Source organism: Phoenix dactylifera, chromosome 9, assembly GCF_051530095.1.
Source record: "Phoenix dactylifera cultivar Ajwa chromosome 9, Ajwa_hap1_PhDact_Kaust_v1.1, whole genome shotgun sequence".
Lineage (NCBI taxonomy): Eukaryota > Viridiplantae > Streptophyta > Magnoliopsida > Arecales > Arecaceae > Phoenix > Phoenix dactylifera.
Window position 1 is genome coordinate 8,543,656 of NC_143198.1, and position 144,179 is coordinate 8,687,834.

Here is a 144,179-nt window from a genome sequence, read left to right on the forward strand (position 1 = left end):
AACATCATCAGGTGTACCGAAAGACTCCTTCAACATTTGAAGGATTTCCACTGGCTGCGCTTCCTCGAATTTACGACTAAACTCGTCATTCATCGAGGCCCTCATGATGCAACGCACTGTAGTGCGATCGTTGAGCCACTTCTGATAAGCGTCTCTGATTGCACGTGGTGCATTGGCTGCAGGTTCCTCAGGTGCAGGATCCGATATCACATACAGGATCCGCTCATGCTCCAATACTATTTTCATCTTTCGATACCAGCTATCGAAGTTAGGTCCATTAAGCTTATCATTGTCTAATAGTGTTCGGAGGGACAATGAGTTAGCCATATCTGAAAAATAAAGGAAAAACCCAACTAATCAGTATATGATTTATTTAATCCTAAAGACTTGGACTTTAGTCTAAAGTTTTCTCCCACTATTTTAATCGAATTAATAGCCTCTACCTTTAATTCGAGGAATTACTTTAATTCCTTAGCGGGTACTAGAATCCACATGGACTGTATACAGGCCCGAGGAAAGCTCGGCCAACCCATATGCATCTAAGGATAGGTACATTACCAATTATTTCTCTAAATAATTTCTAGTATTTTATTTTGCCCCAGGTGGTAATCAGTAGGCGGAGGCCTCCACTGAAAATCCTGGTCAGATCCAACCATTAATGAACTAACTCGATGACACTACCTAATGTATGATCAGGCCCGAGGAAAGCTCGGCCAACCTAATCACAATCAGATAGCTCAAAGAGCTATCATATAATGAAGGATAATTCCAATATTCAGATGAACACCAGACGGAAGCGTCCTGCATGTCCAACTGAAATACTGGACCAATTATCATCCATTTTAATGGGAGGCTATGACCTAGTTATCTATATAACTATATCATTTTAAGGACCTAATAATTTAGAGGATTTTAGAGAGACCGATAATTCTATATCCTCCCACTGACTGCACTGAGTCATATAGAGGACATAGAATTTCATTGGTGTATGGGCATCTAAATCAGTCATACTGATTTCCTTATTGACATGGGTGAGTACCAAGTCTCAAGATATCTAAATCAAAGCTTGAACGACCACATTGGCCAGGTAAGAGAGATCACGGGAGGGTTCCGCCATTAACCGTCTTTCCTAGACACCAACAGAGTTGGCCAGGAAAGAGGTAGCCCCAATTAAAAACCATGATCAAATGCCGACTTACCTTAGACACCAATTGGTTTATCAAGTTGATTTAGGTTATCCTTGGGAACTCGGGCTCGACCACTAAGCCACAATCAGATCCAATTGAAATGTTTGGATATGATAAACTACAACTATTGAGTTTGATCATTTTATAAACCTTGATTTAGTCTAGTTCAACTATTGATTAGATTAAATCATGTTTCTTAAGTTAGTCCATTTCAATTTGATTTCATGATTAGGTCTAACCTAGTCAACTAATCTGATTGTGCTAACCCATCCCCAAATCCCATGTTCAAATTTAAATTTTAATTCAAATTTCAAATTTTGAATTTTAAATCTTTATTTGAAATTCAAATTTTAAATTTTAAATTCAACATTTAATTCTTTATTAAATGTATTATGATCATGGATTCAAGGTGTCAATTTATTCCAAATATAAACAATTTATATTTAAACTTTGTGGTCATAATAAATTTAAAACTGAAAATTCATAAACATCAATTATGCATAATTTCACAAAAATAAACTATTTATTTTATGATACAAATTAATCTCAATTTTGTGCTAGGACAACCTTTTCACTATAAGGGGTTAACCTTATAGCAGGACAACCTTATAATTCAGCACAAGATTGATATTTTATCAATAAATCTAGATCTAATCTAAATTTAAAAATTAAATCATGCATAATTCTAGATATTATAGGCCAATTCCATCGGCCAACCTGGCTCTGATAAAATATAATATATATGGCTCTGATACCAGTTGAAGGGAAAATATCCCGCAAAATCCGATAAAATCGGATGCCAGGTCAGAAAATCAGTTTTAAAATTTTATCTATTTATTTATAACAGGTATAAATAAATAACATAACTATATTATGTTTACCATACCGCGATCCCGCAGCGGAAGATGGTCAAGGTACTCAGGAACAGAATCTGGTACAGGGCCAAGTGCTGGATCAGATACTGGATCAGATGCTAGATCTGGTACTGGATCGGAAACTGGATCTGGTGCCGGATCTGGTACTGATGGATCTGGTGCTATGCAAGGCCCAGATGTACGGACCCTCTACTTCACACGCACGCCAAGAAATGCAGGAAGGTAGGATGATGTCTGTATAGTGCAAAAACCCTTTTGCAAATAAGCCCCTGGAAGAAAAGAATTTCAAAAATTCTTTCTTCCTTTTTTTCTTCTTTTCTTTTCTTTTCCTCTTTCTTCCCGTTTCCTTTTTCCCTTTTTAAGGCTACTCAAAAGAACATGAATCTCCCCTCTCCCCACATCAAATTTCTCGCTCAGAATGAAGAGAAAGCTAGCCTATTTATAGGCAAAGACAAGGCTGAACCAGGGAAGAGAAAACGGCAAAAGAAAAGAGTGAACGCCAAACGTTTTATGATTTTATTGAATTTTTTGAACCGTTTGATTTCAATTAAATCAGTTCTATGTTAAAGAGGTTTCAAAACCGAAGAGACACGTCTCTTCGGATCTTCAAATGGTAGCCGAAAAAGGGAAGATCAAGCGCCCTCCGATGTGCTCGGAAGAAGAAGGAAAAACGCGGTCCACGGGAGATGTTTTGCAGAGAAATCGGTCCATGGACCGAGGAAGAAACCAGAACAAACCGTGTCATTCAATTTGAGGGGCAAAAACGTAAATTTCCAGACTTGACTTAAATGGGTTAATTCAAATGGGCTGAATCAAATGGGCTTGGGTCCATTATTGGTTCTAAACCAAATTAAAGACCAATTTGAAAGATTTTGGATCCGGAAAAATTCCACATGAATCTGATTCATGTGAGCTCCAATTAGTTCAATTTTCGGATCAATCCAAGTCACACTTGGACTAGAATAAATATGGAATAAATTCTAATAAAATCATCATGAAGCCCAATTACATTCATTTGAATCCAATTCAAAAACAAACTCAACAAATGAGTCCAAATCAATTTCAATTACATTAATTGAAACTTGATTAAGCCAGAATACAGACATAATTAAATACACATCCATGAAATTCAGTATGTACCTCATGTTCAGTGCTAGCTGAACATAGACAAAATCAAATCTCAAATGATCCACAATTTAATTCTCAATTAAATTGGATCAAGTCCTTCCTACTTAACTTGACTTATGTGCGTGACTCCGATAGGTTCGAACACTAAGCCGGTAGTACATGGACTACTCCATACACTAATCGAGGTGACCATCTAGCAATGATACCCGACGTCCGGATAGGTCGAATATGCAAAGCAACATTCAAGAACCTAGACGTATGGTTGTTGCATAATTCATCCCTATGACCTTCGATGCTCAAGATGACCTCAGAGTGGACTGTCGACCTCTGGGTCCGGTCATCCATAGTGTATTTCAAATAATCAAATCAAGTGACCTATCACTTGGTTTACCCTGGCCAAGGTTTTACTGAATTGAAATACAGTGAGACATCAACTCCTAAAATCTGGAGCGGTCAATCCCATCTTGACTCATACACAGACTTCGCGAGTACTTGACTGCACCCAGCATCCTTCCGATCCCTGAATTAGAAATTCAGGTCATCCAGTGCTTAAGTACAGTGAGTTGCTTGCAAGTCACCGTGACAGTCTCAGGTCTAAGGGGTACTTATGCCCATACGTTTTACGAGCTAACTCCCGACAGTGGAGTGCTGCGCAGGTGAGTCACTATTCAGTGACGATGTACTCCTACATCTCACCTGTATGCCATACAGTGTCTCCACATTCCTTGGTTTAAGAGGACAACCAACTAAATGGCACACAACGACCTATACTTGACATAGCTATCGTCCAATTGACAGCTCGTCATTTGGTCGCGAACTGGTTTAAGGACTAAATGATAAAACCTCTTTTATCCACTAAATTAGTCCTAAGGACTTCATCACAATACACAGGAGTTCAATTTGAAGATGCAACACTTGTGATGAATAGAAAATTGCCAGAATAAATTTTTATTCATTTTAATAAAACATATACATAATTCAATTTCTTACAATTAAAAAATTGGCTTTGGAACACAATTCCCAACAAATAGAAGCCTGCTCTGATACCACTTGTTGCCCAAGAAGACAACCCAAGAGGGGGGGGTAAATTGGGTTTTAAGTAATAATTGCAAATTAAAAACTTAATGAGTAACTAATTAATATTATTGCAGGCTGATTAATTAGATTACTAGTTGTAGTGAGTGGAGAGGATGGAAGAGACAATGAACCAATTACAAACACAAGAGGTTTTATAGTGGTTCGGAGCTAACCCTTGCTCCTACGTCCACTCCCCATGCTTCACTTGGGAGTTCACTATAATCCCTAGGATTACAGCCGGTTGTTTTACAAGTTCACAACCCAACTTATTGTTTTCACGAGATCACAACGAACTCGGTCGGTTTTCACAGGCTCACCGACTAGAACCACCCGATTGTTTTTCTGGGATCACAATTGAACCCTTACACCGTTGGTTTTAACTTCCTCGAGTCGACTCGGATTCTCTTGGAGTCGACTCGGCTCTCAGAGCCTGAATACTGGTCTTCTATCTTTGGAGTTGAACTGCCTCGGAGTCGACTCGGACTTTGCTGGAGTCGACTCGGCTCTCAGACATCGAAGTTGGCTCTCTGATTTTTAGTCTTACATTCCTCTGAGAGTCAACTCTTCCCTTTTTTGGAGTCGACTCGCCAACCATTGGAGTCGACTCGAGTTCTTCTGGAGTCGACTCGACTCTCAGAGTCCAAAAACAACTTCTCTGTCTTTCTGCCTGTTACTCCTTGGAGTCGACTCGGAACTATCGGGGGTCGACTCGGCAAGCATCGGAGTCGACTCGAATTCTTCAGGAGTCGACTCAGTGACAGGGTCTGAGATTCATCTTTCTGTCCTGCTGTCTGTTCTCAGTCGGAGTCGACTCGCAGTGTGCCGGAGTCGACTCGAGCCTGTGCCAGACATCTGAAACACTTGGAGTCGACTCGAAATCCTCCGGAGTCGATTCGAGTTTCAGCCTTTGACTTAAGTTGTTTTCCACATGCACTCAAAAGAGGATTCTTACAAATTTTGCATGATATACTGGATTGAATTCATTAGTATAACTTAGAATATACTCGATGGCTTTGTGCTCATCAAAATCAAATAGGGTTATAATCAATCACTCCACACCCTAATTATTTACCGCCATTGTTTTGGGGTAATTTGGGTTAAGGAAAGGACCCCAATCAATTAAAGAATAGATTTTCATTATAGATAGTTTAAAGAAGGCATATTCACCATGACCTTTATAGTTATGATGAATGTTAGCGCTTTTGTTTGAGAAAGAAGCACTTCATAATAAGCTTGACTTTTACTCCTTGTTTTAGGGATGGAGAGCATTCCTTCTTGCAAATATTTTAAGACGTCTTTAACAATAGAGCTCAAGTCTTCTAATTTCAAAGGGAAGATTTTTTTCTTTGCCTTTGGAGATGTATAGACAACGAGAATCCCTGATGAATGAGATAGATGGTGATGAATGAGTTTTTGCACTTTGGGATGATCGCGGCCCAGGTGAGAGATTTTCCTGAGAGGTGATATCTTTGGAGAGATTTTTTCTTTTAGACATGTTCTTGTCAAAAAAATAGCAAAGTTAGTCTCCATATAAGTAGATTTAAAGGAGAGAATTTATTTATTTTTTTTTGGAGGCCAACATTGGTTTACTAGTCCTTTTTTGACAAGTGACCTTAAAAGACGTCTTTAACAATAGAGCTCAAGTCTTGTAATTTCAAAGGGAAGATTTTTTTTCTTTGCCTTTGGAGATGTATGGACAAGGAGAATCCCTGATGAATGAGATAGATGGTGATGAATGAGTTTTTGTGCTTTGGGATAATCGCGGCCCAGGTGAGAGATTTTCCTGAGCGGTGATATCTTTGGAGAGATTTTCTCTTTTAGACATGTTCTTGTCAAAAAAATAGCAAAGTTAATCTCCATATAAGTAGATTTAAAGGAGAGAATTTATTTTCTTTTTTTTTGGAGGCCAGCATTGGTTTACTAGTCCTTTTTTGACAAGTGACCTTAAAATTTCATTAGGCAGTGTTGCCTTTTGAAAAGTATCTTTAATTTTCTTGTCTAAAAGTTTCTTATTTATGGAGGGCTTTTGGGATTTTCTTACCATTTCAAGATACATATTTGGCCATGCTGAAAAATTCTTTTTTGAGCCTTCTGTTAGGACAGAAAATTGAATAGTAAGCTATGTTGCTTCATGAGAGATATTGGGACGGTTCCAATTTTGGTCTAAGTAATCATTACTATTATAAAGAAAGTATATTCCTTTTAAGGGTGTATCTTTTGATTCAAAGAGTCTTCCTCTTTTATTTGGATTTGTTAGAATTCTGATTTTATATCAAATTTTGAGTATATACAAGATCTTTGGATTCTTTTTATGTGGTCTTGCTTGTTTGGGATTGGATATCTTTATCCATTGTAATATTTTGTTTAGAGGCTTATAGTTAATTAGTAGCCTAGGGACTCCTCTTTTTTTTTCGGCCGCATTTTCGACATAGGATGCAGCACAGCTCCAAGAGGAAGAGCATTTCCTAATTAATTTTTTCACAAATAAAGATTGAATTTCATCTTTGCATATTTCTAAAAGTCTTTTATTCATTTGCCTAGGCCTAGCCTTAGTTGGAATTTTTTGTTCATCAAACTTAGGGACATAAGGTAGGCTTACTTGATATATTTTTTTGTACCAAAATACTGAGGGTAGCTCAGCACAAATACTTTCTTTGAATTGTTTTCCCAAAGTTCTTACCTTTTTCTTAGAACTTAGGGTTCAATAAGGCTTTATCTATCCTAGCGTTGTTGTATTTCATATGATAGTTCATTGACAAATCTTTTGAGGTTTTCTCCCGATCTTCTTCTGATGAGAATTTTTTTTCTCTGAGCCTCAACTTGAATTTTGGAAGGTTTTCCTTGTTGGACAAATCAACAACTTCTTCATCTTCTTCTTGTTTGAGGGGCAAATGGGTCGTCACCCTTAGTGGTGAACAAGACGTGGAAATGGAAGTGTGGAAGAGTGTTTGAGGAGGGAGAAAATAAGGTGGAAAGAGTGGATGGAAAGTGAAAGGTAGATCTGAAAAACCTATATTAAGACATCATTCTTATTAGTTAAAAACTACTCATCCACTGAGCATCCGCACATCCTCAGCCTCCACTCTCTCCCTCCTACTCTTCCACTAACTTTTACGTTTCATCCACTCTTTCCACATTCTTCTCTTCCTCTCTCCTCAAACACTCTCCCACACTTCAGATTTACAGAGTAGTCTGGTTTGGAAGAAAATGAGTCAGAGAGAGAGGAAGTGGATGGAAGAATGAGAGGTGAGTGGAAAGGTAAGTGGAGTTGGATGTGGCAGTGGAAGTGAGAGTGGATGTGGAAGTGGAAGTGTGGGAGAGTATTTGGGGAGAGAGAAGGAGAGTAAGGTGAAAAGAGTGTATATCTCTTTATCTTAATGATAATTATTCTTTGAATATTTCTATTGTTTATATGTCTCTCTTCTTATCTATAGCCAAAGACAGATCTGATACAAAATATTGTAGCAAAACACTATGGTAGTATAATAGAAAAATTGTAGCAGTACTGCAGGAAATACTGTAGCAGTGCTATAGCAAGGCAAATTATTATGTTCGTCCTTCTCAGAGGAATTGATTAATGAATTATCCATATGGATATCTTCTCTTAATATCAAAGACATAATAAATTGTTCCCTATGGATGAGCCTTCTGTCCCATTTTATAGGCTAGGGACTCCCTGGACTTGAGTGGCATCGACACATCCTTAGCCTCTACTCTTTTCCTCCAGAAAAGGCGAGCAAAAGACCAAAGTACCCTTCAAATTAATACGCACATCTTCAACCTCCACTCTCTTCGTCCTATTCTTCCACTACCTTTCACTTTCCATCCACTTTGTCCACCTTACTCTCTCCCACGCTTTCACTTCCACATCCACATCCAACTCCACTTACCTTTCCAATCACCTCTCATCCTTCTATCCACTTCCTCTCTCTCACCCATTTCCCAAATAGACTATTCTGTGAATCTCTTATAATCAACTAAGAGTGTGTTTACAAACATAGTCCTAATAAATATGGGTTTCTCACGGTCGTCAGTCCTAATATTGTTTTTAGTAAGGGACTTAATGAATCTAGACATAGTTTCGATTAATTCTTGATACTATGGACAGTGCTCAGTCATAGTCTAATATAAAAAACTAGAAAATACCAAGAATACTTGTAAAAGAGTTTTCTTTTATACAAACCAATAGGGAAGATTACGTTCAGAAAGTCCCTCGCTTATAAAAAAGGACGGAAGACTCATCCTCAGGGCATCCGCACATCCTCAACCTCTACTCTCTCTCCCTCTTATTCTTCCATTATCTTTCACTTTCCATCCATTCTTTCCACCTTACTCTTTCCCTCTCTCCTCAAACACTCCCCACACTTCCACTTCCACATCCACTCCCACTTTCATAGCCACATCCAACTTCACTTACCTTTCCGCTCACCTCTCATCCTACTATCCACTTCCTCTCTCTTTTTCTCTCTAACCTATTTCTCCTGATTCTCTCCAAGGCAAAAGACCAAAGTATCGTTCGAATTTTAGAAAGGATTAAGTCCCATACTTCAACAAGACTCAAGTCTAGGGAGTCTCTCGTCTATAAAAGGGGACGGAAGGCTCCTTCGCAGGGCATCTACACATCCTCAACCTCCACTCTCTCCCTCCTACTCTTTCACTACCTTTCACTTTCCATCCACTCTTTCTACCTTGTTCTCTTCCTCTCTCAAACACTCTTCCACACTTCCACTTATACATTGTTGGGAACCCCGCCCATGCCGCTGATAATTCAAAAAAAATCAGATGGCAGTGGAAGAGGCATGTGCGGGATCGACGTTCATCTCATGAACGTTGTTTCATGAACCGTTCGTAGATAGATAAGGATTAAAAACCTTTTAAACTAATTTGAAGATCAGATCTTCACCTTATGCGGGTAGATGATCACCGCAAATCTGGATTCGTGGTTTTAGGAAGAGGGTTCGCTTGAAGCCGTTCAAGTGTCCGGCTTCTACGGGTATCCACACGAAGCAGAGATCCGATCAAAGCTCTCTCGTCTTCCCGGAGTGCTAGCTCCCTTGCAAAGACTTCTTTTGATGGCTGATTTCATCCCTTTCAATCAACCCTTGATTGTGCTTGGGAGGAGGAAGAAGAAGGATAAAACTTGAAGATGAATCAAAGCTCTTGCAGCCTACTTCCTTTTCCTTGCGTTGGAAGGAGGAAGAGAGGAGGAGGAGGCCGCCAATGGCTTCTTCTTTTCTTCCCTTTGCTTGCGGCTGAACTAAGGAAGGGAGAGGGGTGGCCACGGCACAAAGGAAGAGGGCTTCAATCCTTCTAGGGCGCCGGCCCCTTGTTCCTCTTTTAAACCCATCTAGGGCTCCTACAATTTAGGAGCCCTAGAGTTAATTCCTAAGAGGGGGCGCCGGCCCCCTCTCTTCATGCCGCACCAAGGAAGCAAAAGGGGAGGGGCTTGCGCCCCTCCCTCTTGGTAAACCCTAATCCACATTTAGTAGGATTTGGAATGCCCTAATGTGGTCAAGCCCTAATCCAATTAGGCTTAGCCCAAGGGTGAACCAATTTGGATCCAATCTAGGTAAGTCCTAATCTAATTAGAACTTAATTCAATTTTGACTCAATTGAACTCTTCAATCCTAATCCAATTAGGAGTCTTATTGATTCATCAGATTAATAATTAATTGTGACTTAAGAAATCCTAATCCAAATTAGGACATTTTTAATTTTAGTCCTAATCCAATTAGGACTCTAATTAAATCCAAAGTCCTAATCCAATTAGGATTTCTAGAAATCCTATTCTAAGTAGGAATCCAAAGATGAATTCAAAATCCTAATCTAATTAGGATTGTAGGAATCCTACTCCAAGTAGGAATCCCAGTCCTACTCCAAATAGGATTCCCAGTCCTAATCCAATTAGGACTCTAGAAATCCTACTCCAAGTAGGATTTGTGTTTTAAGTCCAATTAATCAATTCCCATTCCTTCTTCAACTTCTTATCAATCGAATTGATTACTCGTGATTCATAATCACTTTTTCAACCATCGGATCGGTCAATACTTCTAGTGTGTGTGACCCCATAGGTTCTATTCTGACTGGTAGTGAGATATATTGTGATCTCTATCACAATATCATTGAAAACTCCTTTCAATGGATTGGAATGATTCCAACTCTACTCATTAGGGTTTATCGATCATCAAGATAATCCCTATAAGTCCCACCATCCATCAGTGACACCTAGCAGCATGTAGTGGCAACCCAGCAGAATAGAATGATGAACCTCTAGGTGCAGTTATCATGTGATACAGTCCTACTATCGTGGATCCCTACAGGACGGAGGTCATGGACAACTCGTCAAACCCCATCGTCTGTCATATGTGAAGATTTATTCGACTTAAGTTCGAGAGCGGAGAACTCTTTCTCTACTATGCAATCTGCCCTGGCCGAGGTCTTACGAACTCAGTCTTATAAATCACATAGGATCTCTCCTTATCTATCAAGGTCGATAGATTCCTTATAGGTGCATACCCTACTCCTATAGTGAACCTACTGCAGCCAATCTACACTGCATGGACCCATATGACTAGATACCATGTATGTGTGCAGTCAAACTACAATAACCTCACTGTGAGTGGCCGAAGCACCGCAGGTCAAAGGACCAGTCACACTACTGCAACATCAAGCAAGTCACTGACGAGTGGATAGACATCCAAGTGACTTCTTATATTGGTCACGCTCAGTACCCTTGTTCTCTAACAAACACCTGCACTATTACTTCAGTGTCCCCACACCGTGGACTCGAGTCTCGTCCATCCATAAGGAAAGTAATGTGTGCACTGATCTCATCGGATCGATCACCGCCCTCGTGATGATCCATCGATCAGGAGCATTCAGAAATTAATTACTAATGATGCATGGCTCAAATTCTTAACTCTTAAGAATATGCATCATCATCTTATTAATTCTTGGACGATTCATAGACACATAATCAATATGAATGAAAAAGATGCCTTTTATTTATTCAATAATAAAATCAAATACAAATTATGTCCCAGAATTAATAATGTGTCAGCCAAAAATTGGCTTCTAGGGCATACATCTAACGTACATCCCTAAAATGAAGAGTCTTGAAATGGTAAGAAAACCCTGAAAGCCCTCCGTAAATAAGGAAATTCTAAATGAGAAAATTAAAGATACTATTCACAAGGCAATGCAACCCAATGAAATTTTGAGGTTACCCGTCAAGAGGAGGGCAAGTAAACCAATGCTGGCCTCCAAGAAAAATTTTAAATTTTCTCCTTTAAATCTACTTATATGGAGACTAACTTTGCTATTTTTGACAGAAAAATATCTAAGAAAGAAAAGCTCTCCCAAGATATCGCCGCTCAGAAAAACCTCTCACCTAGGCCACCACAATTCTGAAGTCCAGAAACTCCTTTATCACCATCTACCTCATTCATCAGGGATTCTCCTTGTCTATACATCTCCAAAGGCAAAGAAAAAATCTTCCCTTTAGAGTTACAAGGCTAAGCTCTATTGTTAAAGACCTCTTTGCCGCCTGGTATATCCTAGGTGTGGGCATATTATATACCTTGCAGTTTGTCGAAGACAGATCTAGTATAAAATATTGTAGCAAAATACTATAGCAGTACTATAGTAGAACTATAACACTAATGTAGGAAATACTATAGCAGTACTGTAATACGATAAATTATTCTATTAATATTATCCTTGGATTATACTGTAACCATCAGCTAATCCAAATTGAATGGTAATATGCAATCAATCTATCTAAAATAATTATTTATGCTTATGTTTTATTATATGCTTTATTTGTTCATTATTAATCCTCATATATCTTCTTAAGCTTATAGTTAGGTGTTTTATCCTAGGTTTGAGCTGCCTGGGATATGCTAGGTGCGGGGATAGTATATACCTCACACCTTGCCTAAAGTGGTATGAGAGCCACGTGGTGCTTTTTGCGGGAAAAAGTAGTGGTATCTAGTTTTATGGCGAAGAGGAAGTTTAGGTGCTCTGAAGCACTAGTGAGTCTCGTGTGGTTCCCGTTTAAGCCAAAAGGGCATGTTAAGGGCTTTTAGAGACAGAGACAGAGACTGAGTACTGTCCAGAGTATCAAGAATAAATCAGAACTATGTCTAGATTCATTAAAGTCCCTTACTAAGAGCAATATTAGGACTGACGACCATGAGAAATCTGTATTTATGAGGACTATGTCTGTAAAATATTCTTAGTCTATATGCTTTGAAACATTAGAAAAAAGTATAGAAAACTAAAAAATACCAAAAATACTTGCAAAAGAAATATATTATCAAGGTAGCTTCTTGTCTAAAGCTAACTATTATATTAAGACTATAGAGAGAGCCCATAGACACTATCCAAAAGATAATCCAACTTTTGGGATCAAAAGATCTAAACGAGGTCCAATGTCAATCAAAATACAACTACCTTCGGATAAGATTGGTGCAGGTAGCAGTAAGACCTTTAACTAGAGAAGGTCTTAGCACAGCCATTTTTGGTTGCCTAAGAGATTGCAGAAATTTAAAGTTTTCTGATTCTCTCTTAGGTCTTATAGAAGCTAGCCTAAGTGATGGGACGGTCTTCTTTAATACCTTTATTGACTTCTCAGTATCATTAACTGATCCCGGTATTTTAGATTGCTTAATGCTGAACCTGCAAACATCAGGTTATGAAATGAAGCCAGAAATGGAAAATGTGGCTGTGACCTATTGGGTCTACTACAAAGCCATGATGACTATTAGCCCTGGGTCTAGGAAAGACACTCCTAAGGGGATAACAATACTATCCATGGCAAATCCTAAATATAATTACATCGCGCCAAAATAGCTTAAGTGGGAAGAAATCACTCTTCCTGAGAAACAAACGTTAACTCAAGTGGTAAATCCAAAGAAGGCTCAAGAAATTGAGGCCAAAAAATAATTGGAATGCCAGATGGTGACGTAGAAATATACTTCTCGTCCAGTAGAAGAATTACTTTGGATGGAAGATTTTCTACTTTATCAGTATCAATGATAGATAAAGAAAAAGATCATTTAAAACCCTCCAATATTGCTTATGCTACCTATGTAGAAGGCTATGAACCCTCAATCTAAGAATTCGATGTAAATGTCATTGAGTTAGAGGATTTCTAAATTGATAAAGAATTTTAAAGGACTTTAACTCTAAGGCCAACAAAGAGAAGAGGGAATGGTTCTTCAAAACCTATGATGAAGCAAAATGAAGCTTCATCAGATAATTGTACTACAGTCAAATAAAGGCAAAAGAAAGTAATATTCTTTTTTTTGACTGGTACAAAAGAGAATTAATACTTGGATGGGCTTGAGAGATGCAGACCAGATCTATAGGTAGCCATAATCAAATGTCTCTCAAACACCTGGAAGATGGTTAGGGGAGCTGAAGTGGAGTCTGTGCATCCACCCTTAAAAATCATACAAGCAGAAGGAGTACGGGCTAGTCCTTAAAAGATATTCACGAAAGGACTTGTTGCGGGGACGACGCTCTGGCCGGAGCCTCGCGCAACAACATAGCCCACATTAAGCTAGCAGAGAAAGAGGACCGCGTTCTTCCTGATGTATTGTCCGCTTTGGCGAGAGCAGGGATCGCCTTCCCGCCGCACGGTTTTGCCCTTAAAAAGGCGCATCGAGAGGAAAGGATTTTCATCCCCCATTTAAGACACAGAACCTTTCCGCTACTAGCCGATGTGGGACTAAATTCAAGGCCTCCTCCCCCCCCGCAACATAGCCCCCCAGCGGGAAGGTTCTTGAGCCTCCGCAGTCCTGAGGGGTAGTCAATGGTGGGAGGAGGCACCCCTTACCCGGCGCACCATCTGTGCGGGGACGGCGCTTTGGCCGGAGCCTCGCGCAACAGCATAGCCCATATTAAGCTAACAGAGAAAGAGGACCGCGTTCCTTCCGAGGTATTGTCCGCTTTGGCGAGAGTAGGGATCGCCTTCCCGCCGCACGGTTTTGCCCTTCAAAAGGCGCCTCGAAAGGAAAGGATTTACATCCCCCATTTAAGGCACAGAACCTTTCCGCTACTAGCCGATGTGGGACTGCCCCCCCCCCCCCCCCCCCCCCCCCCAACAGCAACAGGGACTAAATGAAAACATCAAAATTGAGCATTTGGAGCGCGGAGCAACAAAACTTCACTATTATAGCTTTCAGATCAATAGAGAAGAAAATAGAAAGGATTGAAATAATCCTTCTGGAGAAAAGAGAAGAAGTAGACAGGGTGTTCCCTAAGGTCTCTAAAGGAAAAAGGGAACCTCAACTAAAAAAAGTTAAGCTACCCCAAAACAATAGTAAAATATCTTCAAAAAAATGTTGCTCCGATATTTACTTCCCATGAGTTGGACTTAGAAGCCAAACTAGGATCGTCCTTCTTAGAGGAATTGATTAATGAATTATCCATAAGGATGTCTTCTCCGATGCTTACTTCCTATGAGTTGGACTCAAAAGTCAAACTAGGATAGTCCATCTTAGAGGAGTTGATTAATTAATTATCCATAAGGATGTCTTCTCTTGAAATCAAAGACACAATAAATTGTCTATCTGAAAAAGAAAACTCTGAAAATTAAGGATACTTCTTCAGAAGAAACAAAAGATGAATCACCAAAAAAACCTGTAGAGGATGATGAGAAAAACAAAATCTCAGCCTATAAACCAATAGTTCGAGCCTCTAGAATAAAAAATTATTATCCTAGACCTATACATGCAGATCTGCAGATCAAAAAAAAATCAATACTGCAGTAGCAGTCCAGTTCAACAGGAGAAGCCTAGTCAAATGGAATTTTGATGGACATACAAAATATCAGATGTTCATCATGTGTCATCAAATGATCATGTACTCTAATTCCTGTAAGGTCCATGGAAATTCAGAAAAGGGTGTGGCTCGAATAGTAGTGGCAGGCTCTTCAAGACAACTAAGAGGCTGGCGGGATAACTATCTCACTGAACAATAGAGGCAGAAAATTCTGAACTCTATTAAGAGATATCCTAATGGCAATTATTTGCCTGATCAACCGTCAGATGTTGTCATTACATTAATATTAATATTATATTCTATTTTGTAGGAGGTTACCAAGATATATATGAAAAGCTTAGAGAATAATTAATTAATCTTAAATACAAAACCATGTTAGCTTTTAGAGGGTACACAGATACTTCTCTATCTAAGTTGTACCAACTTCTAGATCCAAATCAAGAATTATGGAAAGAAAAATTCATCTCAGGTCTTCCACCCTTATTTGTAGAAAAGGTTAGGACTCATTTAAGAAATGAGGGTGATGGAAGTATAAATTATAGTCAGCTTGACATGGACAAAATAACCTAAAAAATTCAAAGAGTTGGGGCTTAATTGTGCTGACCTAAATTCAGGATCAACTGAAAAGGTAGAAATTGATGGGAAGAAAAGAATTAGGTGATTTCTACTATCAATTTGGATTCCAACTAGATAAATCTTATCAAAAGGAACGAAAAAAGTCAAAAGAGTATGGAAGAAGTATTATGATAAAAAAGCACAGAAAAATTCCAAAAGAAGGGGTGAGAGAGTACATGGAAGAGGAGGAAAGATAAGGTTAAAACCTCCACCGAAACCTCCAACTTGATACAAATGCAAGCGAATAGGACATTATGCAAACAAATGCCATAAAACGGATTTCAAGAAGAAAATTCAAAAGATTACTGAAGCAAACAATCTTGATGAGATAAAAAAAAAAGTTAGAAGACCTCATCAGTAGTCTAAACCTAGATACCGACGAGGAAGAAGAAGCCAAAAGTTGTTCGTGCTGTAATGAATATTACAGCTAAGGTCAATCGAGTAATGATGATTTAATAGTATTGATTGATGAGGAACAATTTATCATTCACATGATCGATTCTCTGAAAGACCCAATGGAGTGAAGGAATCAGTTCACCAAGTTCTTTGCTATGACAATGGGTCAGGAGGCAAAGTCCCTCCAAAATTCTGAAAGAAGGCATGATTTCAATTCTCTTGTTGAAGTCTTCTAGAGGCTAAGAAAGTCTAATCAAAGCAATAAGAAATCGAGTCTTAGAAGATTTATTAAGAGAACAAAACTTGATGAAAAGAGAAATACAACTATTAAAAGAAAAGGTAGAACTTTTGAAAACCAAAGAATTAGAGAAAAGGAATTAATGGAGAAATGAGTCTTAGAACCAGATCAAAACACCTTGGTACAGGAAGAGCCTTCAGAGTTTATAAGTTCGATAGAAAGGTTCAGGAAACAAAAATGGTACTATGAAATCTTGTACAAAATTCAAGAAAGATTTAATTCAAACGCAGAACTTTAATAGACTCAGGAGCTAATGTAAACTGCATCAGAGAAGGATTGGTCCCTTCCAAGTACTTTGAGAAATCAACCCATAAAGTTCACATGGCCAATGGTGAAGAACTTAGGGTAAGTTTCAAAATCCCAGAGATTCATGTCTGTATAGGAAAAAACTGTATTAAGATATCGTTCTTATTAGTTAAAAACCTAAGATAAGGAGTTATTCTAGAAAACCCCTTTTTATTCTTAATAAAACCCTTTACCATCACAGAGGAGGATTATGACATTCAAATTTTGTTTAAACCTGAAGAATCTTTTCTCAACCAGCTAAAAGAAGCAATTGAGTATAAAAAAAGATTTGTTAATAAATTATCATATGAAATACAAAATGTTAGGATAGATAAAGCATTATCTAATCCAAAGTTCCAAGAAAAGGTAAGAACTTTGGAAAACCAATTAAAAGAACGTATTTGTGCTAAGCTACCATCAGCATTTTGGTACTGGAAAAAAAACATTAGGTTAGCCTACCTTATGTCCCTCAATTTGATGAACAAAAAATTCCGACTAAGGCTAGGCCTATACAAATGAATAAAACACTTTTAGAAATATGCAAAGATGAAATCCAATTTTTGCTTGAGAAAAAGTTAACTAGGAAAAACACTTCCCCTTGGAATTATGCTGCATTCTATATCGAAAATGCGGCCAAAAAAGAAAGAGGAGTCCCTAGGCTAGTAATCAACTATAAGCCTCTGAATAATATATTACAATAGATAAGATATCCAATCCCTAACAAGCAAGAATAATCAAGGGATCCTTGCATTCTAGTCCCTTTTGGGGCTTGCCACGAGCCAATCATGGCTATAGTCGTAGAGACTAAGAGAGTGAGGAGGATGGTCCATCCAAGGTTGATTTGAAAAGTTATTTTGACCAAATACATTACATATCTCCAAATCTATATTGATAAACTTGATATGTTCATTATCATGTTTTTATATATATGGAAAAATCATGCAAATTAAAAATTTATCTTTCTTGCACAAAAACTTGATCTTACTACAGGTCTTGGTAACTTACTGGGCTGTGAAGCTCATTATGTCTCTTCCATTTTTTTATAGATGCAGCCAAGTAGACAAAGTTTGGGATTGAACAATGAGGAGCTTAGAGTTTAAAAACCATTTGATTAGTGTTTTTAGAATAATTTGATGTGTTTTGTAGTAATTGTGGACTATTCTTTTGAATAAATGCATTAGTTTATTTATCTCTATCACTGCCTAAGTATGGAATGACATGTATGAATAAAAGTGTATGTCATGCATGTCCTGTGGGGTTAACCCTAGGGATGTGCGGCCATCTGTCACGTCCTCGGAACCGGCTATCGGGTCTGGGCATGACACTTTTTAATATCTTATTGTATTATTAGCTATAACTTCCAAGAGGTTGACATGTTATCTTACTTGTGTAGATAAAAAAGATCAAAATTTTCATATAGATATTTCAGAAATGCCATTTTGGGAATTGTTTTAGTGTTTCATTAACAACAAATATTTGATTGGTTTTATAACTAGAGAAAAAAAAAGAAAAAGAAGAAAAAATTTCAAATTACTGCCGCTGCTACTTGTCACACTTTCTAATAATCTAATACAAATTAATAGTCTAGGGGCTCAATCCCCAAATATTTGGATGCTCTATTGGCAATTTTCTTTATCTTTTTTTTAGTCTGTTGGCATTTGGTTTAGTTTCCACTAATTTGTTTTTAATTTTCACTAATAAAGGTTATAGAGCACCTTCCTTTTACCATATATTTAAGCATGAGATTAGTCAGCATATTTGACATGGCCTTTCAACAATGTTGAAGATAAAAAATAATTTGGTGAGGACGAGGCTAAGCCTGCCTCACTCTCCTCATGGTTAATTAAGGTTGCAAATGGGTTGGGTCGACCCATGACCCAATTCGACCCGATCCGAATTTTAGGATCCGCGGATTTAGGTCGGATCCTAAAATTAGACCTGAATCATTTTTTGGGTCGGGTCTGGGTTTACTCAACGGACCCGACCCAATCTGAATGGACCCAAAGAGAGAGAGGGGGAAAGCAAAAGAATCTTCTTTTTTTTTGTGTGTGTGTGTGTGTGGGGGGGGGGGGGGGGGGGGGGGGGGTGGGGGGGATGTTGCGGTACTATTGGCCGTTTTTAAGTAAATTTATGGTGGGTTTTCAAGGCAGACAGGTAGGAGATATGGGTTTCTTAGGAGCTTGTTAGCTTGCTCCCATGGCCTTATTATTCTCTAAGGGATGGGCAATGTCAGTCAATGAGGAGGGAAAGATTTGTACCAACAAAAAAAAAAAAAAAAAAAAGGAAAAGAAGAAGAAGAAGAAGAAGAAGAAGAAGAAGAAGAAGAAGGAGGAGGAGGAAAAGCCTTAAGGGGAGTAGGGTTCAAGCGTGGAAGGATAGCAACAAGCATAGGTTCATAGAATCCCAAGGAACCTCGGCCCGTCAGGATTCTCTCTCGATCTATTACACCGTTGATACCTCTGGTGTCTCGGTAGCTGGCTTTTTTTTTTTTCCTTCTTCTGCTTTTTGGTTTTTGTTTCTTTTAACTTTTGAAGGGAGAAAGTGAGGGAGCACTGAACTGAATATGGGTCATGTGCCAGTTTTCTGCAGTGGAATTGGTGGGTCATCTGTTCTGATTGAAGGTTAATTGCGAGTCCTTGGAGTCATGGGTCACCCAGCACCCCATAATTATGATATGACTAAATTAGATTTGTCCAAATTCTTTCCCAAAACATAAAAAAATAAATCTGATTTGGATCCGAATCTAATCCGACTCGAACCAAATCCGGATCTGACTCAAATCCGATCTGATCTTCAACCAAATCAGATTTAGGTCCAAAATTAGAATTCGAATAAAAAAAATCGAGCCGGATCGGAGGCATTAGGATTCAATCCGATCCGCCCATTTACACTCTTATGTTTAATAAACTAGCTGTTGGGGGAAAAACCCCAAAGTCATACCACCACGGAGGCGCTCGGCCAAAAAGCGCCGACCAGAGAGCACCAACCAGAGGGGTGCTCGGCTAGAGAGCGCCAATCCAAAAAGATGCCCGGCCCAAGGGTGCCGACCGGAGCGCCAAGAGGCGCTCGGACCAACCAACGTCCCAAGTAGGGATGCTCGGCTAGAAAGAGCTGACCAGGAAGACGCTCGACTAAAGGGCGCCGACCAGAAAGAGCGCCAAGAGGCGCCCAATCAAAATAACCAAGTAGAGATGCTCGGATAGGAACAGCCGACCAGCGGACACCGACCAGAGAAGCGCTGACTAGAGAGCGCCAAATAGAGGTGCTCGGCTAGAAGGTGCTCGCCCAAAGGGCGCCGACTAGGAGTACTTGAAGCAACCCCGCCACAGGGCGCCCCTCTGGGCGACCAGCTCGGCTCGGCACCCTTGCCGAGCCGATGCCTTGACTAAATACTCCTCCCCGCCAAGCTTTCTCGAAAGGTCCGGCGGCTATACACGCGACTCTACTATAGCCTGCCACTATCTCCAAGCCATCAAGGCATAAGATCTCTGCAGGTATTCGGCACGACCTGCCATTAATGCATGAAACTCCCTCAAGTCTCCGATGCACCCAGTCATTTAATGAGCACGGCCCAAGACGATCTCCGGATCACTGAACCATCAGAGTGTATGGCTCTCCCTGACCGCCGGTTCATTCGGTAATAAATGCACTTACCATCCACGGACCCCAGGCCCACCATAGCCGGCGGTTCAACCACTCCAACAGGTCCAATCGACTGTGACAACTCCCTGATTCCGGTCCGATTCGGTCCCATTTTCCACTACGCCATTAATGGGCCAAATCGTGCCCAATTATTACACAAGAGGACAAACCTCCTGTCACCTCCCAGGTAACAAAAATCCTTCTATAAAAGAAAACCTGGAGGGAAAGGGAAGGGGGCCCCCGGACAGAACCCTCCTGGACCGGGTGAAAAGAAGCAAACAGCACAGACACAATGGAGGATATCACCCTCTCCATCTTCTTCATCTTATTAAAATATCCCTGCTGTCTTCTCCATATACTCTCTTCCTTGCTCTCTCCACATATCTACCCCCTCTGACTTAAGCATCGGAGGGCCGGCGCCGGGGAGCCCGGCCACCGGCTTTTTTGCAGGACTTACACCCCTCCAGGAGGACGTCACCGGCCGGCGCACCGCCGTCCGCCCTTCCGGCAGCGGAGCTCCTCCTTCCCCTGGCTTCGCGGCAGCCCCCGGGTCCAATTTCCAGCAACAGTTGGCGCTAGAGGAAGGGACCGAGTTCGCTGCCATGAAGCTAAGAAGCAAAGGAGCTTCCAACGCCTCTCGACGTCCTCCACTTAGTCCTGGACACTCTGTCCAGAACTCGCCACCTCCGGCCGAGTCAACCCCTCAAGTTCGGCCAGAGCAGTTTCATGCCCTGGTGCAACAGGTGCAGGCCTTGGCTACCGCTGTCCAAGGCTTGCAACCTAGGGGCGCCCCGACGGTACCGCCCCCTCCGACCCCAGTTCAACCGGAGCCTCTTACAAGCGGACTTCCCCTTCGAGGTCAGGACTCCCAAGTCCAGGCCTCCCTCTGGAGAGAGCACCCAGCCAGAGGCCACGGAGGCTGGCCACATCCTTCAGAAGCTGAGTCGGTTCCAGGGCAACCTATGCTCGAACGAACCGCTGCAGCGATCCTCCAGAATGATGAACTCGACAAGAAGGTCGAGAAGCTGGAGCGCCAAATCCAGGCACTCCATGGGAGAAAATCAGGACGTGATAACGACTTCGAGTTCACTACGAAGTCTCCCTTCTCCCCGGAGATCGAAGATGAACCGGTCCCACTACGGTTCAAGATGCCCCAGGTGGAGCCCTACAACGGCAAGGCTGATCCCCTTGACCACCTGGAGAGTTACCGGGTCTTAATGGCCCTACAAGGAGCCTCGGAGGCCATGATGTGCAAAGCTTTTTCGGCGACACTCCGAGGGCCAGCCCGGCTTTGGTTCACCGGGCTGAAGCCGAGTACTGTCTCTTCCTTTGAGCAGCTCGGCAGACAATTTGCTGGCAACTTTGCCGCCAGCCAGCCCCAGCGGCGGACATCCGACTCCCTCCTTGATATCAAGCAAACGGAGGGAGAATCCTTCAAGGAGTACTTGGACCGGTTCACCGCCGCAACATAGGAGGTCCGGGAGCTTGACCAGTCAATCGCCATGTCGGCATTGAAGACTGGAGCCCGGTCCTACAGATTCCTCTTCTCGATCGAGAAGAATTTCCCCACAGACCTCACCGAAATGTTCGCTCGGGCGCGGAAGTATGCCAAGGCAGAAGAGGCCGTGGCAGTTAGGCGGGGTGGGACCGAGCAGAACCCCAAGAAAAGACGCCGCGAGGAGCGCGGCCGGCCCAGAAGCCCGTCTCCGCGACGAGCTAAGAATCCGCCCCGCCCGAAGAGTCCACCCCGGTTGAGAGGACCGCCACAGCAGAGGTCACCACTCCGCCCGAGGTTCCCACTGCAGGCCCGTGCACCCCAAGGGAGGTATGAAAAGTATACTCCCCTCAATGCTCCTCGGGCTGAAATCCTCATGGAGATTGAGAGTCGGGATTGCATCCGGCTCCCACCTTCGAAGCCAGACACCAGAATCCGGCGTGATCTCTGAAAGTATTGCCGTTTTCACCGGGATCACGGCCATGATACCGAGGATTGTTATCAGCTCCGAAATGAGATCGAAGCACTCATTCGCCGAGGGGTGCTCGATCGGTTTGTGCAAGGCCGGCGTGAAGGGAAGAAGCCAGCCGAAGGAGCAGCACAGCCTGAAGGTTCAAATGCCAACAGGCCCATCGCCGGCGTCATCAACACTATCCGAGGCGGGACCTCGGCTGGGGAAGCCTCAGGGGAAGAAGCCTCCTCGAAGCGCCCGCGCACCTCTGAAGCCATCTCCTTCTCGGATGATGATCTAGAGGGAGTCGAAACTCCCCATGATGATGCCGTGGTCATCTCCATGATCATAAATAAATTTGATGTAAAACGCATCCTGGTTGATAATAGAAGCTCGGTGAATGTTTTGTATTTTGATGCTTATTGTAAAATGGGGATGACAAAAGAACAGCTACGGAGGATGAATGCTCCGCTAGTTGGATTCACTGGGGATTCAGTCCCAGTAGAGGGCGAGATCGACCTTCTGGTCACAGCCGGGCTCGCCCCTCGTGAAAGTACCGTGGGTATGAGCTTCCTCATAATACGGCTGCCCTCGGTTTACAACGCCATCCTCGGAAGGCCAGGACTCAATGCCCTCCGAGCAGCGGTCTCAACTCACCACCTGCTGATGCGATTCCCCACCAGCCAGGGAGTCGGTGAAGTCCGAGGGGACCAAATGGTGGCAAGGCGATGCTACCTAGCGACCCACGAGGCAAGACGACCAGCCGAGGTGCCTGCCCCAACGACTGACCAGCCCTCAACTGAAGTTATGGAGGCACGGGTCAACCCCCAGAAAGAGCGGGTAGAGCCTGGTGAGTTGTTAATTCAATTTCCCTTATGAGAGAACTTTTCCGAGCTAACCGTGCAGGTCGGCTCTGGCCTTGGCGAACACGAGAGGAGTCGCCTCGTCAACTTCCTACGGGACAATATGGATGTCTTCGCATGGTCGCCTGCAGACATGCCGGGGATAGACCCGGAGGTCATGGTCCACCGGCTTCAGGTGAAGCCGGCCTGCAAGCCCGTGCGACAAAAGAAGCGAGGCGCCGCCCCTGAACGACAACGAGCAGCAGCCGAGGAGGTCGGCAAGCTCTTTGAAGCCGGCTTCATCCGGGAGATATCCTACCCGGAATGGCTCGCCAATGTGGTCCTCGTCAAAAAAACTAGCGGGAAGTGGCGTATGTGCGTGGACTACACCGACCTGAATAAAGCCTGCCCGAAGGACAGCTTTTCACTTCCCAGCATCGACCAGCTCGTGGACTCCACCTCGGGTCACAAGCTGCTGGCATTCATGGACGCCTTTTCCGGATATAACCAGATCCGCATGGCGCCAGAAGATGAGGAAAAGACAGCCTTCATCACCGACGGGGGAACCTACTGCTACAAAGTGATGCCGTTCGGTCTAAAAAATGCCGGGGCAACTTATCAAAGGCTGGTCAGCCGGATCTTCAAAGACCAAATAGGCCGAAACATGGAAGTCTACGTGGATGACATGCTGGTGAAAAGCAAGGCGGCGCAAGACCACATAGCCGACCTCAATGAAGCATTCTCCACACTCCGAAAGTACCAGATAAAGCTCAACCCAGCTAAATGTGCATTCGGGGTCACCTCCGGCAAATTTCTCGGCTTCATCATTACACAACGAGGAATTGAGGCCAATCCAGAGAAGATCCGAGCCCTCCAAGGGATGACGTCTCCCAGGACGGTCAAGGAGGTACAGCGGCTCACGGGCCGAGTGGCAGCCCTCGGGAGATTTATCTCCCGCTCGGCCGAGCGCTGCCTTCCATTCTTTGCAGCCCTCAAGAAGCCGAAGAACTTTTTGTGGTCGGACGAGTGCCAGCAATCTTTTGAAGAGCTCAAGCACCTGCTGACTTCCCCTCCCCTGCTCACGAAGCCTCAACAGGGTGAGCTCCTCTACTTGTATCTAGCTGTCTCCCCTGTAGCAGTAAGTTCGGTCCTGGTCCGAGAGAAGGGGAAACTTCAGAAACCAGTGTATTACACCAGCCGGGTCTTAAGGGACGCTGAGACCCGATACTCCAAGCTTGAGAAGACCGCCTATGCTTTGGTCATCTCGGCTCGGAGGCTCCGACCCTACTTCCAAGCTCATACAGTGGCTGTGCTGACGGACCAGCCGGTCAAGCAGATCCTGCAGAGATCAGATCGTGCGGGTCGGATCACTAAATGGGCCATCGAGCTCGGAGAATTCGACATCGAGTACCGGCCCAGACCGGCGATCAAAGCACAAGCACTCGCAGATTTTATAGTCGAGTGCACCATACCGGATGAGGTCGAGCCTGAACCTGAGCCACCGCTGGAGCAGACCCCGAGTTTGACATGGACTCTACATATCGATGGCTCTTCAAACTCGGGGGGTAGCGGAGCAGGATTTATTCTCACCAGCCCGGAGGGGGTGGTCGCCGAGCAGGCCCTGTGCCTCGAGTTTCCTGCTTCCAATAACATGGCGAAGTATGAAGCGCTCGTCGCCGGGCTTAAGCTAGCCAAAGAGCTGGGAGTGAAGGACTTGAAGGCCTTCAGTGATTCTCAGCTCGTCGTCAACCAAATTGTGGGCGACTTCGAAGCCAGAGACCCGACCATGCAGAAGTATCTCCAGAAGGTACGGGATCTCGTCTCGACCTTGGACTCTTTCCACATTCAACATATTGCCAGGTCGGAGAATCTCAGGGCCGACCAGCTATCAAAGCTGGCGTCCTCTCGCATGAGCGAGCTTCCCAAAGAGGCAGTATTGGAATATCTCCAAAAGCCCAGCACAGACGAGCCCGAGCAGACCCTCTGCACCGAGCTCGAGCCAAGCTGGATGGATGAACTCATCAGCTATCTGCAAGACGAAACCCTCCCTGCTAATGTACGAGAGGCTCGCCGAATCAAGCGCCTCGCCACCCGATACATACTATACGAGGAAAAGCTCTATCGGAGATCCTTCACCTCTCCCCTTCTCAGATGCCTTCGCCCAACGGAAGCCAATTATGCCCTGCGCGAAGTCCACGAAGGGATTTGTGGAAACCATCTGGGAGGGCGAGCATTGGCCCATAAAATTCTGCGCCAAGGATATTATTGGCCGACACTCCAGAAGGATGCTATGGATTTCGTCCAAAGATGCGACCGGTGCCAAAGGAACGCCAATGTTCAGCGCCGGCCCTCGGCTCCTTTGACTTCTATCAGCTCCCCTTGGCCTTTTGCCCAGTGGAGAATTGACATCCTCGGGCCATTTCCACTGGCCACCGGGCAAAGGAAGTTCCTGGTCGTCTCCATCGACTATTTCACTAAGTGGGTGGAAGCTGAGCTCCTCGCCCGGATCACCGAGCAGAAGATGCGGGATTTCATCTGGAAGTCCATCATTTGCAGATTCGGGCTTCCCCGCATCCTTATCTCTGACAACGGTCGCCAGTTCGATAACATCCATTTCAGAGAGTTCTGCTCCGAGCTTGGCATTGACCACCGCTTCACCTCGGTCGCGCATCCTCAGACAAACGAAGAAACCGAGGTAACAAATCGTACTATTTTGCAGGGTCTCAAAACCAGGCTCGACAAATCCAAAGGACAATGGGTCGAAGACCTATACAATGTCCTGTGGGCTTACCGGACTACGTTCCGCGTCCCCAACGGCGAGACTCCCTTCAACCTAACATATGGGACGGAGGCCGTCATTCCACTAAAGATTGGGCTCCCCTCTCCAAGAGTCGAGCACCACGATGCCAGCTCCAACTCTTCGCAGCTCAGAGGCAACCTCGACCTGATCGAGGAAACAAGGGAGGTCGCCCGAGTGCGTATGGCGAGGTACCAGCAAAAGACAGCTCAGTACTACAACGCCAGGGTCAAAGTCAAATCTTTCAGACCAGGGGACCTTGTCCTAAGAAGAGCTGAAACCTCCCGACCAACTGAGCGAGGGAAGCTGGCCCCGAATTGGGAAGGACCATACCGAGTCACGCGCATTCGCCGACCCGGAACTTATCAATTGGAGTCTCTAGATGGAACTCCCATTCCGCGGAGCTGGAGCTCTGAAAATCTCCGCGTGTACCACCAGTAGAACCCTGAGGGGTTCCCCATTATTCAACCATTGAATTTCATTCTATGAATTCATTTCACAATAAACTGATGGTTTGCGAACTTATTCCGAGCTCACCAATTTTTCTGATTATCTCATGGCATCAGGTTTATTCTTCTTCCCTGACCACGGTTGGGATGCCCCGATGCCTCGGGATGATGGAGTACCTGCGTGGACTCCCTGAAGATGTCCGTGAGTTCGTGGTGCGCTCTCTCTCAACGAACGAGCTCGGCTCGTGCTCCATCTATTGAGTAGCGGTCCTCTCTGACCGGACGAGCTCGGCTCGTGCTCCATCTATTTGAGTAGCGGTCCTCTCTGACCGAACGAGCTCGGCTCGTGCTCCATCTATTTGAGTAGCGGTCCTCTCTGACCGGACGAGCTCGGCTCGTGCTCCATCTATTTGAGTAGCGGTCCTCTCTAACCGGACGAGCTCGGCTCGTGCTCCATCTATTTGAGTAGCGGTCCTCTCTGACCGGACGAGCTCGGCTCGTGCTCCATCTATTGAGTAGCGGTCCTCTCTGACCGGACGAGCTCGGCTCGTGCTCCATCTATTTGAGTAGCGGTCCTCTCTGACCGGACGAGCTCGGCTCGTGCTCCATCTATTTGAGTAGCGGTCCTCTCTGACCGGACGAGCTCGGTTCGTGCTCCATCTATTTGAGTAGCGGTCCTCTCTGACCGGACGAGCTCGGCTCGTGCTCCATCTATTGAGTAGCGGTCCTCTCTGACCGGACGAGCTCGGCTCATGCTCCTACCCCGGCCTCGGCCGGGATGCCTCGAGACGTCGAGATGCCCCGGTTCATCGGGATGCTCCGATACGTTGGGATGTCATCTTTATTGGCCAAACGAGCTCGGCTCGTTCTCTACCGGCTTCAGCCAACAAGCTCGGCTCGTTCTCCATCGCCGGATTTCTCTGCCGACATCCCCAAAGAACGGAGTCTGAGCAGAGAAGCGTCTTTAGTCGCCTCGGCGCCAGGACGCACACGGTACAAGGTACCCATTTATTTAATGTTTCTACATTATCTATTCTATTCTTGGATTTCTCTGCCGACATCCCCAAAGAACGGAGTCTGAGCAGAGAAGCGTCTTTAGTCGCCTCGGCGCCAGGACGCACACGGTACAAGGTACCCATTTATTTAATGTTTCTACATTATCTATTCTATTCCCGGATTTTTCTGCCGACATCCCCAAAGAACGGAGTCTGAGCAGAGAAGCGTCTTTAGTCGCCTCGGCGCCAGGACGCACACGGTACAAGGTACCCATTTATTTAATGTTTCTACATTATCTATTCTATTCCCGGATTTCTCTGCCGACATCCCCAAAGAACGGAGTCTGAGCAGAGAAGCGTCTTTAGTCGCCTCGGCGCCAGGACGCACACGGTACAAGGTACCCATTTATTTAATATTTCTACATTATCTATTCTATTCTTGGATTTCTCTGCCGACATCCCCAAAGAACGGAGTCTGAGCAGAGAAGCGTCTTTAGTCGCCTCGGCGCCAGGACGCACACGGTACAAGGTATCCATTTATTTAATGTTTCTACATTATCTATTCTATTCTTGGATTTCTCTGCCGACGTCCCCAAAGAATGGAGTCCGAGCAGAGAAGCGTCTTCAGTCGCCTAGGCGCAAAGACGCACACGGTACAAGGTACCCATTTATTTAATATTTCTACATTATCTATTCTATTCTTGGATTTCTCTGCCGACGTCCCCAAAGAATGGAGTCCGAGCAGAGAAGCGTCTTCAGTCGCCTAGGCGCAAAGACGCACACGGTACAAGGTACCCATTTATTTAATGTTTCTACATTATCTATTCTGTTCTTGGATTTTTCTCTGCCGATGTCCTCAAAGAACGGACGCCGAGCAGAGGAGCGTCTTCAATCGCCTCGACGAAGGAGTGCTCATGACACCAGCACATTATTATACTAAGTCCGGTGAATTCCCGTCACGAGCTGACGAGCATTCGACCCATTCGTTGGAAACGAATCTGGTCCGCCCCGGTAACGCGAGGATCGAAGTTCACTAACTTCGCAAAAATTTTAAGTCCTAGAGACCGCCTTAGGGCTCGGTCGAATTCTGGACTGAGCTCGGAAAGACTCTCTGAGCCCAAATCCTTGGTATGAGCACAAGCGCTGCTATACCACTGGTTGAAGGACCGAGCAATGGAGCTTGGCAAGCCAAACTTAAACCCTGTGGCGGGTAAAGCTCAGGCCCTAGAGCCCATATCCACGGAACCTAAAACAGATCCGAGCAGAGAAACTTGGACTACGATAGACGAGTTTCCAAAGAGAAAAAAAAATGTATATTCATTTCAAAAAGGCCCGTAGGCTAAGTACAAAATTCGGGTTCGGCCCTTACAAGCACGAGAGGCCATCCCGACTTCACAAAACAAAACAAAATTACACTCTAAGGCCCGAGCCCGACCACTTCGGCTTCGGCAGTGTCGGGAGCGGCGGGCTCAGCAGTCGGGACCTCCTCGGCCTCAGCAGTCGGGACCTCCTCGGCCTCAGCAGCGATGGGAGTAGCCTCGGGGGCGGTTTCGGTCGCCTCGGCCTCCGGAGCATCTGCCTCCGCATCCGGCCTTTCGACCCCTGCTCCCGGTTGGAGCAAGTTCACGTCAAAATCCGGGAGGAGCCGCCGCAATTGATTGCGAAAATCCCGGAAGCCCCGGATCAGCCCATTCACGCCCTCCTCTTCCAGGAGGTCGCGGAACTCCTCCGACTCGCGAAAGAGCGCCACCGCGCTCTGAGCTTGCTCCCGAGCCTCGAGCTCCCGAGCCTCGTGGTAGGTGGCCTTCTTCTCGAGGGTCTTTATTTCCCGCTCGAGCTCCGAATGTCGGAGGCGGGCATTCCCCACCTCCTGCTCGCGGGAGGCCAGCGCCTGCTCGACTTCGGCCAATCGAGCCTCAGCAGCGCGCAGCTCGGACCTCGCCAATGCATGCGCACCCCTTTCCTCATCGAGCTCGGCGGTAAGAGCTCGAATTCTTCCCTCGGATGCTCCGACCTTTTCTTGGAGCACCTGTCGTTCGGCCTCAGAGGCCTGGTACTTCGCTTCGGAGGCTTGGTACTTCGCCTCGGCGGCTAGGTACCTCGCCTGGGCCTCGTCATAACCGCGCTGGCACCTCCGGGCCTTCTCCCGGTATTCTTGGACTAGGTGCATCAGCATCTCCGTCTCGTGCAAATGCTGTAAAAGAGACGGAAAGAAAAACATAAGGCGCCACTAGTGGAAAACTTATACAGATTACACAGGTAGAGAATTTTACTTACCCGGACGGCGTTGCAGCGGGTAGTGTCCATGAAAGCATTGTAGCTCATGGACTGCATCGCGGCCCGGTCGGCTGGGAGCAGCGCGATCCGGAATATCTCACGCGCTACTCGAGGGCTTTCGAGGGCTGAATCACCCTCGAATATCGACCAGGTGGGTGCGAGGGGCACCCGTTCCCCCGAGCCTGATGGGCCCGGAAGGTCAACATCAGCTGACCTGGATGGAGCCGACCCCGAGGCTCCCTGACTGCTCCCCAGCTCGGAGCTAGGGGGTTGGGGTCGAACGAGCGGCTGATTTGACCGCCGCACAACTATAGCGGGGCGTGCAAGCACGGGACCCGCGGAACTCCTCCCCTGGTCGGCAACTGAGGCGTCCTGCCGACCAGGAATCTGCGTCAAGGGCGCCGGGCATGGGGGCGCTATCGAGGCTCCTCTGGAGCCCGAGCGCCCGGAATCTGCGCCCTCCCTCCGACCAGCACCGGGGTGCGCGGGGCAAGAAGGCCCCGCCTCGGAGTGCGCGGGGCGAGAAGGCCCCGCCTCGGAGTGCGCGGGGCGAGAAGGACCCGCCTCGGTCACTGCTGGCGCCGGGGGCGCTGGGGTCGCCGAGACCTTCTGTTTCTTCCTCGGCTCGGTGGGCTCGCCCGAGAGCTCGGCTGCCCTCTTCTGGAAGCGGGCGTAGAGGACTTCGCTTTTCGTCACCATCTTTGCGATATCTGCAAAGGCGAACAGGATTGGAACATTAGAACAGTAAGGAAATAAAAAGGGACACTGTAACTACCCTTACCGTGGGGACGTGCCGAGCTCAAGCCCACGTTCACCAAAGCGTCCTCACATATGAGGCCGTTCAGTAAGATGCCGTCCCCGAGGCTGCGGATGGCGTCGAGGATCCCCTGCTCACGTGGAGAAAGTTTGGGGGGTTTGTTGATGGACTTGAGCTGAGCCGGTCCCCACCGGGGGTCAAACCCCCAGGACTGTGCAGAACCAAGGAAGAAGAATTTCTCCTTCCAGCCATGAATGGACGAGGGGGCACCATGAAAGAGTGGCCGACCCGCCCGAAGGGCGATGTAAAGCCACTCCCCGTCTCCCGGATTCGACTTAAAAATAAAAAGTCGCCGGAAGACGTTGACAGAAGTCGGAATCCCCTGCAGTAAACACAGGGATAAAAAACCGACCACCGTCCTCCAGGCGTTCGGAGTGAGTTGCGCCGGAACCAACCGGCACACCGTTAGCAACTCATTCACGAAGCCGTGAAGAGGAAATCGGAGGCCGGCCCAGAGCGATTCCAGATGCACTCCGATCCGGCCTACCGGAGGATCGGTTATCCGGTCCCTCCGCCTGGCGGGCTCCAAACGGAACTCGTGAAGAGGGAAGAACCACTCTTCGGTTATCTCGACCTCCAGGATGCTCATGGTGGACTCGACTTCGCTAGGGAGAGAACCCATTGCGAGAAAAAGAAATCAAAAAGAAGAGGGACCTGAGGGAAACGCCGGAGAGAAGGAACTTCGGTCTGAGGAAGACTGGAAGGAAAGCTGGAAGCAGAAGGCAATAGAAAGAGGACAAGGGGCCAGGGGAGAGTTTAAATAGACCTCCCCAACGGCCCAGATCAGCGAGAAAAACGCTGTATCCTGTTTAGATGGCGACGCGTGTCGATCCAAAAGACAGAACGACGCATTTAATTAGGGCTAGCGCTTCGGACGCTGAAGCGCCCCATCGGATCGTGCGGAAAGGCGTCCGCAATCGAAGATCGTGTGGCCCCATCATGAGCCCACGATGCGAGGACGCTTCGCGAAAGGTGCCCCAATAATGAGGCTTTTCGGGAAAAAAGAGACGCCGCCTATTAAAGGCACCTCGAAGCCTCCGATAATTTAAAATGCGCAATAAATTAAAAATTTTCGGAATTCGTACGGCCCAACTGAAGCTACTTCCCGCGCTCCAGCTGGTAGCCAACTGGAACTCGGAAGTCGGGGGGTAGTGTTGGGGGAAAAACCCCAAAGTCATACCACCACGGAGGCGCTCGGCCAAAAAGCGCCGACCAGAAAGGAGCTCGGCCAAAAAGTGCCGACCAGAGAGCACCAACCAGAGGGGTGCTCGGCTAGAGAGCGCCAATCCGAAAAGATGCCCGGCCCAAGGGTGCCGACCGGAGCGCCAAGAGGCGCTCGGACCAACCAACGTCCCAAGTAGGGATGCTCGGCTAGAAAGAGCCGACCAGGAAGACGCTCGACTAAAGGGCGCCAACCAGAAAGAGCGCCAAGAGGCGCCCAATCAAAATAACCAAGTAGAGATGCTCGGATAGGAACAGCCGACCAGCGGACGCCGACCAGAGAAGCGCTCAACTAGAAAGCGCTGACTAGAGAGCGCCAAATAGAGGTGCTCGGCTAGAAGGTGCTCGCCCAAAGGGCGCCGACCAGAAGTACTTGAAGCAACCCCGCCACAGGGCGCCCCTCTGGGCGACCAGCTCGGCTCGACACCCTTGCCGAGCCGATGCCTTGACTAAATACTCCTCCCCGCCAAGCTTTCTCGAAAGGTCCGGCGGCTATACACGCGACTCTACTATAGCCTGCCACTATCTCCAAGCCATCAAGGCATAAGATCTCTGCAGGTATTCGGCACGACCTGCCATTAATGCATGAAACTCCCTCAAGTCTCCGATGCACCCAGTCATTTAATGAGCACGGCCCAAGACGATCTCCGGATCACTGAACCATCAGAGCGTATGGCTCTCCCTGACCGCCGGTTCATTCGGTAATAAATGCACTTACCATCCACGGACCCCAGGCCCACCATAGCCGGCGGTTCAACCACTCCAACAGGTCCGATCGACCGTGACAACTCTATGATTCCGGTCCGATTCGGTCCCATTTTCCACTACGCCATTAATGGGCCAAATCGTGCCCAATTATTACAAAAGAGGACAAACCTCCTGTCACCTCCCAGGTAACAAAAATCCTTCTATAAAAGGAAACCTGGAGGGAAAGGGAAGGGGGCCCCCGGACAGAACCCTCCTGGACCGGGTGAAAAGAAGCAAACAGCACAGACACAATGGAGGATATCACCCTCTCCATCTTCTTCATCTTATTAAAATATCCCTGCTGTCTTCTCCATATACTCTCTTCCTTGCTCTCTCCACATATCTACCCCCTCTGACTTAAGCATCGGAGGGCCGGCGCCGGGGAGCCCGGCCACCGGCTTTTTTGCAGGACTTACACCCCTCCAGGAGGACGTCACCGGCCGGCGCACCGCCGTCCGCCCTTCCGGCAGTGGAGCTCCTCCTTCCCCTGGCTTCGCGGCAGCACCCGGGTCCAATTTCCAGCAACACTAGCCTACCTCACAATGTTGGAGATAATGAATAATTTGGTAAGGATGAGGTTAAACTTGTCACACTCTCCTTAATTGTTGATTTGATTTGCCTCCAAAGGAAGATACTCGATGGCACAAACTAGTGTCCCTGCTGAGTGCCACAAAACGACTATCATAAAGAATGACATGCTATTTTCACCAAAAAAAAAAGAATGACATGCTATTGGGAATAGAATGATTGTACTAGCTCAGAGTTTAGAACAAATACCAAAAAATTAAATAACAACAAAGAGATGCTAAAAAAACATTAAAATAGAGAACAAAAAATTTATTAAAAAATATAAGAAAAGAATCAAATTTGGCTCTGCAAGAAAGCCACCCACATCCCACACCTCATGGTTAATAAACTAACCTGCCTCACTTTCAACAATGTTGAAGATAATAAATAATTTGGTGAGGACGAACCTAAAACTGCCTCACTCTCCTTAAATGTTGATTTGATTTGCCTCCAATAGTGATACCTCAATGACACTAACCATGAGCCAAAACCCAGATCCCACCTAAGACCAGTGTTCATGCTAAATGCCACCCAGCGATATCATTCGAAATGGATCGACCATCTTGGGTCACGATTTAGAACAAACATTAAAAAAAATAAGTAACAACAAAGAGATGTTAAAAAAAAAAAAAGCGAAAAAATTTATTAAAAAAATGTAAGAGAAAAAAAATCAAATTTGGCTCTCTAAGAAAGCCACACATGCCTCGCACCAAGAAAAGGACGCCTCTATCCCTCTCCTTTTTTTTTTTTTTTTTTTTTTTTTTGCTAATACGGGTGGATCATACCTGTCGGGTACGGATACACCCAATAAAGTCAAAAAATAGGATACCTCGGAGTGCCAAAGGCAACTCCCCATCTCCAGTCCACAAAGTATCTCCGGAATGGCGAGCTACAAATGCAGCCACCCAATCCGCAGCTCCATTGGCTTCACGGTAGATATGCTTGGCCTGAAAGGCCCATCCATCCCTCGCCATAGTCCATATATCACGAAGCAATGGGTGGTCACTGCCGTCACCCCTAGGACCCTCTCGGATCCAACTGATAACGGTGGCTGAATCACCCTCTAGGGTGATAGACCTAGCCTGTAACACGCACCGGGCATGTCGAAGGCCTGCCCAGGCAGCGCTCAGCTCCGCGCTCGGAACCGAGGTGTCAAATAAGTGACTGCCACCAACGGCTACAACCCTAGCGAAAGGGTCCCGAATGACGAAACCCGCACCTCCCCTCGTGCCACCATCCAGGACTGACCCATCAAAGTTGACCTTGAGGAAACTCGGGGGTGGGGGCTCCCAGGTGAAAAACACCGTGTGGGATACTGCCGAAGCAGGGTGGGGGCCCCAGATGTCCCGAGCTGTCAAGGTCCCTCCGGTGGTGGAGGTGTGACACATCTCTGCCGCCTGACTACGGGCACTCTCGACCACAAATCTCGGCGACATACATCGTTCACCGAATATACGAGCGTTCCTGGCCAACCAGATCTGGTAGGCAGTACAGCTCACTCGAGTCACCTCCTGACGAAGCGCCGGGGACTCCGAGCCCTGGCGCATGGCCTGTAAGAACTGGTCCCTACAGATCCATACCGGCTGCGGGACCCCTGCCAGACGCCAAGTGTCCCTCGCCCTTGAGCACCGAAACAAGGCATGGTCGACCGTCTCGGCCACACCGCAAACCCCACACTCCAGGGGGATCCTCAATCTGATGCGATCCGATAGAATTTGATCCGTATCCCAAGATTCTTGACTCTTCTTGATTTCTGGAAGGGTAGTTCCGACCTGATTGCAGACACGATTTCTAAAGATCCGTCTGTCAGATCGATCTCAATTTTGGATATGTTGTAGATATCCGCGTTAGCTTCCCAGCGGTAGGTCGTGGGTCTAGAGAGGACATCAGGATCTTAAGATATCAGCCTCCGACTGATGACTGCGCAGGGAAGGACGGGCTCATAATCCAACGGGATGGAGTTGTTTGTAGAAGCTGGAAGGGATCAAGGAGGAGAGGAAGAAGAGGGAGGAGGTGGCTGGCCTCTCGGGACAGAGGTGGTGCAGCCGGATGAAGGAGGGGGCGGCGGCCTTGGACGGCGGCCTAGGGAGAGGGGGAAGGCGTCGCAAGAAGAGAAGAGAGAAGGGAAGAGAGCTAGGGCAAAAGCCTTTCAATTTTTGCATACTGAAATAGGTGCTCACCACATCTATTTATAGGTGGCTACCTGACCCCTTAACTTGACTTGATCTAATTGAATTTAAGAAACAACTAAACCCAAAGCGACTCTAATAAAGGCCAAGTCGGCTAACCCGAGCAAGGCTATGCTGAAATAAAATTAACATCAAGGACTCAAAAGCAAAAATAACCAAATGATTAAGTCCGAGGCGGTCTAGTGGATCCAACCGCATCACTCCACCACGCTTTCCTTAACCTTGTCCTCAAGGTCGGAAGTCAGGAAAACGATCAAGTATCTCAGTCTCAAACTCCCATGTGGCCTGGTCTGCTGCTCTCCCCAGCCACTCCACTAGTATCTGGGTTTCCAGTCGTCCTTCTACTCGTATTCTGCGCTTCGCCAGCACTCGAACCGGCTCCACTATCTCGTCCTCCGGTGGCTCATGTATGATTGGGCCGACAGATGTCTTGGGTCCAAGCCGGGCCCTCAGAAGCGACACGTGGAATACCGGGTGAACTCTCGATGTAGTCGGCAAGTCCAAGCGATACGCCACGGGTCCAATGTGCTCCATTATCTGAAAGGGCCCATAGAAGGTATGAGAGAGCTTCTGGTTCGCCATAGGCCGCAGTGTCAACTGTCGATAAGGCTGCACCTTGACGTATACCCAGTCGCCCACCTCGTATACTGGATCTCTGTGCTTCCGATCATGCAGCTGCTTCATCCTGTTCTGCGCAGTCGTTATGTGGAACTTTAACCGCCGTAAGGTAGCATCGCGGTCTAAGAGCTCAAAATCTGCCTCTATCCGGTCCGCATGTGACAGTGGATCATAAACTCGCAGCGTCGGTGGTACTCGTCCATACACCGCCTCAAAGGGTGTCATCCCTATGGCTGAGTGGAAAGCGGTGTTGTACGAATACTTGGCCCAAGGTAAATAAGAAAGCCACTCTCGGGGCCGATCACCAATCATACAGCGCAAGTACTGCTCGATGCAGCGGTTTACCACCTCCGTCTGCCCATCGGTCTGAGGGTGGTAAGCCGAGCTCATGGCAAGCTTCGTCCCTTGCTGTTTGAAGTAAGCCTGCCAGAATGCGCTAACAAAAATGTGGTCACGATCAGAAACAATAGTCCGAGGCATACCATGTAATCGAGCAATGTCCCGTATGTAGATCTCCGCCACCCGTCGAGCAGAAAATGGATGTGCGAGCGCCGAAAAGTGGGCATACTTGCTGAGGCGGTCCACAACGACCATGATCACTGAGTACCCTCGAACTAATGGCAGCCCCTCAATGAAGTCCATCGACACATCCTCCCAAACCTGATCAGGAATCGGTAAAGGCTGAAGTAGACCCGCAGGTCGCAGTGAATCCGCCTTCGCCTTTTGGCACACATCGCATTGCTGTACATAAGCTCTGACCGCTGCCTTCATGCCTACCCACGTACAGCTCTGGCTCAGCCTCTTGTAAGTCCTGAAAAATCCCTCGTGTCCAGCAAAAGGAGTATCATGGAAGTGCTGGATCAATACCTGCCGCATGGCTAAATCGGTGGGCACGCGGATCAACCCATGGTCCAGAATCAACCCATCTCGGTCCTCCATCTCGGGATGACTGCTCGGATCTGCTGCCAACTCTCTCTGGATCTGTACTAGGTCCGGATCCCAGCATGTGGCGGTCCTCAAGTCTGAAATAAAAGGAAAAACCGGCGTAGTCAAAGCCGCCAACTCGCCGGACTCGGGATGGCGCGATAGTGCATCCGCCACTCGATTTTCTGCGCTGGGCTGGAGTATGTATGCACTGCTCAAGAAAAAATGGAAGGCTCTGCTGATCAGTCCGAACGATGAATCGGCGGCCGATAAGGTACGGCCTCCACTTTGTGACTGCATGGATGACCGCCATCATCTTCTTCTCATATGTGGACAGCGAGCGGGTCCTAGGGGACAACGCCTTGCTCATGAAAGCAATTGGCCGTCCCTCCTGCATCAAAACAGCACCAATGCCGGCACCGGAAGCATCGCACTCGACTACAAACGGTTTGGCAAAATCGGGTAGTGCCAAAACCGGGGCCGTCGTCATGGCTTCCTTGAGCTTCTCGAATGCTTCTGTCGCTGCCTCGGTCCATCTAAACTCGCCCTTTCGCAGCAACAGGGTCAGTGGCGCGGCGATCTTTCCATATCCCTCCACAAACCGACGGTAATAACCGGTTAGGCCCAAAAATTCTCGCAGCTCCTTTTGGTTCTTGGGTAGCGGCCACTCGGTCATGCAATGTATCTTTGCTTGGTCCGGCTCCACACCTGCAGCAGAGATGACATGGCCTAGGTACTCGACCTTCGGCTCGGCCCATAGGCACTTGGATCGCTTTACCTTCAATTGATCTCTGCGCAGAATTTTCAGCACTTCCTCTAAATGCTCTAGGTGCTCCTGCCATGAACGACTGTAAACCAGTATGTCATCGAAGAATACAAGGACATACCGTCGTAGTAATGGTCTGAATATGTCATTCATGAGCCCCTGGAATGTCGCTGGTGCATTGGTGAGGCCGAACGGCATCACCCGGAACTCATAATGGCCATCGTGTGTCCGAAACGCTGTCTTGTGCACATCTTCGGGCCTGACACGGATCTGGTAGTATCCGGCACGGAGATCAAGTTTGCTGAAGTATTCCGCACCAGCAAGCTCATCCAACAGCTCCTCGATGACTGGAATCGGATACCGGTCCTTAACGGTGATCGCGTTAAGTGCCCGGTAGTCGACGCAGAATCGCCACGTTCCGTCCTTCTTATGTACCAGCAGCACCGGCGATGAATATGAGCTTCTACTGGGCTGAATGATGCCGCTCTCCAACATCTCTCGTACCATCTTTGAGATCTCCTCCTTCTGAACGTGCGGGTAGCGGTAAGGCCTCACATTCGCCGGTTCTGCTCCCGGTACAATCTCTATGTGATGATCGTGCTCCCTCTCGGGTGGAAGACCATGAGGCTCCTCAAATAAATCTGCGAACCCCTGTAAGAGAGCAGCCAAATTAGTAGGTATACCTGCCTCCGTCGTGGTCTCCGTCGACAGAGGTAAGAGCTGCATCAAGTAGCTGTGCACGCCGGGTCCGGGCAAGCCGACTAGGGGCTGAAGTGCAGCCCTTGGGCTAGGCCGAATGCCATCCAATCTAACTCGCCGTCCGCTCCGTCTGAAAGTCACCCACATCTCGGCAAAGTCGAATGTAACCGGGCCAAGACTCTGCAGTCACTGCGTACCAAGGACCAAATCAGCTCCTCGTAATGCCAACGGATAGAGATCGAGCTTGAATTGGCTGCCCTGGATCATTAAAGTGATGCCTCGGCATATGCCCTCTGCCCTCAACGTGGCTCCGTCACCCAATGCCACGTCGAAGCCCAATGTCGGCTCTGCTATGAGACCGATCTGTTTGACGAGCCTCTCATCCAAAAAATTGTGGGTGCTGCCCGTATCTATGAGGATACGCACCACACGTCTTTTGATCATGCCGTCCACGCGTAGCGTTTTCGGTGTCGCCGATCCGGAGTAGGCATGCAATGAAATCTGAGGTGGCACGTCCTCTTCCTTGGCCTCTAAATCTTGGGGCTCGTCCTCAGCAACCTCATCACCATCTTCAGCCACGGCCTCGTCCTCCAATCCGTCGATCAACATCACCGCTCCGACGGGCCGCGCACACCGGTGTCCCGGTGTAAATTTCTCGTCGCAGCGAAAACATAGGCCTTTTGCTCGACGTTCCTCCACTTGTGCTGGTGTCAAGGTCCTCCCGGGTGGACGCTCAACCCTCTTGACGTCCCCTGACAAGCGAAGAGGGGTCCTCGGCCCTGTGTTGGCTGCTGCAACCGTCGGCGCTCTCGGCTGGCCGATGGAGCCCCCTGCGGTTTGGCCGGCCCGGGGGTTGGTCCAGCTGCCCCGTGCCGCTGATCGAGTGGTCTTGATCTTCTCTTCCACCATTAGGGCCAAGGCAAAGGCATCCTCCAGAGATTGTGGCCGCAAAGTCCTCACCTCAGCTTGAATGTCGACACGAAGTCCTCCGAGGTATACGCTTTTTAGCGTGGAGTCGCTCCACCCCACCACTCGGTTGCTGATCCTCTCAAACTCCTCTTGAAAGGCTCTAACAGTAGTCTTTTGGGTGACCCTTGATAGCATAGACTGGAAGTCATCGTACTCGGTAGGGCCGAAACGCCGACAAATTGCTGCAAAAAATCCTCCCAACCGTTGAAAGGTCGGGCTCGGTCGGCGGTTTGAAACCATCGCAGGGCGGTCTCTTCTAGGTGAAAAGATGAGATCAATACCTTTTGGTCCTCCGCTGTGCCATGGTAGTGAAAGAACCGCTCAGCTTGATACACCCAATCGAGAGGATCGCCGTCTTTAAACTTGGGAAATTTCAGCCTAAGAGTCAGTCCGCGATTTCCTCCCTCTCGATCTCCATTACGGTCCCGATCTCGTTCATATCCTCGGCGTGGGTACTCCCCCACATGCTGGTTCCTCATCTGAAAATTTTGGATGGGATCATCCTCCACATCCGACCCGTCGTCGATGCCAATCGGGCTCATCCCCCGAGCCCTAGCGCGTGCGCCAATTGGTATGAGCTCGGGTCGAGGTCTAGGTCGATCTTCTCCTTGGTCCAGCCGCATCTCCTCTGGTGGGTTGGGAAGGAGAGGCTCACGAGGAGGGGGTCCCCTCCATCCTGGTCGTCCACGGGTAGGGGCCGGAGATTCCACCCGGGTCCGACGCGGAGCTCCCCCCGGTGGAGTTTCTTACCGCTGATTTAGCAATAGTTGCAACATCATCTCGATATGGCGTTGCGTGGTATCCATCTTCTCCATCAATTGTTGTTGGCTCTGCTGCATAGTTGTTTGATTCCCACGCAAGAACTCCAAGAGACGGTCGGTGGAATCAAGATCGGGTCTCAGGTCCGTCGAGGCCGCGGGTGATCGCGAGCCTTCTTGATGTGGGTCGACGCCCCTTAAAGATGCCGCTTCTTGCTGCTTTGAGGTTGTAGAGCGGGTGTTCACCATCTTCCAAGGCCAAGGATTGAACTGCTCTGATACCAAATTGATGCGATCCGATAGAATTTGATCCGTATCCCAAGATTCTTGACTCTTCTTGATTTCTGGAAGGGTAGTTCTGACCTGATTGCAGACACGATTTCTAAAGATCCGTCCATCAGATCGATCTTAATTTTGGATATGTTGTAGATCTCCGCGTTAGCTTTCCAGCGGTAGGTCGTGGGTCTAGAGAGGACGTCAGGATCTTAAGATATCAGCCTCCGACTGATGACTGCGCAGGGAAGGACGGGCTGATAATCCAACGGGATGGAGTTGTTTGTAGAAGCTGGAAGGGATCAAGGAGGAGAGGAAGAAGAGGAAGGAGGTGGCTGGCCTCTCGGGAGAGAGGTGGTGCAGCCGGATGAAGGAGGGGGCGGCGGCCTTGGACGGCGGCCTAGGGAGAGGGGGAAGGCGTCGCAAGAAGAGAAGAGAGAAGGGAAGAGAGCTAGGGCAAAAGCCTTTCAATTTTTGCATACTGAAATAGGTGCTCACCACATCTATTTATAGGTGGCTACCTGACCCCTTAACTTGACTTGATCTAATTGAATTTAAGAAACAACTAAACCCGAAGCGACTCTAATAAAGGCCAAGTCGGCTAACCCGAGCAAGGCTATGCTGAAATAAAATTAACATCAAGGACTCAAAAGCAAAAATAACCAAATGATTAAGTCCGAGGCGGTCTAGTGGATCCAACCGCATCACAATCCTCGTCCACCAAGTACTGCTCTCGTTGGAAGACGGTCCCAGACCACCTTCCAGAGGAACAGCGCAACCCTCGGGAGGAGGCCCAATCGCCAGATCCAGGCACAATCAGGACCAGGCTCGTACTCTCGCCTAAGAATGCGAGAAAGGACGCTCATCCTGACTCTGGGACTGGTCGAGGAACTCCACACTCGTACATCTGGTCCACCGCTCTGTGGCAGAGGGAGGGAGCGAACCCGCTCCGCCATATGCTCCCCGAAGAAGCGGGCTAATCGAATCTCGTCCCATCCAGCCTCCCCGGGGGTCATAAGATCACAGACCTGTAAACCCTCCCCAGCCTCAACACTAACAGTAGTCGGCCAGCGGCACAGGGGGAGGCCATCAACCCATGAGTCCCTGGTCACATCGATGCTGCGGCCATCGCCTATCAGCCATCGAGTGTGATCCGACACCATGGGCACATATCTCGCAATCTCACGCCATAAAAAAGAACATCCCCGCCCTCCTCGAACCCCGCCCTCCTGGCCTACCCCCCCATAGCGGGCAGTCATGATCCGGCTCCAGAAGCCCTGCGGCTCCAGGATGAAGCGGGAAGCATGCCGGGCGAGGAGCAGCTCTCGTCTCTCCAGGAGAGACAACACCCCAAGGCCACCCTCCCTGAGAGGGAGGCAAATACTCTCCCATGCCACCAGGTGCACCCCACGGCCCCCACTAAGCGAGCCCCATAAGAAGCCCCGAATCAGTCGCTCAATCTTCAGTAGGGCAGATCTTGGTACCACCGTGCTAGTCATGAGATAGATAGGCATAGAGCCCAAAACAGATCTAATCAGCAAAACTCTACCCATCATAGATAGAGACGCTGCTCGCCAGCCCTCTAGCCTACTCTGGACCCGTTGCACCATCCCGGAGCACTCAGATACACGCAGTCTCCTACCTGTGATCGGAACACCCAGGTATGTCCAGGTCCCGTCCTGCTCAGGCATCTCCAGAATCCTCCGAATCTCACGTCGAACCCCGGGTGGCGAACTCGGGCTAAAGGAGATGGAGGATTTCTGGGCATTCACTCTCTGACCAGATGCATAGCAATAGGCGGCCAAAGCCCGCCTAATAGCCTGGGCATCTGCTACGCGGGCACGCGTCAGGAGTAGGCAGTCATTGGCAAAAAGTAAATGGGATATCGGCTGGGCCCCTAGAGCTGGGACGTAAGCCTCCAACTCTCCGGCGGCACATGCAGCCCGCAGCGATCGAGACAAAACATCAGAACAGATGATGAACAGGTACGGGGATAGCGGGCATCCCTGCCGAAGCCCCATAGTAGAACTAAAGAGTGGGGACGGAGAGCCGTTGATCAAGATGGAAAACCGCGGACTCCGGACACACCCCATGACCCAACCAATCCAGGTCTCATGGAAACCCAGACTCTCCAAAGCTAGCCTAAGAAAACTCCACCTGATTCTATCGTAAGCTCGTTCCATATCCAGCTTGATAGCCATCAGGCTTCGACGCTTCGGGGCCCGTCGAAGATTCCACATCATCTCTTGGGCCACCATAACATTATCGAAAATACTCCTACCTCTAACAAAAGCATCTTGCTCTTGACAAATAATGCCGGAGAGAAAGGGCTTCATACGATCCATCAGTATTCTTGCCATAACTTTGTATAAAGTAGTGCACAAACTGATCGGTCTAAAATGGCTCGGCTCAGACGCATCCGCTCGCTTAGGTATAAGCATGACAAATGTGGCCTTCCAGTCGTCAGGCATACCTGACCGACTAAAGAAACACAAGACCGCTTCTACCACTGCGATCCGGATGATACTCCCTTTTTTTTTTTTTCTCCTCACGTCATATAAGAAGATGCCAGCCACTTTCTCCTCCTCTCTCTCACTAAAATATAAAATAAAGTTCTACAAAAACTAGGCTTGGATTTGTTGAGCCTAAAGCTCATCCTAAGCTAAATTGAATCAGTGCATCAAAACCAAAAACTATATAATCATGCGAAGTTTGTAATGACTTCAGAAAATCAATGTCTCGCTGGTTTTCCCTGCAGTGGAAGCCAACCATATTTTGTCCCCCATTAATATCATCATAAAACGTTTAGCTTGCTAAATGATAGCGAGAGACACATTAATTACACAATATCTACATACATGCAAATAAGCCGTGTCTCTGCGAACATGAGCAAGGAGGCGTTTTTTAAAAGCATCGTCAAGATGCGCATTCAAGGGCCATAAAATGCATCTACCTTCAAAAATAATGCACGCAACTAGCAAGAAGTCACGCCAATTTCCAAATAATATAATATTATCCGGTGTCAAACAAAATAAAATTTACACTAGTGGGATGCATGCGGCATGAAAGGTATCATGCCATACATAAAATTGGTGCAACGCATGGCAGCATTACATAATAAAAACCTATGAGAGCAGTAGATAAGGATGGCAATTAGATAGGATCAAAACAGATACGAATCCGATCAAATACAAATTGGACCAAAATTTTATGAATTAGTATCTTATTTTTTTATTAAATATATTAAACTTTTAGATCTAAATTCGATCTATCTATTAAACATATAGTTCGATCCGGTCTATATAACTTATTTATTAGATAGATCAAATTAAGTAAATAGATTATATAAATAAATGAAAAATAGGTTAAATGATTTTAAATAAATTTTAAATAAATTAAATGAGTTGGATAATACTCCGACTTAATTATAATTTATTTAATAAATTAGTTTGGATAGATTTATGGAATTTATTTTATTAAATTTAAATTTGTTTTAAAAAAAATATTTATAAGCCAGATTAATGGATCGCATCATAAGTCACCAGGAGTTGAGCTATTTTCAGTACTAGAATTGGTTGTCAAAACATTTCACATAAAAGGAACCGCATACCCCATGCTCGGATAGCTCTGTGTAGATATGCTTTTCTTCCATCAGTACTGAGGTGGCGATGGGGTGACGTACTCATATGTGGATGGTCCAGTGAAATTTTCCACGAATTGGAGAGGGCATGCGGAAACTTACAACTCGCATCGAATATTTTCTGGTGGAAGAGGGACTCAGTGAGAGCTGCTACACGGATTGGGTTATGCCCCACCCCCTCCTCTCCTATTTTTTACCCAAAAAAAAAACATTTCACGCAAATAATATCTACCCTTAGTCAACTCACTTCTTCACCGTTATCCAATTCCCGGGAATCCCCTGTGCCTGCCAATCAATAAGAAGTCCATCTCCATCCGTCCCTCATGATAAATAAAAAGAAAAAAAAAGAAAAAGAAAAAAACATATGGCCTTTTATTATGTATATATTGATTATTTTTTTGGTATATATATATTTATTAGTCATTATACGCTCGGTGCAGCTAATGAGGAGATAGATAGAATGGCGGCGTCCGGTCCACAAACGCTATCACGGGGGGCTCGTTTGGTTCGCTGGAAAAGAAGGGGGGAAAGTGTGGTCAACGGGAAAGTAATGAAATGCCTCTTGTTTGGTTGGAGTTTTCAAAGGAGAGAGATGAGAAAGTTGTATTCCTATGGGAATATGATTCCCACATTTTATGGAAAAGTCTTTCCCATGAGAAACATGGAAAAGTTACTTTTCCATGAGGTGGGAATCACTCCTTTTTTTATTTTTTTCCCAAAAAGACCCTTCAGCATTAAAGAAACATTAAAGAGGCATTAAAGACCTAATTTTTATTAAGGGCATAATAGGAATTATACATAACTTTCCTAGAAAAGTGGATGGTCAACCAAACATAAGCACTTTGGAAATTTGTCACTTTTCCATGGTTAACCAAACATGCCAAAAGTATTTTTCTAGGTATTCTTTTTTTAGAAATTTGATTTTCAGGAACCATATACCTAGGAGGAAAAATACTTCCCGCGAACCAAACGAGCCCGGGATGTTGCATTTGTTACCGTCAGCCGCACCCCACCGAGCTTCTTTGACCCCGGGTTTTGCCTGTCTTAACTCCCACGACGCGCACATGCCCGCGTTATTTTACTACCCAATTAAAGATATAAAAAAAAGAAAGCCCCACCTGGCCCAAATAAGTCACCAAACCTGATCCAACTCCAATAAATCGCACCGACTACTTTGATTTCCACCAATGAAATAGTTCCACGTGGGACTGGGAATGGGTCGGTGATTGTTTTGCGCTGCGAGGAATTATTTGTGAAGAAATGATGGGGATGGGGTTGGGCGCGAGTCCGGTGTCAGTCTGCGACAGAAACTCAGGGATGTCAGTCGATGTATCGGTAGACTGCGGATGCGAACTCGGATCGTGAGCCGTTCGTTGGCCAACGGGTGGCCATCCTGGGGCTTAGGAGGGCCGCGTCTCCACTCTAAGAGCGAGCCAAGAATCTTCCCGAAAAAATAAAAAATATATAAAGGATAAAAATAAAGGGAAGGGGAAGAAGCCTTGAGTTGCTGCTCCTCTCCTGAAGCTGTCTTCGACTCCTCTTCCTCCTCTTCTTGGGAGAGCTCCTCTTCGAGGGCGGCGATGGACGCCGGCGGAGGACGTGGAGGTGGAAAAATCCGGCGATCTCTCTTTTCTTCTAGCTCCAGTGGGGGGTGGTTCCTGTGGTGGGATTGACTCAAGGTAAAGTTCGCAATTTTTTTTTTTCTGTTTTCCCCTTTCTGAAAGGTGTTTGGATCAGACCTGTGAAGAGCTTGTTCACCGGTTTGTGGGGGGAGTTTGGTGGCCAATTGGAGAAGAGAGGATGGTTTGACCGAGGTCGTATTTGTTTCTCCCAGATCTTTCCACTCTGCTTCCGTTCCGCTCTTTTTTTCTTTGTTTTGCTTTTGAATGACTGATTAATGCCGGTTTGGTTGCGGTTTTATGAAAACTTGAAGAGCTGAAAGTGGTATGGGAAATTGATTGGTTGGTTCCAGTTTGCAGTCCTTTTTAGTTGTTATTTGCTAGTCAAATGAGATTTTTAAGTATTGTTGTGATAGATTTTCTCTCCTGTTTTGCTTCTTCTTCACCTTATTCAGACCAGTGGATGGACTACTGGGGAGATACTCTTTCTTCAGTCTGTTTGTTAATTGATTAAAAAAAAAGGCAGTTTTGAAGTGGCCAAGCTACCAAATTTGGAGCATTTGAATATCTTCTTTCTATCTAGTTGCTGAAAGTATTTGTGTGGAATTTTTGCTCATTCTGTCGCTTACTTAATTTTCAGTCCATGTTGATCTTCCTGCAGGTGGATTAATTTAGGGCAGGGATATTTGGTGTATCCTTTGACTTTGGAGACGTTCTGCATAGGGTACAAAAGCCTACCTTAGGGAGAATATCACAGGATACCGTGACTTGTTGTGGTAAAAGTTTTTTGGATGACTTGAGGATCTACTTGCATCTAATTGCAACTTTACTAATAGAAGAAGCTTGGGATCTTCCTCAGCCAAACCTTGGTTTAATTGGTGGGGTTTGAGGTCATGTAAGGAAACACGGTTAGGCGTGGATGCCTCATAAATTCAGCTTCCAACATGGCTGGCATTGCGAGGATGTTTGGAAGATATAACTTCATATAACTTTTGGTGGGAAGCTTATTAAGTTAGCTACCCAGTGGCCAAGCAGAATTTTGAGCAAGACAAACTGCTACTTTTGAATTTCATAACTTGGCTTGAGGTGTTTGTCAACGTTGGCATTGGTCAGGCACGGTCACATTTTCTGTCTTCAGCTCTTCTGTGAAGATAGTTGATAGACTCTGGAGTTCTGTTTTGGTCAATTCAATTGCTCATAAGAGGAAGTGGGGTTAAGGTTCACGTTAATCTGAACAACAGATATAACTTGAGCCATCAGTATCTTAATTTAAGGTTATGCCAGTTTTTTTAAATTGATACTTCAGTCAGAGTATCTTTGTTTACTCAGAGGTGTTAATAGTAGTGTTGTCCTGATAGTGATTGCCAAGCCATGGAAACTATGACATCAGGGGGAGCTGTACCTCATCTTTTTCCTTCTATTGGACCTGCGCTTATGATTTCTATGGGATACATCGACCTTGGGAAATGGGTGGCAGCTGTAGATGGTGGGGCTCACTTTGGATATGATCTCATGTTACCTGTACTCTTTTTCAATTTCACTGCCATTCTGTGCCAGTACCTTGCAACTTGCATTGGTATGGTCACTGGAAAGAATCTTGCAGAGGTAATGGATATCCTTTTTTGAACTTCAAAGTATAATAATATCTTGTTTGCTGCACCTATTACTACCACAGACTGAATGTGTGCTAAAGAATATGAGTGCTTCTCATCATGATGTTACAATGGTATTATGAATGAGTGGCCGAAACAAACACAATAACATAGTATAAGAAACCATTGCCCTGACAACACATACACAAAAGGAATAAAGTAAGAAAGAAATGGAAAAAGAAAATGCTAGAGAGAAATTCCTCCATCCTACTGAAGAACCGGGAGCTTGAATGTGGAAGACACTCTCTACCTGATTCGACCTGAATACAAGTTGTCCCATAAACAGAGTTCATCACTTCATTGACTTTGCAAATTGCTGGCTTTTTTTTTTAAGCACTTGGCAGGTATTGTTAATGGCTAAGATATGCACCTTCAGTGAGAAATGAAGTCCTATTATAACAACCATGGTTTCATTGCAAAACATTCAAATATTGCAGATTTACACCATATTGAGGGCTGGTTGGTGTGCTGCAGTTATCAATTGAGGGGTAGTACAGCTCGATACACCTTGATACAAAGTAAACAAAAAAAATCAAAAGAAGAAAACAAGTTGTATCAAGTTGCATGGGGTTGATATGCCTTGATATGGTGTGATATGGTGTGATATGAGCCGGTTCACCCCTGGTATGCACTGGCCGCTACTGTGCCAGTCATGACCAGAATGTGAGAGTACAGATGAGATTATCAATCCTTGTTTCTTAGCAACCTGAATATATGAACTTAACATTAATCCTTGTTTATTAGCAATCTAAATTAAATGAACTTAACATCCCTGTCACATGGCTGCTTTGTCTTTTAAACTTTTCATTTCTTGAATGTGCTAAAGTCTGTTCTATTTCCATGTGTTCATGCAAAAGATTTGTGTCGAGGAGTATTGCAGGCCAGCATGCATTACACTTGGACTCCAAGCACTGTTATCCATGATTGCTTCAGACCTGACAATGGTATTTTATATGTTTGATTAAATGGTCATGCAGCTGCCTTATTTATGTGTTTCTTAAAACATTTTTCTTTGTTTTTTTGTTGTCCAATAATAGTGGGATGGCAAGGCCAACTAAGTTTCAGATATTTTCATAATTGATGAGTTTTAAGTTATCTTTTGTTTATTATTCCAGATTTTGGGCATTTCATATGGACTCAATCTTCTGCTTGGGATTGATCTCTTCACATGTATCTGTTTTGCTACACTTGGTGCTGTTTTACTTCCCTTTTTTGCCACCATTTTGGTAACATCTCTTCTTGGACTCTTTCTCATTAATCTTTTAATAGTGTCAAATGCAAAATGTTTAATACAAATGATGCTCCTTGAGATGCAGGACAACCGGATAGCAGAAACATTGTATGTAAGCATAGCGGGCGTTGCTTTTCTACTCTATGTGCTTGGCGTATTAATTAGTCAACCAGAAATCCCTCTTGTAATGAATGTGATTTTTCCTAAGTTGAGCGGGGAGAGTGCATACTCACTTATGGCTCTTCTTGGTGCGAATATAATGGCACACAATTTCTACATACACTCTTCAATTGTACAGGTGAATTTTAGGAGTTTCCTTGCTGGCTTTTCTGAAAACTCTCTCATGAACTTGCAAATGGAACTCATTAAACACTTACATCTTTTGAATATGAACAACATTTGTTGGTAAAAATCTTTGGTTCTAAGTTACCACAAGATATGCACTCAGTTTTACACTATACACTGCTATCACAGCATGTTCCGTAAATGGATTTCAGTCCACTTCAGAATCACAGAATAGCTGCCCAGACATATTATCTGCATGAACAGGAGTGCTGTTTAATGTTTTTCCCGTGGGAATGTTAAAAGATCAGTTTGTCTTTCTGAGGCTTTGCATCCTGGAAAATGTTTCAAGTTTCAACCATATGCTAGGTCTAAACATATTTGGGTATTATTTTGCTATGAAATGTTTTGGCCAAAATGTCTTATGCAGGGAGAAATTAGAAAATAAACACCAAGTCCCATTTATTCGGGACTGGGAGTTCTTAGATTAAAAAAAAATAGAGATTAAAAGAAAACAAGCCTTGCTCCAACTAACTCCAATCCCCAAAGATAGTAATACGCATCTAATCCATTTTTTTGAATCGCCAAATGTGTATTCCGGATTCCAGTTTTATGCTCATTTTTCAGAAAGGAGAAGAGGTTGTTGGCCTTTCTCCAGTTGCTCTCTCTGGTTTTTGCTAGTTAGTATTCTATGCAAGTCCTTATTCGATAGTGTCCAGACAATCTTTACTACAAGGGAACTGTTGATTGCATTATGAGGTTTCAGCAAGCATGAGAAATGTGAGTGATGGCTTATGCATGTTAACTTAACAATTCTGTCACATATTTGTTAATGCGGATGCAGCTGTTCAATGATGTTTAGCTTTCATATTTATTATCCATAAGACCATAATTGTACATGTCAAAGTAACCCAAACCTCATAGACTGAATCTTCATCTCTATCTCAAAGTTATATACCTTCTATTAGATCTGGTTTTTGATTTTCAGAAAATTATTTTAATTCACAAGTTGATTTAATCTTTATCGTGCACTATCTATTCATGTGAAAATTTCATTTTGTGCTCAAAGAATTTGCTTCAAAAATCTTTATTAGTATTTAATTGCATTTCGTCTTTGTTCAGTGGCAGAGAAGACTCTCAAATGTTGCTATGGGTGCTTTATTTCATGACCATTTTTTTGCTATCCTGTTCATTTTTACTGGCATTTTTCTGGTGAATTATGTACTGATGAACTCAGCAGCTGTAGTATTCGGCAATGCAGACATTGCGCTTAATTTTCAAGATGTTTCCTTGCTGATGGACCAGGTTCATATTTCTTCCTTGTTATTAGCTTCTTATAGCTGAATATAAACATAATTTCCGGTTTTCCTTGTAACAAAAACTAATTTGCCAATAAGTATGCTGTGATTTTTTAAACTGAAATCATGAAAAATGAACTAACTATATACAAGAATATATTTACAATGCCTTTTCTGGGCTAATTATAAGCTTGAGCTTTGCTTCAATACTAATACTCTTGCTTGAGAGTTAATAATCACGGCCAGTTTACTTGCTCACTCATTGTTGCTGGTCTGATATGTTTTGGTTTTGTCTTAATCTATGGTCCACTTGCAGCTGATAGGGCTGTCCCAGCTAGAAGAAGAAGGGTTCCAAGCCTACATTTGTTGAGAGAATTCACTAGGGCTATGGTGGTCCACTAGTCTTGATCCTTAGCAACCTATCACAATGACTGTATTGCTTGATGGTCATGAATCTGTAGAAAAACAAACGGTGGCCTGTTAGACACCTAGAATAACAGTGTAGGCTATCCAGGTCAAGCAGGACAAGGACAAGCAGCCATGTATATCCATCAAAAAATGTTATCCAAAGGAACATATTTAGAGAAAGTGGCATTTTAAGTAGAAGATGACTCATAAGCTACCCTAGGATGCGTTCAGGTTGGTTATTTAAAATGTCGAGTATGTTAGGTTGGTTCAGATTGGGGTTGACTTGAACCGACATGACATTTTAAATCACGACCACACCCAAACTGACATTTTACTTCTCCAATGACCAAAAACCCAACCTGGTATTTTAGGTAACAGGCCTTAACTGAGTTGAGTGACTTGAGTCCCTCACAAATTGGCAGAACCATTTTCTGAACTGAAACAAATAAATATCTATGTACCCAATCAATCCGATTTGCTGTCAAGATTAATTTTTCCTCCTTTTTAAAGAAGAATTGTGTTGAGGTAGGGGAGAATAGGGTTTGGGTGACAATTGACAACAAGGGGGGCTCAACGAGTGTTAGCCATGAGGTGGCTGGCTAGAGACTGAGAGAGGCAGACAGAAAGAGAGAGAGAGAGAGAGAGAGAGAGAGAGAGAGAGAGAGAGTTATAGTTTAGTCCTGGGAACAGATGGGAAAGTTGGGGCAACTACATGGTAGGGAGAGAGAGAGATGTGGGATGACTATGGAAAAGCAAAAAAAGAAGGGGGCGCTTGGGGGGGGGGGTGTTAGAGAGGCGCGGCTAGAAAGGGACTCATTTGATCTGGTGCTGACTCCTGCAGGGAGAGGATCAGGGAAAAGGAGCAGAAGCGAGGAATTGAGAGTGGGAGAAAAAATGGGATTTGGCAATTGGTTCACCTCTTTTTAAAACCCATATATTTGATAAATATATATTATATATCATCTAACATATGATATACATCCGTTTGTTGTATTATTTACAAATACATACATATATAGGTATGTATGTACGTTTGTAATGAGTCATAATCAAGTCACGCTGCCCTAAAACATGCCCCAACCCTATCAGTATGTTGGATAATTTGGTTGTCTCACAGTGAAGTATTTGAGTCAAGAGTTCAATGTTTGGCTTTGTATTATAACCTGCCCAAAACTCCCCATGCTAGTGTGAGCAAACCTGAACAATGGGAAACTGTTGGATGGGTAAGAAAAAGGAAGTGGTAATTTTCAGTGAAAGAAGAAAGAGGGCTTAGAATGAGCTGATTAAAAAGGAGTGGAAAAAATTGAGGAATGGTCTTTGAGGGAATAGAAAGCATCAATTGAAGGTAAATTCTTTGGATCAGGATGGGTTATAATGGAGATATTGATGGGATTATAATGATGGTAGCCTTATTTTTAGAGTTGTATTGCACGAGAACACATTTCGCTTGGAGATTTGTTGATGGAGTAAAGCAAGTATTCAAATGTTTCAAGATGCCCACAAACAAGTAGTTAATGTGTACAGGACATGCGTTGATCAAGAACAGAAAAGAAAACATGTTTAATAAGATATATAAAGGATTTATTTTTAAGTTTTTACTAGAATTTATTGGGTCATTAACTTACAACTAGACAGAGCTCAGGTTTCTTGATCATGAGTTTGAATCCCTTCCAATTCAATTATTTATTTAATTATCCCTAGTTATATGTTATCATGATTTTAGTCTATCTTGACTCAGTTATCCTTTGGTCAGTCTCGACTGAGTTATCCCTTTATTTGCATAGTTCGGCCGCATGTGAGGGGGTGTCAAGCGTGATATATATTGTCGATAGTTTCCCTATTAGTTTTAGTTTTTGGTGTCTAATGGTAAGGTAACAAGCCTGATATGCATTGTTGACCCCTTCCCTTTCAGCTTAAGCTTTTGGGATAAATTGGTTAGTTAACTTAGTATCAGAAAACATGTTCGGTGGAGGTCAGGAGTTTGAATTGCTAATCATTTATTTAACTAACTCAGTTATTATCTTGATTCATCTTAGCTATTGTGTCTCTACACGTGCATGGTCTATGTTTTTTTTTCTTGATGAGTGCTAACATTGGGATAAATTATTGATCCTTTTCCTTTTTGCTTAAGCTTTTGTGGTAAATTGTTTAATTAATGGGTACACGACACAAAGGAGTAGGTAAGCACTCAATGGAATGGGTTGATGCCTCCTTTTGATACATAAGGCTTTTAATGGGTTTGCAAAATAGCATTTGAATAAAGTGATTAAATCATAAGACATATGTTGGTATTGTATCATAAACATGCTAGCTAAATTTTAGTAAAGAAAAAACTATCAATAGGGTTTAAGCAGTGAATATCTCTATAGCTATTGGGGACCGGCCTATCCTAGGTGCCAAGCGAGTGAGGTATTGGTGTTGGAGGGCTCTGCGATCAGCTGCTCGGATTATGCTGGGCATCTTAGTCTTTTTTCATGTTGTTGGAATCTCGAATCATCCGTTGAGGCGGACGGCTATAGCCGGGATCCTGGTCCGCGATTGCGCTCCGACCTGAAACAGTAAAGATGAAGAAATCCTTTTGTTGGAGTGTGTTCGGTGGGGGATCCTTCGACACCGAAGTCAGAATAATACTCAGGGAATAGAGGAAGTTGCTCTGTGGTTTGTCAGGGCGCCCGATCACTACCTAAAAGATCCTCATGAGAGTTGGTTGTATAGGCGAAGGCGAGGGCCTGACGCCTTGGAATTCGGACATGTGGGTCGGCCAGGATTGGTAGGCCTCAGCATGTTTCGAATATTGGGCACGGACGTTTCGCACACGAATCATGCCCCGCCTGTTTGGTTGGTGTGACGTCAGAGATCGCTTGGGATCTCAGCTGGGATGTCGTCAACTGTAAGGAGTTTTTGATTTTCGAAGTCGGCCATGCGCTTCTAAGTGTGCTATATGGCGAGCCCCAATTGGTGGTGCACTAGCTCTGTGGCGAGCTTTAGTTGGCCAACCCCTTGCATGAGTCGTGGTTGGTTTCGTTGCAGATCACTTGCCCCCCACTTCTGTAACCGAGCCGAGCTTGCTAACTCGGGTTGACGAAGTAGCTTTCTTGATGGGGCTGACTCGCAAAGATGGCCGATTATCTGGACTGCTCTTATGTAGGGGAATGGAGATTTTTCGCATCCTGCATTTATGAGGGGCATGACTATGCTTGTCATTTTCGAAGCATTGTGTCATAAGAGGGACGCCTGCAGGCTGAACGGATGTTTGGAGTCTGATGGTGATCCAAGAGGTCATTCAGGGGCAATGTCTAGGCGACACGTGGCCGAAGTTGGTGAAATGCCATACTGAAATGGGTTGCTCAAGTCTTCTATAAATAGGAAGGCCCTTTCACCTTGTCCCTTTATGCTCCAGAACCTAGAGAGAGGAAGAGAGCAAGCGTGGGGTTTAGGTGGCTATTTTTTTTGTGCTTTCGTACCGTGGTTCGTCTTTCTCGTTATCGGGCAGAGTTTTTCTTTTGCCTCCCGGTGGGTTGCTCTGTACTTTTGGCTTGCCTTGTGTCTTTTTCTTTTTCTTGTCTTCTTTTGTCCTTTTGATGCTGTTTATGAATCCATCTATTAGAGGCTAGTCTTCCAACTCTGAAAGGGTGGGTCAGAGCTCCCTCGACCGAGCCTCTAAAGAATTCCGCAATGGGATGATGGAGGCCACCAGAGATTCCTTCAAGAAGAATGTCATCATCTGCCGGGGAAGGATCCATAAAGTGGCCCCTAAGCTCGACCTCAGCTCGGTCACCTTCTCGAGGGAGTGTTCAGGCGAAGACACATTCCTTCAAACGTCGGAGAGCGAGGCCGAGGAGGAAGAAGAGGGAGATGAGGAAGAGGAGCATGGGAGAGAGTAGTTATTTTCTAGCTCGGATGTGAGCCATGATTTTATATCTTTTCTTTTCACCTTTGTTGTCTTTGTAACCCTCTTTCTTTTGAATGAAAAAAATTCTTTTTTGCATTTACTTGCTCGATTGTTTGGTCGGATTGATGATTTTTTGCTTGAGGGGTTGCTCGGTTCGGAGCAGGGCCGCTTGGTACGTTTGTCCCCATGTCGTTCATTTTCCTAGTGGATTGCCGACGAGAGCATCGTAGTAAGCATAATAACGCCTGCCCCCAATCATTATGTAGCTGGTGTCTGTCTATTTTCTCACAAAGTTGCGCATGTCATTATGCTGATCATTTTTCAAAGTCCAAAGCATTTTCCTCCGTTGGGATTTAAACTTCGACTGGGTGACGACTTGAGAGGTTGCCACCTCAACAATGAGCTCCTTGAAAATATTCCTTGAATTAAGTGTAGATCGCCTAGGAGCTGAGCACATGTCCGCTGATTCGAGCCTAGGCGCTTTGATCTCAGCCATGTATTCTTCCTATAAATAAAACTGGAATTCATTCATTGGAATAGAGGGTTGAACCCCTTGTTACTCTTCGTTGTAGCCATTCTCCTTTGAGCGAGTCCGAGGGATGTTTCGCATGCATGGTCTATTCCATCCTCCGCTGGGGCTCTTGAAAGGTTGCAGAACGATTCGTGCAAGCTTACCATTGTTGGATAGACACCGAGCTGGTGGAGACAAAGGCAGGGCCGAGAATGGGAGTGACCTAGGAGGAAGATGTGAATCTCAAGATCACCAGATCAACGGTGCAATCATAAGTCATGCCTCTGTGCGCCATGGAGAATGGGGATAAGGTTGCTCCCACTACACGACACGAACCTTTAGCTGTTGTCGAACGTGAGAGGCTGAATCCTCATCAAGGAAGTTTGGCTGAGGATTCGTGTTGTCCTCTAGGGAGTGCGCAGTGGAAGATGGCTGCCGGACTCCTGGATGTTGTAGTCGGAGGGGGTCTGGCTACTATTGAGTCGTTCTTATTATCATTTATGTTGTTCTGTTCCTCTTCTTGCTTATGTACTTGGTTGACAAGTTGGTTCCATTGTAATTGGAACAATGAATGAACAAAGACTTTCATTCTTAGTCTGCCCCTTCATTGCTTTTATATCTTTCATCTTCATAGTGTATGTGTGTGCAGTGGCCAGGTCCACTATTGTGTGGCTCTCCACGTGCTGCCCTCATCGGTGAGGCCGTTAACTCGGCTGGGGCGAGTGCCCGTAAGGTTGACTTCTCAGTCCTGACAGTTTCATGGGAACCTCTGCAGGGACTGTAGGGATTAGCATCTCTGTTTGGATTGCTAAACCTAAAGAGGTTGGTTAGCTTGTCAAGCCTTCAGCGTGAGTGCTAGAACTCCGATTGGGCCGTTTCGACCTAGAAAGGTCAGTTAGCTCGCCAAGCATTCTCGCTAGCGGAGGATTTGGCTAGAAATGGAAAGGTAGGCAAGAGCTTTGATGTTTCCACGCCTGCCTTGCCTCCCTGCTCATAGTGATTCTAGCTAGGCTATAAATTTTAGATAGCTTTAGGCTAGCCATTGCTTGGTCGGGTTGACTTGGCTCGTTTGAGTCAAGTTGGCCGAGTCTGACATTCCCTCCGCAAAGAAATTTGGTCCTTGAAATTGACATTCTTGGGCCTTCAAAAGGTTGATGTTACTTAGCCTATTTTCAGACTCAAGCTCCTAAGTAGCTTCTCTCTTAGAATAATTGCTCCATCAAACCTTGACGTAGGGGATGGTGTGGCATCTCAAGACTTGATCTTTTCTATCCACCATCTGAATAGGGTGCAGTGGCTTAAGTTTCACTATGTGGCTAGGGTGTGGTACATACTTCTATAGCATTGGTATATGTAACACATTGCGCACCTCACATAAGGTTGATGGGAGTGCTAATGATATGCAACTTCCCCACTCTTTCTAAAATTTGGACAGACCCACAAATCGAGGCTTAACTTGCCACATATCCCAAGCCTCATCACATCCTTTGTAGGAGACACCTTTAAGAAACCATGGTCCCCTACTTGGAATTCCAGCTCCATTCTATAATCTACATAGCTCTTTTTCCTGCTCTTAAGTTATGCGAAGCTGCTTTCTAGTTAATTATACATTTTCTATGGTCTATTGCACTAATTTTGGACCCTCCGATTTTCTTTTCTCCACATCATCTCAACAAATAGGAGATCTGCACTTTCTGCCATACAATGCCTCGAAAGGTGATATGCATTCTTGCTTGATAGTTGTTATTGTAGGCAAACTCTACCAAAGGTAAATGGCTAGCCCGGGCGCCTCTCAAGTCCAAAACACAGGCTCTCAACATGTCCTTAAGGATCTAGATGATTCTTTCGGACTGCCCATTTGTTTGTGGGTGGAAGACTATGTTGAAGTTTAGTTTGGTCCTCATGGCTTTATGCTGACTCTTCCACAATTGAGATTCGAATTTAGTATCCCTTTCTGACACAATAGAAGTTGGAACCTGATGTAAACTTACAATCTATTTAATATGCAAGTTTGCCAATGTCTCTAAAGAAAAACCAACTCCGAATAGTAAGAAGTGTGACAATTTTGCCAATCTATCAACTAGTGTTTGCTGTGTTGGTACCGGGCCCCGGACCAGTTGCCTAGCGACACGGGTTGGTATGGGCCTACGCTGTACCGTGCCGTGTTGGACCCATAGCAACACAATAGAGGAGGCGGAGAGGGCGAACGGGAGAAAAACAGAGAGAAGGGGGAGAGGGAGAGAGGAGGCCGGCGGAGGCCGGTGACTCGGGCGGAGGACAGTTCCGTGGCGGGGTCCCCTGTTTCGTTCGAAATAGGGGATCGACCGCTTTGTAATTTCGGCGACTTTTAAAAAAAGTCGGTAAATCACTTGCCGATTTTACTTAAATATCACGACATTAAAAAGGGGTCCTGAACTTCACTTAAATGTCGCGAAATTAAGAAAGTGGCTGGACCCCTATATTGAACAAAACAGGGACTCCAGCCGCGGAGCTTGGAGGAGCCTCCTCCACGCAGCTCGTCGGCGTCCACCTCCCTCTCTCTTCCTCTCCCTCTCCCTTCCTCCCCGCTTGCTCTTTTTTCCTCTCTTTCCTTCTCCTTTTCCTCCGGAGATGGATTTTGTTTTCGTTCTTGGAACCATCCCGGTCCGCTGCCGGGACGACTCGGTACGATCGGAATCGTCCGGTTCGGGATGGTTCTGCCGACCTTACTGGCAACAATCATCCATACAACGTTCTAGATGGATCCGTCACAAAAGCCATGGTGATGCGCTCTCATTTTCATTGGGAAACTAGGAGAGACTGCAATGCTGCAGCTTAGCTTTCACTCGCTGACACACTAAGCACTCGATAACATATTGAGCAATGACTTTCTTCATACCACTCTACAAGAGATTCTTTCTTAAGTCTCTGCACATCTTAGTACCTTCAGGATGCACAGTGTACGTAAAATTGGTAGCTTTCTCCAAGATCTCTTTATTAAGATCTCATAAACCCTGAATTCCATCAAGGTGCCTGATTTCACTCCTTTCTTTGATTTTTTGCATTTTCGGATCTTCTCTCTGAAAAACCTTAATTCTTTCAATTAGAGAGTATGCTGCACCTTAAGTGTGGCACGTTGGGCTTGAGAATTAGGTAGTTGCACCTCAATCCCTATCCTTTTCAGATCTTCCAAAACTTGCCTTTGCGAAGTGATTAGAGATGCGAGTCCAGCCGAAGATTTCCTGCTCAGTGCATCTACCACAAGATTTGCTTTCCCTCGAGTAGTACCTGATAGTTAAGTACTTAAGTTATATTCTTTTAACAGCTCTAACCATCTTCTTTGCCTTAGGTTCAGCTCCTTCTGGGTGAAAATGTACTTCCAACTCTTATGGTCTATAAGTATCTTTTAAGGCTCCCTGTATAGATAGTGTCTCCAATTTTTTAAGGCAAAGATGATGGCTGCCACTTGTAAATCATGAGTGAGGTAATTTTGATCATATTCAACTGTCCGGAGGCATAAGCTATCACTTTCCTATTCTGCATCAATACACAACACAGGCCCTTCCATGATGCGTCACTAAAAATGGTGAATCCTTCTGACCCAAATGGGATAGTCAGAATTGGGGCCGTCAGTAACCGCTTCTTTAGTTCTTAGAAGCTCTTCTCACACTTCTCTTTCCACTCAAACTTGACATGCTTCTAAGCAGGCAAGACAAAGGTATAGCAATGCGAGAGAACCCTTCGATGAATCTCGGGTGGTATCTAGCCAACCTAAGGAAGTTCTGCACCTCAGACAACACATTAATGGGCCGACCTTACTCAACCATTGCCTCCACTTTCTTTGGAATGGAAATGCCATCCTTAGAGATCACATGCATGAGGAAAGAGATGCTATTCAACTAGAACTAACATTTTTGCAGCTTGGCATAAACCACCTTCTCTCTGAGGGTTTGCAGCACCATCCTTAGATACTTATTCTCTTTTGCCCCCTTCAAGTAGACTAATATATCATCAATAAATATCACCACGAATTGGTCCTTGAAGGGTTTGAACTTTCAAACACTCTATTTATCAGATCCATGAAAGCTGCAGGTACATTTGTCAGGCCAAAAGGCATCATCAGGAATTCATAATATCCATATCTTGTTATGAATGCTGATTTGGGCACATCCTTAGCTTTAGTTTTGATTGGTGGTAGCCTAAGTGAAGGTCAATTTTTGAGAACGCCTGAGCTCCCTGTAACTGGTTGAACAAGTCATCTATCCTTAGTAAGGTGTACTTGCTCTGTATTGTTCCTTTGTTCAATTCCGGTAATCAATACAAAATCGGAAACACCCATCCTTCATTTTCACAAAATTACTAGAGCATCTCAAGGAGAAACACCGAGTTTAATGAAACCCTTACCCAACAGTTTTTGGAACTACTTCTTCGGCTCGTTTAGCCCTGTAGGAGGAGCTGAAATTGGAGCACATCCTTGTTGGGAGCGATTTTCTTGACATTTTTCTCGATGAACTGCCAGGGTTACCTCTTGACAGGGAGATCGAATATTCAATTAATTTGGTTTCAGGCACTGGATCCATCTCCAATTTAAAAAGGGTTGGCTAGACAAGTCATTAACTAGGAAAACTTACACCAAATGTGAGAACCTGTGTTGACGTATGTTTAGTCCTCTATCCGTTGTGTGTTGGGGAGATCTTGGGTACTTAAGCAAGGCCAAGGATTGCAAATTACAACATCTAGCTAGCTTTTTAAGGAGAGGTCCTAAGTTGTTACACCAATCCAGGAATAGTTTGTAGCTAAATGTCTTGGTCTGTATGAATAACAAAAAAATTGTCAAAGGGCATCGTTTATCAGTGAATATTGTGAGGCTTTTAACTACTGGATTGTGCTAAAGCTCAAGTTTTTCCCCTTATATTTTTCTCTTTGATAGCGACTAGTGTGAAAATTCTACCCAATGCTTAAATGCAATTACCACGTGGTATATGGCTATTCCGTCCAGCAAAACGAGCATGATGCAGTTAACCTGCTTTCTTTTCTGGATGACAACATTGAGAACTCAAAAGTGTGCTTGGGCCTAAATCTGGTACTGAAGTTCAAAAATTAGGCATGGGCCTGCTGTCTCTAAGAATATAATCAACTAATCAGGGTTCAATCTATATTTGGTTTGGTAACCGAAGCAAGAGACATGGAAAGAACAATCTCTCTTACAATTGTCTGTAATCTGAAGTCAGCAAACTAGAACTTGACAATTAGATCTGACATTAGGAATAGAGTGCGTTTACATGTTTTCTTCACGATGCATTTGAAGTTATATGATTGAGCCAAGATGATGGTTGATAGTGTACATGAGAAACTTGAGTAGCAATTATGAAGGAGTCATTGAGTATGCAAGGGAATAATATTGGAAGCGATAACCCTGCACGTCCATATAAAGTTTGTGCCCTTCTTATATAATATGTGATTACAGTACATAGATGAGCAACAAATCCAAGTACATACAGTTATGTTATAATATGACCAAGGATGGTCAAACCACATTGCACCAGCCAGTTTGGGGCATAGTGAACTAGACTGGTTTGGGACTGGCGCTATTCAGCTTATAAATTTGAGATGGCGCTCATTGACTTTAGTTGGTGGATTTGTCCTCGCGTTCGTCTCTCTCCTATTTGCTTGATTTGCCCTTGTCGCCCTCACATTCGTCTCTCTCTTTCTCTCTCTCTCTCTCTCTCCCCTATTCACTTGATTTGCCTTCGTTGCCCTCGCTTTCATCTCTCCCCCCTGTTCGCTTGATTCGCCCTCCCCGCCCTTGCATTCATCTCTTTCTCTCTCTCTCCTATTCACTTGATTCTCCCTCGTTGCCCTCGCTTTCATCTGTCTCCCTCTTGTTCGCTTGATTTGCCTTAGCTGCCCTCACCGCCTTCGCCAACTAGCAGATGTCCTAGGTAAGCCTCTCTCCTCCCCTCCCTGCTTCTCTTCCTCTCTCTCCCTCCCCCTCTCTCACTGACCCTCATTCGCCTCTGCCGACGCAGTAGTGTCGTAGTGGCCCCACCTCTGCCTTTCCTCTCTTTTTGCTCTCTCCCTCACCCTCCCCCCTCTCCCTCCTCTCCCTCTCTCCCCCCCCTCTCCCTCTCCCTCTCCCTCCCTCTCTCTCTCTCTCCCCCCCCTCCTTCCTCTTCTCCCTTTCCCTCTCCCTTTTGGTACGTTCTGGCATGGCATGATACAGACCTGTATAGTACCGGTAGCTGACTGGTATGGGTCACGGTACTGATTCGGCGAATGCTACATATGACAACATCTCAGCAGTTTTTTCACAGCTTCACTATAGCAAATGTAATAAAGTTAGGTTGTAGAAGCTTATTTGTGATCCTAGAAAGTATATAAACTTACTGACGGGTAATTGTATTGCACTTCATTATATTCTTTGGGCAATTTTTTATGAATTCTGAAATCCCTACCTTCGTGTTCATTTTGAATTCCAACTTGCACTTGTATCATCTATCAGATGCTATGAAAAATAAGGGCACAGCCTTAGGTTTAAAGGTTGGCAAATTAGGTCTTACTAGCTTATCAATGAGATGTTTATTATCAGGTCAAGCTAATAAAGAGGCAACTAATATCAGCAGGCATTTGGTATTTTCTTTTGAGTGACTACCGACCCCTGCCAGATAATAGGCAAGGAGCCTGACCTGCACTCCTTAGTCCTTATAGCTTCAAGATGATTTCAGGTTCTGTAAAAAGTTTGTGGTGGTGTTGATAGTGAGTTGCTTTTTTGCTAAAGATAAGTTATGGTTGATATTGAGTTGCTTCTTTGCAAAATATGAGTCATATAGTCTATTCGGGACTTGCTGAGCATGTTAGGATTGTTGCCGTAATATATGTATTCACAAGATTATAGCAACCAAATCCTATTCACTTAGTACCTTCTCTTTTCCTCTGCTTCCTTTCTCTCCTGCTTCAAGAGCAGCTTTTTTAAGATTTTGGTTGGTGGAGACATTTGATATAGTTGAATTTCAAAATTAATATTCATAACAAATATTTTTGTGTTACTATCTGTTAACTGACTCATTACATCTATATATTTTAATTCGGTTGCAGATATTTAGGACTCCTATAGCACCGATAGCATTTTTTCTAGTCCTTCTCCTCTCAAGTCAGATCACAGCTTTAACATGGAATATCGGTGGGCAAGTGGTATTGCAACATATTTTTGGCGTAAACCTGCTTCTGCCAGTACATCACATGTCAGTTAAGGCTCTCACCATCGTTCCAGCTCTCTATTGTGCAAAGAGTGCAGGTGCTGAAGGAATGTATCAATTTCTTATTTTCTGTCAAGTTATACAGGCTATGCTTCTTCCATCCTCTGTCATTCCTCTTTTCCGGGTTGCATCATCAAGATTAATAATGGGAGCTTTCAAAATCTCTTGGTATCTTGAAATCTTGTCTTTGGTTGCATTTTTCGGGATGCTTGCACCAAATGTTATCTTTATCATAGAAATGTTATTTGGAAACAGCAGCTGGATAAATAACATGAGGGGCTGTATGGAAAGCAGTGCGATAGTCCCATATACTGCTCTTCTACTTACTTGTTGTATTTCCATTATTTTTACACTATATATGGCAGTTACACCGCTAAAATCTGCGAGTGATGGGCCAGAAGCACAGTTATGGATCTTGCGTGATAAGTTGGAGTTTCCTGAGGGCAGAGAAGAAAATGATCTAATCGATAACATTACATTTGTTGAAGATCATGGGTCTGCGGTAGAACCTGTCTTGGAGCATTCCAGTCTTCTTGATAAATCAGGTCATGAATTGAATGTTGATATGTCCAAGACAGCTATTGATTCTAACCATGATACACATCGGTCTTCTTGCGGTCCAAACATTAGTTCTACTTGTACTTCCCCATCACATTATCCTGAAGATTTGAAGTCTGTAGTTGAACCTGATTTGCTGGAAATCGTAGATAAAGTTTCTCCTGGTGGCTCGCCAGATGCAGGTATTGTACAGAGCATTGAGTCCAAGGACCCAGTAGAAAAGGATGTGAGTGTGGAAGCAGATGTTCATACAGATAAAGATAACGAAGAAGGAGATGCTTTAGAGGCTGAAGAGTCCCCCCCAGGAGCTTTGTCAACTTCAACCTCTGATGGTCCTGGATCCTTTAGTAGCGTCAAGGGAAAAGGTTATGATGGAGGGAATGGCAGTGGAAGCCTATCAAAATTGTCTGGGTTGGGTCGTGCAGCACGACGTCAATTAGCAGCCATTTTGGATGAGTTTTGGGGTCACCTGTTTGATTTTCACGGGAAGCTAACACAAGAAGCAAGTACGAAAAAACTGGATGTTTTGCTGGGATTAGATTTGAAAATAGTTGGTTCTGTCAAAATGAACAACTCAGGAGCAGAATTGTCCAAGAATTTCTTTACAGATGCAGATAGGGGAATGGTTATGTCAGCAATCTCAAGAGACTACGAATCTCCCAAACAGAAGAAAAATTCAAGTATGGAGTCATCCTACAGGCTCCATATGGGATCCCCATCTTGGTCACAAAACATGCCTGTATCGAACACACATGTGAAAAACTCATGCAGTGACATGGTGGATCCCAGTGAAAAACTCTTTTCTTCTTTGCACTTGCCACAGTATTCTGATAATCGGGATTATCAGCCTGCTACAATACATGGTTATCAGATAGCATCCTATCTCAAAGGGATTGGTTCGGGCAGAACTCCCTATTCCTCAAGCATTTCACTAGACCCACTGCCAGCTACCAAGTCTGCTGAATCCTTTATCCCAAATTTGAGGGATTCAGTTATGTATTCTCAAGGGCAAAATGGACTCGGTTCAATGGGAACATCTGGTTTGCAAAGCCCAACAGCATCTCGAGTTAGCAGATTGCAGGTAGAAAGGCCTTACTACGACCCTTCCCTGGTTGAAACTAGTAAAAATTTTGGCGCTTCAGCCTCCACAAAGAAATACCATAGTTCACCAGACATTTCTGCCCTCATTGCTGCTAGCAGGAGTTCGTTGTTGAATGAGGGGAAATGGGGTAGTCATTTTGGCCCTCGTCCATCCTTGAGTAGGATGACATCTGAGAGATCGCAATATTTGAACCCTATGCCTAGAGCTGGAGTTGCATTGCCATTTGATGAGCTTTCTCCACCCAAACTCCATAGAGATGTGTTCTCTTTACAGTCAAATTTGAATCCAGAAACCAAATCTCTTTGGTCTAGACAACCATTTGAACAATTGTTTGGTATGATGGGCACCGATCAGAATAGAGAGGATGGAGGACTTTCTCACAGATCCAGCACAGCTCCCAATAAAGACACTTTCTCTTGTTCAGAATCAGAAGCCAAGCTACTTCAAGCTCTTCGAAATTGTGTTAAGAAGCTCTTAAAATTGGAGGGATCAGATTGGCTGTTTAGACAGAATGGTGGGTCTGATGAGGAGCTAATCGATCGAGTTGCTGCAACTGAGAAATATCTATGTGAAGCAGATGTTAATGACATGAATCAGGTATTCCTGAGTGAGCTTCATCATTTGTCTTCTGATCGAAGGTTTAGTTCAGTCCAAAGGAGTGAGGAGGAAGATATCCCTAATGCTTTGTCATTGCCCAATTGTGGAAATAGTTGTGTATGGCGACCATCTCTGGTGGTTAGTTTTGGTGTGTGGTGCATCCACCGGATATTAGAACTATCACTTGTGGAGAGTCGGCCAGAGCTATGGGGCAAATACACTTATGTTCTCAATCGTCTTCAGGTAAAACCCTCAAAGCCATTACTAGCGATATTTCTTTTTGTTGTGAACAGAGACAGAGACTGAAACTATAATCCTGTATGCGAGCTCAGTTCAATGACTGATTTGACATGTGTGTGCATTGCAACTTGAATGCCTGTGAAGAAGGATTTGTAGCTGCTTTTATAAATATTTTCATCATGTGCTTTTCTAATAGTTTTCCTTAACATATAAGTGATGGGAGTCAAAGAAGAATATATATATATGTGTGTGTGTGTGTGTGTGTGTGTGTGTGTGTGTGTGTGTATGTGTGTATGTGTGTGTGTGTGTGTGTATATATATGTGTGTGTGTGTGTATATATATATGTGTGCGTGTGTGTGTGTGTGTATATATATATGTGTGTGTGTGTGTGTGTTTGTATGTATGTGTATATATATATATATATATATATATATATATATATATATATATATATATATATATATATATATATATATATATATATATATATATATATATATATATATATTCTTGACTAGCATTTCCATTTTGTTTATTCTAGCAACAATGAAATAACTCTGGCTTTTGTGCAAGCATAGATTTGCACACATTGTGAGAAGCTTGATGCAGTTTTTCCACATTTGAGTTTCCCCAAATCATGAGGAAGTCATCTCGGAATTTGGGATTGAACTTCTTAATACTGACAGTGATGTCGCAATACAATCTGATCTTCTGAATAAAATGGCTGCTTTACATGTCATCTCGTTGAATTTTGCTGTGCAAAAGACATAAGCAGCAGCATGAAAGTGCAATCTCTCTCTCAAACACAACTGGAAGTTTATTACCCTTCTGTTTGGCTTGCTTATTAAGCTTCTTTCAATGAGGTTATTATAGCCCTTTGATGTACGTTGAAATTATCTGGATTTCTTCCTCGGGTAGTTGGGCTTTGCTTTCTTATTCTGTACTTACAGGGGCTTTTATAGCCACAATTCCTGACCCTCTGCTTGTTGACCCCTGATTTTGTATCATATCTTGTGGTGATGAAATCTACCTATAAAGGAAAGGCAATATACTTGTCTTGTACATTTTCGGCAGCTTTGACAAGGGTTAGAATTGCTAAATCAAATCATACGAATGCAAAAAAACTGAAATGGTTGCACCTCCCATAACTTGCACTGATTTGGGTTATTCTAATTTCTGATCAATGACGAGTGCATTTACGTATCTTGATGGCGTATCTACTCGGGCAAATGCCCACCAACTTGGGTTGTAGATTGTTAATTAGAACATAGCCTTTTGCTTTGATCACCTTCTAGATTCTGCTTGTGCTGTTTGGGTCTAATTGCATGCTTATCCATTATACCTGGATCGGTTCCCATTGCACTTTAACAGTCTTTTTCAGTTGGTGTAGTACCCAATAGTTTTCCTCTCTTTTTTACTGTATCAATCTCTGCGTGTTGATATTCTCTTTTTTTAATTTTCAAATAATTCCAGGGAATTCTTGATCCTGCGTTCTCCAAGCCCCGGAATCCCATCAGTCCCTGCTCATGTCTTGAAAGACTAGCAAAAGACATGAAGATCTTCAAGCAGTCGCAGCAGAAATCAGTTAATGAATCCCTTACAACAGCAAGTACAATTCTTAAGATCATCAAGGATGTTGAGATTGCAGTCTCAGGCCGAAAGGGCCGGACAGGCACCGCAGCAGGTGATGTTGCATTTCCCAAAGGGAAGGAGAACTTGGCATCTGTATTAAAGCGCTATAAGCGTCGGCTCTTGAACAAGTTTCCTGGGAACCATGAAGGTACTTCATCCGGCAAGATCCCTACACCTGCCACTTCCTTGGGTTTATAACATGCAGAATGTCATTCGGAATGTTTATTTTGCTACTTTCATGCATCATGGGTTTTTTCGTTGAAAAACGTTTTGGGGTTCAAGGATTATGGATCTTTGTCCCTTCCTAGTTTCAACTGCATGTATGTTGTATAACAGTTAAAGGAACAGTAATTGCAGTAGAAAGTAAGGGTCAAGGAAATTTTTTTTCTTTCTTTACTATTTCTCTTCTAACTTTTTTTTCCTGATTTTTATACTTGGTAAAATATTTACAGAATAAGAGAAAAATAAAAGAAAAAAAAAAGAGAGGATTTTATTTATCTGTTCCGTTACATTCGGTATATTTCAGGAGTTATATATATTTGTGTTCAGGCTCCATATAAAAAAAAATATAGGTTGATATAGGATTATGCTAACAAAAGAAAATATTACTTGTTGCAAGTTGTTATGGAATTTCTAAAATTACTCTAACAAGATAATGTTAATAAAAAAAATAATATTGAACAATACAGGATCATGCTAACAGAAAAATATTATACGTTGATACAAGTTATGTGATTCTTAAATTATGCTAATATTTACTTTCAAACTCAAGATGGTACTATAAGTGCCAACTTGAGTTTGGAAACTAGACTGTGAATGTATCTAAAAATTGGCATACTAGATCAAGAGCTAAAGTACCAGCTTATAGACTAGATGCTGACATAACAGTTCAAAGGCTGATGTATTAGTAGATTAATAGTTGACGTGGTAGCATAGAGCTTTATATGGCAGAACACGAGCTGTTATAGCTGCTCAGAAGATGATGTAGCAATTAGAAGTAGACATAATAACTCAAAGGTGACATGACAGATTGATGTGTCAAGTTAATGTGACAATACAGAGAGGCTGACAAAGTGACAAACTAGGTGACTCCAATGTGGTTGTTCATAGTGGATTAGAGTATTGACAGATCTCATCCGTATTATCGGGCTATCTTTAGGATATATTGCTGGATGACACGAGTGGTTGTATCTATTTAAGGACTCTGTAGAGCAATTGGATCCAAATAATAATAATAATAATAATAATTGGGCTTGAATAACGTCTTGAGCTGGTCTCGGTTTTTCCAATTATATTCGATTTTTTATTTAGTTAACAAACCAGCAGGCGCAAATTGCATCTTAAAGAAAAATCAAGACGTCAAACCAAAGTCGACCTGCCCCCTCCCCACAACAATAGAGAAAAACACAAAACAACAAAAGAAAAGTAAAAAATAAAATATATAAAACGCAAACACAATATAATGTGAATAAAAAGCAAACAAAATCTTAGGAAAGATAAAACAATAAAACTTCAATTTCTTGTGGCCATTAGTTTCATTGTGTTAACGACTGTTCTATCTTGGGTTACGACGTTTCAAATCATTCACTCTCTATCAGAGGTCCATGAGGTACTTTTTTTAACAGACATTCTTAAATAAATTTATTGTGACAAATTAGGAAATCATTACATCTATCGGTTCCTTTCCAACTTTCTCATTTATTAGAGATGAAAAGTAGAAAGCTAGTTTCTATGGAAATAACATAAAAAAGAGGAGCTAATGATGAGGAATCAGCTATTAAAAAATAAAGATGGGAAATGGAGTTGTTTTTGAAAAATATTGTTTGGTGAATGTAAAGATATTTTAAAATTTACTGAAAGGCATTTTTGTTAGAAAAGCTAGCAGACAGAATTGCACAGAAAATAATCTGAGATTCAAATATCTATTTCTAATATAATATAGATTAGCGGTTAAAGTGTAATGTCGGTATCTCTATCTATTTATCTTAATAGCATACTATCTATTTATCTTAATACTATAAAAGCCTCTTAGTTTTTTTCAATTCTGAACGTAACCGCAGTCAGTCCTTTAAATGCTAAGTATGCTAAACTTTTATTTAAAACAAAAAAGACTAGGATTACCAGACTTCGGACATGGAAGGAAGGCTGACAAATGAGTTCTGATGTATATCTCAAAGGATTCTCTCATTTTGCCCAAGTATGCAAGCAGATCTACCTTGTGCCAGCCTCCAACCTAATATGTGAGAGCGCATGAAAGTGGCTTAATTTTTTAATTTTCAGTTCAGAAAATAAAGCTGATTAGTTTGTTAAAAGTTTAAAATATCATAAAGTTCTATTTAAAATAAAAAAGATCAAGAGTTTTATACTCTGACAATGCAAGGAACGCTAAAAATTGAATTCCAAAAGTGCATGTCAAAGCCTTCTCTCAAGCAAGAGCAAGCCTAAATTTCGCCGACTTCCAACACAAGAGATTAGAGAAAATCAGATTTTGAAAACATAATTCAAGGACTTATAAAGACGAGATGTTGGTGTTTTCATTCTAAGGAAGGAAGGGAGAGAGAATGTAGGATGTTTATGGACTTTGTTGTGGCAATTTTTAATAGGTATAATGTGGCACATAAGGATTCATCCAGCACACAACTCGTGTTGTGCTTCTTATGCATCTAAGGGTCCTCCGGAGTAATTCGACTTGATTTTCTTGGGCAAACGCAGAGGTAGTCTGAACAAAGCATAAGCATTCAAACCCTAAGGCTGACCTCTTCCTAGCTCGGCTCCGCTACCTCAATTGCTAACCCATGCTAAACAGAGCCTTCCTGCAAAAGAAACAGCTTGGCTTCCACCATCTCAAAGATATACTTGCTTCTGCCACTTGCCAGTTTGTTATGGCATATCCCCAAGATTGTTACGCCACATCAACAGTCCATAGTGGCACAACCTCTAGTTTGTTAAGATGCAATCCTAGAAGATACGAACTCTAGCCATAAATAGGTCCAAATGGTTCTCCAAAAAAATAACAATAATAACAACAAAAATCACTTTGGCTAGAGGAAATTTTGCTTCTGTATTTTCTGGTCTTTCTTTCTCCTTCGTTTTCTATCCACAAAATTTTTATTGACTTAACATTGGAGAGCCAGATCAGAGCCAATCCAGTGAGCCTTTATTCTTCATCCGTTGTTTTGCAGGTCCACATCCACGTCAAGGTCCCAGGATCAATAGCAATAGATTAGTGCCTTTTGTGAGAATGGAGGAGAAAACAATGAGGTTTCCAAGGAGTAATCGTCAGATGCCCACCTGACCTACTCCAGATGGCTCCTTGTGTAGTCCTTTCGAATCTCAGTCTTCTCAACTCACTATAGGAGTTGTTGATGCAGGATGGTTAAATCTACTTGCCCAACGAGTACAAGCCCTAGAGTTGCAGTGCAGGATCTACAGCAACAAGCCAGTAATCCTCCGAACGGTCAACTGAATCACAAAGAGGTTTCGGTGTAGGACAGTGATTTCCATCAGCCCTAGAGCCCAAAATAGGGCCACAAGCATGATTTCCCCTTTCTCAATACGAGCTCTAACTTTGAAAACTCTTCCCATATTAACCGAAATAAATCTCTAACCGGAAGGCTGGCCTTCGTCACGAGATCGAGGAGTTGTGTCGTCAGATTGAGGTCTTATAGGAGCAAAGGGCTGATATAAAAGATGACTTGAAAGTGATAGGCAATTCGCCTTTCACCATGGAGATCTTGGTGGAGCCCCTATTGAAAAAATTCAAGATGCCATAGTTTGAACATTATGATAACACTATTGACTCGATGTATCATCTAGCAAGCTTTAGGGCTCTTTGGCTGATCCAGGGTGCTAATGATGCTGTGATGTGCTATGCTTTTTTGGCTACTCTCAAAAAGGCTACTTGACTTTGGTTCTCTAGTTTACAATCAGAATCTATTAGCTCCTTCGACCAACTTGGTCATCGGTCTGCAGACTGCTTCCTTAGTAGCAAAAAGAAGAAGAAGATTTCCACCGACCTCTTTGCCCTCAGGTAGGGGGAGGATGAGATGCTTTGAGCTTACATTAGTCGATTCAATGATGCAACCTTGGAAGTGCATGAGCTAGATTGGCCCATTGTTGTGGGCACAATGATGAACGGACTGAAGCCTTCACAGTTCAATTTCTTATTGGATAAGAAGCCTCTGAGAGACTTAGCATAGCTCCTCTCTCATGGGGACAAGTACATAAGAGCTGAAGAGGCCGGGGCTGCCTGAAAAGAAGTGGCAAGGAAAGGGAGTAGTAGAAAGCATGAGAGCCATGGAAAGAAAGTCGAGCCTTGAAGTAAGTGTGACTGAGATGAGAGGGTCGCCACAAGATCTTGTGATCTACCTCAAAGGTTTGAAAGGTATACCCCTCTCAATGCTCCAAGGCCCAAATCATGATGGAAATGCAAAATTTGGGGTACCTTGGTCAACCTTGGAGGATGAAGACTCCAACCAATTAAAGAGATCCAAACAACTTTTGTTGGTTCCACAAGGACTATGGGCATGGCACTGAAGATTGTCTCCAGCTAAAGGATGAGATCAAAGCCCTCATCCGATATGGGCATCTTTGTCATTATATTGGGATCTAGAAAGAAAATGTCGAGTAGGACAATCAACCCTCAGGAGAGCTGGATAGCAACAGACCACTCACTAGAGTAACCGTCTTAGTCCATGAAGGATCAGCGGCGAAGGAGAGCCCATGACTTGAAATTTCAAGAAACAAGGCCAAAATCTTGACAAGGTGAGAACCACCAAGCGAGGAGAACACCGAACAACTAACCTTTGACACAAACAAAGTCGATGTAGTAAGACTTGTAAAATTCACTCCAGTATTTTTGTTGCGAATGATATTATGTTTCAGATCTTCTCCAATACAATGCCTCGCATTGATATAACCGACCTGTGGAGACACCCACAAGTAATTGGGATCTCCGTTCTATGAGCCTACGTAGCTAGGAAGCTAAACTCAGAGAGCCAAACCCCAAGTACTCTCGTGGAGACACCCCAAAAATAGTTAGGATCTCCATTCTATAAGCCTACATGGCTAAGGAGCTAAATTTGAAGAACTCTAGGTACTCCTGCAGAGACACCCCAAAATTGATTGGAACCTTCAAAAAGTCCTAGTCTGAACTAGGCTTGGATGATGCTCGGTTCGATTCCCTGAGCATGCTGACTAGAAAAACCTACTTGATTGTAAGTTCTAGTCTCAACTAGGCTCGAATGGAAGAAAGCATGTCGGTGTTCCCCTTGAGAATCCCTCCCTTGTTGCTTGCTCAGGGTCGGTCGGAATCACACACTGGAATTCCTCTATCGAAGGTTACTGCATGGAAGTAAGTTGAGTAGATTGATCGAAAGAGTCAATCGGATACGATGGCAAATCAGTGGGTATCCAATTGGTGTTCAGTCAGGGGTATGCGATTGATTTAAAAGAAATGCATTTATGTTTCAATTCGACGTTTGAAAAGGAGTCGCATGAGCGGCTTCATGTAGAAAACCAGCCTAGAAGTTATGCTTGAAAATGGAGAAAACTACATGTTATTGATTGGATATCCCTATGATAGGAAATGAAAGAAAAGGTCGAGCTTAAGCCGATTCTATTGCGGAAAGAAAAGAGGTGATACTATTCCCACCTGATACGTCAAAAGCGGAATTTACTAATCCTGGTTTGATCACCCCAGTATTATCGACCAGAAGAACCTAACCAAATTTAAATTCTAGCCTCAACTAAGCTCAAATGGGAGAAGCGTGCTTGGTTAATGTTGCCAACCAGAAGAATCTAACCGATCTTAAATCCTAGTCTCAACTAGGTTCGGATGGGAGGAAGCACACTCAACTCAATCACCCGAGCATTGCCAATTAGCAGAACCCATCCGATCTTAAGTTCTAGTCTCAACTAGGATTGGATGGAAGGAACCACGCTCAATTTGATCATCCTAGCATTGCTGATCAAAAGAACTCAACCAGATGCCAACTCAAAAGCCCACAAGAGGCTATACTGTGCTTCAGTATGGCAACAATTTCGACATATTTTATGGTCAGTGGTGCTACTGTTAACTGTGGTTGTTATAAAATTTTCTTCATGATTCAACCTATCTTCGAGATGTTGGGAATTGTGTCCCAAAGCCAATTTTTTAATTGTAAGAAATTGGATTATGTATATATTTTATTAAAATAAATAAAAATTTATTCTGGCAATTTTCTATTCATCACAAGTGTTACATCTTCAAAATGAACTCATGTGTATTGTGATGAAGTCCTTAGGACTAATTTAGTGGATAAAAGAGGTTTTATCATTTAGTCCTTAAACCAGTTCGCAACCAAATGATGAGCTGTCAATTGGACGATAGCTATGTCAAGTATATGTCGTTGTGTGTCATTTAGTTGGTTGTCCTCTTAAGCCAAGGAGTGTAAAGACACTGTATGGCATACAGGTGAGGTGTAGGAGTACATCGTCACTGAACAGTGACTCACCTGCGTAGCACTCCACCGTCGGAAGTTAGCTTGCAAAGCGTATGGGCATAAGTACCCCTTAGACCTGAGACTGTCAAGGTGACTTGCAAGCAACTCACTGTACTTAGGCACTGGATGACCTGAATTTCTAATTTAGAGATCAGAAGGATGCTGGGTGCAGTCAAGTACTCGCAAAGTTTGTGTATGAGTCAAGATGGGATTGACCTCTCCAGATTATAGGATTTGATGTTTCGCTGTATTTCAATTCAGTAAAACCTTGGCCAGGGTAAACCAAGTGATAGGTCACTTGATTTGATTATTTGAAATACACTATGGATGACCGGACCCGGAGGTCGACAGTCCACTCTGAGGTCATCTTGAGCATCGATGGTCATAGGGATGAATTATGCAACAACCATACGTCTAGGTTCTTGAATGTTGCTTTGCATATTCGACCTATCCGGACGTCTGGTATCATTGCTAGATGGTCACCTCGATTAGTGCATGGAGTAGTCCATGTACTACCGGCTTAGTGTTCGAACCTATCGGAGTCACGCACATTAGTCAAACTAAGTAGGAAGGTCTTGACCCAATTTAATTAAGAATTAAATTATGGGTCATTTGGAATTTGGTTCTGTCTATGTTCAGCTAGCACTGAACATGAGGTACATACTAAATTTCATGGATGAACAACTAATTAAGTCTGTATTTCGGGTCAATCAAGTTTCAATTAATATAATTGAACTTGATCAGGACTCAATTGTTGAGATTGGATTTGATTGAGTCTAAATTAGTGCAATTGGGCTCGATCACGATTTAATTAGGATTTAATTTCGTATTTGTTCTGATCTAAGTCGGACTTGGATCGAGCCGAAACTAGACCCAATTGAATCCCCCATGAGTCGAGCTCATGTGGAATTTTTCCGGATCAAAAATCATTCAAATGGGCTGTCAATTTGGTTTAGAACCAAATAGGCTTGCTTTATTACAAAATGGGCTAACCCATTTCCTATTTGGCTAATCCCATTTGAATGGTGAACGGCTGACTCGTTTTAAACTCCTGTGGACCCATGGACCCTTAAGCTTATGAACCCTTAAGAGATGCTTGTGAGCCGCGATGGAAAAGAAACGCCTGGGAAGCAAAAACAGAGTCTTCTCCGTCCTTGGTTCAACGCCATGCTGTGCCACCATTCGGACTCCATTCGGCTTGCCGTCTGGACCGGAATGTTCGGTTTTGAACTGGCTACATTCCGTTTCATTTAGATTTTCGAAATCTAGCATGTTTTTATGGATTCACTAGTTTTTTTCCACCGTTTGTTTTGAAACAAATGTTATGAAATTCTTCATGAATGAATTCTTTAATGCTTGGCCAATAATGCCTCTTAACTCCTCTCAGCGTTGGCCTATTTGTAGGCCACCGTATCCTCTTGAAGAAGAGAGAGGAAGAGAATTTTCTTGAGAAGAAATTGTCAGACAGAGAAGGAGATTTGATTCTGTGAAGAAGAAGAAGAAGAGAGAGGAAGGAGTTCTTTCTCTCTGGTGGTTTGGAGTTCGGCCCAGATCCGATGTCCTCTACTCCCTTCCATTCCCTCTGTGATCAGATCAAGAGACGGGCGTCTGTGGCCTAGGCGTGCTGTGAAGAAACGGGAGAAAAGAAATCGAAGAAAGAAAGAAAGAGAAGAAAGAAAGAAAGAGAAAAGAGAAGGTCCTTTTTCTGGATTTCTTTTCTTCCAAGGGTTCTTTTTGCAAAAGATTGTTTTGCACGAGTAAAGACATCATCCAATCTTCTTGCGAAGTTTGACGTGCGTGCGAAGTAGAGGGCTTGCAGATCCAGGCCTCGCAGAGCTACCTTCAGGGATCTAGATCCGGATCCAGATCCAGATTACCTCGACCAACTTCCGCTGCGAGCTTGAGGTAATTTTATATAAAAGTTAAATTAAATATTTATAATTGTTATAAATAAAATAAATAAAAATTTTAAAACTGATTTTTCATGCCTGGCATTCGATTTTATCGGACAACTCGGGAGATTTTTCTCTTCAACTGGTATCAGAGCCAGGTTGGCTGATGAAATTGGCCTATAATATCTAGAATTATGCATGATTTAATTTTTAAATTTAGATTAGATCTAGATTTATTGATAAAATATCAATCTTGTGCTGAATTATAAGGTTGTCCTGCTATAAGGTTAACCCCTTATAGTGAAAAGGTTGTCCTAGCACAAAATTGAGATTAATTTGTATCATAACATAAATAGTTTATTTTTGTGAAATTATGCATAATTGATGTTTATGAAATTTTAGTTTTAAATTTATTATGACCACAAAATTTAAATATAAATTGTTTATATTTGGAATAAATTGACACCTTGAATCCATGATCATAATACATTTAACTAAGAATTAAATGTTGAATTTAAAATTAAAATTTAAATTTGAACATGGGTTTTGGGGCATGGGTTAGCACAATCAGATTAGTTGACTAGGTTAGACCTAATCATGAAATCAAATTGAAATGGACTAACTTAAGAAACATGGTTTAATCTAATCAATAGTTGAACTAGACTAAATCAAGGTTTATAAAATGATCAAACTCAATAGTTGTAGTTTATCATATCCAAACATTTCAATTGGATCTAACTGTGGCTCAGTGGTCGAGCCCAAGTTCCCAAGGATAACCTAAATCAACTTGATAAACCAATTGGTGTCTAAGGTAAGTCGGCATTTGATCATAGTTTTTAATTGGGGCTACCTCTTACCTGGCCAACATAGTTAGTGTCTAGAAAAGAGGTTAATGGCGTAACCCTCCCATGATCTCTTTTACCTGGCCAATTTGGTCGATCAAGTTTTGATTAAGGTACCCTGAGACTTGGCACTCACCCATGCCATTAAGGAAAATCAGTGTGACTGATTTAGGTGTCTAATAGACCAATAAGAGCTAGTCCTCTGTATGACTTGGTGAAGTCAGTGGAAGAATTTAGAATTATTGGTCAGTGTTACATATCATTTAAAATCCTCTAAATTATTAAGTCCTTAAAATGATAAAGTTATATAGATAACTAGATCATAGCCTCCCATTAAGGTGAATAATAATGGGTCCAATATTACAGTTGAACATGCAGGACGCTTCCGTCTGGTGTTCCTTTGAATACTGGAATTATCCTTCATTATATGATAGCTTTTTGAGCTATCTAATTGTGATTAGGTTGGCCGAGCCTTCCTCGGGCCTGATCATACATTAGGTAGTGTCATCGAGTTAGTTCATTAATGGTTGGACCTAACTAGAATTTTCAGTGGAGGCCTCCGCCTACTGATTACCACTTGGGGCAAAATTGATTGCTAGAAATTGTTTAGAGAAATAATTGGTAATGTACCTACCCTTAGATGCACATGGGTTGGTCGAGCCTTCCTCGGGCCCGTATGCAGTCTATGCGGATTCTAGTACCCACTAGGGAATTAAAGTAATTCCTCGAATTAAAGGTAGAGGCTATTAATTCGATTAAAATAGTGGGAGAAAACTTTAGACTAAAGTCCAAGTCTTTAGGATTAAATAAATCATATACTGATTAGTTGGGTTTTTCTTTTATTTTTCAGATATGGCTAACTCATTGTCCCTCCGAATACTATTAGATGATGATAAGCTTAATGGACCTAACTTCGATAGCTGGTATCGAAAAATGAAAATAGTATTAGAGCATGAGCGGATCCTGTATGTGATATCGGATCCTGCACCTGAGGAACCTGCAGCCAATGCACCACGTGCAATCAGAGACGCTTATCAGAAGTGGTTCAACGATCGCACTACAGTGCGTTGCATCATGAGGGCCTCGATGAATGACGAGATTAGTCGTAAATTCGAGGAAGCGCAGCCAGTGGAAATCCTTCAAATGTTGAAGGAGTTTTTCGGCACACCTGATGATGTTGAACAACATAAGACCTCCTGCGCTATATTCAATGCCCGCATGAGGGAAGGGGCATCAGTCACCGATCATGTATTGTACATGGTCGAACAAATCGATCGCCTAAGTAAACTTGGCTTTCCTTTGCACGAGCAATTGGGCAAGGACGCCATTTTGAACTCACTTCCCAAGTCCTACCTGACCTTCCTTAGTCATTATAGAATGACTAAACCTGAAGTATCCTATCATGGTTTGCTAGGTTTACTGCAGACCTATGAGAAGGATCACCAACTCAAAAAGGAGTCGGTGAATGTGGTAGGTGGGACTTCTGCAGGACTTTCTTCCTTTAAGAAAGGAAAGAAGAAGAAGGTGCAGAAAGCTCATGCTGGGGTCTCTAAGCCCAGCCAGACTAAGAAGCGTAAAGCCGATAAGAGCAAGGCAGAGTGCTTCTTCTGTAAGAAGATGGGTCATTGGAAGCGGAACTGTCCGGCTTACATAGCGTCCCTTGATCCAAACAGGCCTAAGAAGAAAAAGCAGCAAACAGTTGCTGCACAAGGTAATTATATGATAACACCTTGTAATTTTTTAATTTATGATTCTACCACTTGGGTATTGGATACCGGAAGTCCAATTAATATTTGCAATTCGTTGCAGGGATTTCAAGTTAGTAGAAGATTCAAGAATGGCGAAAGATTCCTGAATGTTGGAGATGGAAGATCTGTTCCAGTCTTAGCTTTAGGAGTCATTAAGCTTGTTTTTGAATCTAGAGTAGTCATATAGATGATTGTCATTATTGTCCAGCATTTTTGATGAATGTCATCTCTGTAGGCCTTTTGGCCAAAAATGGTTATTGTTTATCAATAAAAGAAAATTTTTGTGATATCATTTTGAATGGTATTAAAATTTTTCGTGGACAATTGACACATGACATTTATACTCTATCACTGCCTGTGAATGTAATGTACACTTCTAATAAACGCCCTAAGTTAGATAATATCAATGAAGCCTATTTGTGGCATTGCCGGCTAGGTCACATAAATAAAAATAGGATAAACAGGTTAGCCCAACAGGGCATTTTAGAAATTAATGATTGTGAATCATTGTCAACTTGTGAATCCTGTCTTCTGGGTAAAATGACCAAGTCACCTTTTTCTGGAAAGGGTGAATGAGCCAGCGATGTTCTTGGCCTCATACATAATGATGTATATGGACCTATGAACGTAAGTGCCAAAGGTGGTTATGCCTACTTCATAACCTTCACAGATGATCTATCCAGGTATGGGTATGTCTATCTGATGAAGCATAAGTCGGAATCATTTGAAATGTTCAAACAATTTCGTAATGAAGTAGAAAAATAGACTGGAAAGAGTATTAAGATCCTTTGGTCAGACCGAGGAGGTGAATACCTTTCCGATGATTTCTTGACTTATTTAAAGGAGAATGAGATTCTCTCACAATGGACCCCTCCAGGAACACCTCAGCACAATGGTGTATCTAAAAGGAGGAATCGAACTCTGTTAGACATGGTTCGATCCATGATGGGGTTTACTAGTCTGCCTGTATCTTTTTGGGGTTATGCTTTAGAGTCTGCGTGTATAATACTAAATAAGGTTCCAAGTAAGTCTGTTGAGAAGACTCCATATGAGATATGGACTGGGCGTAAGCCGACACTTTCATACCTTAGAGTTTGGGGATGTCCGGCTTATGTTAAACATTCTCAAACTGACAAACTTGGTCCTAGGTCCGATAAGTGTTATTTTGTAGGGTACCCCAAGAAAACTAGGGGTTATTACTTCTACCTTCCTAATGAACAAAAGGTGTTCGTAGGACTTAAGGCAACCTTTTTGGAAAGGGAATTCCTTAGTGAAGGAATTGTTGCCTCTAAGGTTGAACTTAGTGAAGTTCAGCAAGTGGAAGATTTAACACAATCTACTGAACCCACAGAACTGGATTCAATTAGATCAAATCCGGAGCCCAATGTAGAAGCACCATTAAGGCGATCAGGTAGAGTACCACGTCAAGTGGACAGATACTACGGTTTCTTAGTCCAAGACGCAGATCCCATTGAGCTCGATGAGAACAATGAGGATCCGATCACCTATATGGATGCTATGCAGAGGTCCGACTCTGAGTTATGGCTTAACGCCATGAGATTCGAAATGGAATCCATGGAAATCAATAGTGTATGGACACTAGTTGATCCGCCCGAAGGGATTAAACCCATAGGGTGCAAATGGATCTTCAAAAGAAAGAGAGGCGCAGACGGAAAGGTGGAGACCTATAAAGCCCATCTGGTTGCCAAGGGGTATCGTCAACGTTATGGTATCGACTATGGCGAGACTTTTTCCTCTGTGGCAATGCTAAAATCTATTCGGATCATGCTTGCTATAGCAGCATATATGGATTATGAAATCTGGCAAATGGATGTGAAAACAGCTTTTCTAAATGGAGAGCTGGAAGAAGAGGTGTATATGATGCAACCTAAGGGTTTCACATCCACAGACGAGTCCAAAGTATGCAAGCTACAAAAATCTATTTATGGACTTAAGCAAGCTTCTCGAAGTTGGAACATACGTTTCGATAAAACTATCAAAACGTATGGCTTCGTTAAGAACGAAGAAGAACCTTGTGTTTACAAGTGGGCTAATGGTTTAGTGATCACATTCCTTGTCTTGTATGTGGATGACATTCTCCTAATTGGGAATGACATCCCTACATTACAAAATGTGAAACTCTGGCTATCATCACAGTTCTCCATGAAGGATCTGGGAGAAGCATCCTACATCTTAGGGATGAAAATCTATAAAGATAGATCTAAGAGGTTGCTTGGATTATCTCAATCCACGTACATCGACACTATGTTGAAGCGGTTCAACATGGAGAATTCCAAGAAGGGCTATCTTCCGATAGGCCAAGGAATTTCTCTCTATAAGAAAGATTGTCCGACAACTTCCGAGGAGAGAGAGCGTATGAGTAGAATTCCATATGCTTCTGCAGTAGGTTCTATCATGTACGCCATGACATGTACAAGACCAGATGTTGCTTACTCACTAGCAGTAGCGAGTAGGTATCAGTCTGATCCGGATGAGAACCATTGGAAGGTGGTGAAAACCATCCTTAAGTATTTGAGAAATACTAAGGACCAATGGTTAATTTATGGAGAATCTGACTTAAAACTTGTGGGGTTTACAAACTCTAGTTTTCAGTCAGACCATGATGACAGTAAGAGTATGTCAGAATTTGTGTTTACCCTGAATGGAGGAGCAGTCTGCTGGAAAAGTTCCAAGCAGCATTCAGTAGCCGATTCCGTATGCGAAGCAAAGTATGTTGCTGCATCAGATGCGACAAAGGAAGCTGTTTGGATCAAGAAGTTTGTAAATCAACTTGGTGTTGCTCCCTCAATCAACGGTCCAGTTCTTTTGTATTGTGACAATACTGGAGCCATTGCACAAGCAAAGGAGCCAAAGTCTCACCATAGAACCAAGCACATTATGCGTCGCTACCACCTTGTACGAGAGATCGTGGAACAAGGTGACGTCAATCTTCAGAAGATCGATGGAAAGGAGAACCTAGCTGACCCATTCACTAAAGCCCTTTCTGTAAAGGAGTTCGATTATCACAAATCAAAGATGGGTATAAGATATTGTACAAATTGGCTTTAGTCCAAGTGAAAGTTGTTGGGAATTATGTTCCAAAGCCAATTTTTTAATTGTAAGAAATTAGATTATGTATATGTTTTATTAAAATGAATAAAAATTTATTCTGGCAATTTTCTATTCATCACAAGTGTTACATCTTCAAATTGAACTCCTGTGTATTGTGATGAAGTCCTTAGGACTAATTTAGTGGATAAAAGAGGTTTTATCATTTAGTCCTTAAACCAGTTCGCGACCAAATGATGAGCTGTCAATTGGACGATAGCTATGTCAAGTATAGGTTGTTGTATACCATTTAGTTGGTTGTCCTCTTAAACCAAGGAGTGTAGAGACACTGTATGGCATACAGGTGAGGTGTAGGAGTACATCGTCACTGAACAGTGACTCACCTGCGTAGTACTCACTGTCGGGAGTTAGCTTGCAAAGCGTATGGGCATAAGTACCCCTTAGACCTGAGACTGTCATGGTGACTTGCAAGCAACTTACTGTACTTAGGCACTGGATGACCTGAATTTCTAATTCAGAGATCAGAAGGATGCTGGGTGCAGTCAAGTACTCGCAAAGTTTGTGTATGAGTCAAGATGGGATTGACCTCTCCAGATTATAGGATTTGATGCTTCACTGTATTTCAATTCAGTAAAACCTTGGCCAGGATAAACCAAGTGATAGGTCACTTGATTTGATTATTTGAAATACACTATGGATGACCGGACCCGGAGGTCGACAGTCCACTCTGAGGTCATCTTGAGCATCGATGGTCATAGGGATGAATTATGCAACAACCATACGTCTAGGTTCTTGAATGTTGCTTTGCATATTCGACCTATCCGGACGTCTGGTATCATTGCTAGATGGTCACCTCGATTAGTGCATGGAGTAGTCCATGTACTACCGGCTTAGTGTTCGAACCTATCGGAGTCACGCACATTAGTCAAACTAAGTAGGAAGGTCTTGACCCAATTTAATTAAGAATTAAATTGTGGGTCATTTGGAATTTGGTTCTGTCTATGTTCAGCTAGCACTGAACATGAGGTACATGCTAAATTTCATGGATGAACAACTAATTAAGTCTGTATTTCGGGTCAATCAAGTTTCAATTAATGTAATTGAACCTGATCAGGACTCAATTGTTGAGATTGGATTTGATTGAGTCTAAATTAGTGCAATTGGGCTCGATCACGATTTAATTGGAATTTAATTTCGTATTTGTTCTGATCTAAGTCGGACTTGGATCGAGCCGAAACTGGACCCAATTGAATCCCCCGTGAGTCGGACTCATGTGGAATTTTTCCGGGTCAAAAATAATTCAAATGGGCTGTCAATTTGGTTTAGAACCAAATAGGCTTGCTTTATTACAAAATGGGCTAACCCATTTCTTATTTGGCTAATCCCATTTGAATGGTGAACGGCTGACTTGTTTTAAACTCCTGTGGACCCATGGATCCTTAAGCTCATGGACCCTTAAGAGATGCTTGTGAGCCGCGATGGAAAAGAAACGCCTGGGAAGCAAAAACAGAGTCTTCTCCGTCCTTGGTTCAACGCCATGCCGTGCCACCATCCGGACTCCGTTCGACTTGCCGTCTGGACCGGAATGTTCGGTTTTGAACCGGCTACATTCCGGTTCATTTAGATTTTCGAAATCTAGCACGTTTTCATGGATTCACTAGTTTTTTTTTTCCATCGTTTGTTTTGAAACAAACGTGATGAAATTCATCAGGAATGAATTCTTTAATGCTTGGCCACCGTATCCTCTTGAAGAAGAGAGAGGAAGAGAATTTTCTTGAGAAGAAATTGTCAGACAGAGAAGGAGATTTGATTCTGTGAAGAAGAAGAAAAAGAGAGAGGAAGGAGTTCTTTCTCTCCGGTGGTTTGGAGTTCGGCCCAGATCCGGTGTCCTCTACTCCCTTCCATTCCCTCTGTGATCAGATCAAGAGACGGGCGTATGTGGCCTAGGCGTGCTGTGAAGAAACGGGAGAAAAGAAACCGAAGAAAGAAAGAAAGAGAAGAAAGAAAGAAAGAGAAAAGGGAAGGTCTTTTTTCTGGATTTCTTTTCTTCTAAGGGTCCTTTTTGCAAAAGATTGTTTTGTACGAGTAAAGACATCATCCTACCTTCTTGCGAAGTTTGACGTGGGTGCGAAGTAGAGGGTTTGCAGATTCAGGCCTCGCAGAGCTACCTTCAGGGACTAATTTAGTGGATAAAAGAGGTTTTATCATTTAGTCCTTAAACCAGTTCGCGACCAAATGATGAGCTGTCAATTGGACGATAGCTATGTCAAGTATAGGTTGTTGTATACCATTTAGTTGGTTGTCCTCTTAAACCAAGGAGTGTAGAGACACTGTATGGCATACAGGTGAGGTGTAGGAGTACATCGTTACTGAACAGTGACTCACCTGCGTAGTACTCACTGTCGGGAGTTAGCTTGCAAAGCGTATGGGCATAAGTACCCCTTATACCTGAGACTGTCATGGTGACTTGCAAGCAACTCACTGTACTTAGGCACTGGATGACCTGAATTTCTAATTCAGAGATCAGAAGGATGCTGGGTGCAGTCAAGTACTCGCAAAGTTTGTGTATGAGTCAAGATGGGATTGACCTCTCCAAATTATAGGATTTGATATTTCGCTGTATTTCAATTCAGTAAAACCTTGGCCAGGGTAAACCAAGTGATAGGTCACTTGATTTGATTATTTGAAATACACTATGGATGACCGGACCCGGAGGTCGACAGTCCACTCTGAGGTCATCTTGAGCATCGATGGTCATAGGGATGAATTATGCAACAACCATACGTCTAGGTTCTTGAATGTTTCTTTGCATATTCGACCTATCCGGACGTCTGGTATCATTGCTAGATAGTCACCTCGATTAGTGCATGGAGTAGTCCATGTACTACCGGCTTAGTGTTCGAACCTATCGGAGTCACGCACATTAGTCAAACTAAGTAGGAAGGTCTTGACCCAATTTAATTAAGAATTAAATTGTGGGTCATTTGGAATTTGGTTCTGTCTATGTTCAGCTAGCACTGAACATGAGGTACATGCTAAATTTCATGGATGAACAACTAATTAAGTCTGTATTTCGGGTCAATCAAGTTTCAATTAATGTAATTGAACCTGATCAGGACTCAATTGTTGAGATTGGATTTGATTGAGTCTAAATTAGTGCAATTGGGCTCGATCACAATTTAATTGAGATTTAATTTCGTATTTGTTCTGATCTAAGTCGGACTTGGATCGAGCCGAAACTGGACCCAATTGAATCCCCCATGAGTCGTACTCATGTGGAATTTTTCCGGGTCAAAAATAATTCAAATGGGCTGTCAATTTGGTTTAGAACCAAATAGGCTTGCTTTATTACCAAATGGGCTAACCCATTTCTTATTTGGCTAATCCCATTTGAATGGTGAACGGCTGACTTGTTTTAAACTCCTGTGGACCCATGGACCCTTAAGCTTATGGACCCTTAAGAGATGCTTGTGAGCCGCGATGGAAAAGAAACGCCTGGGAAGCAAAAACAGAGTCTTCTCCGTCCTTAGTTCAACGCCACGCCGTGCCACCATCCGGACTCCGTTCGACTTGCCGTCTGGACCGGAATGTTCGGTTTTGAACCGGCTACATTCTGGTTCATTTAGATTTTCGAAATCTAGCACGTTTTCATGGATTCACTAGTTTTTTTTTCCATCGTTTGTTTTGAAACAAACGTTATGAAATTCATCATGAATGAATTCTTTAATGCTTGGCCACCGTATCCTCTTGAAGAAGAGAGAGGAAGAGAATTTTCTTGAGAAGAAATTGCCAGACAGAGAAGGAGATTTGATTCTGTGAAGAAGAAGAAGAAGAAGAGAGAGGAAGGAGTTCTTTCTCTCCGGTGGTTTGGAGTTCGGCCCAGATCCGGTGTCCTCTACTCCCTTCCATTCCCTCTGTGATCAGATCAAGAGACGGGCGTATGTGGCCCAGGCGTGCTGTGAAGAAACGGGAGAAAAGAAACCGAAGAAAGAAAGAAAGAGAAGAAAGAAAGAAAGAGAAAAGGGAAGGTCTTTTTTTTCTGGATTTCTTTTCTTCTAAGGGTCCTTTTTGCAAAAGATTGTTTTGTACGAGTAAAGACATCATCCTACCTTCTTGCGAAGTTTGACGTGGGTGCGAAGTAGAGGGCTTGCAGATTCAGGCCTCGCAGAGCTACCTTCAGGGATCCAAATCCGGATCCAGATCCAGATTACCTCGACCAACTTCCGCTGCGGGCTTGAGGTAATTTTACATAAAAGTTAAATTAAATATTTATAATTGTTATAAATAAAATAAATAAAAATTTTAAAACTGATTTTTCATGCCTGGCGTTCGATTTTATCGGACAACTCGGGGGATTTTTTCCTTCACGAGAAGCATTATTGCTAAAATATTTATGGCTCTTTTTCCTTCTTGACTGGCTTATATATTAGCTCAACTCATCTTGTCATGGACTTGCCTTATTATGCTTTTTGGGTTTATCTTTCTTTCTTGACGAATATTTAAGAGTACTATGGCATTGCGGCCTTTTTTCGAGATGCTCAAATGTTCTTGGATGATTATTCTGTTGACTACGACTCTATCCCAACTATCTGGCTTGATTTGGCCATCCTAATGTCATGTGGACAACCCGTTACAGGCAATTTAGGTGATAGAGATAAATATAAGAACCTTTCTTCATTTCATCTATAATATTTGAGTACATGGCAGGTACGAGATCAAGCCAGGCTACAAAAAAAGGGAAAGAGAGAATAAGGAAGAGAGGCAAGTTGATCTCTCCAAAGGTCTACTCGCCATGCCTTGGAGAAGGGTGATCATTTGATGAGTCCCACCTTATCTTGGGATGACTCCCATTGGGAACGAAGTAAATAAGGTCTGGCTAATGTCTAGCAGTTCTCTTCTGACATTCTCAGAAGTCCTACCAGAAGAAATCAATGATCTCCTATTGGAAGTCAACTGAGGACTTGTATTGCTTTCCCCTCAGCCGCTATGACTTATCTAACCTTCAACAATTTCTAACGACCACAAAATCTCAAATCTCAGCAATGTCGGCACTATCCTCAGTGGCCCTCAATTGGACCTCCATTTCAATGATTCTCCGTAGAGAATCAGTGCCTGCAGAAGCTGATTCATCCGCTAGCCTCGCCCAAAGAGACCCTAGCTCGGATTCCACTTGAGCCACCTTCTCCATAATCCGTTGAAGAGCCAGCTGGAGTACCTCAATATGTTGATGAAGACCTTCCTGCAAATGATCCATAAGAACACTATGCTGCAATGGAAAGGACAAGAAGAAGATTAAAAGAGGACCGAACCCCTTGGAAAGAAAAGAAAAGAAAAGAAAAGAGAGGTCACAAAATAACTTTATAAGTTGATTTGAAGTGAAGTCATTCCTCATCTTTTTATAGGTGACTAGATAGCATAGGTTAATTTGTACGAGCAAATTAGTGGACACATGTCACGCCCTCTTTGTTTCTAACAACTGGCATCCTTGTAGAAGACGAAAGAATAGAATTCAACAGTCCGATAAAAGTCGCGGCCCATGGATTCGCTTCTTTTTTGAAGTGGTACAAAGTTCAATGGTAGTTACTTTCTTTGCCTTAATCAAGGTGATGCTTTGGACTCGAAAGTGAAAGCCTAGTGTTGTGGCAATTAATGATCGGTGTAATATGTGGCATAAAGATTTGTCTAGTGCATAGCCTGCTCTGTGCTTCCTGCACGTGTAAGGATCATCTAGGATAGTTCAGCCCGATCTCTTCGGTCATACATAGAGAGCAGGCCGAGCAAAGCAAAGGCATTCGACCCCCAAGGCTGACCTCCTCCCAGCTCAACTCTGCTACCTCAACCACTAATCTGTGCTGAACAGAGCTTCCTGGCAAAACGAACAACTCAGGTTCTACCATCTGAAAAGCATATCTAGTCCTGCTACTCGCCAGTTTGTTACGGCATGTCCTCAAAATTGTTATGCTATGTTAGCGGTCCGTTATTGTACGACCTTGAGTTTGTTAGGATGCGATCTTGAAAGATTCAGACTTCAGCTATAAATAGGTCTGAATGGTTCTCCAAAATGGTAACAATAATAACAAAAAAATTACTATCTAGGGGCAATTTTGTCTCTCTATTTTTTGTTCTTTCTTTCTCCTTCGTTTTTCATCTATAAAAGTTTTACTGACTTAAGCATCGAAAAGCCTGACTAGAGCCAAATTGGCGAGTTTAACCCTTCGTCCGTTGTTTTGCAGGTTCATAGAGGCAATTCACAGCATATTTTTTAATCCCGTTGGTCCAAAGATTATCATGGTGTCCATTACTGCCGATCCCGAAACGTCTATCTAAAGTTTTGATACTTCGATGAAATGCGATAAAAAGAATAAGTTCAGTAAGAAAAATAGTAAGAGGAAGCTTTCACTGTTAAATCCACATTTCTATTGATATTCCAAACCACAGTCCTTAATTCACGATTTCACACCATCTACTAACAAGTTATTAAAACTGTGAAACTTGCACTTGCTGACATATTGATGAAAAGAATAACTAATACAGATTGTTCACATGATAAGAGTCATTAGTTGCAAGAGTTGTTTGCCATATAATCTCCCTCAGTTTTTGGACTTGCTTTGTATCAGCGTACAAAACTCAGGTGATAAAACCAGGCTTACGAACATTATATTCTGCACTGGCTGCCTTCCTAGTTAACCAGTCAAGCCACTTGGCTAGCCTCCCAACAAACATGACTAGCAGACTGAGGCAGGTTCAAATAAGTCTGCCAGATGCCAAGACAGCTAAAAATAAAACTTAATATTCTTTGAATAGCTGAAAATCCAAAAAATGTTGTCATTTCCTCGCCATCATTTTCTGTCATATTTATAGCAGCTAATAATGGTTCTTACAGCATTTCTTAAAACAGTCCTGTTTAGAGGTAAACTGAACAAACAAGGGATGTTGTTTCCATTATGACAAATAGATGGCTTTTCCTGGTTTCTGCTGCATGGATGTATTGGCATTTTTGAAACCTTGGTAAAGCTTTCTACTGTGATATTCTTATAGCCACAATGTATTACAGAATGCCCACTTGCATGGAAGGTTACTTTTCTTCACGACATAACGTCTTGAGGAGAAATTACAAGAAACCGCTGCTGTTATTGACAAACTCCTTTGACTCCAACCAACTACAAACTTACAACTTTTTTCTCCTTACCTCTGGTTTCTGCTACAAGCTTTTCAACTGACAGCGATATCAAAACATGCATGATTCATGGAGGGTACCGTACATGTCATTGAAAACATCAGTTATCACAAACACTAGAGCACGAATCTAGTCTTTTCCTTCAATGCAGCATAAAGCAATATATACATCAAATTACCAGATTTTGTGGAAATCGTGACAGTCTGCTTCAAGTTGATAAAGAGAATCTCGGAAGCCATATCTTCAGTGAATTGTATGCAATTTCACCAAAGAATTCTTCAGAAATGACTGGTCAAAGTGCAAAGAAAACACTTATCATCAGCTGGAATGGAATGCTATAAGGACACCCTGCTGATAAATGATGGCTATTGGTAGATCTGATCTAATTCTTTGGTTAGAGATGCTGCATCACATTCATATTAATCCTTATTTTGTAATTGTAGCCTTCAGGATTAGGAGCTCGATTTGAGCTACCTTCTTGCAATTTAAATGGTTAAAAGAGCTGCAGGTGGCTTTCTTCAGTTTCAGTTATCTACCATTTCATCTGAAGCAACCAGCTTTAGCTTTGTGGTCAACCAACTCCAGATAGTGTAGCCATGGACTGTAGATCCATCTGTCAGCCTCCAATGTCTGAAGAATATTCATTCTGCGCTACAATTTGAAGAACTGAAAATCATCCAGAAACAAAAACTAGGAAGATTCAGTCGAACTTGTGGAAGACATAGAATGATCTGACACATTTCTCTCTCCTTTGGCATCTTCTTTTCTATTTAGAACACTGTTGTCAACATCCAAGCGACAATATTTAACACCATCATCACATAATAAATTCTCGGACTCGTGGTCTGGAGCATCATGTCTAGCTTGATACTCTGCCTCAATATCAGTTGGTACGTTGTTCTTGGAGATTGAAACATGAGGGATATCTGGTCGATCCAAGCTAAGGGATTGCTCATTATGTGAGACTGATGCACTGCTCCTTGTGGCCTCAATCATGTCAGTCACTCTCACCTGATTCAATGATTAGTTTGTTCAAGTTAGTTACCATGCGAAACCATTATGTCAGACATCATTAACATAAGTATTCATATATTTCTGGTACCTGCAGTGGCTCCATGACATCAAATTCTCGATCCTCGGTTCTGTTGAGTACCTCTTGTGCTTGTAGCTCCATTGAGTCTCTCACGAGCTGACTCAAGAAGGTCACATCATCGGACATGACACCAAGCCCTTTCAAAAGCTTCGAGCCAAGTTGTAAACTAGTCTGTAGAAGAGAATAACAAAGAAAAGCAGTGATGGCAGTAAATTAAACATTCTATTACATTAGTTGATGCCTGGAAGCAGACATTAGAAATCAGCCATGACAGCAAAATTAGAAGTTGCCTGTTGATTACCTCAGCATTTTCAAGAATAGCATCTGTGACACCTGCTTTCTTCAGATCTAATAGATGGGCAAGGTCCCGAGCTCGGGCATAAATAGGGACCTGTTAAAGGAATCTTCAGTGAGAACATTCATTGAAACAATTGAATAAAATTAGAGAAGTGCGAAAATGTCATTGCAACACATTTTCTCATCTTCAAAATCAGTGTTTTTTCTTGGCAGCAGTTCCCATTGCCAGCATACGAATATATTTTAAAACTTTTGAATAGCTGGAATCAGAGAACTACAAATGTGCTTCTCTCTCTATGTATATTTTCTTACCACATAGAATCTCAACATACTCTTAAGAAAGATTTAGTTCATGATGAATTGAACTCAAATCAAATTTTCATAATAAAAGGTATAAAAAATTAAGAATGAAGGACTATAGTCAAACAAAATGATCAAAGAAGTCAAATATTACCGCAGGAAAAGCAAGCCTTATTCTTTGAACAGCCTCAATTGTTTTTTCCTTTCCTGCATACATGACCATGACAGCCTTAGGAGAGGATATTCCAGCAGATTGCAAAACTGCTGGGCGTGACCCATCTCCGTATAGTATAGGAAAACCTGCTTTTTGAGCTGCCTGAGTGGAAGGAAAGAGCACAAAACTTTAATCCATGACTGCAAAGCTTAAGAAAAAATTATAGGAATTTTTGGGTAAACAATAACAAATGAGAGACATGGAGGAGCTGTGCTAGTAAAATTTTTCTTGTACCTTAACTACTCCAGGATTAAGATCAAATGCAACATAAGGACATCCCACATTGTCACCATCTATTCCAGAAGCCAATGGAGTTGACAGAAAATTGGCGAGGACCTGTAATTTGGATCATTAAAACTATGCAGAAAACACAGATTGCATCACCAGATCATAATTACTTCAAAAATCATTTGGCAACATGCATAATTACCTGACCCATCTGCCCAAATCCAAGAATGATAACTGGTTCAGTTGCATCAAAGCTCCCCATCATATCAATCACTTTCTGCCAGGAAAGAAAGAAAAAGAATTCACTCAAGAGAAATTTGTTAATGAAAAGGTCACTTTTTCATTGTTACGAAAAGAAACCAAGTCTAAAGACATACTTCTTTTCCTTGAAACTTTTCATCAATGACCTTGGCAGCTCTCCTTCCAAGTTCATTGAGTAAAGGAGTTAATGCCATTGACAACACAACAACGATTATGAGAAGTTTGTTCAACTCAAGTGGTAGAACTCCAAGCCTGTTTTAAAAAGTAAGCTTTCTAAGGACAAACCATAAAATGGGATTAATCAAAGAAACCACATTCACAACTTACAGTTTAGTGATAACTAACCTGTTTGCCAAGGAAAATACGACAAATCCAAATTCACCTCCTTGTGAAAGAAGCAATCCTATTCTAATGCTTTCTTGAAAAGTTAGTCCCACATTAGGTCCTATTGCAGTAATTATCAGTGTCTTGATAACAATCAAACCTGCCAAGAGGGAAAGCACATTTGGCCATTCTCGGAAAAGAAGCTGCAAAGCAGAAAGAGTTTAAGAAAGCCTGATGGAAATCCTTCTGTAAATATAACACAAAATACAATTGAAACTATATGCAGCATTTTTGTTCATATTACCATAGAACTAGAAACAAATACTAACATCTATACTCTATATAAAACATTATATTCTGGGTGAGGCAAGAAAAAAAGGCAAAAGAAAAAGAACTACTTGAGTGGCTTGTTTCCTTCACCAAAATAAGGATTAAGCAAGGTTTGAAGAAACAGGGTACATATGGGTCAGGTCATGTGTCAGAACAGTAATGTACAATGCTATGCCCCTGTATTTACTCATGGTTTACTGAAGCAGGGTCGTGCAATATGCAGCATGTACCAGTATGAGATGGTACATACCTTGGGATATGTGATATGTGATATACCAGCATGGTACATATGGCATGGTCGGTTTCTCAAATCTTGGGATATGTGATTCTAAGTTTCAGTTCATCTTTATGTTCTTATTGATTTGTGTGAGTCAGGACCCTTAAAAAATTCAGTAATATCAGAAGCTTGTGCATATGGACAGGTGAAGACACAAGAATACATTTAGGTCTCATTTACCTAAACTATTACTCCAACAAGCCACTATAAAGGCTCAAGAGGCATAACTATTATCCCAGCATCAAAGTGTCAGTGAATTCATTCCTGTCTTGCTTCAAGAACCTATGGAACCAAAAGGGGGCAACCTGGGCCTTCAGCATAAGATATAAATGCTCTCACTTTAAATAAAGGACATTTTGGAAGAACTTCCAGATACATGTCTGTTTGAAAATTATATTTTTTTATTGCTGAGAATGAAACATCAAGACTCTTTTTCGGGTTTTGGAAACAAGCAGACATGAGATCAAAAACTAAAGATTCCAAGTCAAACACTGATGGCATAGAAGAAGGTATTCAGGAAAACAAAGCGAGGAAGGAACATCTTTGATTCCAAGTCCATGTACTCATATTGTAATATCCTCTTAAAAACATATTTGATTTCCAAAAATATCAACACCATAATCAACATGATCAAGATAAGAAAATTAGTACTCTCATGTTCATGTTTCCGGATAAGAATATTCCTTATGTAAGATGTCGCAGAAATGCTCACCTGGGCAGACGACTCTAGATCATTACTGTGGCTGGAAAGTGGCTTTTAAATGATCAACAGCCAAAATCTTATGTTTGGTTCAAATTGATGGAAGAAGTCAGCCTGCACCAATTCTCAGTTTGGTGCCATGCTCATCTCACAGGTTACCTTTATTATATTTTATTTTATTTTACAATTTTTGAGAGGAAGTTCCACAGCCTACTTAAATCCATGGCTATCAGGAGAGCATCCTATTTTCTATGGGTTGAATCGTACCATCAGCAAGGATATCATCATCATGTATATAGTCTTTTTGTTTAGTGCCTTCCCATATTATAAACCAATATGTTTAGTGACTAGAGAAAATATGCATTCCAATCATATTACAAGTCTTACAAAGCACACATCTTGGTCAAAATTGCAAAATGGCATGTAGAAAACCAAAAGCACAAAAAATGTGATTAGTTAGCCAGGTGAACATATTTTTGAGGAAAAAACAGAAGTACCTGCATGTCAATGGATGTCCCTGTAGTTACAAAAAATAACCCAAGCAGTAAGCCTCTAAAGGGCCTTATATCAGCTTCAATTTGCGTCCGAAAATTTGTTTCCGCAAGAATTGCTCCTGCCAGAAAAGCTCCTAGCTAGACATGACAGCAGATTCATAATTATGTCAAGCAGAAAAAGAAAACACACCTTGATGCTTAACAACTTCATCCTACCGTGTCACTAAAGCCCAGCATTTGTGTAAGAAGTGAAGTCCCTGAAACCGTAAGCAGACAGAGAGCAACGAAAGCTTCTGAGCTTCTTGATTCTGCAACAACCTGCATTACGGTAGTTATAGTTAAAATTCATTAATGACAACCATTATTCAACTAACCATGAAAGAATGGTAGAGATAAAGATCATCATACAGACTTCAAAAATACGCCTCAGAAAGTATTTTCCTCCCAGGGAAAGTAGACCAAGTCCACCTAAAGCTTTCAAGCTTTCAGTTGCTAGTGCTGGCCAAATACTTTCCCCAACAAGGTTCTGCAATCAAAGATCAAAAAAGTTGAATACAATATCAGTGGAAAAAGAGTTGAAAAGTGGGGTCCGATTAAAATTTATGGGAACGAGATACAATGAGATGTTCAGATTTGAGATGTAGGATCTTTCATACCAAAACAAATGGAATCTTACAAATCAAAACCATTCAGGTGCATGTCATAAAATAATATCATGTAAAAAATGAACTTAGCTAGTGTTTGGTTGTGGGATGAGGGATAAGTGGGGAGATATATGTTTATCCTATGGTCCTACCAAACACCCAACCTTTAACGTAAACACTTTATTTGCATTGATGGAGGTTAACACATTTAACCTAGCTAACATTATTTGGGGGATTGACAGGACAAAATATCTTTACTCTGTGGGTTTGGGGGGACTGACATGCCACCGCCTAGGCTTGATGGCACCATGCAAGATCAAGGTGCACGAGGAAGCAAGTATGTGCTAAAAGTGGGGTTGTGCGTCAAAAATGGGGGATGCTTGCAAACAAGTACAATCCAGTGCGTATATCATCATGTATTAGACATTGGCAGGACCCTAAAGGCCTTAAGTCACCCTAGACAGGATAATTAAGATCTAAGTTGCATAATTCATAGAATTAAAGATGCCAGGCAGCCACACCATAGCATCCCATGTGGAGTTGCCTTGCCTTTTACTTAGCGGAGGATAGTTGAAAAATATTTCAGTATATGTTGAAACTGTACTCATCAATATCATTTATTCTTCTCTTAGCAAGCACCCCTAACCAAGTTTCTACAATTCTTCTCTGATTTCTCAGTGCTCTCCAATAACACACAAAGAATGTTTCCCTTCCTGTGCTATCTCCTCACTTTTGATTTCCTTGTTCCACCATCTTCGCTCAACAATGGGGCCTCTACGCTATTCTGTCCATGAGGAAATCTGCCCAAGCCATCCCTTTCATACCTCCAGAAATGCCATGAGCGCCATGGTCTCCTTGTCAAAGTCAACACTTCTTTCCCACATGTTTTGTTCTGCAATCTCTATCCCAAGAGCAGCCATTCCAAGTCCAAGTCAATCACCTTCTTCCACCCACCTCCACTTCTTTTGAGGCCTTCCCCTTCTTCCACTCACCTTTGCTCCTTCCGTGTGCTTGAGGTTGATTTCAGTGTTCACCTGCCATGAGCCCCTCTGAGCTTAGTTAGCTCTAGAAGTTACTTATAATGTTGAGAAACATGATCAACACTAACAGCTAGAGGAAGAGCCTTGTAGAAGTGAAGCAAGGGAAGAGAGTGGAAAGGAAGGTTGGGATGAAGAAGAACGGACATTGGAACATTAAGCAGAGAAGAGAGTGAAGGATGAGAGAGACCAGAGAAGGGAGAAGGTGCTTGAGAAAGTAATGCACTGCTTGGGCATGGTGCTAGACGAGGGAGAAATAAGACACAAATTACAAAAGGAAAGAGGTAGAGTTTGGAATTTAACTCATACCCCGTCGTAAAGTTGGCCTTGGTCAATAAAAAAAAAGGAACATAGCATGGAATGTTAAGCTTGGCTCCCTATAATTCCTCTAATTCCTATAGATTCAAAGGAATCTTCTGCCAAAATCTATCTAATGAATGGTTGGTTGCCATTAGAAAGCTTCTTACAGAAGTAGTTGCTCGATATGTGCGCTTAAGAGCAACTTCAAGCTCCTAATCCAATCCAAAGATTGCAAGAAAGGATAACTAATAACTACACCTTGCTACCAAATGTCTTCCTTGACCTCCATAATCCACCAGTCTTCAAAGGTTGTTCACAACTTGCAGTCAAACAGTCCCTGGAATCTAGGATTGCTCTAAAATCCAACAGAAGGCGCAAAAAATTGACCAAGAAAGAGAGAAACATTCAAAGTACATTTGAAGGAATAAAGTTTTCATTGATTGATGAATCAAGAGTATGGGGGGTATTTGTAGGTTCTAGGGTCCCTTACAATGATTAGACTCATGGGTGCTCTTAGAATTTGATACAAACTCGAACTACTAAAGAAAATAAGATTTTCCTAGAAGTAATCTTGCACCTTAAAGGCAGTCATATGACTCTGGCTCTTTTGACAACATTTATGTTGTCGTCTGCACCTAAACTAATGACCACCAGGGTGCCATAAGACGACTCTAAGGCTAAGGACTTTCAGAATGAAAATCCAACTGATGGCTATAGGTCATAAATCTGTTTTAAAGATGGATTTGGATCTCTAAAGAGACAAAAGATTCACAATTAATTTTTCTTTTTTTAAATAGGACCCCTCAAATTCACCCTATAGGAGAGGGTTTTTTGTTTATGTGAATCCATGGCTCCCAGCAAGCTCAAGAGCTTATTATTCATCATCCCTTTTTCCATCGATTAAGAGCCCTTAAAAAGTTACTATAGAAAATCAGTGAAAATATAATGTAGGTTTATTGCAATTTAATCAGATTTACATGGATTAAATCCCTATTATACATTGTTTTACGAGTAGATCTACATTTACCAGGAGTCAAGAACAGGAGATTAAGTAGAAAAGCACAGTATAAAGATTTTGAAATCCAACTTAAGTTTACCAAGTTTTAGGACTTATCGGTCCATCTTGAATTTAGTTTGCCTAGTTTAAGAGACTGCCTGTCTTAAATATAACCAGCTTAGAGACTTAGAAGTCTTTTAATTTTGGCTAGTTTAGAGACTTAGAGGTCTATCCTGAATTTGTCCATCTTATAGACCTAGAGGTCTATCTTCAATGTGTCCAGTTTCGAGACATAGAGGTCTTTCTTAAATTTATTCAGTTTAAAGACTCAGAGTCAGAGGTCTATTTTGAATCTGTCTAGTTTAGAGACTTAGGGTTAGGTCCTATGTTAAATTTGCCCAATTTAGAGACTTAAAGGTCAGTTTTCAATTTCTCTAGTTTAGAGACTAAGGGGTCTCTCTTGTTTCTTCCTAGTTCAAAAAATACTTAGAGATCTATTTTGATTAAAAAGAAAAGCTATTCCTAAAGGAAATGGCTACATCTTTAAAGACTTTGAAAGTCCTCAGAGCCAAACCACCATGAAAGAATATGTCTATAAACCCATTTTTCATGACTTCGATTGTTTTGGCCTACATCACCTTAAAGGGCATGGTTGTGGGCCCTCTTTTTAATGTGCCACTTTGGGCTAAACTATATCAAAGGATATGATTTGGGGCCTACTATTCTCGGATTAAACCATCTGAAGGATATGGTTTTGAGTACATTGTTCAGAACAAGGTCTGCCGAACCAGTACCGGAACCCATACCGGTCAGTGGGCGAACCAGTACCATACCGACACACGATACGCTTAGGCTTGCCAGTTTGTCGGTACGCTTGGGCGTGCCCGTTCCGAACCGGCACACCTATTTTTTTTTTAATTTTTCAAATTTGATTAATTGGTAATCAATTTTTTTCAACTTTTTCAATGATTTTAAGTATCATTTGATGTTTCTTGATGTTTCTACGTTCCCGATTTAACCTAAATAATGCATCTTATTATTTTAAAGTGATAAAAAATATAAAAAGATTAATGAGATGTTGCATGCTACAAGAAGCAACATAAAATATCCTAAAATCAACTAGTGAGATAAAAAATATAAAATAATATAATCAATTACATGTATTTAAAGTACAATATATATACCGATATTTAAAATTTTATAGCATGGCAATACCTTTCGTAGATATCCGGATCATTAACATAATCAAGAGGCATATCAACCCACCCCTCTAACTAAGCAACCCTCTAACATAAAGAATGTGCTTTGGGTTATAAGCACTCTAGGATCTCTCGATGAAGCTCTACCTCTGAGAGGTGTCCTCTGGCTGATAATACGGCTGTAGAGGGGCTCATCCGAATATACTAGCAACAAAATCTAATCCGTAAGATGCTCTGGATTGTGTAAGATAGTAGCCACGGAAGACAATGCCTTAGATGCACTAGATTTAGGCCCGAGGGCATATATCAAAAGATATTTGTTTCTCAATTCTTTCAAAATTAGGCCTCGGTCACTATGCATATGATCGCATCAACACTTGAATAAATGGACACCAAATTTAGCCGAAAAGTAGCTTGCATGCCCCTAAATACGCTTCTGATTTTACATTTTTTTAAAAAATATTTATTTTTAATTTTTAATTTTTAAAAATTATATATAATCTAAAAATTAAAAAATTTTGTCATCGTGTAAATCATCCATAAATCTACAACATATCATAAAATCAAGTCAAAATCAAAAATTTTGGTATAATCTTTTCTTATTTTGCAAATTTCAAGATATTTTTTGGTGTCCTAAAAAAAGAGAATGAGATAGAGGAGAGGAAGCATACCTTATTTAGAATTGGATCCCCCTTCAATCGTGCTGAATCAGCATATTTTTTGCCATAAAAAAGAGGGAGAGTATTCGGATAGGTTGGGAAGGCCTGAGAAACTTCTCGAGCTGTTTCTCAGGCCTTCCCAATCATCTTTTAATGCAAAAGGAAAAGGGAGGAGGGGGGGCGGTTAGGAGTCGGTCCAACTTGGTGCGAACTAGACGGTTCACATTGGTTCCACATAAAACCGGCCGGTTCGGACCAAGTCCGGGCGGTTCGTGACCGATTTGGGCCAGTTTGGAGCCCGTTCCGAAAAAAAAGTGAACCGAACTGGTCCCCCACTAGGTTGGCTCGGTACAGGCTGAACCGCCCGTTTGGTGGAACTTGGTTCATAATTATACATCTTGGAAAAAAACCACCCAGGAGTTGATTTTGTGCACATTGTTCATGATTAGACATTCTAGGCAAAACCATCTTGAAAGGCACTATTTGATGCCCGTCTTAGATTATCCATCTATGCATTTAATACGCTTTAATTGTCACATGTGGATGGATTTAAATTGTGGTTGCATTGCATCTGTGGAATGGCATGGGCTGCATACATAAAATCCATCGAGACTGCATATATAGATTGCCAAATTTTGACTACATATATGACTAGTTTTAGGCTGCAGATCTGGGTTGGTTTAGACCATAGATATGAGGCTATACTAATAACAATTTGGGCTAACCTACGATACATTTGCACAACACAAGAGGTTGACATGAGCATGGTACGCCGTACTGGTCCAAACTAGGCGGTATGGGATATACCGTACTATACCAGTTCGGTACCAGTATCCAGAATGGGTGGCGTACCAATACTTGATATGCCAAAAAAATTCTGTAGCATACCGTACCGACACTGTGCTAGTGTGGCACCAGTAAAGGGTCTGGTACTAAGACAACGAACCTTGGATATGAGAATACCCATATAAGTTGTCTTGTAGTGGGCTTCCTTTATCACAAGTTTAGAGTAATCTATGATACATTTGGACAGTGCAAGAGGTTTATATGGGATAGGTATATAAGTTGTCTTATAGTGGTCTAGGCTACAAAGGTGGAGTAGCCTTTAGATTGCAAACATAGGGCTGTTTTGGGAGCCACATGGAGGTCATTTTAAACTGCAGACATGGCTGTCGTGGAGTCATATGGGCCACATGTTTGCACCGAAATGCATGACAGCATAGGCTAAAGTCCCAAACTACTCTTGATGGCATTCTTTCAAACATGTAATGGACATGTAGTTAATGCATAATTTAGGACTGAATAATAAAATTATTAATCAGCACATCAACATATGCTAAAAATAAAACTTACTACTACTGGGACATTGCATCAAACCTTAACCAGCCATGACAGCAAAGATAAATTAAAGATGAAGCATTTAGTGAACGCAAGCAATAGGTGGGGTTCTGCTGCTATCCTTCTTTGTTTCTTACTCCTATTCTTTCTTTCCCTCATCATTATATAATATAACGGCTTTTAGAAAGATGGATTTTGGTATTAGAGATGAGATTGGTGCAAACTTTGATGGTTTTTATGGCTGAATTTTGTCACATCATTGAAGAAGGCTAGGAAAAATTTGGATAAAAGCCATAACAACTAAGACAGGTAATGAGATTAAACAAAGGTTTTTGTGATGGGATGGAGGTCTGTTGAGAAAGGACCGAGGTGAAGAGTATATCCATGGTATGTTGTACCGGCCCGAACCGGACAGTACAGGACGTACCGTACCATACCAATTTTGTACCGGTATCCAGTACGGATGGCGTACCAACACTCGGTATGCCAAAAAAATATCATACCATACCGTACCAACACTATGCTAGTGTGGCACCGGTACGGAGAACGAACTTTGAATGTATCTATAGAGAAACATGATGGTTCCGCAATGAGACTAAACAACGGCTTTTGTGATGGGATGGAGGCCTGTTGAGAAAGGACTGAGGTGAAGAGTGTATCTACAGAGCAACATCATTGTTCGGCTGTGAAAGACTTCATGTATAATGTGGGTCCCATTCTATAATCAAATGCCAGCATTCTAGAATGCTTATAATTGGGGTGTGGTTTAGGTCCACTACTTTGTGGAAACTTAAGTTTCTACAGAACCTAATCTGTGACCATATGGTGCTTTAAGATTTTAATCATTCGCTGAAGGTAGCCAAAAAAAAGAGGATACTAATCCAGTTATCCCACCACGCAACCCACTCGAGCATCCCTCTCGCTCTTTCTGCTTCTTCCAAGTTTCCTCATCTCTTCTCTTCTCTTAAAAGCCATCAGGAAAGTCTCCTAAAGTAAGTTTTTAAGGTGTATAAATCCTGTTTTCTTTGAGTCATTTAGGATTTTGTTTATAAAATGGCTACCGGAATTTTGAGAGAGCAGAAGTAGTGGCTTTTTGAACTCTAGGAGGGGGGGGGGGGAGAGAGAACTAGAGACGAGACTAGGATCTTGATCCTTATGAATAGGTTATGAAGGAGTTCTTTCTTCAAGTACAAATGAAAGGAAATCATAGGCAAAGAAAGGAAAGTAGGCAATGGAGAGATCGATATCCTGCCAAAATTGAAAATAGGCAGCCATAAAGAGAAATTATAGAGCATTGAAGGAGAAGAGAAAAGCACATAGGAGAGTTGTGTGTGCATGTGTTAGAGAGAATAGAACAGGGTAAGGACATGAGAGAGGGGGGGCGGGGAATGAGGCTTCGATATATCCTGGAATGATAGGAGGCATCTTACTAGGCTTCAACATGATAGCGGAAAAAGTGCAAGGGAAAGAAGAGGAGCTTGAACAGACGCATGGTGGGATAACAGGGTCAGAATCCCCTTTTTTTCCGTTATATCCATCAAAGCTTTAAAATCTTAAAGCATCATGCAGTCACAGATTACGTGCAGTGCAAACTTAAGTTTCCGCTGTGTAATGGACCTAAACCTCACCCTTATGATGCTCAACAATATTGGGAGAATAAGTTAGGTGTATCTTGTCTCACACAGCAGTGGGCCCCTTCCATAAACTCGATGGGTCCCACAAAGCTTCAAATCATGTATGATTGTAATATCTCAAGTCCCAACAGACTCCTTTGTAAAACCTTAATTGACTTATTGTAAAGATGGGATTGTAGAACTTGCCAGACTTGGTTTATTAAATAAAAAACTATATATAACAACATGTGCTAATTGCTGTTGATTGCAATCTAATGCCATGCTCCTTGCTACATGAATTGGCAGCACTAACACGGCCTAGGTTTTTTGGCCATATCTTCCTTGTTCAAACTTCCTTGAGGTGATTCATGAAGTATTGGAAGCTTACTCAACGTGGAACACAATGAAAGTCGTTTGACGTTCAAACACATTTGCTAATCATGGTGAAGCCATGTTTGGACTGAGCACGAGACTTCTGTTCTCATTGCAGCTTGACCTTACACCAAAAACCCTAACATCTATTACAAAATTTAAGCTCTTGGACACTCTGGATCAGATGCCCATCATGTAAGATGAAACTTATGGTGCGAAGTTAGCAAGGCACGAAATGTCAAGGCACAGGTGGTTTGCTCTGAGAGTTTTTGGTGCGACCATGTTCTCTTCTTGGTGGTCTTTAGCCCTTTCTGTCACTCTTTTGAAATCCTTTGCCATATATTTTGATGTAAGATGAACCAAGGTCATGTGGACAAAAACTAAGGGTTCCTTATGCCACATAAGGGAGTTGTTCTTTTCCTTTCCCTATTTAATCTCTTATTCCCCATTTAACCCTTCATTTCAATGAACAACATTTTTAACAACACTTGAATCAAAACAGGAATAACAAAATTTCAACCAACCAGCATTCAGACTAAACCTCAGAATAGTAACATTAGAGGGACATTTACTAATAGAAATAGTCATCCCACTTGTTCCTATCCTAAGACCAAATGTAGCATTATGGCAGAATATAGGTTGGAAAGATGCAGCATATAGCTAGAATTGGCCCTACCCGAGGAAAAGAGATGGTTTTGCATTTTGACATTATGTACTATGTTTAGGCTAAATTTTAATTTCAAATTTAGACATGTGGATTTATGTTTGTGATACTTGGACCACAAGGATTTTTAAGCAGGTAAATCCTTAAATAGAAAAAAAGAACTCATTTCTAATGCAAAAATAATCATCTTTGATTAGATCATTGGCCTTACCAAAATACTTAGAATTAAGCTAGTAAACAGTAAAAGTATATTTTATCAAAAAAAGATATGTAGTAGCATGACATAAAGGGTTCAAAGTTCAAACATTTGGGTATGAATAGGATGGCTCAATCTAGGTTCTTAGCTTAAAAGGGATGCATGCTTGGCTAGGCTGGGCTGGTACCATAAGTCCATGCTATGCCAACGGCAGGCATGGATGGACTTGCTACAGAGCTCAAGCTTGGGACACCTTGACCCAGTCTAAGGTCAGTACTTCTAAAGCCTAAATTAAAACCGTTTTATTTCGGTTATTACCATCCTATCTAACTCTTCACAAAATTTTTCACAATAATTATACGAAATTGATTTGCTTAATTTTTAAGATTTGGATACTGCATGAAAGATTGGTAATTGTTTTCACTTACACAACAAAATTGAGGTGCAATTAATGATAGCTTGTCAATAAAGTCTTCCCTTACACATATTCTTATGAAAAATTGAACTATAAGCTCAAATAATTCCTGGCATCAACAAGTCAATACTAAATTTTGTTCATAAGGTGCTTCCAGAACCAGATTGTCTGAAAAATCTATTTTGAATGTAAATATGAAAAAATAACTTGCTTCACATTTAATTGGATATAACATGTCAAACAATTGCTGGCATCAATAAGTCAATGCTAAATTTTGTTCATAAGGTGCTCCCAGAACCAGATTGTCTGAAAAATCTATTTTGAATGTAAAATATGAAAAATAACTTGCTTCACATTTAATTGGATATAACGTGGAATTCTAAATTGCACCGCTTCCATCAGAAATATTTTTTTTATTGAATTCACAAAGGCTACACTTGCATACCTGACTCTCAAGCACAGGAAGTATCACCAACAAAGGAACAACTGCTATGTCCTGCAAGCATCAACAGAAGAGCTTCTACTAAGTCATTAAGTTGAGAACCTATCATGTGCATGAGTGGAACACGATATTCAAAATATTAAAGATGATAAAAATCAAGATTTATGAAACATCTCACGTAAATAGAGTAACAGACAATTTACGAAACTTGCAAGTATGAAAGTTAAAAGAATAATAACCTGCAGAAGAAGAATTCCCAAAGTCGCAGAACCAAATCGTGTAGGAAGCTCACCTTTCTCGGCAAGAAGCTACACAGGAGATAGCATAGAATGTCAATATATTACATGGTGGATTGACAATTTGACCTTTGCAATATTTTGTTCATTATCTATAATTAAGTGATGTGATGAGATGAGATATGCAACCCTTACATAATTTATTCCTCTTTAAATTTCTTTTAAAGTTTTTTTACCTAGATATACATAATTACAGTACTAAGAGATTGAAAGCCTTGAGGTGTCACTCTTTTCCAATCCCAATGTTATTCCTTCCATATGGTAAGCTTTTTTTAAGAAAAAAAAGCATATAATACCTTTTTTTCTAACTGTTGAAGGTTACATCAAAAAAATCTATAAACTTATCATTTTAGTCATGCTCTTCCTGTCATTGTCATCTCATCATCATCTTGTTTATTGACAATTCTTTGTTCTTTCACAATTTTCCTTTTAAAAGTTTGCCCTATGCTCTCGCACACATTATTTAGCCATGGCCAAAATGATGGATATCACAATATTAGGATTTCTCTTGTATTGTCCCATTCCACTTGATTAAAAGAAAAAAGTAGGTTCTATTTTAATCCTGCAGTTTCATAATGGCGATTGAGGTTTTCTTTTCCTCAGTCTAGCACAAATTAAGAAAAATGAAAAGGTGTATAACTCTCTCTAGAATGGGCTAGGCTCAACCATTCAATCTCACTAGAATGGGCTAGGCTCAACCATTCAATTTCATGATCAATCTTCATAACTCTTGGGTTTAGGTTCCCTTTTGGGTTTATTTCAGGCTCGGGTTGGGTTTGATGGCCAAGCTAGGGAAAATGTTGGCTCGGGCCTGGCTTGGCCCACTGTACCCATCGTTATGCAAAGTCTCAAGTAAATTAGCATATTTACACAAAGCAAATCAGCAACCTGTAACATAGCTTCAATGAAGTTTCACCTACTCAGTCTGCAGTGTTGTCCCATCCTTTGACTAATTTTCTTATAGAATGGTGGTCATTATTCCTTAATCAACACCACATAGTACATACTCTAGGTTCTTCAAGATTTGCCGTTTCAGTACCGGTGCCACGCTAGCACAATGTTCGTACGGTACAGTTCTGGCCTGTACAGCATACCATGAGGCTCTTCCTCTTTTATTGCAATAGCTATCATGCCTCCTCCAATAAAGATTCTTATTCAATGCCACCCAATAGCACCAGCAGCACGTCATGAAGAAATTGAACCTCTTACTGCCCCAATTGCCTTACTTTGTAGTTCAACTGTGCACAATCAAGTTTCCTCGATTGATCACATTTTTTCTTATACTCCTGAAATTGAAGATCTCTTGGATCATCATTTTGCCCAATGGGACCCTTAATGGTGGTAGCTGCCGTGTCAAAGGAGATGTCAGCTTTTTATCAAGAAGTTGGGCAGTGGAGACTTCCTGATGCTCAATAGTCAAGAATTTAACTGGTTGTAAATGGTTTTGTAAGGTGACACATGAAACTTATGATATAATCACCAATTGCACCAATTCATTCTTTCCTCCCAAAGTTGTATCCTAGATCTTTGTCCAAATTGTAATTCATGCATAAATATGTCTTATGCACTAAATCAGGATTTTGGATTATCATATAGATAACACTCGTTGCCATTTTCTAATTTCTAACATAATAGTCCCAATGATCTTCTTAGGCTTTTTAACCTTCTCCAATTCATCTTTTGCATGTGTGATATACTGTTGCTCCTTAAACTGTTAACTACTATATGATTGCAATATTCCTATTTCAGTGATATCACTGGCTAGAAAATCTACAATAAATTGCAAAGGATTGCCATCAGACTGAGAGCCAATTATAGAAATGCAGATCTTGATGGATCAAACTTTAGTCCATAAAACTGAACTTGAATAGATGAGACAACTTACCTGTAAAGGTCAAGATGTGCTAACCTAACATTAATTCTCCATCTTCCTCCAACAAGCTTGAAACTCATATCAATAAAATTAGGCCTATTAATAACTAAGTTACAGAACATATTTCGCAAATTTCAACGGTTAAATTTAATACCTGGTCTAAATTCCGTACACTCAAAATATGCATTAACAAAGATGTAAAAGTTTGTAATATAACTCTTCATGACATTGCACACATGCCAAAAAAGCTTTTTTTCCATTATAAGAGTATCAATGCAGAAGAAAAAATAATCCAAGGTGATAAATAAATTCAACTAGAGCTAATAATGAGACTTGAATACAGAAAAAAAAACATTTTCTCCAAAAATGCAGACAATCTATAAAACATTGTATTGCGAGTGACTAGTTTCAATTTGCTCGAGATTTAACAAAGTTTAAATGGGACAAACTGAGTTTCTAGACCATCCAAACAATTCAGGTACCAATTTAGCTCTAAATATACTAATCAATATGAAGTTAAAAAGATGCACACCTGTAGAACAAAAGCAGAAGATGATAATGAAAGAGCAGCACCAATCACTATCGCTTCGTCAATGCTTCTGATGTTTACCTGTTTTCACTTAAACCAGATAATCTCAAGTCCCAAAAATAAAACTAATAACAATGGAGCCTTATTTATATAAAGCATTTGCTTCATTACATATAAGCAAATAGGCGCCCTTGAGATGACTAAGCAACATTTACAACATTTGAAATGTTTACTTATGATATAAATCCATAATGACAAAACAAGGATAACATAAGATTAAAGATTGTATAACTATAGGGACCGTATAACTATAGGCATTTAACTGACCAACATAAATTATATAGTGGATAAATTAAAACCACATAAACAATTGTAGAGAGTTTGTTCACCACTATAATCAGACAACTACACATCCAGAAGTAAAAGTTACAAGAGAAGAATGATAATATGGGTCTCATTAAAAAGGAAAATAGTGTGGGGTAGGTCAGTTAGTTTTGATCACCCTTCTATTAATTGTTAAGGACTTGATCTTTATCCAACTTGATCAGACAAGTTATGCCCCATATCACTCGCAAGTTAAACTCACAGTGACATTGCTTGATTCACATAATCCTTACCATTCTGAAAATTATACACAGATCTCCAAGTTTTTGTTGCAACGCAAAAGATAACAACCGCAATTACTTATAATTGACTACTTGTAACTATTTTAAAGGTTCAAAACGAGTGAACTAGCATCAGCAATGTTTTGAAACATGATCACCTCGGTCGCCTACATGGTCTTGCTAGGTGAAGCTTAAGCACCCGATAACATTTTGCATCATGTTCAAGTATAGAAGATGGAACTATTTATACATTACGTTGGTTGTTACCAAGCTGATAGTTCTTATTGATTTACATATGATTTGATAAATTGTGTTCCATTTATTAGATTATAACTATCTATTAGGTTCATCCTTATATTTAATATTTGTTCTTAATATATTATTTGGGCTGCCTTGACCTCTGGATGGCGACCTGCTTAGGTACTAGCTATGTGCTAGACAGCCCTCTGGCTGTTCATTTGCCACTGGCAGTCTTTTATTGAGAACCAGATAACAGTCCCGGTTCTCCCATGGTCCATCACAAAAAAGTTAAAAGTGTATTAAATGTAGTGCCACATTGTAATATCTTGCATGGTACTCGCAACTATGGTTATGCACTAACACAATAGTTGAACATATAAGCATTAAAACTCTAGAAGAAGTGTAGTTTCTAAAATTTCTCCTATCACACTTACAATCATTTTGAGCAACTAAATTTCTAATAGATTCTGAAAAGTGACTTATGGCGACTACAGTGGCGGCAGTGGTGGGCACACTAGTGATGTAGTGGAGGTGACAATAATGAGGTTCGCCGTACCGTCCAGTACGGAGCATATAATACCGTACCATATTGAGAGAAAACCGCTACGAAACATACATTCAAGTCAGTACAAGCCCCATACGGCCGCACCGAGACATACTAAGGTGTATACCGATCCATACCAAGATGAAAATTGAAAAAATGTGTAAGCGAGCTATTTCGGCATAGAGGTATATCATACCGTACTGAACCGATAATGTACCAATACGTTATCCGGTAACGAGATTGCAAGCCTTGATAATGACAGTGGTAGTGTGGTGGAAAGTCAGGTTCGCCATACCAATACGTACATCCATATACCATGCGTTCCATACCGTACTAATATCGAATCAAATCTCCATATAAGGGACATACTAAATCTCGGTATGCCGAACCGACCCTCATATGGATGTACAAACATTGTATCAATATGGTACCAATATGATTCAGTACCGAGATCGCGAACCTTGGTTGAGATGGTACTGAGTAGTAGTGGCAAAAGTGTTAGTTATTTAGTAAAGGTGGTGATGATGGCAGCAGTGGTATGGCAGTGGCACGGATAGTGGTAGTGTGGGTGTCGGCAATATGGCGGGGGTGGTGCCGTGAAGACGGTGGCGGCGACGGTAGTGGTAGTAGCCGCAAAGACGACCACAGTGGTGGTGTTGTTGGAGGCATCGTTGGTAGTGGTGATAAAAAATATATATTTCTTATTTTCAGAAATAATAAAAGTGATTTTTGAGCAAGGTACGCCGTACCGGAACCGGTAGGCGTACCGGTTGCCTACCGAACTAGCCAAAAGAGAGGCACCGCGGAAGAAAAAAAAAGAGTTCGCGGGCGCGCACCACAGAGTGGCTTAAATGTCACTTTGTGGCATTAAAGGCCCGACAAAGGAACCCTGCACGGGCGCGGTTCCCGCCGCGCGCCTCTGTGGGCACGCTGCCCAGCGCGGAGAATTGCATGCGGGAACTCTGCCCAGCTCGGGGAACCACGAGCGAGCGTGCTGCACTATGCGCGAGGCAGCGTGCCCCGGTGCGAACCGAGCGAACTGGTCTAGTTTGCCCAATACCGGGCTTGTACCAATGCAAACCGGTCTGGTTCGCACTGGTACAGTAGATTTATCGCTCGGTTCGGGGCCCTTTAGGGCCGGAACCGTTTTTCACGGCCAAACCGGATCGGTCCAGTATGGGCTGAACCGGCCGGTACGGGCCGATTCAGCATACCATGCTTTTGAGAAAATAGAAAATATAAAAAATCACATCAAACATGTTTTGTCTTAGCTTTTGTGATTTTCTTTTTAAAAATATAAAACAAGAAATAAAAGCAATGCCAAATAGGCCCTCGATAAGGAATTCCATGTTTAAAATAAAAATGGACAAGCAGTCAAACCTCTGCTCATCTAGGCTTCAACTTACAAATGAACATAGGACAAGAGCAATTGAAATTAAGAAAAAAATTTATAGGCAGTAGTTCCCAAGCATTTGCATAATGTACAGGGAAGCAAGACATCATCAAAGGTAAATGAATGTTTTGTCTCCGACAAAGTTGGAAGAGGAGCCGCAACACCAAAGGTTTATCCCTTGTGAAATGTTAAGTGAAATACATCACTGGAGATATAGGTTTCAGAAAAACAATACAACATGGACTTGCCAAATCAACAAAAATTTTGATCAATTGCCACTAAGGAAAATTGGGAAAGCACTTACCAAGGGCTTCAAGCACTTGAAAACCCTACCTATACAATTCTATTGCAATCAATTTCTTTATGCAGTATATCTCCATCTGTAATAAGCATGGTTGACTATACCACCCCGAACCGCCCGTTTCAGGGCAAACCGAGCTGAATCGTCAGGAACCAAGATAATTCACCGAGCGATTTAAGTGGTACCAGGACAAACCTGGGGGTTTGCCTCAATTCGGTCTCGATTCGGTCTCAATCAACCTCTTCCCTCTTAAATAATTGAGGTGGGAGAGGCCTCCCACGGCTACTCAACCTCTCCCTCATTTTTTTTAATCGAAAAAAATTGTTAGAAGGGTCGAATTTTTGCAGATCTAAGCCAGATTGAAGGTAGAAATGGGTAATTCCCCTCTCTTCTTCCTTCTTCCTCCTTTTTTTCCATTTTGAAGCCAAAAATTGGCCAGCCTAGTATCAGATAGATGACTCCTCCTAGGGTACCCATCCAAGGTACATAGATTACTCCTTTAGAATAGCTATCTAACGGGCGCAGGTTATGGGAGGACATAGATGTAGACTATGCTACGATACTCATGGAGTTTTGGTCTGTTGTGCTAGGCCCGAACTATAAACGCAATTCCAACATCTACGAAGCACATCGACATTCCACAAGATTTTAGATTGCAATATGTATTTTGTATTTTAAATACATTAAAGTACTTCATTTGTTGTACTGTATGTATATTTAATTATAAAGACATAAAACAAGGTACGCGGTACCGACAATACCGACGTACCGGTGGGTATCGGTACCGGTACGGTGCTGAACCAAACCGAGCCGAACTGGTACTATACCGATAGGGCTAAAAACAAAAAAAATTTGGAGCCGGTATGGACTGGTCGGCTCGGGCCGGTACCGGTTCGGTACGGGCCGGTACCGACGCGTACCGGCCGGTACGCGTCGGTACGGGCCGGTACCGACGCGTACCGGCCGGTACGCGTCGGTACCGGCCGGTACGCGTCGGTACCGAAATATGTAGCTGTACCGTACCGGTAGGGTCCGGTACCGGTATGTACCAGCCGGTACCGGCCCGTACCGACCGGTACGGCAGACCATGGATATAACTGTTCTACTTCAATTCAATTTCACGGTAAAAAATGACATAAAAATTACAAACTAGACAATAATAATTATCAAAATTATAAGTGAAAACAAAAAAAGAGAAAACAAGAAGAAAAAAAATGGTGTACCGATCAGCTGACCAGTATACCAGATCGTACCCTGCATTCAAACGGATTGGTGGCCAACTAGTACAAGTCCAGTACTAGTTTAGTGAATATTGATCGTAGGGTTTCTTATGTGAAATAAAAATTCAAATAGACAAATATAGCAAGTTGCTTCCTTTGTGCAAGACATATGATGGAAATTGAGTGGATACAAAGTTTTACAATAATAAGCAAGATAAGTTGTAATCATAACCCATGAAACTCACAAATTTTTGCAACATGTTAAAGATTCAGTAGAAGAAAATTGTAGGAATGGTTTTAGATTTCAATCAAAAATTCAAAACTAAAACTAAGCTTTCAGTTTTGGTTCGGACCGGCTCGAATCGGTATGCGCCGGTACGGGCCAGTACCGTTTTCCACCGCTGTAACGGACCGGTTCGGTATGGGCCGATTCAACATACCATGGTTTCAGCCAAAATTATTTATGAATCCGGATTGATTTCAAATTGTGGTTGAGAGCAAGGTTCGTCAAACTGATACCGAGGCTCGTATCGGTCGGGACCGGCACGGTTCGGTACCGGTTCGAACCGGACGAAACAAGCCGACCGGTATAGTTCGGTACCGATTCGAACCGATGGAACCATCCGGTTCCGGTCAGTTCCAGCCACATCCAATCAGGTTCCGAAACTATTTTTCATTAGAGAACCGATCCGGTCGGAGACCGGGTCGACTTGGTTCGGGCTCAACCGGCTGATACGGCTCGGTTCAGCAATCCTTGATTTAGAGTAAATTGTAGGGCCAAGTATATTGCTTATATCGACAAAATGTGCTAATTCTTAGTCATTTCTTCATTTCTTTGTACTCTAGAAAATATTTTTTCAAGCACTAACTTGGATTCATGAGCTGTTGAGGAGATTTGGAAGCAATTTCATGTTCAGTTTTGAAGAAATTTAAAGGAGAGAGATTTTCTGACATAGGTTTGGCTATCCTAAAGCCCAGATCTCATAAATCATCGAACTATGAAATTGATATATTACAATCTAAAATAACACAACATATGATATTAATCTTTTAAAAGGCATTGTTTCTGTCGATTCCGCATGAAACACCATACCAAGGTCCTAAAAGTTACATTATGCTCTGAACTTGCCTAATGTATTTTCTCAACTTATTTTCTTTTTTCCTGGAATCTCTAATATTCTTGGATTTTTTTATATCATTCCTCGGTTAGAACTGGCAAAACTGGAATACATATTGTTGAGTTCTAGCCTAACCTAAACTGAGATTTGAGACTTGGTTAGGGACAACAATGAAAGCTATATACAATACATTAGAATGGATGATTATTCATGTCCACTATATATGAGTATGAAACAATATACAAGTAATGAGTATCTAAACCAAACAAATACTCACAAATGTGCATGTGCACATGGAAGTATACAATATGCATCTACATTCTTACAGATATTATGGGGGAAAAAAAGCAATGCCAGGGTTTCTAAGATTGCTCCAAAACAAATTCTGAACTGTGCAATGAATTGTATGCAGCACTCCAAAACAAATTCTGAACTGTGCAATGAATTGTATGCAGCACCAACTTACAAAAAAATAATAAAGTCCTACTTTTATAAACGGAAATTAAGTAACACAAATAATTTCCTATATACTTTCCATTTGGAATTTCAAGAAATATTCTCACCAGATCAGGTCTTGAATGAAAAAGGAACTCCAAAACTTTTGTTCCAATAGCCCCATTAGGAGGAAGCTCAAATGCAGTAAAAGCAAGTGTAGACAACACGACCTTCAAGGTATGGAAAAGGCAAAACACAATTCATAGTCATGTTTAAGAAACTAGCAAAAGCACACAAAGTAATCAGCAACCTAGACTAAAATTATGTATCTCCAAAGAATAATATAAAAATAATAGCACTAGCAGCATATCTAACATGATATAGAATGAGTGAGCATATTCCAAATTCAAATGCAGAAAATTGGCAATTTAAATCTCATGAACAGGAGGAAAGAACCACAAGCTGTAACTTTCTAGTTGATTTCTTGCAAATGGCAAAGATTTCATCCTCCTCCATATGTAGAATTCTAATATTGTTCTCATTTTTTTTCTTGATCAGCTAGTAGTGGTTCAAAGTAAGGTTTTAAATATCAATACTAAACCCTATACTGGTTTTCCATCAGAATGGTATAGAATCGATGCAGTATCGGCATCGAAAGTACATACCAAAACTGACATATTTCAAAGAAATTGAAAAACCATTGGTTCTGACCAATATGGTCAATAAAGACCACTGGTACACACCGATACAGACCATACAAACCGATACGGCTAATGCATATTGGTACAGCTGTTCTGGCATCCCAGCACCCATATTGGTGTCGGTTTCAAGCCAAAAATGGTATTGTACCAGTCATACCGTCCCATTTCAGCAATTTTTGAAACCATGGTCTGAAGTCCAAACTATACTGATATTCAAGACACTGAAGTTTTAAAGATGATCAGCCGTATGCCACTGTCGAAAAATAAATTTTGAAGAACTAGGAAGTCTTTCTGGAGGTGGACTTGATCCTGCAATGATCAGATGTATGCCACTGTTGAAAAATAAATTTAGAGGAACTAGGAAGTCTTCTGGAGGTGGACTTGATCCTGCAATAGATATCTATGTGAAATCAGACAACTCTGAAAATCAGGCTCAATAGAATAGGCTAAAGGTTTCTAGGAGTTCAAGATTAATATATTTAAATATAATAGCCACGACCATTACAGGTCTTTCAACTACCAAGCACAACAAAAAGAAAGAATATTGGGTAAGTTAATGTTGGGGCTAGATTGTCATATGGAATTGAGAAAGCTTCTAAAGCTTGGGAGAAACCACTCTCCTTTGATCCAAATTGGGCTAAGCAACTGCCCCTAATACCCAAAAAGGTAGAAACAATATTAATATAATTTAAATAGGATTAAAAGTTACATCTTTGCTACATGAGAGGCTCCTCACGTTGTCAATCCATGCAATAAGAGCAAACACATCATTTCATTGAATATGCAGAAGAAAAAATTTTGGATAACAAATCATCTTTGTGGCTGAGGTCTTGCTACTCAAGTTCTCATACAAAGTGAATACAGTCATACATTAGTGTAAAGTTTCACGAAAAATAGCTTACACCTCATTGTAGCGGTAAAATTGCAGGCCACATCATCAAGAAGCTCAATAGCTCACAGCTCAAAAGAGTGAGCAATTGATCCTCAATTGAAAACATACTGAGCACAAAAAGGTATTAGCCCTATACATTTAGTGCATCCATTGAGTCCCACATTGGTTATGTTGGGGAGCTCTTAGGCATTTAAGTAGGGACAAGGACCCCAACTTACAATTTCTAGCTAGCCTTTTTCAGTGAGGTTCTGGGTAGTTATAGATAGTGAGCTCGCATAGCATGCATATAGACTGCACACCTTTTTCTCCAGCCCACCATTATAATGTCTCGTACCACTTTCACCAAGGTTTAAGTCTATCTGGTGTTGTTTTAACAGAAAATTAGGACAACAACTAATCCTTATCTATCATTTTCAAGAATATGTGATTTTTGCATGCAATTTCCAAGAGATTATGAAAAAATGGGTGGAAAGGCCATTTCCGTGGCCTGCCAAGGGTGTGCCAGCACGTGCCTTGTGCCACTGCATGTGCCATGCCAGCCAGTGACTAAGACCCCACAAATCTTTGTTATTGCCGATGCACCATCAAGGATTCAAATCTCAAGGAGCAGTGTTGCAACGATCGCCCACTGGTACAATAGATGGTGCCATATTACATCTTGATATGCCTTATTACAAATGAGCAGAAAAAATAAAAAATGTGTATTTAGCAGTATGGCATTGGTACATGATCAATACACCTCAATATGGGAGCAGTATACCATGATATGGGTGCTATGGCACATTACACGCCCAATTGGCCTAATACCAATGCATACCAGGACTCATAGATAAAAATATGATAATAGATAATGATAGCATAAACAAATTTTCACATGAGGACAGCAATCTACTTGCATCTTGACAATGAGTATATCCACCTTGTTCCAATTCTTACACAATAAAAAAGTGCATTCTCATGTATGCATAAGCAGTTGCCCATACACAATAGCACTAAGAATATTAAAATAAGCTAAACTATGAATAGTATAATTAGAAACCCAATAATCACTAGTTGCAAAAAGAGAACAATGGTTGATATCAGACCTGGGTCAACCCCATGCCAAAGGCAAATTTTGCAAGAGCTCCTAGGCGTGCCAATGAGAGCTCCAATCCCATCTCAAACAACTGCAAAAAATCACAGAAGTTTGGTATAACTTGAGAGTTAAATACTATAAAGTAGAAATATTAAACAAAATAAAAAAATTGGATAATCGATAACAGTCGCATTGCAATGTGAAAGTAAAACTAAAGAAATTTGAAGAATGCCATTCAAATAAATGATTCATATATTTGACATCATTCAAATTGCTTGGCATATCTCATTGAGAGGACCCACTATAAGTCACTAAACTGTATCAAGAGTAATAACACATTTCAAATGTTGGTACTTCATTGTATATGGACAGTAATATAGTATAGTATATACACAAACCGTATGCCTATAACATTGATATTACAAAGAAGGATTTATAACCTAGTGTAATTCTATACATTTAAATAAGCCAACCAAAAGCCAAATGACCACATTATAAATTCGTTCCAACAAGTAGCCCTATAGTTTTTTGATATCTTTGCAAGATATAGCTTCTCCAGGCCTTCTTGATGTGGAAAAAGCACAAGATCGGAATATGTCGACATGTTTTTGGTGGGTGATAGGAGCAGTACATTATACATATAAGAGTGATAAGAGCAAGCACAAGTGAACAATATGCTATTTATAAAAAGTGTTTCTGGTCGATGTTGTTGAGGTCATCTGTATATGTACTATTTATAGAATGTGCTTGGTAGTTGAGAGCTTGGTTTTAAGTACGGACTCATATGGTACTACTTATGCACGGGCTAGTATGAGGTCTATAATAATGACTTGGTATGGCACTAATCTGGTACAGGGGCTTGGTACATCCCCTTATCAACACATGGAAAATTCATAAGAACATTCAATATTTGCTTAGTCTTCGCCTGCGAATTTGCTAGCTCGCTTGGCATGGTTTAGCTGGTCATAGTACTTGCTGGCTACACCCTGTGCTTCATCACTACCAACCCAATAAGCTATTGGTATGGGGTCTCGATACCAAACTCAAAACATTGGTTAAGACTATGGAAAAGGTGAAATTGAATTGAAAGGATTGTCAAAAATAAAATTTGAAGAATAAAACAATGAAATGTTACTAAGTATAAAGTTCAAAGTCAACATGCAAAAGAAACTAAATGAAATGGTTGCTAAAAGTCTTGGGCCACTATAGTTCTCAGAAACAAAGGATGAACGGATAGAATATGGATCCATAGTTATGATCAACTGAAGTATATAAATTGAATATGTATCTCTAAAGCTATGTGACCATTAACTCAGGCTAAAACAAATTTTTTCTAAAAGAAATATAAGGTTAGTTATATTGCAAGGATCAGAATATCTCTTCATGAAGATGACATGAATTTAACACGAGAGTGAAGGATTAATATTCTTAAGACAATATGTTGTAAAGTCGAAAAGGGTAAAGGTTACATCATATGATTGATATAGTAGCTTAAGATTAGCATAACTAAACAAAATTGAGAATAAGAAATAAGAATGATTAAAGTTAGTTTAACTATATGCAATGTAGGGTAGACAAAACCCAAGTGAAGTGAGGATGCAACATCAGATTGACTAGTCAAAAAAAAATGAGAACAACAAATAAGAGTTGAAGTGGCAAATAAAAGGGAAATTGGAGACATGATTTCAGACATCTAAGTTTGGATAGATTACTTATAAAGTAGGCTCATAAGGGGTAATGCTTGTTTCCCATGCTTGTTTATTAAACCAAAGAGGTCATATAACAAACTTAAGACTTGGCAAGAAATTCTATATGTTCTACTGCAAGTCTGCAGTAGTGATCAAAGCCATGACATCCACCTCCCTGCACTCATGCTCTGTCATCGCTATTACGTGATTTTTGACCTCGATCTTTAATCCTGTTTTCTTCCAAATGATCAACACTCGTGTTGTAATTTCAATCCAGATCCATCAAAAATCAGAATTAGATATAGATGAACATAGTAGATACGCCATTATTATCACAGGCATAGAATATAACTCGAAACAAAGGCATGTGTCATCGAGGTGTTGCATAATCAAGGTAATTGAAAGCTCTGACACCTCATGTTTGCCATATAAGAAAAATGAAAAATTTTGGAATATGATCTTAACATTTATTCTCTGCCCAGACCATATGTCAATCTCTAAATAGTTTACTGTAAAATGTTCCTGATGCTTAAAACAGCAAACCATGACCAAGAAGTCATAAGCAAGTTATAATTTAGGTTCCGCTATTTCTAGTATAGGATGAGAACTGTGACTGCCCCAGCCTCTAATTCCATAAACAAGATTTTAATAACTCTCCACTTCTCTTACTTTTATATGTTTTGGATACACAATTTATATAGGATTGACAGCATGTATACATTTGCTTAAAAGGAGAGATGTTACTCTATGAAGAGAACACTGATTAGATTGAAAGCTGTGTTCAACATTGTCATGGTTACTGTCATGTGATACAAAGGTGACCATATCCATGACTTACTCATCTATTTTTGATCTGGAAAATAAAACAGATTTTTTAACAAAGTGCAAAGCCCTATAAAGGAATGAAGATAAAAGAAAGCATACCAGGAAAAGAATTCCCCATTCCGATAGAAGTTTAACATCTGTGAGATTCCTAATAAGGCCAAACTGGTTAAGTACAACCCCAGCACAGAAAAAGCCAAGAATCTGCATGCAAACAAGCAAACACATTCATCCATGAAACGATACAAAACTAGGTCCAACATCCTACTCCAAAATAAAGTACATTTGACTTTTATAATATATGAATAAGAACTAAAGAGACTAAGTTTAATAAACTCAAATTCAATCATTCACAAATGTTATTTTAGCTCACAAATTCCCAGATAGATAAGCAAAGGTTGCTAACTACAATCATATTTTAGAATGTCAGATGGATCACTAGGAGCCTACTTTAAAGAGACATATCTTAGCCTAGAGAGAGAGAGAGAGAGAGGAATAACTAGTTTGACTATCTCATATTACAGAAAACTACCAAAAAAAACCAGAACAAATAAACCATAAACAGCTTCTGAAGGTTGGCTTTAGGAATCATTGTTCTCCATGTATTCTTAATGAGGGCTGCATCCTATATCAACACCACAAGTGACGGCCCAACGTGTAAAAAAAATGAAGTTTACAGTTAGGTTGATTGCTCAGTAAAACCAACCAACGATAAGGATGTGTTTGTGCATGCATATGGGAGTGAAGGAATAACACTAAAAGCATCACGAATTCACGATCATATGCGAGTCAGTCTCAGTCAGTTTATGCAATGATTTTTTTACCATTTTATGAAGCCTTTTGTAAAGCGATGCATAGAGGAAATCAGAAAGTCAGGAAATCATAAAAATTAATAGGAGAATACATCATAGTGGTCACAAGATTCAATGAGGTGTTCATGTATTGTATAAGAACTATCTCATGTAATCCAAGAGGGTTACAGTATACATTTGATATGTTAGTTGAGTGCATATTTGTCAAGCAGCCTGATGATGATGAAGGGTGGTACAGTCATATAAATCAGATAACTACTAAGATTATAAACAGAACCCCAGATTATGATTAAAAATAAGTCATACATTAAAAAAGAAAAATCTGATTTCTTTTGCTTATTTCTCATTTCATATCAGGTTCTGGGAAGGGGTTTTGGACGAATGGCTTCAATCCTACGGCCTTTAAAGCAACGTCTAAAGACTTGGTCTGGGTGCTGGTATTAGTTGAGGACCAGGCTGGTATTGTCTACCATTTTTTTCCCCTCTTTTATGGTTCTTTAGGCTAGTTAAGGCTTGTTTTGGCTTTGTTTAGATCTAGGTTGGCAATCTCGATATCAGGTACCATACTAGTACCTTACCAGTTCGATATGGTACAGTCGGTACAGTTTGGTTGGTATGGTACGATACATATCCGAAGCAAAACAGCTCTCTAACATTTTTCTCATTTTTTTATCTTAGTACAAGTCGGCATGCCTCGGTACGGGTCAGTACATGCCTTGCTACGCTTTGATATGGGATAGTACAGGGCCTATACTAACCCAAACTTGAGTTTCGTACCAATTTCCACCCAGTATAGTATGTATGTCCCGTACCGAACAATATGGGGTGGCATGACAAACCATGGTTTAGATCATTACTAGGGTTAAATGAGTTTTTAGGGTCCATGACTAGGTTTGCAGTGCTGGTAATGGAACTAGCACCAATTTTAACATTTTTTTAGAAATGCTTTTTTAATGGTTCTTAAATTTTAACTAGGCCACTCCATGAAAACATATTCATAAGTTTAGCATAATGCTCATTCCTCTTTCCTCCTCTCCCTTTCCGCTTTCCTGTTCTCCCGTTCAAACACAAACATCAAAAACAAAAAAGAATAAAAAAAAGAATAAAGAAGAAAGACTAGTTATTGCTAGTTATGTCCTTCTTAGTACCAATTGATACCAACCAAGTTGACCCCCTTCTAAAAGGATTGGGATCCGTGTGCCCAAGGACCCGATCAGTCATCAGTTTGATTGTGATGGCATCCATGCTTTAAAATTCCAAATGTTGTCAAGTGCCACCCAATGAGTTGTGAGATTAAACTATAAAATCTTTGAATCTTATCAATGTAAGAGTATCTAAAAGGAAGTGCTTTTATAACTTTAAATTAGCAAACTTAGTCTCCATGTTCCCAAAAATCTCTTAAGCTCGTCCAACCTCATACAAAATGGTACTTCCAACTAGTATATTTCTACCTCTTAAACCAATGCGAAGCTCTTCAAACAAAAGACACTTGACAATTTGGATTTTTTTGCATTCAAGCAACTATGCTGGAATTTTATTTACATCTAACTCTTTGAGAGTGGCTGTTTTCTACGGTTTCGACAATTTTTGTCTTTTTGGTTTTCATTTTATCCTTTTCTATCCATATCAGCCTTTCCTTTTTAAATTAAAGGAGTATGTCATGGCTGTCTTTTGTGTTTGTCTCGAACTATGCCTGTGAGGACATAAACGAGTCAAGAACAACTCAAGATAACAACTAGGAACAAGTCAAAGAGAAGAAATGACTCAAGATAATGAATGGGTGATATTAAAAACAAATGGTCTAAATGATATTTGAACCATGACTTGCAGCTCTAATACCATGATATTACCACAACTTAAGCTATCAAGGAAGCGTGGGTCAACAATGCATATCAAATCTTAATAGTGCCAATAACTAATAATTAGAAAATGCAAATATAACATCAGTTGTAGCCTAAACGGGAAATGATAAATGATAAAGCCAACTAAAAATAGTCGCAACAAGGTTTGATGCTTATTGTCATGGTTTAACTGGGAGTTACACTCATCTATATATGAGGATCGATTTATTAAAGTACATCTACATACAGCATTGCATTTGCAGAATTTATGAACAAAAATCAAACTTAAATCAATGTAAAACCCTGTCGCGATCGTTTTACGTTTATGAATAATCTTCAGAATAAACAATATTATGAAGATACAAAATTTTTCTAAATATAATAAAAGTACACAGTATTTTAATGTGCCATCAAACAAACAGTACTGATTCATTAAATAACTTAAAATCTGTCCAATTTGGCCATAATTAGAGAAAATAATTCTTAACTGATAGACAAGTGTTCAAGATAAAACAAAGATAAAATTAAAAATAATGTATGATAAATAAGTAGCATCAAAGACTCACAGGGCTGGCTTTAATGATCTTGAATGCAGGTACAACCAGAACAGTCACAACCAAGAATGTAAGAGTATCAAATCCTAAATCATTTATTACTTCAATAGCACTGGCAACATCAAGCTCAGCGTGTGCCTGAAATCTTTGCCAGCAAGCTTTTCTGCGGTTGTGAAAGTAAGAACCACTCCAGCCAAAACTTGTGTGACCAGACTGCATGTAGTGCCCCTCTGAAATTCTTCTTGGTACAAATACCATACAGCAGTATCTATGTGATACAGCAGATGGAATAGCAACATGCTGTTTACGGTAAGAAAATATGTTACAGAAATGCCTAGTATTACTTGCTAATGCATGATGACAAGCCTTTTTAAGATTTCTGGGATATCTAAGCACACCTCCCTGCAAATAACCAAATGCAGTAGATAAGTAATATTGAAACATAGGTATCATCCCAACTGTGAATGGTGGCTTACTTTTGTTACTAAAATAAGCATAAAATGAGCATCAAAAACAGATTCATTGCAAAAGGATGCATATATAATATTGCAAAACAATATTACCAATAATAAACTACTAGTAAGCCTTTGACATGATTGAAACGGGGGAAAAATAACAAGCAGCACGGCAAAGACATGAAGCAAATGCCAATGACAAGATTCATGGTGAATTGGATGGAACCAATAATCAAGATCCATAGTAAATAAAGCTACAACCCCTGTTTATCTAGTCTCCATCATCGCCTAGGAGTGGAACCAACTGCCAGAATTTTTTTTTCCGAGGCCAGATAGTTATACTATTCACCAATAACTGAATGTGGCTCCACTAGTCCAGGCATTCAAAATAATGTATCAATCCCAAGGTATGCCGAACCGCCTGGTTCACCCTGTATCGAACCGAACTAGTGGGGAACCAGGTCGGTTTAGCCCTAAATTTTGAAATCCACCCAAACCGCCCTGAACTGGATGGATCGGCGCAGAACCGGTGCAAACCACTCGGTTCACACCGGTTTGAACCAGTCCCCCACCCCACTCCCACCCCACCTCTTTAAAAGAATTGAATCATGCTCTATTGAACCGAGGCGAACAACCCGGCTCACCCTGTACCAAACCGATACCATACCAAACCGATAGCCGACCAGCATGGGTCCTGGTACCGGTTCGGCTAATCTTGATTTCAGGCCTAATCTAAAAATAATATTAAAGTTTTAAAATTTAAGAATAAAATTATGGTATACTAAATATATTGAAACGAACATCTGCTGCAGAGAAAATCTAATGCAATACAGCAAACAATAGAGAATGCCTATATGCTCTAAAATAGTTTCCTTTGAACTGCAAATTTTTCTCCAAAGTCACATAAAAAAGAGTTGAAAATAGATTTTGCTAACGAAGGTTCTCTCTTCAAATCAAATTCCTGCCTTTTCTTTCTTGATAAACTCAACTTTTTTGACAAGTTGAATGATTTTTAAATAAAATTTGTATAAATATTGGTATTATCACTCATCTTAGTAGCAATATTACCAAATCTGGCACATCAATTATGTTGTTAGGTAGGCCACTTCATCTATTTTACATTACAAAGTCATTATTGACCGCATTATTGCATGTTGCTGTAATTTCGAAGAAACAGTTCCAACAATGCAACACAAGCAGGTGAGCTCTAATTTTGATCGAAATATGAAAAATTTTAGCAAGATTCGTCGAACCGGTACCACAAATCGTACCGGTTGGTAATCGGTTTGGTATGGTACAGATACATACCTTACCAAACCAAGGCGTACCTGAACTAGGGAGAGGGAGAGGGACAAAAGAGAAAGGGAGAAGAAGGAGAAAGGGAGAAGGAGAGGCCGAAGCCTCCAGATCCGATGGTGGCAACCGAGAGAGAGGACTCAACTGGCTAGGACGTCATCATCATCATCAGACATCGATGGGACACTATTGACCTGCATCATTGGAGGACAAAGGCCAAAGGAGGAGGCAGGAGAGGGAGAGGGGAGGCAAAAGCTTCGCTAGGGCTCTGAGTCATCTGACGCAACCAGATTCGACAATGAGGACCAAGAGAAAAAGAGGATTCGCCTAGCCAGGACGTCACCATCGTCGAACAGGATGCTGTCGGATGGCATCGTTGAAGGACAAAGGCCAAGGGAGGAGGTGGTAAAGGGAGAAAAGGGAGGCAATGGTGTCGAGCAAGTTGGGAGAGTCAAAGAGGTCCTTAAGAGAGGAGTTTATAGTGTCTCAATTTGACCAACTGAATAATGCTAATAACCGACCAGTCCGATTTTGAACACTTTAACCTAACTGATTTAGCATGGTTCGACGAACCTTAGTTCCATAATGCAATGCAAGCACTTAAACAGAATTTGCAAACTCTGCTTCATCAACTTACTAGGTAGAGGGACTTAGATGAGACCAGATTAGATAAAGAGGAGGGATAGGGACTACGGCGAGGTTTAGATAGGAGGAGGAGATGTTGGAAGAGAAGAAAGTGGTGGGATTAAGGAAGGATGAGAAGAGAATAGAGGACAATTTTTGATAAATAAATCATTCAAATGAGGACAAATTATCCTTTATGATGGTGGACACGTTTGGTTCGTGAGAAAAGGACGGAGATAGCGGGTCAGCAAGAAAATGGAGAGATACCTCATGTTTGGTTGGAATTTTCAAAAAAGAGATAGAAAATTAATTTTTTTATGGGAATAAGATTTTCACATTTCATAGGAAAGAAAAACCCATGTAGGGCATGAAAAAGTCCAATTCCCACTAGTTGAAAATTGAAAAAATATTTTTTCAAAAATAACCTTAAGCTTTTAGATAAAATGGATAAGATTTTTTCTTTTATTAAGAGCATAACAAATAATTTATACAACTTTTTTAGAAAACTAGATGCTCAACCAAACATAAGCCACTCTAGAATGTTCCACTATCTCATGGTCAACCAAACATGCAAAAACTACTTTTCGAGGCATCATATACTTATACATTAACTTCTCAGAAAAAACATTCCAGTCAGAAAAAATTCTTTCCACAAACCAAACGAATCAGACATGTTAGCTGCATTAGACGACGGATAGGGCTCGTGACCACATTGAACCACTTAACTAACTTCAAAGACCATTTTTTAAACTCAAGGATAGTAGGTTAAATTGGCCCTAAGTTGAGGGGGTGTGTAGGTAATTTTTCCTTAGAAAAAGATGCTATAATATTTAGGGGCCACTTTGTGTTAAGGCCACAAATAAACTTGTAACATATTTGGAGAAAAAGATTAGATCTAGGATGATGGTGGAGTTCTATTTATTAGCAGCAAAAACAAAGGCAATTAGAGAGCTAATAGAGAAGTTCAGAGAATCAGGTACTGAAGGAAGAGAAACTGAGAGAAAAGAGAGTAAGACTTGAAGAAAAATATCCATCAAAGAGCTAATTCACAATACACACACATGTACGTATTTATACATGTTTATTATATAGATCATATACAATTCATCACTTTTTTATGGTTTCATGTTATACAAATAAACAATACTAGAATAATATTTCATGATCATAAAAGGAGACCCAACTTACCTATAATGACCTCACGACTCTTACATAATTTGACTCAAAATAGGATTCCCAGTCAACCTACCTAAGTATCTATAATCTTAAAATCGTCATACATCGTCTCGATATCGGGCTCCGTAGCAGTGCTACCCTGTTACTATGTCGGTATGCCCAGTATGGAAGCGATTCAGCATACTGAGTGTCGGTACGCCCCTCCTACCGTGTACCGATACTAAATCATTATGGTATTCCCTGTACCACCCGGTCGGTACAGAATGGCATATCTTGCTTAAAATAATCTACTTTGCAAGCAAAAAATAGCCAAAGCTTTCAAAGATAGAAAATTTTTATTTCAAAGATAAAAAAACTTTATATTTCCAAGGAACCCTACTAGGAAGGTACCAAAATCACCTAAAGCACAATTACAGTCATTAAAACTTTCTTAATCCAACTTAGACCAAAGGAAGACTCGTAGACACTCATCTTTTTTAAATTAAGACTCAAAAACTCACTAAAAATAGCATGAATATTGAGCATAGAAATTGCAAGAAAATATAAAACACCAAAACAACTTCTCCTAATAATAAAGTAATAGAAAGGATAGTAGAAAATTAATAAGTTAACTAAACCTAAAACTAATATAAATGTAAATTACTCATATGGAGGGATGCATCTCACAACATTCTGGTTTTTGGGAGCTTGTTGTAACGTCATTTTCTTAGATGCAAGGACCACAAGAGATGTAACGAGACTATCTAATTAGCCATTAATTAAATCATGCATCTTGTAGCCCCTGAATTAGAGTTCAACTTCAGCCTATTCCCCTGATCCTATAAGCTTATGGAACAAAGTAGCTTGTTCAACCACCTTGAAGCCACCTAGCCAAGATACTAGTGGAGTATAGTGCTCTGGACATTACATTAACCCCTTGGAGAACTTGCAGTAGTAGCACAAACTTAAACATGCCAAAAGCCTAATTAAGTGGGTCTAACCTTACCTCTGAAACCCCACCTCGCTCCCCTCGAGAACCTATACGACTTTAGTGCATAAACAAAGTAGTGTTCAAGCAAGGATCCAGAGTGGGTAAAAAAAAGTTGGAGGTCATATGTTGTTCTATTGGCATGCAGCTACAATATCCCCCTTCTCATGTAATCCGATTAGCAAAGTGAAGGCGGAAATGAATGAAAAGTGAGATGAACGTTATTTTCAAATCAATAGATGGCCTGATCTGTTCTACTAGATCGAATGAGTGCGAATGGATAGAGAAGAGGGAATCTTTCAAAAATAAGGGAAATCCCCTATTTCTATCTATTGATCAGACTGCAGCTACAAGATCCCCCGTCTCATGTAATCCGATTGGCAAGGTGAAACTATAGTTTCTATGTTTGTCATCATTTTAGGATAAGTTTTGTCATGCAACCATTATCTTGTACCCATAATCTTTTGCAGTTATTTTACCTACTCCTACAATGCTTTTACAGAGTTAACAATCTTTTCAATTTCTAAAGCAAAGAAATTGCAGCTTCATTCTGTAGTTTCTTGGAATATTAACAGCTAATCTCCATGACTTTTATCCCCTAGAAGTTGTTATCACTACAAAATTATTTACTCCAATAGTGCTGACAATTGAAAGTTGCTACTTCACGGAACTTCAAGAATAACTCCTTCGTCAGCCCCTTGACCATAACAAAGATTTAGAAAGCCCAAACAAACAGCATGTACTGAACAAGAGCAATGCTACTAAATATAGGTGGAGAGTTTTCCCGGTATACAACTCATATGACTACCAAAAGTGGACATGCACTAGTTGTAAGCTACAAGCAGAAACCAATATAGCATCAAAGTTCACAACAACAGATGAATCAGTGATGGGCTAGAAATGCCTAAGCACGAAACCCTTCAGGCATTAGAAAGCACAGGTAGCATTATGATGAGGTACTCGTTTGAACATATCCCTGAATCTTGGTTGTGAATAATAAAAAGAACAAAAATTTAGAACAAAGTAGACGAACATAATTTAATTCTCACCTTGAAGCATTGGCACTCAGCCATGGTTTCCAATAGCTCGACAATTCTTGGACGGACGAGGAAAAAGCGCAAAATCGGCGGTACCCAACCTCAATCTCTCACAAGAAACACCAAGAGTAACAATAACAACTTGTTCTGAAGCTAAAAGTAGATTTGAATATTATTCCAAGATTTCATGTTTGAGATTAGACAGAGAGGATGGCATCAGGTCGACCGCTATAGATTTAGTTAACATCTTTGGAACGGAGGAGATAATAGAAGAGAGAATAGAACGAAGGGCACGAGGGAACTTTTAGATATGGATTTCGAATCGTCTTCCGTTCTATCGCTATTTTTCCATAATCAGAGGGGGAATGGATAAGGACAAAAGTGGAGGGAGAGGTAAGGAGAGGGCCGCGCGGATGTGCAAACGCCGAGAGTGAATGCCGTGGTGGAGAGTTTCGGGATGGCGGAGATTTTTTTATCTCTCTATTCACTCCAAGAAAAAAGGAAAGATTTTTTTCGCTCCAAACTACGACAGCGGAGTATCCAACACACTAAAAAAATAAAAAAGAAAAGAAAAAGAAAAAACCTACAACAACGGAGTAAAAGAATATTTTGATAAAAAAATACGGATATCTAAAAAATGCTACATATTTGTGAATCTTACGCAGAAGATCTACAAGTACACAGGTAGAAAGGAAGTTTAATTTGAAAATTAAATATAATTAATTATAAAATTTATTAGATTTGCAGTTTGATGGAAGTGGCGCAGTAACCATCTTTGTCTTTGGGAAACTATGAAACATTATTAAACTCTGTTCCAAGAGGATCGCACAAGTTAGGTAGAGGGGAAAAAAAACAAAAAAAAAAGGAAGGAAGATAACAAAAAAAAAAGAAATTTAAAAAAAAATCTATTTTAACATCCACGATAAGCAAAAATCGCAAGAATCTTATCGACCCCAAAAAAAAGAAAAATAAAACAATCCCAAGAAAAAGAAATAAAAGAATCTTAAATCCCAAGAAGCGAAAGAAAAAACCCCTCCTATAATCCTGTGTTTTCAACTTATCGACAAACTTTAGTCAAGTATTTTAAAATTCGGACCATTCATTGAACTATAATAGGACTAGGTCACGGGTCTTGGATTCAATCGTTGGTTTAACCGAAATTGAATCATGATCTCATAATAGCATAATAAATATATTAATCATTCATTATTTATGTAGAATAATTAGATTAAAACTATAAATATACCAAAAAATAATAAAAAATCAGAACTTTTGAAGCATTTTTCGAAATTCTAACAATTTTGCTTCTCTCTATGCTCTCTAATGGAATTACAAATAATGCATGACATCATCCTTCAAGACCAAGTAAAATATGAAAAATAGGAAAAAAAATAAAAAAATCAACTCACTATTGAGAGCTGATGTCATGTGATAATTGGTTCAAATCAGCCCATATTGGACTGACTCAGCTAGCCTAATCGACTTCACCCTAATAATACAAAAAAAGTGGAACGGAGGGGGTCGATCGGAATAAGGGATTGCCATCCTCTGCCCGACCTTCTGCTGTTGGGGGCTAAGGATGCCACTGCGAGCTTCTCAGGGCTCGTACGAACGACCAACGACCATTGGGGGTCGATGCAACTGGTGACATTAGCCATTATTTTCAATCAATATCTTGCCCTTTAATTAATTATTTATTTGGCATGCTTAGACTCCACTTTGGGATATTATGTTGCTTACTGGGCTAGTATAGCTTATTATCTTTCTTTTTCTCTATTTTTCAGATTCTCGAAACTTGGGAGAGTGTGCTAGATCTTCTGAAGATATTTTCAGTATTTTTTATGGGTTCTAGTTAGACTATTTAGACTAGTTAGAATATTTTATTTGATTTGAATAAATAATTAAGCATATGCTGACTTATATCACTTTGGAACAATTGATTGTAAGAATTATTTGTATAAAATCTTGATTAAATTAATTTTCAAAAATTATTTCTTTGATATGATTTGTAGTCTTGTATGATTGTATGGTCCGCCATGCAAATATGCGGTATCTTTTACGCTCTAGATTCGGAGCGTGACATATCACGATTACCAACTTACCATATGTCATTGACTGTGCTTGTAAACTAGATTAATAAAAATTAATATAATTCTAAAACCAAGAGAATGATTGACTCGCTATTGAGAGAGGGAAAGGAAGATCATGTCCAACAAGCCAAGTACTTGAAGAGCAGAGGGGCAGAATCAAAAAATTGAGAGTTGGAGAGATAGGAAGCCAAAAGAGCCTGCGACTTTAGTATTACCAGATGAGTGAGAAAGAGAGAGAATGGATGAAAATGGGAGGGAGAGATAGGAGGATTAGGAGAGAGAGAGCAATAGGGAACACTAATGCTACTTATTAGTATCTTGGGTAGAGAGACAAATGTACCTCAGTCATCCATTGCTCACAAGTCATCCACCACTTTGTGTCCACCAACCATGCATTACCCACCATCTATTGTCCATGTAAAAGAAGAGAAAGAAGAGAAAAAGATTATGGAGAGGAGGCAAAATCTTTTTAATTCAATCATCCACTTGCCCTAATTTCCACCTAAATTTAACATGCTACTTTGAAAATCGAAAGATCCTTATAAAACCATTTGGGTTTGAACAATTGCCGGCTAAATTGGCACTCCATGCATTTATTAGAAATTAAAGTAATTTTTTAAGGACGGACCAAGTTTATGATCCTACCTAGAGTATAGATCTAACCAACCAATGGTTCAACTAGTTTAATCGACCAATCTGATCTATGTTTTGCAATGCAAATGAGTCGACTAGCTTCTTCATGTTTAAATAATCTAGCCCTGTTAGTTTTTACCAAGACCCTTTTCAGTCCATAACAAGATCTCAATGTAGGATCAAGCCTTCAAATAGCTATAGCTAACGTGTACCTAAAAACAAAATACCTCTAGCTAACAAGATGCCAAGTCCGATCACTTAGCTAGCTTGAGCTTTATGCTTTTAAGCTTATGCATTAAAAATAAAAGAGAAAAAATGCATAAGATAAATCTCCGCTATCTCCATCACTTGAGACATGGAGAGGGAGTTCAAAAATAAAACATCCTATGAGGGGGATAAGTTCCTAACTTATTGCACACTTCCACAATTACCACCTTTTAAGCAATTTTCTTAAAGGAGCCAACTAATTTCACCATTAGCTATTCACTCCTCCAATGATAGTCGACGGTTGCTTCATGACCATCTCCATGAAAAAGGAGGCACATGTCTGTTGAAATCAATTACAAAAAGCATTTACAACATAGGGGAAAGATGGTAGGCGGCAACCACATGTAGTTGGTTGCTTCATTTCACCTAAAGTATCTGAAGAGGATAGTGCTACAAGAAAAGGAGAATGTGCTCTCATTTCTATACTAGCCTCTCTACAAAGATAAATCAGAGAGTGCTCCAAAAATAGGTCAAGTCCACCAAGCTCCTACAAGCCCACTAACCACTTTGGGCTCTAGTCCTATGCCTCCTAAAGAGTAATGAAAGTGTGCGTAGGCAGGCTCAAGCATTGATTCTGCTCATGAGCAAATATGGATTAGATACTAGTTATCCATATCCATATTTGTTTTGTTTGATGAATACAAATATGGATATGGATATTAGTCGAATGAAGTAATTTATATTTATATTTATTTTAAACGGATATGGACATGTTAGATAATTAAACTTTATGATCATAAAATCAAAGTTATTACTAAATAGATGATAAATCAAGTTAATAGCATGTTAATGTAACCAATTATTTTTCTTAAAAGTTTATGAGTACTATATTAAATTAAATAAGGTCACAAATAAAATTGGATATTTGAATATAGATCGGATTGTGGTGTATCCATATCCATATCATTTTTTTTTGACAGATATAGATATGGATATTGTTACGGGGGAACTTAGCCACCATGCCCCACGTGACCGGCACGCGCGCCCAGGAAGACTACGGCTGCCCCTTGATCCAGCAATCCGACTTCGGGTCGGATATCTTCGGCTCCGCAGCCCGACTCCGAGTCGGCTGCCCCTCGATCCAGCAATCCGACCTCGGGTCGAATATCTTCGGCTCCGCAGCCCGACCCCGAGTCGGCTGCCCCTTGATCCAGCAATCCGACCTCGGGTCGGATATCTTCGGCTCCGCAGCCCGACCCCGAGTCGGCTGCCCCTCGATCCAGCAATCCGACCTCGGGTCGGATATCTTCGGCTCCGCAGCCCGACCCCGAGTCGGCTGCCCCTCGATCCAGCAATCCGACCTCGGGTCGGATATCTTCGGCTCCGCAGCCCGACCCCGAGTCGGCTGCCCCTTGATCCAGCAATCCGACCTCGGGTCGGATATCTTCGGCTCCGCAGCCCGACCCCGAGTCGGCTGCCCCTTGATCCAGCAGTCCGACCCCGAGTCGGTTGCCCCTTGATCCAGCAATCCGACCTCGGGTCGGCAATCTCTTGACAACAACAGACTGTTCTCCTGAGGCACGCCGCGGCCCCCTGCTCCACTACTCTCTGCAACGGCCGAATCCGGCGCTGCCCCACGATCCCCTGTAACAACCGTACAAAGCGGAGCTCCACTACGCCCTGCCATGGCCGTACCCGGCGCTGCCCCACGACGCCCTGTAACGGCCACGTCAGTGGCAACCCCATCGTGCCACACGATGACCAATCCCCAGAAAAACCCCCCAGCCTGATATATATGGGGCTGGGGGGAAGGGGGAGGGGAAGCAAGATTCTCCATAGCATCATCTTACCTGCTACCTCTCCTTCTCCTTCGATTCCCTCTAACTTGATCGTCGGAGGGCCCCCACTACCCCAGTGGTGGTGCGAGGCTTGCTTGCAGGTTTTCCGGCGGAAGGTGGAGCGCAACCAAAGCAATTCAAAGGGAACCCCGTTCACACCGCTGTGCCAATCATTCTCGGTTTGGACCCCCAGCAACAGTTGGCGCTAGAGGAAGGGACCCGGATCTCAGAGCGATCGTAATGGCACGGCGAGGTGGTCATGGAGCTTCCAATGCTTCCGGTCGCGGGGCCTCTCGCGCCACTGGCCGGGAGGCCGCTGCATCTCCAACACGCTCTCAGCAACACTCCACCGCCCCACCGCCCATTCAGATGGTCGAAGCCGCCCAGTTCGACCAGCTAACCCAGCAGGTTCGCACCCTCGTGGAGGCGGTGCAGAATCTGCAGGGTGCGATGTCCCGGGCGCCGCAGCAGGCTCAGGAGCCGCCGCTGCCTGAGCGTTCGCCTGTCCTCCTCAACCCGCGCTCCTTCCTCTCCCATGGGGAGGAGCGCCGGTGCGAGGAGGATTCTCGAGCACGCTCCATTCTGCCGGGACCTTCCCACCGGAGCTGCGCGGGGTACGAGAGGCGGGCCCGGGCGCGTTCCCAGACCCCCCAGTCCTCGAGGAACCCGCGCTCTAGTCGGTCCCCCTCTCGCCGCTCCTTGTCTCCCACCCACCGGTCGCGCTCCCTGGACCGGCGGGTGGACGATCTCCACCGACAACTCCAGGTCCTGAAGGGTCATTCCAAAGATCCCTTCGCTGACTTAGAGATCTCCTCCCAGCCGGCGCTCGCCTCGAGGATCCTGCGGACCCCGAATCCGCCGGGGTTCAAAATGCCGGCGATCGAGCCCTATGACGGGGCGGCGGATCCGCGGGATCACGTCGAGAGTTTCAGGACCCTTATGCTCCTCCACGGAGCATCAGATCCCCTTCGCTGCAAGGCTTTCCCGGCAACCCTCCGTGGTCCAGCGAGGGCATGGTTCGCCGGGCTGGAGGCTGACTCAATCCGGTCCTTCGACCAGTTCACTCGCCTCTTCATCACTCATTTCGCCGTCAGTAGCCGGCGGCGACTGGTCTCCGACTCCCTCTTTGATGTCCGGCAAAACGAGGGAGAAAGCCTGCGGGATTATCTTACCCGCTTCAACAGGGCTACGCTGGAGGTCCGGAACCTGAGTCAGGAGGTAGCTCTTTCAGCCCTGAAGCGTGGCTTCCGGAAGGGCAGACTCACCTTCTCCCTGGACAAACGCCTGCCGCGGAGCTTCCCAGAGCTGTTGTCCCGGGCGAACCAGTATGCGGACGCCGAGGAGGTGGCCACCCACCGGAGCAAGGAGGCCGCCGAGATCCCTCAAAAGCTTGGGAAGAAAAGGCGGAAAGAGGCACGCCAGAGGAGGAGCCCGACGCCTCAGCGTCGGCGCAGAAGCCCGTCGCCGGCGAAGAACCACGGCGCCCCACGCCCTCGTTCTCCACCCCGACGTTTTCACCGGTACACCCCTCTCCTGACTCCTCGGGCCCAGATCCTTATGGAGATCAAGGGGCGGGAGGACCTCCCGGCCCCGAGACAGATGCGGAGGATCCCTGGGAAGAGGCCCTCCCGGGCGTACTGTGAGTACCACCGAGACCACGGCCACGACACGGAGGACTGCTTCCAGCTTCGGGACGAGATCGAGGCTCTCATCCGCCGGGGGCGTCTCGGTCGATATGTGAGCGACCGACGTCCCCCCGCAGACCCGCGTCCTGCCGACCCGGCCCCTCCGGAGCCTCGGGAGCAGAATCGACCCGTTGCGGGCGTAATCCACACTATCACTGGGGGCTGCCCCCGGCCCGTGAGGAAAGCAGGAGGCTCGACGGAAGCGTTAGGGGCGGCCGTCGCAAAGAGGCAGAGGGTCGGCAATGTAATCACCTTTTGTGATGAGGATGTAAAGGGGGTTCAGACCCCCCACGATGACGCCATGGTGATCTCCCTCACTATGGCAAACTATGATGTAAGGCGTGTTCTTGTGGATAGTGGAAGCTCAGCTGATATCTTGTTTTACGAGACCTTCCAAAAGATGGGCTTGTCCAGACAATTGTTGCACAAAATATCCACCCCCCTCATAGGATTCACCGGTGACGCTGTCCCGGCGGAAGGTGTCGTTGAGCTACCTGTGACTGCGGGCGTCGCACCCGCAGAAGCCACGGTGCGACTCGGGTTCTTGGTCGTCCGTGTTCCCTCGGCCTACAACGCTATCCTCGGACGACCCGGACTGAACGCCCTTCGCGCGGTGGTCTCTACGTACCACTTGCTCATGCGGTTCCCCACGGCGGTCGGGATCGGGGAGGTCCGAGGCGACCAACCGACCGCACGGCAATGTTTCCTAGCGACCCTCAAAGGGAAGAAGCCCGCAGAAGCCCTAAGCGTCGAGTCCCTTGATGCCAGAGACGAGGTGGCCTTGCGGCAGGGGGAGCCGGCCGAGGGTGTGGTCGAAGTTCCCCTCGAGGAAGGCCGCCGGGACCGGGTGGTCCGGGTCGGCGCCAATCTCGACCCGGGAGCTCGGGCCCGGTTGGTGGAATTCCTCCGAGCCAATGCCGATGTATTTGCCTGGTCGGCGGCCGATGTACCTGGGATCGACCCGGAGGTCATTTCTCATGCCCTCAACGTCGACCCGACCCACCGGCCAGTGAAGCAGAAGAAGAGACACTGTGCCCCGGATCGGATCCGGGTGGTCGACCAGGAGGTAGACAAACTCTTGGAGGCAGGATTCATAAGGGAGGTGAGTTACCCCGAGTGGCTGGCAAATGTTATACTTGTCCGGAAGGCGAGCGGAAAGTGGAGGATGTGCGTCGACTATACCAACCTGAACAAGGCGTGCCCTAAGGATAGCTTCCCGCTTCCGCGGATAGACCAACTGGTCGACGCGACTTCCGGATATCAGCTGCTGTCTTTCATGGACGCCTTCTCCGGTTACAACCAGATAATGATGGCCCCACAGGACGAGGAGAAAACTGCCTTTATAACGGACCGGGGGCTGTACTGCTACAAGGTAATGCCCTTCGGTCTGAAGAACGCTGGCGCCACTTACCAGCGCCTCGTCAACAAAATCTTCAAAGAGCAAATCGGCCGGAACATGGAGGTGTACGTGGACGATATGCTGGTGAAGAGCCGCCAGGCAGACCAGCACATCGTGAATCTGGAGGAGACTTTCACCACCTTACGGAAGTTTCGCATGAAGCTGAACCCAGCGAAGTGCGCCTTTGGCGCTTCGGCCGGGAGGTTCCTTGGTTTCATTGTCAACCAACGGGGTATCGAAGCCAACCCGGACAAAATCAAGGCCATCCAAGGTATGTCCCCTCCGACCAAAGTAAAGGAAGTTCAGGAGCTCGCTGGAAGGGTCGCCGCGCTCGGACGATTTGTGGCAAAATCGGCCGAACGCTGCCAACCATTCTTCAAGGTGTTAAAACGCCCAAAAGACTTCCTCTGGACTGCCGAATGTCAAGCAGCATTCGACCAGCTCAAGGAATACCTGGCGTCTCCTCCCCTACTGTCCAAGCCGCAAGAAGGGGAGATGCTCTACCTCTATCTGGCGGTCTCCCCAACCGCGGTCAGTGCGGTGCTGGTTCGGGAAGAGGCAAAGCTCCAGAAGCCTGTGTACTACATCAGCCGGGTCCTACGGGACGCCGAGACGCGGTATACGAAGGCTGAAAAGATCGCCTTCGCGCTGCTGACCGCGACCAGGAGGCTCCGCCCCTATTTCCAGGCCCATTCTGTCACCCTCTTAACTGATCAACCGTTACGACAGATCCTCGGCAACACCGAGAATGCGGGACGGCTGGTAAAGTGGGCAGTAGAACTCGGTGAGTTCGACATCCGCTACCAGCCTCGACCCGCCATCAAGGCCCAGGTGCTCGCGGACTTCCTCGCTGAGTGCACGGTGCAGGAGGCGGAACCTAGACCGCCGGAAACGCCCAGCCTCGACCTCCCGACCTGGACGCTTCACATCGATGGGTCGTTGAACCCCGAGGGTGGAGGGGCCAGGCTGGTCCTTACCAGTCCTGATGGAGTGATAGCCGAGTATGCCTTGAGGTTTGGATTTTCAGTTACCAACAACGAGGCGGAGTACGAGGCCCTAGTCGCAGGACTCAAACTCACCGGAGAGCTCGGCATCCGGCGTTTGAAGGTCTTCACCGACTCCCAGCTGGTGGTCGGGCAGGTCCGTGGGGAGTTCGAGGCCCAGAGCCCGACCATGCAGAACTACGTCCGGAAGGTGCAAGCACTCATTCCCGACCTCGGCAATGTCGACATCCAGCAGGTTCCCAGAAGCGAAAATGCCAGGGCCGACAGGTTGTCCCGCTTGGTGGGCGCAGAGGCGCACAACTTGTCGAGGGCAATCTACCTGGAGACCCTGGATGCCCCGAGCATCGGCGAGGCTGGAGCGGTGATGGCGATTGATCCGGAGCCGTCTTGTATGGACCCGCTCGTCGCCTACCTCGCCGAAGGGATCCTCCCTGAAGACGAAGATCAAGCTCGGCGACTTGTCAGGAAGTCCGCCCACTACGTACTCTATGAAGGGAGGCTGTATCGGACCTCGTTTACCGCCCCCCTCTTAAGGTGCCTCCGCCCCTCGGAGGCGGCCTACGTCCTCGGCGAAGTCCATGAGGGCGTCTGCGGATCGCACTCGGGGGCTAGGTCCTTGGCGCACAAGGTCATGAGGCAAGGCTATTATTGGCCTACCTTGTTGGAGGACTCAAAGGATCACGTACGGAAATGCGACGCCTGCCAGCGCCACGCCAACGTCCAGAGAGCCCCTTCTGTCCCCTTGGCACCAATCACCGCACCCTGGCCCTTCGCACAGTGGGGAATGGATATCCTCGGACCATTCCCCGTCGCTTCCGCCCAGCGGAAATTCTTGATTGTTGCAATCGACTACTTCACCAAGTGGGTGGAGGCAGAGCCGCTGGCCACTATCACGGAGGCGCAAGTCCGGAAGTTCGTGAAGAAAAACATCATTGTTCGATTTGGGGTACCCCGGGTCCTCATCTCGGATAATGGTCGACAGTTCGACAACAAGCATTTCCGTGACTTCTGCGAGAAATTCGGGATCGAGCATCGGTTCACATCTGTGTCGCATCCCCAAACCAACGGTGAGGCCGAGGTGACAAACCGGACAATCCTCCAAGGAATTAAGGCGCGAATCGGTCGGACGGGGCAAACTTGGGTTGAAAAACTCGAGAACGTCCTTTGGGCATATCGGACCACGCATCGGACCCCTACCGGGGAGACGCCTTTCAGCCTAACCTATGGCACGGAAGCGGTTGTCCCCGTGGAGCTCGGACTCCCCTCGCCCCGGGTGGCTACGCACCGACCCGAGGCCAATTCGGAGCAACTCCGAGGAAACTTGGACCTCTTGGAAGAAGCGAGGGAAATGGCGCAGGTTCGGATGGCGATGTATCAGCGGAGGGTGGCCCGATATTATAACTCCAAGGTCCGACCAAAACTTTTCAGAATCGGAGATCTGGTGCTAAGGCGAGCCAAAGCATCTCAACCCGCGGAAGGTGGGAAGCTGGCGCCAAATCGGGAAGGCCCGTATAGGGTTCGCTGGGTAAACCGACCTGGCTCCTACCAGTTGGAGGCCCTAGATGGTCGAGAAATTCCAAGGAGCTGGAATTCCGCTAACCTACGGGTGTATTACCAGTAGAAAGACAAAGCCAGAAAGACAGTTCAAAAAATGTATAGTCCTTTTCATTTCAATAATTCTTGGTCACAATGGCGTGTTCGTGTGATTACAAAGAATTCCCAGAGGGGGATTGGGGAGTAAAGAAAGTAAGGAAGAGGTGGGGACTCCGTAGAGTTGAAGATCCGGGATCCCGAACCCTCCACCCGAAGCAGCTGCAATCCCACCGGGCGTGGGTGCTTCTCCCCGGAGGCGCCATCGACGCCTCATGCAAAAGACGAAGAGCCGGCGCGGACGAAGAAGAAGTGGACGAAGAAGGAGTTCACACTGCTCCTAGAGGAACGCCACCACCAAAGGATATTCCGGCCCTCCCCAAGAGAAGGGGAGGGAAGGAATACAAGGGAGAAGAGCGCGAGGAGGCGCGATTGTTTCCGAAAAGAAAAAGAAAAAAAATGAAAGGAGGATTAATGTTTTCAATGAGTGGCTGATTTCTTAGGGAGGGAGATGGAGGAACCTTTGATGTATTGCTCTTTGAAGTAAACTCTAAACTTTTGCCTTCAATGAATCATATTTACTGATATGTTTTTGATCCATGCATAGTTATTTCGTAGATAGCTCTTTAATGGATTATGATTATTGATATATGGATTGCTTTAGTATTTGATTCGTCGTAGACGTAGAAAGCACGACGGATGCTTAGAAATTGAGTTCATATATTCATGAAACATATACTATGATTAGATCTATCCTACCATTCATTTTTAATCAAAAACCATAGAGTTTATTTCTTGGATGCAATATCATCAAGGGGGATTCCAGATCCCTACCATCTTTATTTCATTGAACTTTGTTTAGTTGCATATCATCTTTGTTTTTAATTTCTGAAAATCAAAACATCATCTTAATCCACGAATTTATTGAATTAATTAATCTAAAATTATATTAAATAATCTAATATATATTTCGTTCCCTGAGGATTCGACCTCGGACTCCCGAGATTTTACTACTTGTGCGATTCTCCTGCACTTGGGAGAACAATTTTATTTTTGCATCAAGTTTTTGGCGCCGTTGCCGGGGAACGGCTGATTTATTAGTATAATTTTAGATTTAATTTTTAGTTGATTTGTTAGTATTTTTCTTTTGGAAAAAAAAAAAATCTTTATTGCTGTTTTTTTTATTCCCTGCACAGTCTGCATCAAACTCTGATATCAAAGTAATTCACCGTCTGATTGAACTCAAATTTGGTCGTCAGTTGCAGGACCTGTGTTTCTTTCATCTGAACGGTCTGATTGACATTCTGAAACTTTTAAGACTATCAGATTAATACGAAAACTTGCTGCTGTCTGTTTTGAATTTTCTGCATTTAATTGTTTGTTTAGAATTAGAATTTTATTATCATCATATCTCATTAACCCTTGTTGCTACTTGAAAATTGATAAGAACTTTAAGAAAAGATCAAGAAAAATCATTAAAAAAAAATAAAACAAAAAAAAAACAAACAAATAAATAAACTCTGAAATTTTGTATGCTAGGTTGGAATAGGGACAACACTGGACGTCTGAGTCGACAAACATTTGACAATTCCTTAGATTATAATATTGAAAATCTTACGCAAAATCTCAGATCTGGTGAGATGGCTGATGATGATGTAGGAAGTCACCATGGTGATGAAGGTAGACCCCCAGTTATGACACTTCGACAATATTTACATCCCACTAGGACTAGTCAACCTTCATGCATGATTATTCCTGATAATGTAGGACACTTTGAAATCAAACCAGGAGTAATTCAATTGCTGCCCAAGTATCATGGAATGGAATCTGAGAACCCTTATCTTCACCTTAAGGATTTTGAGGAAATTAGCATCACATTTAGAGTGCCAAATGTATCGGAAGATGTCCTTAAATTGACCTTGTTTCCTTTTTCCTTAAAGGATAAAGCCAAAACATGGCTGAACTCCTTGAGACCTAGATCGCTAGGAACATGGCATGATATGCAAAGAGAATTCTTGAAAAAATTCTTTCCTGCACAAAGGACTAACTTTTTGAAAAGGCACATTAGTAATTTCCAACAAAAAGACCATGAAACATTTTATGAATGCTGGGAGAGATTTAAAGATTTGCTACTCTCTTGTCCTCATCATGGGTTTGAAACATGGAGAACCATTAGTTTCTTTTACGAGGGGTTGTCTCCACAGTTGAAACAATTTATAGAGACTATGTGCAATGGTCTATTTTTGGAAAAGCAACCCGATGAGGCATGGGACTATTTAGACTCTCTCGCAGAGACTGCACAATTATGGGATACAGGGGATAGAGTGAATAAACCTTTGCCTAAGACTACTAGCATTCCACACGGGGGCCTTTATAACCTTAGTACTCAAGATGATATTCAGGCTAAAATGGCAGCCCTAACTAGGAAGGTAGAAGAAATTGAACTTAGAAGGATTGAACCCGTCAAGACCGTAGAACATAACAGCGAGTGTTGTAGGATTTGCGAGATGCCTGGCCATCTCACCACTGATTGCCCCACAATACCCGCATTCAAGGAAGTCTTGCACGATCAGGCCAATGTTATGAATACCTATCAAAAATCTTTCAATAATCCTTTTTCGGGTACTTACAACCCTGGATGGAAGAACCATCCAAATTTCAGGTGGAGGAATGACCAACCTCAACAAGTATATAACCCAACTCCTCCACTTCCGCAACCTCATTATGCACACCCACCCCCTCAAAAATCCAGTCTCGAAGAAACTTTGCAATCTTTCATGCAAGGTCAAGCCAAAATCAATGATGAATTAAGAAATCAACTGACAACGCTGACCACTGCTTTAAGTGCTCAAGAGAAGGGTAAGCTACCAGCTCAACCACAACCTAACCCTCAATTCTACGGCGGTAGCAATGCATCATCTTCAACTTCGCATAAAGAGCAAGCAAAGAGTATAATAACTTTGCGAAGTGGAAAGATTATTGACCGACCAGTCCCAGAACAAACACAAGTCATACCTGATTCTGACCCTCCCAAGACAAAAGAAAAGGATAATGAAGAAACTGAAGCACCAACATCCACTGAAAAAATTGAATGTCCTTTTCCTGCACCATTTCCACAAAGATTAAAGCCCTTGCAAAAGCTTGAACCAAACTCTGAAATTCTTGAGCTTTTTAAGCAAGTAAAAATCAATGTACCTCTTCTTGATGCAATCAAACAAGTGCCTTCCTATGCAAAATTTTTGAAAGATTTGTGCACTGTCAAGCGGCGATTAAATGTCAAAAAGAAGGCATTTTTGGCTGAAAATGTGAGTGCAATTTTACAGCATAACATTCTTCCTAAATATAAGGATCCAGGTTGCCCAACTATCTCGTGCATCATTGGCAATTTTAGGATTGAGCGAGCATTGCTAGATTTAGGAGCGAGCGTGAACTTGTTGCCATATACGGTATATGAGCAACTCGGTTTGGGTGAGTTGAAGCCAACAACTGTGACCTTACAATTAGCTGACAGGTCAGTGAAGGTCCCTAGAGGGATTATCGAAGATGTGTTGGTCCAAGTAGACAAGTTCTATTTTCCTGTTGACTTTATCGTACTGGACACACATCCGGCTTCCAATTTACCATCTCAGATTCCGGTCATCTTAGGACGTCCATTCCTTGCAACTTCTAATGCTTTGATCAATTGTAGGAATGGTGTCATGAAGCTTTCTTTTGGCAACATGACCTTGGAACTGAACGTCTTTAGTATAGGTAAACAACCCAGTGATCATGAAGAAAGTAAAGAAGTTGAATGGGTTGAAACCATTGCGGAAGAATATTTGTTAAAAGAAACATTTACTGAATCGGCCGACAATGGTTTGATAGATTGGTGTTCTGAAGGTACTGCTGATGATATGGTCCCACCTGTTTTAGATAATTCGGATGTCATGATGGTCAATGGGTGGAGACCGAGAATAGAGAAATTTGAACAGTTGCCATCTCGAGAAGCAAAGATAGTACCATCCCATGAACAGACACCTAAGCTCGAGTTGAAACCTTTACCGAAGGAACTCAAGTATGCCTTTCTTGGACCTGAGGACACTTTCCCTATAATCATCTCATCTGATCTTGATCATGCCCAAGAAAGAAAATTACTTGGTGTTCTAAAGAATCATAAAGGAGCTTTAGGGTGGTCTATTGCCGACTTGAAGGGGATTAGCCCTTTGATTTGCACGCACCGGATATATTTGGAGGACAATGCCAAAACCACAAGGCAAATGCAACGCAGGTTGAACCCCACGATGAGAGATGTAGTTAAAGCAGAAGTCCTCAAGTTGCTTGACGTGGGTATTATTTATCCAATTTCCGATAGCAAGTGGGTGTGTCCTACTCAAGTCGTGCCCAAGAAAGCAGGTCTGACGGTAGTCAAAAATGAGCAGGGTGAGTTAGTCCCAACTCGTGTCCCCACGAGTTGGCGCATGTGTGTTGACTATCGAAAATTGAATTTGGTCACTAGGAAAGATCACTTTCCCTTACCCTTCCTAGACCAAGTTTTGGAAAGAGTTGCAGGACATAATTTTTATTGTTTTCTCGATGGCTATTCCGGATACTACCAAATCGAGATTTCACCAGAAGATCAAGAGAAGACTACTTTCACTTGTCCTTTTGGTACATTTGCTTTCCGTCGGATGCCGTTCGGGTTATGTAATGCACCTGCAACATTTCAAAGATGCATGCTCAGTATTTTTGAAGACATGAACGAGAAGTTTTTGGAAGTGTTCATGGATGATTTTTCTGTTTTTGGCGATTCTTTTGATGATTGTTTACTACATTTACAAGCTGTCTTAGCTCGGTGTATAGAAAAGAACCTGATACTGAATTGGGAGAAATGCCACTTCATGGTGCCAAAGGGAATTGTCCTAGGACATATTGTTTCATCGAAGGGCATGGAAGTTGATAGAGCCAAGATTGACTTAATCGCCAAGCTACCTGCACCCAAAACGGTTAGAGATGTTAGATCATTTTTGGGTCATGCTGGATTTTATAGGAGGTTCATCAAAGACTTTAGTGTCATAGCTCGACCATTATGTAACCTCCTATCCCTTGATACACCGTTCAATTGGACCGAAACCTGTCAAGAGGCATTCGAAAAATTGAAGGCTATGCTTAGCACTGCACCCATCGTGCGACCACCTGATTGGTCATTACCTTTTGAGATCATGTGCGATGCTAGTGACTATGCAATAGGAGCTGTCCTAGGACAACGCAAGGATAATAAGCCATATGTCATCTACTATGCAAGCAAAACCTTAAATGATGCTCAAATGAATTACACCACCACCGAGAAGGAATTGCTTGCAGTAGTATTTGCATTAGATAAATTTCGCTCTTATATCCTTGGTGCTCCTATTGTTATCTTTACGGATCATGCAGCGCTAAAATATTTACTGGATAAGAAAGAGGCCAAACCACGCTTAATACGATGGATACTTCTACTCCAAGAATTTGACATCACTATCAAAGATAAAAAGGGAGTAGAGAATGTGGTTGCTGACCATCTATCACGGCTAGTTGTTCATGATTTGGTGCCACAATTGCCCATCAAGGACTCGTTCCCTGAAGAGCAATTGTTTGCACTTTCTACTATGCCATGGTATGCTGATATTGTAAACTTTCTTGTCACAAACCGGATGCCGGAGCATTGGGGATCGAATGATAAGAATAATTTCTTACGTGAAGTAAGAAGTTATTATTATGATGCCCCCTATTTGTTCAAGTATTGCAATGATCAAATCTTTAGAAGATGCATTCCGGATCATGAGATACAAAGTGTACTCTCTTTCTGTCATGCCAATGCTTGCGGAGGACACTTTGCATCTAAGAAAACGGCAGCTAAAGTGTTGCAATGTGGTTTTTATTGGCCTACACTATTTAAAGATGCCCACGAGTTCTGTAGGACATGTGACCCATGTCAACGTGTTGGAAGTCTAACTCGTAGGCAAATGATGCCTCTTCAGCCCATTACTGCTATTGAAATTTTTGACATGTGGGGCATCGATTTCATGGGCCCATTCCCACCGTCTTTTGGATACGAGTACATTTTAGTTGGTGTTGAGTATGTGTCCAAATGGGTAGAAGCTGTGCCTTGTCGAACAAATAACCACAAACCTGTTTTGAAATTTCTCAAAGAAAATATTTTTTCACGATTTGGGATGCCCAAGGTTATAATTAGTGATGGGGGAAAACATTTCTGTAATAAGCCTTTTGAGATCCTATTACGAAAGTACGGTATCACTCATAGAATTGCAACTCCTTATCACCCGCAGACTAGTGGCCAAGTAGAGCTAGCCAATCGGGAGATTAAACGAATTTTAGAGAAAACGGTGAATCCATCACGCAAAGACTGGTCTTTAAAACTTTCTGATGCATTGTGGGCTTACCGTACTGCTTATAAAACTATTCTTGGTATGTCCCCGTATCGGCTAGTCTATGGAAAAGCATGTCATCTACCTGTTGAATTAGAGCATAAATCATATTGGGCCATTAGAAAATTGAACTTTGAATTATCAGATGCTGGTTTAATTCGAAAATTACAATTAAGTGAGTTGAATGAAATTCGTCGGGATGCGTATGACAATGCTAGACTTTGTAAAGAACGAATGAAAATTAGGCATGATAAATCAATTCTAAGAAAATCTTTTGAACCTGCACAAAAAGTTCTTTTGTATGACTCTCGCTTACATCTGTTTCCTGGAAAGTTACGATCAAGATGGACAGGTCCTTTCATTGTAAAAACTGTTTTTCCACACGGGGCAGTTGAAATTGAGAATCCACAGGATGGTCAAATTTTTAAGGTAAATGGACACAGATTAAAACCTTTTCTTGAGAATTTTGCAGATAAAGAGGACTCCTTTCCCTTGGAGGAGCCTTCTTATGACTGAGCATGACGGCCAAGGTATTTGTATATTAGTTAGAATTATTATTATTATTATTTTTTTCTCTTATTTTGAAGGTCTTCTTTTCTGGAAATCAACAGCTCAAGGTATTCTTCTTCTCTCTAATATTCTTTTCTCTATTGTTTCTCACATATAGCTTTCTTGCATCTTTTACATTGAGGACAATGCAATATTTAAGTTGGGGGGAGGGAAATATTTTGCAAAAAAAAAAAAAAAAAAAAAGTTTTTACATTTGATTTATTCCATTACTTTCTTTTCTGAGCAAATGCACATGTATTTTCATATTGAGTTTGTGCAACTATTAATGCAAGGAATACATGCATAGTATGACTGATCAGTGACCTATTATTAGATCCCCACACGTGTACTTAATGATAATAGGAAAGCCTCAGGAGTTCACATTTGTTAACTGCATTTTTGTTAGCCTTATCCGTAAAAGAAGTATGAGTATCCTTGTTTGTACCATAAGGCTCAGGATTTGGTTTTCACATAAAGATAGAGGTTGAATATCCCAGTTAGATTACTTAGGTGCCTTATGATCCGACCTTGGTTGACCTATAGTCACGATGCAGTCACATATATAATAAAAATATATATATGGTTCAGTCTATCTTCTCTTTTCTTGCATAATTGTTAAAAAAAAAAAAAAATCCTTATGATGACAAGTCTGGCCTCGTGGCGTAGTCTGATTCGAGTAATTAAGCCCGAGGGGTGTTTCACCTAATGTCTTGAGCCAACTGGATCGGGGGTCATTGGCTGAAAGCTCGCTACATGGATCTTACTAGAGCCTAATGGGGTTGGACCATTGTAATCGTCATATGTGTTTAAAAATAAAAATAAAAATAAGCATGAATAGGGTTGGTTGGACTGAACCTAGTGATATGTGGTAATGACTGGTTTGACTCCATTGTTTTGGATCTCTGTGTACCCAGATTGTTTAGTTGGGATTGATAGCTCTTTCTTTATATGCGAACCATTCTTGACAAATTTAGACAACAAGTGATATTCTAAAAATTTGATGGATCAGGTTCTAATAAATTATAGAAAACACTTGTGAACTTGAGTAGTGCACCTAAAACTCAGGCGGTGCCCTGTTGTGGTGGAGGTATTAGTACTCTGAGAAAGTCATGCGGTTTGATGCACACTACACTTTTATATTTTCTTGCCTTGACAGTTGCCATGCTTGAAAATATATATCAATTAATTACATGTGTATTAACTTAAGATTTATTTCATATTTCTATTAGAATCTCATGTCATATCATTCATGATGTTTGTGGGTAGCATCCCTGAAAACCCTCACGAGACAACACTCGTCCACTAGGGTAACCTAGGGGTTTAACGACTTGTTGCACGTGCTAAGTGCAATCGTGATTCCTACGAAAGTGAGTACATATCTTAGTTTTATATCTTTAGCTTCAATAAAAAGTCTAGGTTAAACCATACCTTTTGCACTCTCATTCTATTATCTGCTCATTAATTGCTAGAGACTAGCAATAAGCTAGTTGGGGGGTGTGATGAGAGCACAAAAGTGTGATCTATACATCACTTAAATTAGTATTATTGCTAACAAATAATGATAAAATTGCCGCATTAATATTATATTTTTGTGAGGTGCAGGTGATCGGAAATCAAAGCTAAAATGCACATTGGGTTCAAAAAGATGTATCACTATAGGTGACCAGCCAACCGCATGGGACGACCCCAGTTGCACACTAAAAGGAGGTCAAGTTCAGCGACCCAGCTTCTTCTGCATCTTAGCCCAAGCACCAGCAGTCCGTCTTCTCCGCTTGTGAAGCCATCTTGCACCCGAGTTCCAGCCACATCAGCTCCTACGTGTTCCAACCAATCCCAAGCGTTCAAGCCCAGCCGGTCAGCATCCCATGAAGCATTCCTTCCGAACCAGTCCACCCAGCATCCACGAGCCTCCCAGATTCCGCTTCTCCCGCGAGTGATCCTCCACGTCCAGGAACAACAGCAAATCCCAGGATTCATGATCATCCCAGCGCATGTGATCAGCTCCATCTCAAGCTCATCCGCGTGCACCCCAGCATCCCGTGAAGCTTCCGAGTCCATCCTCCCACGCGTCCCATGCTTCACCGCGTCCGAAGATCCCGGCATCTCCCGATTCCAACGTCCGCTTCATCCGCGCGATACCATCCCGAGCATCTTCGCATCCCACGCGTCTCGGATTTCCCTTCCTCCCAAGCTTCCACGTTCACAGAATCCCAGCATCCCCAGATCTTCAGCGGTCCACGTTCGAGCTCCTCACGAACGCATGCGTCTTCCGCCTCTTCCCGGCGATTTTCCAGCTCTTCCGTCTTCCTCGCAGTCCACACATCTTAACATCAGCGATTCATCCGTGAAGCCTCCCAGCATGCCACGTCCGAATCTCCCAGCATCACAACGTCTGCAAGCATCTTCCGCGAGCCATCCACGGTTCAGATCTCCCAAGCTACCACCGAGCGTCCACACCCCAGCTTCTCCCGTGAAGCTTCCCATTTCCGCATCCTCTGAACCAGCATCCGATTCTTTCGGGATTCGCAATCATCTGAGTCCCAGTCAAGTATCCGCGTCCGAATCTCCCGCGCCCAATGCCTGCGATCGTTCCGTGATCCAAATCCCATGATTCCGCATTTGGATATTTCGCAACTGGA

The 144,179-nt window shown here is 42.5% G+C and overlaps 3 protein-coding genes and 1 pseudogene across 5 annotated transcripts; 1 reads left to right on the plus strand and 3 right to left on the minus strand.

The window, feature by feature from the left end:
- Window positions 1–12,717: 12,717 nt before the first annotated feature.
- LOC149752819 (uncharacterized) lies at window positions 12,718–36,695 on the minus strand. Its single transcript, XM_089925452.1, has 3 exons — window positions 36,239–36,695; window positions 35,413–35,899; window positions 12,718–12,946 (listed from the first exon to the last, which is right to left on the minus strand). Exons 1-3 carry the CDS (start codon window positions 36,693–36,695, stop codon window positions 12,718–12,720), a joined length of 1,173 nt encoding a protein of 390 aa, XP_089781578.1.
- An 8,306-nt stretch (window positions 36,696–45,001) lies between these two features.
- Window positions 45,002–66,439, plus strand: LOC103697682 (protein ETHYLENE-INSENSITIVE 2-like). 3 transcript variants are annotated; one of them, XM_039131982.3, is made up of 9 exons: window positions 45,002–45,464; window positions 46,066–46,678; window positions 46,763–47,009; window positions 47,914–48,000; window positions 48,172–48,282; window positions 48,373–48,585; window positions 49,692–49,874; window positions 61,753–64,413; window positions 65,885–66,439. In XM_039131982.3, the coding sequence occupies exons 3-9, from the start codon at window positions 46,776–46,778 to the stop codon at window positions 66,239–66,241; spliced, it is 3,846 nt and encodes a 1,281-aa protein (XP_038987910.2). In that variant the 5' UTR covers window positions 45,002–45,464; window positions 46,066–46,678; window positions 46,763–46,775; the 3' UTR covers window positions 66,242–66,439. The 3 variants fall into 3 exon arrangements, with proteins under 3 accessions (XP_038987910.2, XP_088560298.2, XP_038987911.2); XM_088704172.2 differs by lacking the exon at window positions 49,692–49,874 and having other exon boundaries at window positions 45,237–45,464; window positions 46,066–47,009; XM_039131983.3 differs by lacking the exon at window positions 47,914–48,000 and having other exon boundaries at window positions 45,273–45,464; window positions 46,066–47,009.
- A 20,031-nt stretch (window positions 66,440–86,470) lies between these two features.
- KEA3 (K+ efflux antiporter 3) lies at window positions 86,471–124,686 on the minus strand. The gene is made up of 19 exons (XM_039131984.3): window positions 124,154–124,686; window positions 118,599–118,988; window positions 115,482–115,583; window positions 112,880–112,960; window positions 110,330–110,431; window positions 104,349–104,426; window positions 101,887–101,955; window positions 101,651–101,701; window positions 92,184–92,297; window positions 91,988–92,089; window positions 91,775–91,909; window positions 89,992–90,173; window positions 89,763–89,898; window positions 89,588–89,662; window positions 89,392–89,493; window positions 89,098–89,259; window positions 88,648–88,737; window positions 88,356–88,517; window positions 86,471–88,264 (listed from the first exon to the last, which is right to left on the minus strand). The coding sequence occupies exons 1-19, from the start codon at window positions 124,175–124,177 to the stop codon at window positions 87,944–87,946; spliced, it is 2,478 nt and encodes an 825-aa protein (XP_038987912.3). The 5' UTR covers window positions 124,178–124,686; the 3' UTR covers window positions 86,471–87,943.
- An 11,958-nt stretch (window positions 124,687–136,644) lies between these two features.
- Window positions 136,645–136,742, minus strand: LOC148703791 (small nucleolar RNA R71; annotated as a pseudogene).
- Between the last annotated feature and the right edge of the window lie 7,437 nt (window positions 136,743–144,179).

Coding starts and splice junctions, on each gene's coding strand:
- KEA3 (XM_039131984.3), bottom strand. CDS start 124,177: ATGGCTGAGTGCCAATGCTTCAAG. Junction 90,174..91,774: donor GGACATCCATTGACATGCAG/GTACTTCTGTTT, acceptor TCTGCTTTGCAG/CTTCTTTTCCGAGAATGGCC. Junction 89,260..89,391: donor TTAATCCTGGAGTAGTTAAG/GTACAAGAAAAA, acceptor CCTTCCACTCAG/GCAGCTCAAAAAGCAGGTTT.
- LOC149752819 (XM_089925452.1), bottom strand. CDS start 36,695: ATGGAGGACCGAGATGGGTTGATTCTGGACCATGGGTTGATCCGCGTG. Junction 35,900..36,238: donor GGACATTGCTCGATTACATG/GTATGCCTCGGA, acceptor CGGACCGGATAG/AGGCAGATTTTGAGCTCTTA. Junction 12,947..35,412: donor GCAGACCAGGCCACATGGGA/GTTTGAGACTGA, acceptor TGATGTTTGCAG/GTTCAGCATTAAGCAATCTA.
- LOC103697682 (XM_039131982.3), top strand. CDS start 46,776: ATGGAAACTATGACATCAGGGGGAGCTGTACCTCATCTTTTTCCTTCT. Junction 48,001..48,171: donor TTGCTTCAGACCTGACAATG/GTATTTTATATG, acceptor TTATTATTCCAG/ATTTTGGGCATTTCATATGG. Junction 49,875..61,752: donor TTTCCTTGCTGATGGACCAG/GTTCATATTTCT, acceptor ATTCGGTTGCAG/ATATTTAGGACTCCTATAGC.